Source organism: Pseudonaja textilis, chromosome 7, assembly GCF_049901715.1.
Source record: "Pseudonaja textilis isolate UNSWEBS1 chromosome 7, rPseTex1.2, whole genome shotgun sequence".
Lineage (NCBI taxonomy): Eukaryota > Metazoa > Chordata > Lepidosauria > Squamata > Elapidae > Pseudonaja > Pseudonaja textilis.
Window position 1 is genome coordinate 49,941,339 of NC_141996.1, and position 124,624 is coordinate 50,065,962.

Sequence of the window (124,624 nt, forward strand, 5' to 3'; positions counted from 1 at the left end):
ACCAGCCAGCTCAGAACGCTCCAGCACCAAGCTGACTGAAACCGCGCACGATTGCAGATTTCTGTTGCCGAAGGAACTCAAACCGGAAGGGATGTCATGTCCTTAAAACAAGTCAAAATGAGGCTCGCTAGTGTGTGTGGCCTCCACGTGCCTTTATGACCTCCCTACAACGCCTGGGCATGCTCCTGATGAGGTGGCAGATGGTCTCCTGAGAGATCTCCTCCCACACCTGGACTAAAGCATCCCCCAACTCCTGGACAGTCTGTGGTGCAATGTGGCGTTGGTGGATGGAGACATGATGTCCCAGATATGCTCAATTGGATTCAGGTCTGGAGAATGGGCAAGCCAGTCCATAGCATCAATGTCTTCGTCTTGCAGGAACTGCTGACACACTCCAGCCACATGAGGTCTAGCATTGTCTTGCATTAGGAGGAACCCAGGGGCAACTGCACCAGCATATGGTCTCACAAGGGGTCTGAGGATCTCATCTTGGTACCTAATGGCAGTCAGGCTACCTCTGGCAAGCACACGGAGGGCTGTGTGGCCCCCAAAAGAAATGCCACCCCACACCATTACTGACCCACTGCCAAAACGGTCATGCTGGAGTTTGTTGCAGGCAGCAGAATGTTGTCCATGGCATCTCCAGACCCTGTCACGTCTGTCACATGTGCTCAGTGTGAACCTGCTTTCATCTGTGAAGAGCACAGGGAGCCAATGGCGAATTTGCCAATCTTGGTGTTCTCTGGCAAATGCCAAACGTCCTGCATGGTGTTTGGCTGTAAGCACAACCCCCACCTGTGGATGTCGGGCCCTCATACTACCCTCATCGAGTCTGTTTCTGACCGCTTGAGCAGCCACATGCACATCTGTGGCCCGCTGACGGTCATTTTGCAGGGCTCTGGCAGTGCTCCTCCTGTCCCTCCTTTCACAAAGGCAGAGGTAGTGGTCCTGATGCTGGGTTGCTGCCCTCCTACGACCTCCTCCATGTCTCCTGATGTACTGTCCTGTCTCCTGGTAGCGCCTCCATGCTCTGGACACTACGCTGACAGACACAGCAAACCTACCACTAGAGTGAAAGCACCGCCATCATTCAAAAGTGACCAAACCATCAGCCAGAAAGCATAGGAACTGAGAAATGGTCTGTGGTCACCACCTGCAGAACCACTCCTTTGTTGGGGATGTCTTGCTAACTGCCTATGCTTTCCACCTGTTGTCTATTCCATTTGCACAACAGCATGTGAAATTGATTGTCAATCAGTGTTGCTACCTAAGTGGACAGTTTGATTTCACAAAGTGTGATTGACTTGGAGCTACACTGTGTTGCTTAAGTGTTCCCTTTATTTTTTTGAGCAGTATCCATTAGACAAACTTCACCCAAAATTCATTTTAGAGAACTGTGCTTCAAACTATACACAACTGATAATGCATCTTTTAAACATTCTCATTAAGCAGACTCATTAAGTAGACCTAAAAAAAAAAAGAAATAGAAAGAATCCCCCCTTCTCCAATTTAATAGATTAATGAAAAACAGAAGAGCCAAAATGAACGAATTCTTTCATTTTTAAAGGGGAACAAGATTAGCAAAGTTTCATTGTTGTATCAAATACATAAGTAAAAACTGGGAACTGTGTCCTGTGATATGAGATATAAGCAAACGAAAGCGTATGTTATTTTCAGCATTTTGACTTTATGAGAAATAAGACAAACAAGAGTCACCATCCAAACTTAACTAACCTCTAACCAGCCCAGCCCTCCACAAATCATTTGGTTCACAAATATCACCAAATGCATATTCCTTCATCTCCCTCTGCTTGGCAGGGACATCTAACTTTTTCCATATGAGTGCTATTTTTTTAGCTTATTGATTCAACCAGCTGCTTCAGTTTATATATACGAACCTTTAAAATCAGGATGGAGAAGGTTCTCTCTGCTTTGCAGAAAACAAAACACTCTTTGTTGAATGGGCTAGCCTGCATTACACTATAAACCCACAGAAATGTGCATCTGAAAAGGAAATAAAAGTGAGTTATTCTTAGAAGGGATTTCTGTAGGATGTTGTTTTAAACATGGAAATTACCCATTGTAGGGGAAAAATAGCAAGCTATTATTGCTTCACTAGCCACATTTGTTTGGGGAAAGTGTAAGATTTGTAGACATAAGTAAAAATTATATACTATATTGATGGCTAGTCATGTTCTATAACATCTTTGGAAGAACGTATCTTCCCAAAGAACTTTGCATTTATAACTTTTTAAAAATTGCATACAAATTTAAGTTGTATGCATAGACAATGCACAGAGATAGAGGCAGCCCTTACCAAAAAACAGACCAAGCAATGGATGGTCTTTACCAGCTCATTACAGATCAACTTGGATAGCATCCAGCAGGCTTCAAGATCTGGGGTCTATGATGGAAACTGATTCAGAAATAGCTTTAGATGACTCAAGTAATAATGCAAACCACAACAGTAGAAATAATTACTGTAAATCACAAAGCAGATGTTACCATATTGATCAGAGACAATGCCTTCATAGATAGTTATGATTATAAAATACACCAGTGAAGGATTTCCATGCTCAAAAGTTACAGAAATGTGTCTTCACAGAGTAAAACGCAATTGAGAGATTTATGATAGGACATTATTTTGATTCTTATATGTGTATTTAAAACAGAGCAAATGTAACTGTTGGAGAAATGATGTAAAGAAAAGAAGGTCAAACCTCCTCTTTCAATTAGTCATGTACCAAACTCTCAGGAGTTGGGTATCTCTTATTTTATGTTGTTTGATCCTAGTCCTATAGGTTTTCTTTTATAATTTGCTGCTCTGAATATTCAATTTATGAACCAAACCTTCCTCTTTCCCATGATCTTTCCTAAATTACCATATTTAAATTTAAATTGACACCTGCATTTCTTATATATATTTGATTTGCATTTGGTATTAATGATTTATTTTTTCAACACCTAAGCTTTTTGATTAATTCTATAAACAACGGGTTTGAAATGTTTAGGAATTACTTTTTACCACTATTACTCAGCTCTATATGCTGTTTTTGATTCTACACTCCACCTTTGAACAATAAAAAAGTATAACAGTACTTTTCATAAGCTTCTGAACAAAAAGTAAATATGTTTCTTTTACTGGTCACCAGAAAACAGTTTTCTGAGCTACAAACTACTGGGTAATTACATATGAAAGCTAATTCTCATTTAATAGGACAAAATTAAATTGTAACCTTTTTCATTTTTAAAAAACTGGAAATTTCATTCAACGATAGATTAAGCTGTAACGTTTGTAACACATTGGATTATCCAATAACTGATAGAGAGGGTTACTCTTAAGAAATATTTTATCATTTTTTTTCTCAATCAAAGCATCTGGTGGTTTTGAAATAAATGTGGCCTGTATCTAACCCTTTTGAAAGAATGTTGGTTTCTTTCTTTTGAAGTCAAGGATCACAATTTGTCTAGAATGTCGATTGAAGTTCTTACTTTAGCCGGACTGGGTACCCAGTCTTTATCTGGACAGATAGTAAAATTGAGTAGTAAAACTAATTAGAATCCAGCATGATATTTTAAAAATGTATATACCAAGGCCATACAATTTTTATTATTAAAAGGAATGTACTTTATTATTAAAAAGTAGGCCAAAACTGTATATATGCCAAGACTCGCTACATCCCCTCTTTATAACGTAGTATCTTTAAAAAGTGACATAATACAAAATTAATTGTTTTAACATATATTTTATCAAATGAGTGTGGTTAATTTCTGCTTACAAAAGTAATTTACTCTTTATTTTAGAACCTATTGAAAGTTTACAAAATTTCAAAAAAAAAGAGTAGATATTGAAAAGAATGGTTAGTTTGGGGTGATTAATCTACAGCCGTAAATAACATATATCATTCACACCGTTTTGCATCTAAATTGAAGATAGTGGTCATAAGAACAATGATTATAATCAACTTGTTACACTACTCTTTATGCAGAGAAGTATCATCATGTTATAGCCATACTAATGGTAAGCAGAAGTAGATACAAAACTTCAAAAATGTATTCAGTTATTTTTACTTAAGATATAAACTGAGAATATTTTTATAGGGAAGATATATGCTTCTTCTGTAACATTAGTTACCTTGTGGTAAGATGGGCCAATACATTTTAAATAATTTATAACCTGATTCCATCTGGAGGCACTGAGTGATAGTCGCAGGCCACCTCGTCAGGAATTCAACACATTTACAGAACACTAGTTTGCATTAGAAGGATTTGGTTAAGCTAAATGAAATACTTTTATCAAGCTGTACAATTTCTGATCATTTTAATATAGGGGCTTTCAAGTGAGATGTGTCACATGAGGATGGATTTGTGGGAATCAGCATGAACCTCCAGTTGCAATTGTGATGTCTCCCTTGGACGACTCCTCAGATTCTTCCTTGGAGGTCAGATCAAGGGAGAATGAGCTCATCCCTGGCACTTCAGAAACTGGGTTAATTGATGACTCTGAACAGCTGGCCAAAAGAGATTTACCAGACGCTTTGGCTGGGGACAGCTTGCAGGGGTGGTATGGTCAGTGAAGAGGAGGAGGAGGAGCTGCTTTCCATGATCCGAGAGCATGCAGGGCAGAGAAAAGACAAGAGCAACAGAGAGCTGCCAGATTCCTTGGGAGAAGGCCCAGACCATCTTGATGGGCTGCACCAGAAAGCTATTTATTGCAGCAAGCAGAAGGAGATGTTGCTGGGAACGTGTTTGGTTTCTGGCTGTGTGTTTGTTCCTCTTGCTTCCTGCTTGACTTTGTGCCTTGGAGACTCTGAACTCCTCTTGCCAAGTGAGCTCTTATGGGTGTATTTCAGTTTGGCCTGGTGGATTTAAATTTGTTTGGTGGACTTATTTGTTTGAGTGACTTTCCATTGTTTTATGGACTATTGACCTTCTGGACTAATGTGGCTGGATTTATTTGGAACAGTTCTGAGGCTGGATGAAGGGAATTGATGGGGAACATTAATAAAGTCTCTAAACTACACTTACATGAAGTTACCTGAAGTTGAGAATATGCAATTTACTGCTTCATCTGCTGTTTTTAAAAACTAACCTCAATCCTAGTGTTAGTAATATTTGTACTAAATGTCTTTAGTAACCAGCAATATATTGACTGGCATTCTTCCCCATAATATCATTAAAATCTAAATATGGAGAATATAGAAAATAAATGGTAAACTAGTAAAAACCTGTCTTCACAAAGTTAAAAAACGAACACAGTTGAATTGAACAGAAGTGTCTCACAAAACATTTCCAGTTAAGTAGTAGGTTGTTAGAAAGATTTATTTATTTCGATTTAGCTGTAAATTTGAGGAACCAATGGGCCATGTAACAGACCTGAAATAATGAAGCCTTAGCAAAATTAAAAGGCCAAAAAGAACAGCTAGAGGGCAAACATGCCACCTTGTGGCAGAATAGAATACACAATAGACAAATATAGAATTGCTCTGTCAGTGACTATATCAATAAAGATAAGTCTAATGTACTCCTAATCAGTCACACTAAAATAATTATCTTCCTTCCTGTTCAACATTTTTGTTTCCAGAAGCTCAGCCACGAAGCAGACTTCTCCACCTTGGATGTCTCTGGATATGTTATCGTCTGCATAAATCCATGCTGTGCAGATAGTGAGTTTAATTATGTTACCATATTCAGGCTGCAATCCCATTAGCATTCACCTTGAGACTGTTTGCTAAACTTAAAATATTTGAAATTTTAAGAACATGGAGGGTACTGACCAAAAAATAATACCTACGGTACATAGGTGCTAATTAATTGACAACCAATGTGTTCCTTACCATACAAGATGGTAAACTTCATTTCATACTAATATTCACGTACGGCAGGGCTGTCAAACTCACAGCCTGCAGGCCGGATGCACCATGTGCTGGCCATGCCGACACCTGGTTTAGCAAAGGGGGGAAAGTCCCGATATGTCATGTGATGACATCATAATGACACGAGCTTGACACCCCTAATGTAGGGGAACCGAAATTTGGGGAAACAATATTGCTTTCAGACATTACATTTGTCTGTTCCCGATTCATTACAGGACTAAACTTCCTGTCTCAGGAACATCTCTGGAGTTTTTTTCCCCTCCTTTGCTGGGACTTGGCTTGTGTGGAGTGACCATTCAAAGTTACAATGGCACTGAAAAAAGTGACTTATGACCATTTTTCACACTGACAACTGTTGCAGCATCCCCACAGTCATGAGAGGCCAGGCGAGGAGATGCGTGCCTCACCATGTGAGTGATATTGAGTTGGCCACACCCAGCCAATAACATGACCACCAAGCCATGCCCATCCAGTCACATGACCACCAAGCCACGCCCATCACCTAAGCCATGCCCACAGAACCGGTTGTTAAAAAATTTGAATCCCACCCCTGTATCCATATTTGGGAATAAAACCCTGAGTGTACAGACTTCCTTTGAAGAAAGCAAACACAAGACTGGATAGTAAAGCATCTAGCAGGATACCTACACCCACTATAGTTCCCCTCTCTCCTTAGATCTGCCGTGCTATTGGCCAATCATCCTGTAGCGTTCAACGTAAATTTTTCTTCTGAACCAACATTTCCTCCTGCAAATTCACATCAAGTAATCTGGACATCATTACTTCATTAGTATATATCTCCTTGATTTTTGTATATGTTGTGAAAAGCCAAATATTAGTAGTTTTAGGAACCGTTCTCTTACAACAGTTTTCATCTCATTCTTTGAGCATTTTTTTAAAATTAGTTTGTTTCTAATTAGCATGTATTTAGAAGTATTGTTAGTGGGATTTAGTGAGGTCCCACCTGTCAATTTTGCTATATTTTACCAAATATGTCTGGCCTTATTGTAATTTTGGCAACAGTATATAAATGAGAATGGAAACAAAAATTGTTTGGAAGGTATATCATTTTGATCCTATCAATGGCCCTGTCCAACATTTAATGAAACAGCCTAAAGTTATGGGTATTTTTTACACCTTTTGCTTTCAAGTAACATGTGTTTGAGGGTATTTTAAGAAAGAGAATAGATGTGGTTTGCTGCTTGAGACCTCCTGTTACCATTTCCACTCTTAATCTTGAAGGGAAGGAATGAAAGAAGTGGATAACTGAAAATCAGCTACTTTGCCACTGATTGAAAGTGATCAGGTTGGACGAGGGTCATCCTAGAGTCCCTGTAAAGGGGACCACAGAGAAGCATGACTCAGGCACACTACTGACCGATCTCCACATGGGCATAAGCACCAGGGCGCTGGAATATTTGTATAGCCTGGCTAAGATAAAAGTCCTATGAAATTTCAGTATTATAATAGATGGTAAATAAGCAGTTAATACAAAAAAACTTGGAAGAATTTTCGCAAATTATAGGAGTAGGCAATTGGGTTAGTTTAAATTGAAGATCTGTACCCCAGATCCATGGCTTGAGAGTGGATCTGGTAATTTTAAAGCTTAAGTATAGTACAGAAGTTGAAAGATAGCCTTGGCCACAAATACCTTATATTGGTCATCCAACTCTAATGGACACTGGGCAGCATACAAAATAAGGGGAAACATAAACACAACTAAAAACATATTCTGACTGGATGATGGGGAATGGAAGGATTTATACTCCTTGCAGACACCTGGACATTTGTATAGAGAACACTTGTTTTCTATTAATTATTAATCTTCTAGGCAGAAAAGAGCAGCGCCCTTCTCATTCCTATCTGAGAGACCGATATGACATCCATATAATTTGCATATAAAAGTGACAAAATCACTGGTTCTTCTAGAACAGGAAGATAATGACCAGGGACCATGAGCAGCTGTATTTTTACTAGTAGATTAATGTAGAAATTGAAAAATAAGGGGGCTAGCGTATAGCCTTGCCTTACCCCTCTTTCAGTTGAAACCGCTTCAGAGAGATGACCTTGACAAAAGATCTAATTCTCAGTTAAGTGATAGATTGTATAGGTATGTATTAAGAACAAACTTTTGTCAAGGACTGATCGTCTTAATCTGTCCCAGTATTTGCCTTAGAATTAAGTCCAAGACTTGGTCAACAAAAGTTGCAAGGGGAGCTTAATAGAGTATTTTTCAGCCAGACAATGACTAGACAAGCAATGGTTCAAATTTTGACCTTTCCCCTCTTCTTAAATCAAAATTTTAAAACCCAGATAATACATGCATAAATGGGATATCCTGGGTATCCAAAGTCAGAAAGGAGAATCCATATATAAACAAAGCAGTGTTTTTAATTCATTTTGAGACTGCAAGAGTGGTACTAGGGAACTTGAATAGCTTAAAAAAAAACTCAGGATAGCTGAGGAGCTGTTAACCACCACTTGCCATGTGTAAATTTATTGTATATAAATTTATGCTATCCTGCTTGGATATTAAGAACAGCATGCAGCAAAATGACTTCCTGATGAAATGTCAATCCAATTCTATCAGAAAAGCTGATGCAATTCTTTGTCATCTACTTACCTGTACAGGACATCTGAATGCACCCCAATGCCTTCTTAAGATTCTACGATTCCTGTTTAAGTAGCAATTATTTTATAACCTTTCAAAACTAACATGGATGTTATTATCATATATTAGGGATAAAAAACAAAAATATTCTCCCCATGGGGTATTATCACTTCTGTGTAAATTTTAAAAAGCCTTCAGAAGTCAGTACAAGTAAAGTGCATCCTAACTCTTAGCACAGATTTACAGTTAATCTTTGGGCTGCAAGGTGAAAAAAGAAATTAAAACCAGCCATTCTTTAAAAGTCTATGCTATTAATCCACGAAAACAATTACAATTCATGCATGGTTACCCTTGACAATTTCTGCCCACACATCTTGGAGTTTATATTAACATATTTAAAATGCATTTGTGTCTCTTTCTAGATCTATTTTTAAATTGAACTGATATATTCCAATCATTAGATTTATAAAATGATTCAGTGCAGGCTAATTATTACAATTTACTCAGTGCAATCAGGGTCATTCCAATGGAGCAGTAAGACTGCATTTCTAATTTAACAGATAGAACAGTAACAATGGGAAGCATGTGGAAAATTCCAAACCCCTGCTAGTAATAGGCTTATAAGGTACCAAGCTTTTACTGCCTTTAAAAATGTAATTAACTTTATAAGATATCCCTTTGTATTGTTCCCAAAGTCATTGTTAAGACCACCTCTAATAACAAATAATATCAGGGATGTTAGCCCAGTTAGAATTTCAAATTTTTAAATGAAGACACCAGCATTTTTGTTACTGATTCAGGTCTGGAAGAAAATGCTTGTGTGAAGAAGTGCTTCCTCTCTGCCAATATTTTGAAGAGCAGTTAAATCTTAGCTTTTCTATAGTTTTTGGAGATATAATTTATGTAAATTTATCTGTTCTGGAAGTTTTAAGTAGTTTGTTATTACTGTATAATATTCTAAGGTTTTAAACCTAATTGGCAATGGTTAGCCACTTAAGTCATTGCACTGAAGGAGCAAAATAGTGTAAAACTTTGTCAATACAGATTTTCTGTTTTATTCATCATACCCCGTTCTATTTAAACAAATAGAAATAAGAACCGATATTTGAATGTCTATACACAATATACAAATACATACTTTACATATCAAATTATATCTTGATGAATAGTAGCTCTTTTTCCATTTTTAAAAAAGAAAAAAAATAAGGACAAACCAGCATGATGTGTTCTATTTAGATGAACAAAATGTGCTACAACATAATGAGAAATCTGTGATGACTAATCCCACCTAGATTTGAAACATAAAAGACATTTCAGTGTGGCAAACTACATGTAGCTTCTATTCTATCCATTACAGAATGAAGTAATAAATAAGCACAAAGACTTACAAGAAAACTGAATTTTAAGTTGCAGTTCTATAAATTTTTATTTGTACTGATACATTTATATCACTGTATTCAAGTATTTTGATTTTTTAAACTGCATTCCTGATATTAGAAAACAATTCTTCTAAAATACAGTGACATTACATTATATAACTTTTACTACTTTGTTTTGTAAAATAACGAGTAGTCAATTTATTTCTATGCTTTATTTTTGGTTATTTTTGCCATATTAGTTTGAATTTTCTAGAACAGTTATTTATTCTTGAATATTTTAAAGTACAGTAGGAAAAAATCACCGGAACAACACAAATTAAGAAATATATATGTATATAGCCCCTGCCAGTATATTACACATACTGTATCAATATCTTAAACTAGCAGACAATTAAATGGCTGCTACAATAAATAAAAGATTCAACTGTAATATCCTGAAAACCATTAGAAATCCAAAGCAATAATCTTTTCCACAATAAATGGATTAACTATATTCCAATCTAAGCTGCCAATCAAAGTAAGAAATTGTACATAGTACACAAAACAGAGGACAAATATACTGACAAGATTATTGGAATTTCAATTATTTAGAATGTTTAGGTCAAAAATATTGTAAAAGGACCCATGTGGGTGTATTTACAAGATTTCCTAGAAATTTCTTCAGCTCCAGGAGATTTTGTTTTTGTTTCTAAAGTGTCTGTATCTTAATCAAAAGACTGAGTAGACTTTTATAATTTGCAACTAGGCTCTTGCAGTAATCCAACAATTTTGCAACAGTAAATACAAAGGTTTTATTAATATTATAAATATTAATGTCAGAAATATTTTTCAGCCAATATTGTGAAGAGTTGCAAAACTTGATTCCATTGCAGATAATCGTTGTTCTAATGCTTTCAGTATTGTTTCTGCCTGTTAAATAAAGTTTGAAAAAATCAACTTAATATACCACTTTTCTCCTACTTCATGAGTACAATCAGAGAACTCATAGTGGATACTACCTTTCATATCTTATAACTGAGGTAAATAAGGATTTGGAACTGCATGATACATTGGTCTCAAACCAACATTATGCAAAGAGCAGCTGCATGAACAGGTAATAGTAGTGCTAATATGTTTAATCAGAAAAAAGTAATGTTTTCATACAGAAGCATACAGCAAAGAATTAAAAAATGTACTTTTTCTACCCAAATTTTCCTTTAGCTGCTATTGACAGAATTTTACCTGTGTATAAATAAAAGATTTGAAGAGTTCATCATAATATATTTAAGTAAATAAGTACAGAAGGCAAAATATATAGAATTATCTTACCCTTCCTAATGATTCTTCTAAATTAGCTCGACTTTCAAGTGTGAGAGGTTCCTCATCAATGTTAGCTTTTTGTTCTGATGACCCTAGGGTATAACTTAAGACATTTATACAGTTATAAGTAACAAAACAATCATTTAAGGGAGTAGTCATGATTGTAGTACTTACTGCAATAGAGTCCATCAATGGAAAAGTGAAAGAGAACAATTCTCATTTTTCTGTAGTAGTAATAATTAATACTAATAATACTAATGAATCTATTTATGAATTCAAAATATAGTAAGTAAATGATCAACCATTTCAATGCCATTTTTAAAAGAATGTCTGGAAGACCAACCCTTGTAACATTGTGTTTTCCTGAAGTTCACCAAGAATATTTGATTTTCGTTCATCAAGTGTTTCTGAAAATACAGAGGACTGATTCCCACCCAAGTATTGAAATTTGCAGGAGGAGTGTTAATCTATAGTAGCAAAAATCAGAAAGAATGTAATGGCATCTTTCCAATTAATGAATTTTTATTGAAATTTTTACAATTTTACTAAATGGCATAAGATTCTGTGATCTGTGTTTTAATTATAACTAATAATAATAATAAAGTTAGTTGGAAAAGGTGCTAATAAACATTGTTTTTCATTTGCAGACGACTCTATTTTATTCCCACAATGAAGTTTAGAACCAAAAACTTTAAAAAGGAAAAACCATTGTGATTAGAATTATGCAAACACCAGAATTCTAGGTAAACAATATACACAGTCAACAGTTTTGAAGTACTAATATAAATATGTGATTATAACTCTTATGTCTGGAACATGCTATTTCATAGACTTTTTTCATAAAGAGATGGATATAATGTTTGAGGGGGGAAGGAGAAATAAATACTAACTCAACACTTGAAATAAAAAGAAATGAAGGTCATTTCTGATGTAGTTTTCTTCTTCCACAAAGCAGTAGCATAAAGAATGATGCTTAATAAATTTAAAGCAACAAGTACTCGTAATAAATAATATTCCATTAGACTTGCAACATTCCATTTGCCTTTTGAAAAAAAAATCTGTAATTGAAGAAGTTACATCTCCAAAGTAACCAATTCTACTTAAGAGATTATAAAAAGACTGTGATTAGCAAGCTCCATTGTTGGTTTGCTTACCTTTCTAGGGAGTCTATGTTTAAGCAAAATAAATCTCGTTTATAGTCAAGATGTTTTGGGGTACACCTATAAATGTTTCCAAGTTTCATGTTGCAGCCAGAGCAAAACAAGGTTTCAAGAATGCTGTAAAGCAAAACATCAGACTTATTTTTAATTACATGCTCTAATTCAGAATTCCCTGCAAATGAAGCAAATAATACTGAAAATTCCTAAAGAAACAGGTATAATCTCTACGGATTTTATCTTCACATTCAGGGTTTCTTCATCCATTTTCCTTCCTCTTGCTTTTTGATTTTATACTTAGTCTGATAAAATGTTCAAAAATGAAAAACATACTATGTTGTGATATTGAATGGTCTAACACAAATAACTGCAATAATATTAGTTTGCTGGGTTGAGATAAATTAAAGAGTAGTGCATCTAAATATGGTTACTATTAAACTACATGGGCATTTCAAACCAAAAAAAAAGCTTTGATCAAAAGTAATTCAGCTACAGCAACATGAAGTTCTGCTAGATCAATTATAACTTCCATTCTGAAGTTCTTCTAACTTACCAGCCAGTTTCATCTGCTTGGTTTGAGAGTTTTTGCTCTTTGTCTATTGAGACATTGAGTGTAACACCTGAAATGTGAAAGATACACATCAAAGCAAGCAGAAACAAAATGTTCTCATAAAAAGGCAGGCCACTTTAATAAACCAAAGAACACAGAAAGCCATGTCAAGATTGTTTTGGTAGTTTTTGGGCCAGGAAAGGTTAACAAAGCTTTCCTTTTAACCATTAAAACACTTATATTCCATTCAGAGCAGGGAGCATAAAAACCACCGTTCAAATGAATATGAGGTGCTCCCTGAGCTTGTTTTCTTGCAGACATTTCATTACCCAAACTGATGATGTTACTTAGTTTGTGTAATGAAACCTCTGCAAGAAAACAAGCAAGCCGAGAAAGCATCAAGGACCCTTTATTTCAACCTTAAGCTACAAATATTCTCCTTTATAGGTATCAAATGAATATGTAACATAGAAAACTACAAATGAGTAAAAAAAACACAATACAATGCAGTTCAACAGCATGTGCAACTCAAGCAACGGATAAACCAGTTTTGTTAAACATGAAATTTGTTGAAGATCACAAATTCAACAGCAGCACTGACAAACTACAGCTTATTTTGGGATTTTGACCAACATTATCAGGTTCTTAGAAAAAAAAATTAACCCTAAATAATCTTGCAGTCAAATCTGAGAAAGGGAGAAGAATTTAGCCTAGAAGAAAAGATCTCTCTGCTGACAATGATCAGGTACTCCTCCATTTATGACAAGTGAGCCCAAAATTTCTGTGGTTAAGTGAGACATTTGTTAAGCCAAGCTTTGCCCCATTTTACCTTTCTTGCCTTAATTGTTAAGTGAATGTCTGCAGTATAGTAACACGGGTGTTACTTAACCTGGCTTCCCCATCAACTTTGCTTGTCAGGTTACAAAAGGGGATTACATGACCTTGAGAAACAGCAACGGTCGTTAAGTATGAACCAGTTGCCAAGCATCTGAATTTTGATCCCGGGGAGGCTTACAAACGTTGCAAGTGTGCAAAATGGGCATAAGTCACTTTCTTCAGAACGGTCACTTATAAAGAATTTTAAGTCAAGGACTACCTGCACTACGTTACATTACATTAGTTGTTAACACAGAACCGCAACCCGAAAAACGAGCAAGGCAAGACGCAAAAGGCAGAAATTCTTTCGCCGGTGCCTTCGAGGGATGGAACGGGGCGCTCGCGCACGCGCGAGAGAAGAATTCCCGCACGCGCGGGAAAAGAATTCCGAGCAAGAACGCGCAGTGTTGCTAGGTAGCCGCGCGCGTTTTTTTGTTTTTTGTTTTCCCCACTGACTCTTGAGCAGGATGCAGTTGGTCTCCTCGTCGTTAGTCTCCCAATTGAGCGTGTCTCCTACAGGCCGTTTACATCCGGTGCACAGGAACACCATAGGCAGGTCCTCTGCACTCGGCCGTTCCTCGTTACCGGGGTCTAGATTGTCAGAGAATGTTACCGCCGACAGAGAGCTTTCTTCAAACGGGAATGCCGCCATTTTTTCCAAACCACCCGCGCCGAACTCCGCCTCCTGCCTCCCCTCACTACCGGAAATAACGGGTGGCCCCTCTCTAGCACACCAACAAGGTTCTTTCGTTTTCTTTCCCGAGGAGAGGAGGCCGAAGCAGTAGCGGGGCAAGAAAGGGGAGGAGGGAGGATTTGTACGCTTGCGCACTAGCTCACGCTCTCCCGCAAGACAGTCCTCCTCAGTTGATGGATTCGCCGTGGAAGCTCTTCGAACGGAGCCGAGATTGCTAGTCTGCAAGCGTATTTCGTCTGAAGAGTGAGAAACGTGGATGACGCCGGCTTCATTTACTTCTGAACTAGCATTTAGATTGTACTATTCTTTAATACAGCCCTGCACTTTTTTAAAAAAAACTGCGTAAATGAATAAAAAGCTAAAGAAACTTGTGGTAAAGCCTAAACGTGTTACAGGTAGTCGTGGGGACCCTGCTGGTCCAGCAAATGCTGCCCTCTCAAACGTTTATACTTCTCGGATGCAGGTAGCAAAATTAGCCAAACCCTACCCCAAAATGAAGTTTTTAACAATAAATCTATCATGTAACTTTTGTCCTTGTCCAATTTCTGTCAAGGGAGGTGTGTACACATGACAAGCAGCATCTGAAATTCTAAAATGAATCTAAACAGTTGTTTTACAATGTGGATGCAAAACATTTGTTTACTATTGGCATTAGATTATAGTACAAACAATAACACACTGGGCCATGGCTAGTACTTCAAGCAAAAGACAGTCATTCAGTGTCATTTTAACATTTGGCAGCTGTAACAGTAGAAATGAAGGTCAGCCTGAGTAGTTCTGCTATATAAGGATGTCAAATGAAAATTTATTTGCACAATTACAGCACGGCTTTATGGAAACATTGTAGTTTTGTCCTGGATCTATTAGAGTCCAAAGCTACCTTGGTTATACTACTGAAATGACCAATTCAACAAATAATACTATGCAGTATGAGTATTATCTGGATTACTTTGATCTACCTCCAGTTGATGCAAGTAAACTGACAGCCTACAGATGTAAGTACTGCTGTTCTCTCCACTAGGCAGAAATAAATGTTTTATTCCCTCTTAACTGAAAGGATAAGTTAGATATAAATATCTTAAGACAGGGTAGAACCACAGAAACTTTAAATTCTATGGGTGGAGATAACTTTAATCTTGTCTTCATGGAGGCAGGTTTTTGATGGCCAGTGTTATATCTTGAATACAAGGAAATAGATCCTAAGCATGTTTTATTCTTTTTATTAAACTAGACATATCCAATTCTAGCAACTGTTCTTTATATGTTTTAGCCTTCAGTACCCTAATCATCTTTCTGCATACTTTGTATTGTTTCAACATCTTTTTTACATGGTGGCAACCAAAACTGGATGCAGTATTCTAAGTGTCATCTTACCAAGGCATTATAAAGTGTTGTTTCAATATTTTAATTTTCACTACGACTGTACCTTAATATATTTATTGATCTTAGTAAGTCACAGCCAGACTGAGGATGCTAGTTTCCATTTGTAATGAAAACGTTGCATACATTTTAAATACTGCACTAAAGACAGTCTTTTCTTGAATAATTAAAAAGAATAAAGAACGTATGAATTACTTGTATTTAAATATGCTGATTTTCATATTCATTTGAAGAATTCTAATTTATTTTTCAACAGATTCAATTGTCGTAAGCTTTTGGACTGGACTTGTTTCTTTTGTGGCATTTCTCTTCTTTATTTTGTTCTACATGTCTCGATCTGGTACAACATCCATGAAGTGAGTGAAATATCTTTTACTCCACAAATGATTTTGTAGTTTTAAAGTTTGTTCAGCTCTAGAAAGGACTGTGACTTTAACTCTTACATATGATTTAATAAGATACTGAATTTAAAGTACATAACAATAAACAAAACATAGTAGTTCTTAATTATTTGCAGTTCAGTTTTTCTGAACATACTTTTTCAACACCTTAAAGATAGTAAAGTCCTTGTGATGGTTTAGTGTATTTAAAAATACAAATAAGTAAATCCAAGCAATTTATATATTTATCACGTTGCATTTAATATATGGAAATGTGGCCAATAAACCAAATTTGTTGAATCTCAAAAAAAGATATTGAAAGGTATCTACTGAATATTGCAAATATATCAGATTCCTATAAACTTCCTCATCCCCTACCTCCTACAAAATTGGCAGGTTAGATCCATATTTATTCATTTCAATTTACTTCAATTAAACATTAGTTTTAACTAAAGTAAATTGAAATATATTTTGATCTAATCTGCCAAATTTAGTGCTGTTTTATTTTAAAGATTACATCATTTTTTTTGTGGGAAGAATGTCTACATAGATACTTGGAATGTATATATCTTAGACATAGTGTTTTATCAATACAGCCTATCTCATAACCTATCTCACCTTGACAACCTCTCAGAAAGTAAGCAAAAGTTCTATACAAATAAATATTGCATTGCTGGGCATTGACCAAATAAACATAACTGGGACTAAACATTATAGAGAAAAATGTTATTAAAAACTGATTTAGCATTGAAAACCTGAGTTATAAGAATCAGTGTGATTTGAGCCATTATATGAATGTTTGGTTATCAGTTATTACTAATCTCCCATATTACCTCATAATATTTTAAAGATAATCAAACTTAATTTAGCAATTTTGTCCCCAGGACTGGAGGATCAAAGAAGTTTCCATGGAATTATTCAGAAACTATTCATCAAAATCTTGTTAACAATGACACTGTACGAATATCTGTACATAACCAAGGAGAAGAAATTGAACGGCTCTGTTCAAGTAATAGGTTACCATGTCACCATATAGACAATTCAGTGTAAAAGCTTCTCATAAGTGAAACATGAAGCCCACTACATATTATAATATAATGTGCTAGGGGAATACCCATGTAAAAGAACATGTAATTCCTTTTTAAAAAAATACTTTGACTTTTTTGTTATATAATAATCATTGTACTAACTAATATAAAAGGGTAATTTACCAGAAAATATGAAATCCACAATTTACTTAAAAAAAAATCAAATAACTTTATACATATATGAGACAAAATTTTAACATTATATATACAGATTAGTAGCTAAAAGTCAAGCTTCAAATCATTCAAGAAATTGAACAAAACCAGAATCAGATCTCTACTGAATTAGTACTAGAAATATTACATTACTTGTATTTTTCACAATACGCAATGATTGTTATAAAAAAAAAACTGGCTTAATCTGCAGATTGGCTTTTGTCCTCATTGCAAATAAGTTGTGATTTAACATTACTTAAGGCTAATTAAAAAGTATGCAAGCCTGAGATTCAGTGGAACAAAATACAGTGACTCTCTATATTATAAATTATTCACTTTACAAAATACAAACATTTCTGTGTATGTATGTACCACATGCAACATTAAAGTTGCACATCCTTTTATCTGCATATAGTATATCATGTATTAGAAGCAGCATTATAAAAAATAAAAAAAAAATTTTTTCTGAAATTAAAATATACAATAATGTTGTATACTGTTGGGCAGTTTTACAACGACAGATATAGTTCATTTTCTAAGAATTACTGGAAATGTAATAATCAGGTTGGATCATTTTTCCATATTTGGTAGCAATGTTACACAGCTCAACAACGTTGAAAACTGATTTCTAATGGATTGAAACTATTTATAAAAGCTTAGTTTCCTTTCCAACCAATTAAATATTATCAAAGCTTATTTTCCCATAAAGTACACTGGAGCAGCTTTGTACATGTTAATTGCTGCAATGACTCTACGCTTCTGATAGGAAAGTACACAGAATTCTTTCTCAGAAGAATAGCTAATTAACCCGTAGGAGTATACATCTATGTCCAAAATAACTTTTATATTTGAAAAGTAAATCTGACGCAGAATGTAATTCAACTTGGGAACCATTTAATGATTATAGTATCATATATGAGTTTGCACCACATCTAAAATTTCATTTTTTTAGCATAAAATGACAATATTCTAATTATCAGTTATTTGTTTGGACAGAAACTATTATAATTATTTATATTACTTTATGATTTATAATGTACTGATTTTACTATTGTTCGCATATTACTTGGATTTTAAATATAACTTACAATTTTTCAAACCATGTAGGATACTTAATTATACAAATCTAATGTTGAAAATGTTTATCTTAATAAATTTCATTATAGCCAATTTGATTCACTTATAAATTCCTATGATTCACTTCACGGTGTATGGTTTTTGCTCCCCTTTTTTCTTCTATTTGTTTTTTCTCAAAAATATTAATATTATATGTCAATAAATATAATAAATGTAACATTAATCCATAACAAATAATGAAGTCAGATTTCATTATACCCTTACAGAAAATAGCTAGACATTTTTGCAAAATAATGTGGCAGGCAATTTCTTGTAAATGAATATGACAGACTAGCCTGGTAAACATGACAAAAGAAACAAAACAAAGTATAACCCTGACACTACTGTGGTCTTGTTTTCTTTTAGCCAGTTTCTGGATCCAGATATGGGATTGTATGAAGACTGTGCATTATGTATCTTTGAATTAAAGGAATGGCTTCTTATAGTTATTGTTCTTATGAACATTTCAGAAACTTCAGACAAGGAAAAACTCCTTTGGAGTGTGGATATATAATACTAGGGGTATGCATGCTTCAAAAATAATTCAGAAAAATATTCTTTATCATATTTTTTTCTCAGGCTTCTATGTGATGAACTTGATAGAAAGATACTGTTTTTGAAAAGATTACTCCATTAAAGTAACTTCACCTTTTAATGTGATTTATTAAAACAAACCTGCAAAGAAATGCAGTTGCTTTAAAATGGGACTGTTTCTCTACCCCTGCTTATAATTTATTATTTTTACTACTTCAAATCAATGTTCAATGTTTTGTTTATTATTTTTCCAACATTTAAAAATACAATATACAAAAATAGCGTCTAAAACCAGCTTTGCCAAATTCTGAAAAAATATATCATATATACTCGAGTATAAGCCGAGAGGGGTTTTTTTTCAGCACAAAAAATATGCTGAAAAACTCGGCTTATACTCGAGTCAATAAGTTTTCCCAGGTTTTTTTGGCAAAATTAGGTGCCTCGGCTTATATTCGGGTCGACTTATACTCGAGTATATACGGTAAGTTTATTTGAAATCATGCCTATTATAACACACAGTTGTACTGCTGTTAATAGACATTGTTTTTGAAACAATTCCTGTAGAATTGTACACAATGGCTCCTTTTATTTATTTATTTAATTTCAAGATAGGAAAGTTGACAAATGTTTGAGTTTAAGACTGAAAGTGAGGTTGAAGACTTAAAAATGAGTATATGTCTTTGCAGAGAGAAACCATTGAATCTTCAAATTCCAACCTTTTTTTGTCATTTCGTTCAGTATCGGTTGCTCCACATATTAGTTTAATGTGCATCATAAACATGTCTGGTTGCCTTGCTCCTAGCCAAATGTCTCCAATATAAATTGAAGTAAGGAAAATTCTTGCAGCTATGAAAAAGAAAATGATAGTTACAAAAGGAGTATGCATAACATGGGAAAACAACTTTGTTTCAAACTTGAAAGAACCTATCCTATAGTTGAGATTCTGTCATGGTATGGTAAGCCAAAACCCACAACACTTTAGTTTCATACAAAGCAAAATTCAGATGAGCGAGTTATATATGCTGTCCTCTGTCCCATCACCTCTTAGCAAATCCCAACATAGCATATCTCTCTGGTCTGCCCCTCAATTTTCTCAGTGCCTTCCCTTCTTGGCTTCTGTTGATATCCCAATATGACATGTGCCACCATCCCACCCAAGAATTGTCCCCATCATCTTCCCTCCCTCCACTTAGTGATGTCTTGGCTTTTTATGTGCTTGTCCCAGCCTACTTCTGCCCTGACTGAACAGACACTTTTTTGTTTTTTACCGAGAATGACTTGCATTGAGAATGGTTTAGATCCTGGATATCAAACCTTTCGGCTTGCCTGGGCTGCACTGAGTGAAGAGGAATTTTCTTGGGCCATACATAAAATGTATAATATGGTCAATGTGTATAAATCACATAATAATACTAAAGGTTTATGGTCTTGGGGTACATTACTAGTTGTCCAGGGCTACATGCAGTCTGCATCTGGCAGGTTGGACATGGCTAATTTAGATAATCCTAGTTATTAGTATTTGAGTATCTTGATTTATAGATTTAATTTAGTCTGCAAAAGATCTGCCAATGAACATTTCATTTTCCACTAGAACCCACCAGTTATAATCCTGGCCCCTCAAAATTAATATTTGAATAGCTACTAAAAATATTGTACTGCCTTGACTTAAAAATAGCAGAAAATAATATTTGAAGACTCAAACTGTTAAAACATTACTGTACCTTGTAGTTTTAAGGATATTAAAGATATCTATGGACATTCTTAGTCATCCAGGTCATGGTTGTCCCAAAGTTGCTTTTTCAAAAGACAATGGACTTTCTTTGGTTTTCCTTGAAGACGTTTTGCTTCTCATTCAAGAAGTTTCTTTAGTTCTGAAATTCTTGTATGAGAAGCGAAAAAAACCCAAAGAAAATCCAATTACCTTTTGAAAAAAGCACTTTTGGGATATTACAGATAATTACATACTAAGCCCCAATCTTCCGAATAATTATTTGCCCTTGACCGTAACCCATTTTGTGGAAATGTTAATCTGTATTATGATATATAGTAAATTCCAAGGTTTCATGAAGCAGAACAGCCTTTTTCAATTTAACGACTTTTAATTGTACCTATATGTTAATAGACATGAAGTTTAGCATATGTCAAAGGCAACATGTAGGGAAAGGACAGAGTATTTTTTTGTAAAAACAAAAACAAAGAAGTTACCTTTGTTCACATCTGTAACTTCAGTGAGGCAGAATTTTTTCACAGCCACATGAAAATTATTTTCTGTCAGGCTCTGAGATTCTAGTAGATGGAGCATGATTCCATTAAGCGCAGAGAGATCACTCAATTTCACAATTTCAGAGGCATTACAGATGCTACTATAAAGCTTAAATATAGCCCTTTTCAGAATTCCATCTTTAAGAATATAATCCAGTATAATGTTGTTTCCAAACCCACATTTTTTAAACCACCAGAAAGTCGGGAGTGCATTCTGAATGTTCAAGCTGTCATCCAGGAAGGATGTAATGAGCCATCTAAAAACTAAATAAGTAATTTTACAGGTAAGATCTGGATTACTATATCCTTTCTGTTCTGTTGGAGATTTTGCTGATATTTCCAGTAAAACAGGTTCCCAGAGGATAAAAATAGATCTTAGAAGAGTTCTGCATTCATTTAAATAAACTTCTTTCCATTCAGAGATTGTAGCTGCCTCTATTTCAATTTTACTCTTTTTCTGAGCTAGTCGGATTGATGTTTGCGAATGTAACCATGGCTTGTTCCTGTCTGTATTTTCTGCAGGAGATAAAAGCAAAATACTCTTTTATAAACAATGAAACAAGGGCAATCAATGCGTAAATAAATAGTACTAAGGCTGAGATGAATTGACATATGTTGTCATGCAGATTAACTTCCTAGTGAGTATGCTAATTACCTCAAAAAATAGCAGATTTAATATTAAATCAATACTAGCAAGTTAACTGTTGCACCTCAAATATTAAAAAAAAACCCAAATGTTAATTACTATCTAACAAGATCTTTGGAACAGCACCTATTTTGTCCAGCAAAAATATCTGTATCAAATGCATCAAAGGTTTATACTCTTGTCTTTAAAATTAACATCAACAGTAGCAATTTAGTTAAACAGAATCAGATAAGCGTTCATTACACAATGTAAAGTTGTTTATATACACTGTATCCCTACATGTTTTCAAAGTAATTTAACTCCCTTACAGTTCTTCCTCAATCATTCCTCTCTCATTGGGGAATGTGATTACATAGGGATTGCATTTCCTGAATTAATCTTTGACAAACCAAAACACTGATGATGTCTCTATTGCCAATGCCTTTGTGGTATATAAAAAGCTTTTGACACTGAGTTTCGGTGAGGCTGAACATGAAGCTATTCAAATCAATTTGCCATCATGAATCAAGGAGATATTTTCAGACATATGCCTGCTGAATTCAATATTCTAGAGCAATTCATCTGGCAAACAATATATTGATTTGTGAGAGTTATTACAAATGCAGGAAACTATTTTGCTCTCAGAATAAGTGGCTGTTTTTACAGCATTTGCTGAATCTAAACATTGATATAATATGGTAACTCTCTGAAATACTTTGAGAATACTTACTAAGCAATTCTTTGATTTGGTATTGTTGTGCAACAACATGCAGGTGATCCTGAAGCTCCATATCTTTGCTAATTATACTCCACTTGTACAAAAGTATCAATACATCATTGTTTGAAATAATATGTTCGTTTACAATGAATCTGCCCATTTCTCTGAAGGCTTCAATAACCAGAGTGCGGTATTCCAGTACAGAGCTTAATACACTGAAAAACCGAATAAACTCAACAGGATCCAAGTTGGTTCTATTTAGCAGAAGACAGGGGATAAAATTGGGACAAAATATTTATATTTTCTCACATTATGCACAATAATGACTAAGCTCACTGTTGATTTTGATAGGCACCGAGTGGTTAATCTTATTCCTGAATGAAACAAAACAAGAAACTGATGGATAATTTATACGTTATTGGAAAACATTACTAATATGACATAAACATTGTACTTATATATTCATCTTATAGAAAGTTAGTATTAATATGTAACTTGGAGCTAATGACTTATAAAATTTTATGGCTTCTGAATCTGTTGCTCCCTGGATGGGGAGCAACCAACTTTGACTCAATCCTACCAAGACCAAACCACGGGTTATTAAGGCCCACTGGATCTGGGAATATTCAATCTTTAACCAATGCAATGTGGGGCTCCTGCTCTGTAAGCAATGTGGTCATAAGGGCATTTGTGCAACTGGTGCACGAATTGCAGCCTTTCGTGAATCAGGAAGCCCTTCAGCGAGTCATGTCCTAGGCACCTTGTGGCTCAGCTACTGCAAAGCTGATCATTTCAACTTCCAAATTTTTTCCTAGTAATGTGTAGACGGGGGTGGGGTGGGGGAGAGACACCATAAAAGATATATTTATTTTATTGTTTATTAAGAAGTAAAATTAGATTTAACATCTCCCTTAGAGAAGAATATCTGTAGGGGGTAAAGATAGGTCAAAAGCCTATCTAAAATAAAGGCTCAGAAGAACAGCTGTAGTCGATTCCTACATATTTAGTTCTGCTAACAGGATCCAAACTAGTGTGAAACAACCTTAAGAAAAGCCTCCTAAATTAGTAGCAAAGTGGCAGAAATTCCAAATGATATAAAGTATGAATTATGGAAGATAGGCCTGACTTCAGCAGAAAATATTAATGGCTGCCTAGACTGGGCTAGATTACGATCAGAGGTGGTATTCAACAGGTTCTGACCAGTTCTGGAGAACCCGTAGTGGAAATTTTGAGTAGTTCAGAGAACCAGCAATACCACCTCTGACTGGCCCCGCCCCCATCTATTCTCTGCCTCCTGAGTCCCAGCTGACCGGTTGGGACTTCTTTTGTTGCCCTGCACAGGAAAACGGAGCTGGAAAGCAAGTTAGTGGGGTGGGGAGGGAATGGGGATTTTACAGTATCCTTTCTCAGGCACACCCACCAAACCACACCCACCAAGCCATGCCCACAGAACAGGTAGTAAAAAAAATTGAATCCCACCCCTGATTACGATGATGACAAATATTCTTATTTACAATGAAAAAGTAATTATTTTTGTAAAGGAAAAGTATATTCCAAAGCAGTGCAACAATACAATACCTTAAAAATAGATAATAATTACCGGATGTGGCTAAGAAGTGTGAGCAGAACATGGAGAAATTCATTGATAAGCTGGATGGGAAGGAATTTCTGGTTCTCTTTTAATTCCAGTTGGCTGGATGAACTGAGTGAAGTTTGCTTATTTCCTAAATTAGTTTTCCAGAGAGTGTCAATTAAGGAGATTATACATATTAACAACTTGTTTTCTAGAAACCTAGAAATAAAAAAGATAGAATTTCAGGAAAACATTTAATTTTATTACTATAAGTTTTTTATATTTTAAAAGCTCGCATTTTTTGGGAACTGATAAAATAGTTGGAACATCTGAATTCAATTTCTTTTATATAAATTTAATATTAGCCTTTACAATTTGGGTTTAAAAAAGTTACTTGCAGGTATAATAGCATTCAGGATAATATAAGCGTAGTTACCAGAATTACTTTTATACTAATTTCAATTGTAAAATATTACATTCTTCAGAATGTCTTAGCAAATAAAATTTTGAATATGTCACTTGCTTTAAATGAAGTCTGATACTTTAAAAAAAATATTTTGAACTGAGATTTTATTTGACCCTGAAGTCAAATAAAACCTTCTTAAGCTTTTAATAAACTTCCCAAATAATTTTTCTGATTATTAGTCAGAAATAATATATATCAAAAAGTGTAAATATGAACAAGAAAACATGCATCTATGAAAGGCAATGTCCCCTGAACAATTATATAAATTAATTGCAAAGGGTTTAAATTGCTTTATTGCATATTGTGTTCTTTTAAAATAAATCTAATCTTAATCACTTGTGTTGTTACCTTAAATATGCAAAAGAGAGAGGGCGGGGAGGGAGGGGGAGAACAACCACATTCCTGGATACCATAGATGCCCCTAAAGAAATTTCTGTGTACCTTTTCTCAACAATGGATAGCAGCCAGGTTAAAAGGCTATGGTCCCTTATTAGTTCATAAGCAGCTTTAGTGATATATGCAGCATTTTGAAGTATTTCCAGAATCTGATACTGAAAAGCAAAGCAAAACAAAACAAAAGCACTATTAATAAAAGAAGGTGATAAAAGGGAATTTTCTAGCCACCATGTTATAGATCAGGATAGCATCTCATGATTTACTAATAGTGGCTACAATTCAATCCTAACTATAAGAGTTGGAATATTTGGAGAAATATTAATTATCATATTATCTGTGTTCATATACTATCAAACTTCCTAGGGAAGAGAATAAAGTGATGTTGCTGTAGTTGCCATCTTCCACAGCATTTCACAGAAATGGCAACCGTCATTTCACAGAAATGGCAACCGTGTGCCTCAGAGTGTAAAATCTCTCCTGACTGCAACAACATTTGAAAAGTCTCTATATTTTTTTGCTTTAAATGTTACATTTATTACAAAATGTATAGGCAAGAGTTCAATTTACACTGACAGACTCAAATTGACATCTTGGAATAAATGTGTAAATTTCATTCCTGCTCTAAATGAAATGAAAACCATTTTATTTTTAGAAGAGTTTTACCTGTGTTGCTTCATCACATAATGGGCTATGGAAGAAGGACAGAATGACATGGAAAATCTTTTGATAATCATACAGCTGATAGCAGTTTTTATCTCTGAGACCTTCTCCAATAATAGCTAGAACCCATTCACGCTCCATTTTGTGCTAGAAAACAAAGAAAACACAAAAAACATCATCAGGGAAGCAAAATTACACTACAGTTCTTTTTCATGTAAAGAGAATGCTGAGTCCAGACAACAGATGTGCTTCAAAAAGAACACTAATTTTTTTTTAGAAAACCTTAAACCAAAGTTGAACCAGTTAAATTCTAGATATTACATGCAAGTATTTTTCCAATTACAATTTAGTGATTACAACTCAATTTTATCCAGTTTTCTTTGAATCAGCAGATTCAACTAAAAAAATATTAGCAATCCATAATGCCCAAAGATTTTCATAATAATTCTGCATATATGGTGAAATAAAATCTATTTTCTATCAGAAAGTTTACCTTTGGTTGCATATGGATGTAAAACAATATTACACATTTTTATGTCAAATAAGCACGCAAAAGTTGCAAAGGTTTTTCAAGATGAGACTTTCTGGAGAACATGTTTAAAATGGCAACATAATAGCAGGAAAGTAGTTGAACAGTAATATCTAAGCAATGGAGCAGAAGACGATGAAAAAAAGATAGCTGAACATAAAATTTCCACGTGAGTCTCTTTACCTCTGAATCAAAACTATAGAAAAGGTGAAAAAATCCTGGCACTTTTCTCAAATCCAAATATTGGTGAGATAGAAGAAATCTGTTCAACTTTGTGTACATATGCTCCTCTGTAAAAACAACACATAATTGAATATTATAAAAACAGCAGTAGCACAGACTTACATACCACTTCACAGGGCTTTACAGCCCTGTCTAAGTGATTTTATATATCAGCATATTGTCCCCACAGAACTGAGGATCCTCATTTTACTGATCTCAGAAGGATGGAAGGAGCTGGTGAGAATCGAACTTCTGGCAGGCAGCAGAATTAGCCTGCAATACTACTTTCTAACCACTGCGCCACCATGGCTCATGAAAAAGAACTGCATATTTTCATATTCATTACAAAGCACATTATAGAACTTCATTTATATTATATTCTTATATCTACAATAAAAATATTCTTCATGTGTAAAACATAAAATTTCTAATACAAATCACAGGTAGCAACTATCATTTTCATTTTTTTAATTTGTTTTGTTGTACATATATATACATACAATTAACTTCACTGTATTTTCCCTTCTACTATTAACTTTTCTTCAATGGAGGCATTATCACACAGGTACCTCAAATGGAAAATGGCCATTTGCCCCCCCCCCTTTTCGATATTTACAAATATTTCTATTGTTTTTTAATGGTTTGCCCTCTGAGCTTGCCATTTAGCTCCCAAATCTTTTGTTACCAGGCTAGGTAACATCATAAGTGTCTTCTTCTATTCCTTCTATTCCTCTTTAACTTATATATGCTTTGTATGCCAGTCAGAGACCACTACCAAAACAAACAAGACAAAAACTATAAGACAAAAACACCAGAAAGTTCTACAATACCTGGCTTCAGTATTTGCTGGGCAACTCTAGCTATATACAGTGTTAAAGGGAAAGTAAATCTGAGGTTTGGTTGTTTTATTCCATTCTGCACAACATCCATAAGGTACAGCAACTACAAAAAAGAGTAAAAGTAAAACAACTGGAAAAATATTTTTTTTAATTCCATTTAGAAACCTTTAATTGCATTCACAAGACTATTTTTCATAGAAAAATATTTATTTTCCTTTAGAGCAACTGCAAATAAATTTGTATTTATCCTAATCCCAGATTAACACACTCATTGAAACCACAGCATTTGAAGAAACAAGATCAGTCTGGATGCACAATAAAATAGAACTTACTACTTGCATAAATCTAATTTAAAAACTGCATAAAGAATATCAATCCATAGTTGAATTAATTTACCTGTTAATTCATTTATAACCTCAAATTTCAGGAAGACAGTTAAATTACAAAGTGTTCTAAAACATTTTCATTTAACAGAGGAAAAAAATAAGCATTCTAATCATGATTCCAGATTGGATTTAATTTAAAAAATTAACAATCAAAGTATTCTATAAATTCCATATACATTATTGAAATAGGCTGGATTTCATTTTAATCAAGAAATTTTGTTTTTTCTGTTAAGTGATACAAAGCAGTGGTGGGATTCAATTTTTTTTTACTACCAGTTCTGTGGGCATGAGGATAGTGTAAGATCTCCAGTCAGAGATGGTATTTGCCGGTTCTCCAAACTACTCAAAATGGCCATTACCGGTTCTCCAGAACTGGTCAGAACCTGCTGAATGCCACCTCTGGTACAAAGGTTAACTCATCTCTACCTGTTTCTGTTCTCGGAATCGAGCCGCTTCCAGATGAGAGCGAAAGGAACTCAGGACATGGTAGGCAGCTGCACGCATGTTACTGTCATAGCTGCTAAGGGCAGCTACTGTCAAGCCCAATGCATTGACTTCAATGAACTTATGACATGCCACCACACACTCTACACAGCAGGAAGAAAATAAATATGCATTTTTAATAAGAAAATGTTTCAAAAATAATTTTAAGAAAATAAAATCTGAATGCACACATTAAAATCACAACAATCACCAACAGAGTGATATTATCACAGAGTGATAATAAGTCTCGTTAGAAAAACAGCCTTCTCTGTTGCTCTCTCTTATATAAAGTTGAATTGCCTTAATGTTCTCCTCACACATAAGGATCCCTACTGCATCCTTCTAATGGATTCTACATTCTGGTATAAATACCATTTTTCCTCCCTTTTTCTCAGCTGACCTCTATCACAGTGGTCCCCAACCTTTTTTGTACCAGGGACCAGTTTCACGCAGAAACACTTTTTCAAGGATGGTGGGGGGGTAGTCGGGTAATAAAACGTCTGCCAGCAAACCACCAAGTTCAGGGAGGCTCAGGACAAGTCCCTGCAGGATGGCTGAGAAGCCCCACCTCTCAGCCCTGACTCCCTCAGCCTCATCCCTCAGGTGTCTCCCTCCCTCCCTCAGCCTTATCCCTCAGGTGTCTGCCTCGTTCCTCTCTCAGTCGCTCTCTTGCTCCTCCACCAGCCCAGGAAGAAACTGCTTCAAAGAAGCCAGCAGGGTGGCTTTTCCTGTCGGCACAGCTCCTCCAAAGCGCCCGTTCACCCCCACCCCGCTGCCCGCGGTTCAATCCAGTGCTCCATTCTGCCTGCCTGCCTGCCTGCCTTCGTTTCTGGTTGTTTCGGAGCAGCTTCGGCTGAGTAAAAGAGGCGAATAGTTATTATTCTCAGCCAAAGCTACTCCGAAACAACCAGAAACGAAGGCAGGCAGGCAGGCAGGCAGAACGGAGCACTGGATTGAACCGCGGGCGGCGGGGTGGGGGTGAACAGGCGCTTCAGAGGAGCTGCGCTGACAGGAAAAGCCACCCTACCGGCTTCTTTGAAGCAGTTTCTTCCTGGGCTGGTGGAGGAGCGAGAGAGCGACTGAGAGAGGAACGAGGCGGGAGGAAACCGAAGCCGCTGAGCCGGAGAGCAGGACAGGCTTTGGTTGCTTCCTCCCTCCCCTTCTTTCATTTGTGTCCTTGATCCCTGATCCCAGCAGCATTCACCGAAGGTGAAGAAAGCCGCTATTTTTATTTTATTTTTATTTTCTTTGCGGCCCGGTACCAAATGATCCACGGACCGGGACCGGTCCGCAGCCCGGTGGTTGGGGACCCCTGCTCTATCAGAATGCATATTCATGGCCAGTAAGAACAGAATAGTTATCTTTTACTACACTTTTCTATGTAACCTGTGGGAAGGGTTTGAATTTTTATTCAATCAGTTCACATATGTTTGTGAAACAGTAAGTCTAATGAAAACCACTGCAATTGTGAGGACAGAGGCAAAATGAAAAATGGTTCGGGTTAATCCCCCATCCAATTCTATTTTATAAAAAGACACATTCTATCAAGGATAAAACCTTTTTATGGACAAGGCCTACATGAACTTTCTGAAGATTAATCTGAAAATAGGTCTAGGACATGTACAAAAAACCCTGACCTTGCCAGCTAGAATCAGTTTCTAATGTAGCTTTAATTTATGTTGGACACAGAGCTTATTTACAGAACCTTGGAAAGATGGCTGCTAAGCAAACAATTGCTGATACAATAATCAGTTCTGGAAACTGCCATATCTTTCTCTTTTTTAAGTAATATGGATTTTAAAAAGTGAGAATAATTAAACATGTGCCTGACGGTGTGGTTATAATACCACAAAAAAAAGAAACACAAGTCCTTTGGCCCACATTCATAGCTAAGGATGGTCAACTATCTTGCAGAATTCTGTAGTCAAAAGATTCATGAAATTAGCCTGTTTTAAACATTTGTCTGCAGGATAAAAGGAAGTATAAAGGCATGCAGGACATATAATGGAATCCTCAGTTTGAACAACATAGAGAAGTTGCCAACAAAAACAGACAATGCAAAACAATCACTTTGTATACCTGGCCTTAATAATTCACTGAATAGCTGGAGAAGAAAACATGGATCATAGAGATCTTCAAAAGCCACATCACTTTTCCCTTTGCTTTGTAATGTATGTTCTTCCTAAAATGAAAAACATAAATTTCGATTTGCTTCTTGGATTTTATGTCCTTTGGTTGTCTTTTCACAGAACTTCTGATACAAATCCTGAAAAAAAGTATAGCTAATCTTCCACTTATGATTATAACTGGGCCTGGAATCTCAATTGTCGAGCAAAGTGATTATCAACAGAGATACTATGCCTGTGATAGCGAACTTATGGCACGTATGCCAGAGATGGCACGCAGAGCCCTCTCTTGGGCATGTGACCCGTTGTCCCAGCTCAGCTCCACTGCACATGTGTGCCTCCCGCCAGCCAGCTGGTCTTTGGGTCTTTGCAGCACATGTGTGGAGGGTGGGCACATGCATGGGGGGGGGGCGGCACGCATGCACGGGGATGCAAAGGTGCATGCATGGGGGCACACGCATGCGTGAGGGTGAGGCACATGTGCAGGGACGCATGTGTGAGGCCACATGTGCATGCATAGGGGATGCACTTGCCTTGAATTTTGGGGATGCACGCACACATGCATGCTTTGGGCTCTTGGTGCTGAAAAGGTTAGCCAACACTGTACTATGCTATATATCTGCTCAACGACAGGGTCTCCCAGTCGAAGTCGTTAAGCAACCCCATGGGTCATTATGCAGAGTGCCAGCCTCCTGTATAGGGTGGGGCAAGAAGAGGGCTTGGGCCTCCCACCACACCCAGGAGGTTAGGGCCCTCTGCCTGCCCTACCAGAGGAAATAATGATGAGAAAGATGGCATATGCTAACTTTTTAAGCAGATTTGAAGTCTGTTCCTTCAGCACATCAAGAATTTCCCCTCTGGGGAAAGAAAGCATTCTGAAAAGTGCAGAATGCTAGCATTCACTAGCATTTTTGCCAGATTTGAGGTCATTTCCTTCAGCACGTGGGAGGATTTCTTTTCCTTACATAGAAGGGAGGGGAAACTCCTCAGTGCTTGTAGAGCAATGGTCCCAAATCTTCTAGCTTGGCGGCCCGATGTGGGGGAACAGGGGATGGTTATTTGTGTGGCAGTCACACAGATGCAAGTTCACAGCTCCATGTGTGCATGTGGAGTTAAACATGTGAGCTTGCCTAATGCTTTCTATGGCCCAGCTGCAAACTGGCCACAGCTCTGAAGTGGGAAGAGGTTGGGCCCCCTGTCATAGGGAAACCAATGCCCCGCCCTCCCACCAGCAACCTTCCTTGCTGGCTTCCCCATTAACTTTCTGGGGAAGGTCAAAGAGCAGAGTATAAATGTTCACAGGACACTCTGGAAACTGGTTATAAATGAGAACAGGTTGCCAAGGTGCTGAAATGTGATAATGTGATTGTGGGGAGCCCTACACAATGTTTTGTGACAATAGAAGTGCTTTATGGGCCATAAAGCACCTGTTTCAAGGCCATCATCACTGTGAATGGTTGTTAAATGACTAATTGCAAGTTGTGGACTACCTGTACACTTAGAAATTACTGCTATATGTTGGCTTGACTGATTTTTCTTTTTGCAAAAACATTTTAACCGTTTCCTCAATAGTCAGCTCAAAACAAAATAACAAATTCTGAACAGGGATCTGATGGTTAACCCCTGAGCATCAAGTTAAATTATATATAAAAAGAACAGAAATCTGCAGTTAAGTCCAAGGCACCTCAGGGGAAAGAAGAAGCCGATGCTGGGGGAAGTGGAGTATGGTCCTCATCATTACTTCTCGATCCAGCAGGCACATAATTTCTTGCATGCTTGGTTGCTGCCACAGTGACTTCCCCAAACTTTTGCATGTTTTATGATGCTCCACAGCAGCTGGACCCCACAGCAATATTCTGGAATTAGACCAGGAGAAAAACATGTATTTGTATGTTGCACTTGAACAGAAGATAGAAATTAAAATATTAATCTGAGTAATCTTAGAATAAAGCTAGCTTTTGCCTCCCTTCTTACAAGAATGTGTTTCCTTTTCCCTTTCTAAGCCATTTCAAACAAAATTAAACCATTATGAAATGACACTTAGTCCCCATGCTGTATGTTTTGGTAAATTGCCGAGAGATGATCACAGTGAATTATCTTTACAAAGTCTTGACTCCTGCAAAGTGTGTCAACAAAATCACTACCAGCAGAAGGCTTCTTTTCATAATGTTGTTTTTATTTAATCAAACAAAAGCTTTATAACAGAACCCAAACTGTTCCCTTCAAGATGTTCTTCTTTAATGATTCAGAAAAAAATATGTCAAAGACAAGGAAGATATTCCAACAGTATTTCTATTGAATATTGCTTGTCCCAGGGGCAAAATGATCCAGATATTTAAGTGCTACTCGATATTCTTGACCACTTTGTGACCAGGAGAGATGATAAGCATCTCTCCTTAAACTCTATCTCTTGTGGGAAGAATATTTATATAACAGTGTTTCCTTAGCATTGAAGTAAATTGGGAGAATGATCAGATGAAAGGGCAGTCGCTGAATTTATCAGTTCACTAAGTTTATACTGAAATCCATAACCAAATACCAGTATCTGAAGGCCTGCAAAGCAAAGAGACAGCAAACTGCCATTTTCCTAACAGATAAAACAACTTCATTATCTTATCTTTCCTTGCACATATATGCTAGGCAAGGGAAGTCCCATTCTGCATTTCTGCTGCTTCTAGTTGTAGGAAGATGGCAGTAGTCAGATGATTCATATTACTTACTGCACTTTGAGTTAACGGCCACAGGCACTTATGGCAGCAGTAAATAATTTAAGGAGAGATTGTAGACATAGGGACTCCATTCTGATATCATTCTATTCCAAAACTGTATAAATATTTCTTGGGAAGGCTTCATTCCAAAAACTAACAGGTGGAGGCAGGCAAAAACTAAATAATTTTGTTTAGTAAGCTTATAGCATTAATTAAAATTAAATGAATTAAGATTGGACTCATTATATATTTAAATAATTTTCCTCTTTTGCCACATTAAAAATTACTGTTTGAAGGCTTCTGAGAGTCACAATTTTTTTGAAGGGTCTCATGTAGCCTATAGTTTTAGGTTATGTATCAAGTTGCTTACTTGATTTTGACTTATTATGCATTGCAAACCCAAGCTTTGTACTTTGTAAATAGTTTATATTTATATAAACTATTTTCTATAAATAGTTTAAATCTTAATCTATTTTATGAACCCAGAATATATGGTTTATTCAACCAACCCTGATTTAGCAAACCATAGCAAAATAAGTCTGACAAGAAAGGTACATTTTTCACCTATTACAATGACCAAGATGTATATACACAAACCTGAAGTCAAGAAGGCTTAGACCATTATTTTCATATAATTTAAGTAAAAACAATATCTTCTGATCTAGAAAAAAGAAAGACAATGTAAAAATGACATATATCTAGAGGAAACCCACATGCCTAAGAACATAGCCATATTACATTCATATGGAGGCTAAAGATAGATGTGTGCCCACCCTATTCTTTCCATTTCAGGAACTTCATACATTCAGGTGTCTCACTGAGGGCTTGTGAAAACTAGCATCTTTGACTCATTATTGTCATTCACAGTTTTGAGCTTTCATATCCTATCATCATCTTGAATTCTAATATTTTATGGAAACTTTCATCATCCAGTAACAGAGAAAGTGACTTTAATATAGTTGTGAGTCCACCTGAAGTCCCTGAACACCTATCACAAGGTATATTCAATATCCTCCAGGCTCAGTCCACCCTATAATACAAGCCCCCACCCAGTCTTCACTACTGTTGTGTCTTGAGCAGTGTGCCTTCTTTTCTTGAATTTTTGCTCAGTGTTAGTTTAAAAATGCAGAAAAAATGAATGTTTTGTTCAAGCCCTTAAAGACAAAAAATCTTTTTAAATTAACTTTTGTCTGTTTTCTTGATTGATTTGAGAATTGCAGTTTAAGTCAAACATGACACAATCAATACCCCCTCCTCTTCTACATGGATCTTTTTTGTTTCTCACTCTCAAGAGAAAATTTGCTCACCTGAAATGCTCAGTGTTGCACCATATGCTCCAAGCAGCACAGCAAAATGATTTCTCTCACAAACTGCAGGGCAGAGTTTCACAAGAGACAACAGGAGGTTCACTAATGCCTCTGAAAACAAAAAGGAAAGATATTTAGCTCTTTCCCTCCCACCATGCAATTTGATTTTTTTGCCAACACTTTCTTAACAAAATCATGCTGCACATTAAGCTGATTGAGCAGGATCTTCTGGGATAAATAAAACATTATAATAACCCCACACTAATTTTCCGCAAGTTTCCCATTCGTATGAGTTAAACTTTGCACAGAACTTTCTAGTGTCTAAATTGGAAACCTATAGATGTGTTTCCAGCTACATGCTCGCAAGATATCCTGGGAATTGTAGGCAACAGGTTGGTGAGGACTACGTAAGAATAGTGTTTATTGGTACAAACATTATAGATCAATAATTATTTAACAATAACCCCACATAAATATCTTTTTTTAAAGCTTAGGAAACATTTAATTTGTTCAGGACCCTCTGGGAAAATGAACTTGAGAGAATGATAAAAACTAATTTGCTGGGAAATCAGCAGTTTTATCAGCAATTTTTACGAAGAGAAAGTATTTCTCACTTTTCTCTCACGTACATTTTGTAACTACTGTATATGAGATATTCAGTATATATGATAACCATATATAATCATTTTTTAAAGTTCACTGACAAATTAAGTTGAGCATTATAATAATTTATTAAACTTGTATGCTGTTTGTATGAGTCTATAAGTTATCATGAAAGAAACTGATAGTGCTAGATAGATACTACTGCCAGAATACATCAGTGGGCAACAAACAAAATGTATGGAAAAATGGTTTGCAAATATATTAATTATACATTAAACACCAAAGAAGCTAGAAAAAAAGAGAGACCTCTTAGATGAGCATTCATGTCACTGCCTTCTTGTGGTCTCAACATTGTGGACAAAAACAGTGAATGCTGTGTGATCATCATGTAAAGCACTTCAAGTTTCGTTAATCTCTTTTTAAAAGAGTTTTCTTTCTGGTATAATACATTTATAGCTGCATTCAGAGTTTTCAGGAAAGTTTGGTTTTTATAACGATACCTGCATGGCAATTAAAAGACATTAAGTCAAACATCAGGCTGTTCTGCTACCAAGCTTGTGCAAAAAAAAGAGAGAGATAACCAGAAGTTCTTCTGCATGCTGACATTATTTTGAGGTTTGTAGAAACAATGAATGTGCTTCCGAATTGCCTCCCCAACCTGGAGCCCTCTAGAAAGGATAGATTGTATCTGTCTGCCCATGTTACACAATGAATAATTAGAGATATTATTCAACTCATCCAGTAACTATTTTTTCATGAACTTGGCTTTTTAGTTGAATGCTGGACTTCCTATTGGGTTGGACCAGAAAAAAAATCAAACTATTTAAATTATCTTTACATTTAATTAAAATTAAATATACTTAATTCAATAGGAAGTTGTCATTTAGTATAACCACAATTGAGAGCCACAATTCTGTTGTTGAATGAAATAGTCACTAAGTAAAATCGCAATTGTGCTTAAACCATTGTTCTTTGTTTATAGACTTCAGAGAGTCATAAATGCGAGGACTGGTCAAAAAGTTACTTCTTCATTGCTGTTGTAACTGGGAACAGTTGCTAAACAAGGGTAGCCGTTCAATCATTTCATATTTATCCTTGTTTGCCACATTAACAATTACAATTTAATAGCAATTTTTGCAGATCTATAAGAGGCCAAAGGGTTACTGGGGCTCTGGGTATTCAGGGTTTCCGAGGCTTTGGCTGTTCAGATTATGTGTTTCAGCTTTAAAGAACAATCACGTGGTATATTAGATATTATTTCTTAAATTAAAAGAAATTCCATAATCAGGAAGCAATTTTGCATTCAGGCAGTTGTTATATTTCATAGATATTGACATCAATACATCTGTATGGCGACTTCCATCAATAATTCCTCTCATATTTACATTACTATAGAAGTGACAAATTTTAGTGGAACCTGCACTTTATTCAGGTTGATTAAAATAGTACAATCTAGTTCTTCATCCAATGGCTGAAGTATCAGCAAACAGTAGAATTCTCTGCATGTATACAATCTGTATAGAAATTATTCTAAATATACAGAGAGGGAGAGATAATTCAGTAAAATAGCTTACATAATTAATCAAAAACACTTCATTTGTGTAGAAGTAGAGAGTACTAGAAGTAGGGAGAACTGAAAAATCTTCTTGAATGAGAAGCAAATAAAAAGCAGAAAGTCCAGTTGCCTCTTGAAAAACCATCTTTGGGACAACCATGACCTGGATGACTGAGAATCTCCAAAGACATATTAAAGCAGTGTGCTCTCTCAATTTTTCCAGGTTAGCTATTTGAAAAAATGCATCATTGCTATAAACATAATTATGCTTACTTCAGCCCCAGCTTCACAAAACTATTCCAGTCGTCTGGAATCACTTCAGTTACTGAATTCTGGATAGACAAGAAATAGTAATATATCACGCACTGCAATATAATAAAGCTTTCAGAACTGATTGGCCTAAACTAGGAAGAGAGATCATTCAAAAGGAGGTCTCCGCACTCTGTGGAAAGAGTAATCCCATCCTTTCTTATGAATTCAACCTAGCAAACTGACAAATATTAAAATTTTTTGGCATAACACTTTTTTTAAAAAGGTGTGGATTGGCTCCTATGATGTTTCTTCTATCATTTACACTAAAGTGAATTAAATCTTCTTCCATGATTAACAATTTTCATCACTTTTAAAGGGAAAGTACTATGATAGAGAATTTTAATGCTATATGAAGGAGTTTGCACATGATAACTATTAATAGTAAATAACTTGTATTTCTACCATTTTCAATCTCATGGTTTCATAATTAAAAACACTATCAAATCAAACTTTCGAGTAATTGCTTCTTAACAGAAATTTATGAAAAGTTAGGAGTTTAGTGAGTACTGAAAGTATATTACTTGTCTCTTTTTAATAGAATGCACAGCTATAGAGGAAATTGGTAACATTTGAAACCTCATAACCATGCTTTCCAAAATTCTAGCAAAATTGAAAAACTAGCATTTGCAATTATTTGCCTACCTATGGATCCATCTATGGATATACACTTCATAATGAAAAAGAAACCTTCAAATGTACTGCTACATTCAGCATCTTTTGTGTCTGATACTCCATCATTTCTTAATAAATTAATGTACAAATTAATGGAAAATCCCAGTCCTCACCAATAAGTTTTCTAGCTTCAATAGCATAGTATTCTCCACTTCGGAATGCATTTCTTGCTCTTGGTTACTACTGAAGGACAGGATCAACCACTTCATACAAGCAACTAGTAGATGTTTCCTCCATGAATGCACTTTTTCTGCACAGGTCTCCAGAGCTCTGGATATAGCATCAGCAATTATCCACCTGCAGAGATTTGAAAAGAGTATCAGAGCAGAGGCAATATCTTTATTTCAATTCTCCACATGCCCCCAACCTTCCCCCCTTATATAAACTCAACATAACTACAGGTAATCCTCAACTTACAATCACAATTGACCCCCAAATTTCTATTGCTAAGTGAATAGAAAGCAGCAAACATGGATTGGGCCATATGAGGGAAAAGTGGGCGTAGTTTCTTTAACTATTACATATCTACATTAAACTTTATGTTTTTCATCCACACTTCAAAATACACTACAAAAAGAGGATTCTGAAGTTCTACTTGTTTTAAAATTAAAATAAATACTAAATGGTTCACATGTATAATTCTTTCACAGCTAGAAATTATGTAAGCTTACTGTTCATGATTTCCAAGTCTCTCAAGAGTTAAAGTCATTTTTTCTGTTAGTTCAGTAAAGGCCTTGGTATCGGATAGTGGCAATAATTTGGAAAGAACAAGACATTCCACAGCAGACGGCACTTTCAAAATCTTATTCAGCAATTCTGGCCATAGAGCTTCTCTCAAGACAGACTTAACAGCTGAAAATAAGGTACAAAGGAACAAATAAACATTTCCAAAATTTAGGGGATTATATATGCATCAGGGCCCACAGTAACAAACTTAAATCTTAAGAACAGCTTTTTAAATAAAGAGAGAAGTGTTTCTGGAGAAATGTTTATCTGCTTGGAAAGAGATAAGGTTCCTACTTGGAAAGAAGGTTCAAACAAGAAAAAGCTAACAGAATAAGGTCTAGATAAATGCTTCTTGCATCATTTATCCTAGGCAATATTATAGAAGCACGCATCAGCCCAGCAGATGGTTTCAAAGAAATGCAGAACAAAATATTCAAAAAATAAAAGAATCAGAAATAAGACAACCTTTCAATGTCCTACTTTTTAAAACAATGTTAGGCTTAAAAAACTAACCTATTATTCCCGAAGCACTCATAACATGTTTAGAATAGTGTTAAAAATCAGCTGGCATGATTACCTTTTGATAAGCATTTGAAATGTTGCTTCTCTTGACAGTCCAAATACACATTAACAAGGGGCATAAAAAGGGCTGCATTCATTTTTAGAAATTTGCTTGTACTACTCTTCAGACACCAAAGCTCAAAATGAAGCAAATGAGTGTGAGAGTACTGAATCAACAAAGCTACAATAGAAAGGGAAATTTCTGTGGAACGCTTAAGGCACAAAAGCTGCACTTTAATGTCAACTGCCAGGGCAAAGATAGGTTCTTTCTGTATCACACACATAAAGATGTTTTCCAACTGTCCGGTGATACATGCAGACAACAGGATACTCATTCCTTGAATGTGCTCTCTTGAAAAAAAGGAGTCTCCTTTCAGAGAACCTCTTTGGTAACCATCTGTGAGCAGCTGCATCAAAGTTTGTCCATGAATGTTCAGACATATTTTTTTCCCAGCTAAAGTTTCAGATTTTGAAGGGGCGAGGTTGGCCTTGCAAAGTTGTAGCATGATCTCTCTCAGTTGGTCCGTATTCATATAAATGTGCAGCTCTTGTAAAGCTTCTATCTGCAGAGATTTTTTGGGAGATATTCTGCATCCTTCTTTTGCACCAGTGTGCAGCTCTTCCAAAACAGTCTTTGTGATGGCCTCAAAATATCTGCAGAGTATATCTAGCTGATTCCTAAGTTGTAGCAATGGGCAGCTCATTTTCAACAAGTCAAGAATGTTGCGATTTAGATGACTTGAAAGTAGTTTTACTTTAATTGGATTAAGATTGTGTGGAGGGAGGGAATGTTGTTCTATAGCCAGGAACCAATTTTCCAGTATAGGGTGTTTGAAGACCAAAGAGAGCATCTCTTCCATGATCTAAAATAGAAATAATTGCAATAAAAACTTTGTCCAATAAACATAAGAACTTTATTGGATTAGAACAGTGTCTGATCAACATTGTTTTTCACTGTTGCTCCCTGGTAAAATTCACTTACTCAGTAAGAAAGCAACAGCCTTCTCTGGTACAATTAAGAGTGGGATCTGAAAGCTGACACCTGATAGTACATTCAGCCTGAATAATATAGATCGAATTGAAAAAAAATATTTATCAAAAGATTTTGACTGAAAAATTGAGAAAAATGTTTCCACAAAACAAGAACTACTTTTAAACAGTAAATGTTTTACAGCAAAACCAATTTTTGAGGGATGTGCTAAGTTCCTCTTCACAGGATATGCTGAAGTGGAATCTAAACAGTTGTCAACGATACCTTAATCAGGATTTCTGGACTGAGATGGGTGTTGCACACAATGGCTTACATGTTCCCTGTCATTCTATGATTATGTAAAGTTATCTCTGATACTTTGCCATATAAAAGGTAAAGGTTCCCCTCGCACATATGTGCTAGTCATTTCCGGCTCTAGGGGGCAATGCTCATCTCCGTTATAAAGCTAAAGAGCAGCGCTGTCTGAAGATGTCTCCATGATCATGTGGCTGGCATGATTAAATGCTGAAGGCACACAGAATGCTGTAACCTTCTCACTAAAGTGGTTCCTATTTTTCTATTTACTTTTTTACATGCTTTTGAACTGCTAGGTTGGCAGAAGCTGGGAAAAATGACAGGAGCTCCATTATGCAGCACTAGGGATTTGAACCGCCAAACTGCTGACCTTTCTGATCAACCAGCTCAGCGTCTTAATCACTGAGCCACCGCATCCCCTATACTGCCATATACTGACCAACAATAAGCGGTGTATAAACAGTTTCATTCTTACTGGAACACATTTTAATCAATCTTAGATAGCACATCTTCCTCTACTAGGAACCGCATGTCCTACGAGGACCATGGCACATTTTGGAATATATAGGCTAAATACAAAGTATTAGGTCGTGAATTTCACTTTTCAGAGTGCTATCTAACAAAACTTGTGCATGAGAGATTTTTCTCTCTCACTGTAGTCAGAACATGACTCATGGCTCATTTTAAGCAAAAAAATAAATAAAATCTCATGGATTTTGTCCATGTAAATGCACAGTAAAGAGCATGCATTATTTTTCTCTCCAGAATATCCACACAGAAAAATTAGCACCTTGTCATTCTCAGAGTCTTGTATCAAAATGTCTGCTTCCATAAAAAGTTCAGGTTCAATCTGGGTATTTTTCTGTTCAGGCTGATCACCCAACTCTGTATCCCCTTTGTGCAACAAGCTCTTCAACAAATCCATGTAGACAGTAACAAGGGAAAGGCCAGAATTTTTGTCCAACTGTTGGAAAAATGATAGACAAGTGATAAGTGAAGAAAAAAATGGGGCATTGAGAAAAATATCTCAATTATATATTTTATCAAAGGGACATATTAATTACTTCATACAGGCTTCATTTATTTGTTTTGCAAGTCCGTGCAACTTGTTTTGTATCTTCATACAACATTGTAATCAATGCTTACAAGTGGACACTACTACAAGCATGTATCTTAGAAGCCTGAATCAAGAGATTATATGTATTTTTAGCTACATACAATACACCTGCTTCAGAAAGTGCATGTTTGCTGTCATCTAAAGCTGAGGCGGTCCTTAATGTAAGGATCTGTACGGAATTATTAAAGTTGCTTTCAAAAAAACAAGAAGAAAAAAAAGCTCACACTGCCGAAGTTCTCCACCGTAGTTTTTAGGTACAGAAGAACATGTTTTAAAGCCAACAAGAGCTGCTGAGGCTGGAGCTGGGAAATAGCTTCATTTAGCTTTGTTTGAATATCCTCTTCCAATAAAACATCAACACCTTTCTGATAGCTATTCATTAACAAGGTAAAAAAGGAGGAATCTGATGACCACACCTCATCCACACTCTTGTTCCTGTCTTCCTGGAACTGAGTAAGAGCAAAAGAAAACACAATTACATGTATGTAAAGGAAACTGTTTATAGTTTTACTTAAACAGAAGAAACTTGGAAAAGGAACCAACTCCTCTTGCCAGAGAACTAAACTACCTGCAATAAGTTTTTTAAATTAGGCAAAGACATCAAAATGACAAAAGCAGCATCAGGCGATGAAACACAAACTCACTTGTGTGGGTTTTTCCCCGCCATTTAGTTGTATCCAATTTTTGGAGACTGCCAGGATAAGTTCCTGCAGTTTTCTTGGCAAAGTTTTTCAGAAGTGGTTTGTCACTGCCTCCTTCCTAAGGCTGAGAGAATGTGACGGGCTCAAGGTCACCTATAGCTGGCTGTCATGGCTAAGATGGAACTACAACTCATCCAAATTCTAGCCTGATGCCTTGACTACTATACCAAATTTGCTCTCTACAACTTGTGTACATGCATGCAGTGTCACAAAACATATACCAAAGTATGCTGATCAGTTGCTTCATCTTTTTTCTACTTCCTCCAAACAGTCCTGAAATTAAGGTCAAGCTTATGTGAAATTAAGTTTTTGTTGCTCTGTTTTGGATCAATTTTCAGACAGATTTCTTTTCAAATTAGCTTTTAAAAGAACAATGTGCTTATATCGAAATTTATAACAAAACACATTTTGTAATACCAATAAAGGAGAATATTTATAGCTCAGGGTTGAAACAAGGGTCTTTGGTGCTCCCTGAGCTTGGTTGTTTTCTTACAGACCTTTCATTACCCAACTAGGCAACATCATCAGTGTTCATTAGAGCTTATTGTTTTATAGTATACAAGTGTATTATTTTCCTAGGAACATCGATATAAAAAATAAATCTAAATAATCTAAAAGCAATTCCATGAATTTATTGAAAAAACCAGGGCTGATTTAGCCTGTTTTTCCTGCTACCAGACTTAAATGAACTCAGTTATAATAATATTTTTTAAAAACTATATCAGATATCAGTCCACTTTTCATAGTATAGTTCCACCATGTCACCGACTGATTTAAAAAGATGCATCAAAAAAGAGAAAACTAAAAGGATGACCGGATTTCAAATTGTATGACTAAATTTGAGCATGTTTTGCTATGTATAATTCCCCCATGTGTTATAATGTTAACTAACATCGAATTATGCTATTTAGTGTACATTTTGACTTGCTTACCAAAGCTTCCTTAGCTTGTTGTGGTATCCAATGACTATAATAACAGTTGAACTGACAAAGATGAGCACTGACAGACTGAAGTTCTTTATCATAATGTTGAAACATCAGGCAAAGGGCTAAAGGATCTCGTTGAGAATGCAGGAGGTCAGTGAACACAGCAATAAGGTATTCCACAATGCTTTCTTCTACAAAGAGAAACAGCAACTATAACAAAACTAAGATTAATGCTTGTGGTTTCTAAAACTGAAGTCTTCAAAGCCTCATTCAGAGAGCACCATCAGCAAACTTCAATCAGGAAGATTAAAAATTGAATGATTATCTATAGAGAAAAGCATAATGTTTACTTTTCACAATAAAAATCAAAAGCTTGATTTTGATTGTGCAAATTAAACATTAGGGTTTTTTTTGCTACTTATGTGTAGTTCCCCTTTTACGTGTGCTTTTACAAGAATTTTTAATATGTTAAACAGCATTTTAAGTTGATTATCACTATTTTCATGGAAAAGCAGGACAGAAATTACAGAAACAAGCAAAAATAACCTCTTGCGTTTTCATCAACAAGTAACTTATTTCTTGCTTCTAAAGAAGATGGGACGATTGCACTAAATGGAAACGTGTTCACAATCATGTCTTCACTTAAAGTGCATCCAATTTCTTCATTTAAACCTTCACTGTCTTCCACAAGGACATCAATCATATCCAGAACATCTAATTTAGAAAGAAAACATTTACATAAAAATATATTTCTTGATATCAGCAGCAAAGGAGGTAACTGTCTAAGGAAAGAGATTGCAACTGTTAATTTTATAGAAAGAAAATAACATGTAGTATTAGCACACGCCATATAAATATGCAATCTACCTTACAAATTTTTAATTATACTTTTTAATGTTTTAAAATAATATGGCAAGCAGTAACTTTTTAAACTATTAACATTTCTCATTTTATTTAACAATTACATATTTTATAGTAACATACAATATTATTTATTAAGAAAATTAAGAATATATACTTTAAAATTTCTATTGTAAAACAATTACAGCAATTGAGACTGACTGGAACTGAAACCTCATAGAAACTCACATTTGAAATCAAGTTTATTGAGACCCATCTCATCCACTAATTTAAATGAAAATCTATTCTAATTTATCCTACTTTGTTTTGGCCAAATATAATGCATGTTAGTTCCCACTGATGTAAAAACAATACAATAGGAAAAAGAGCATTTCTTCATCTAGTGTGACGTGGTTATGGTTGCTTACCAAAGTTTGGAAGAAGCCTTGTAAAAATAAATGCCAAAAGCAAGCTAATGCACAAATATTTTTTTAATCCAGAAAATCCTACAAATCTGTATCAGTAATTGCTCAGAAGCACAAAACTGAAACTAACAGTCTTTAGTTCCTAGTAGATATGCAATATATTAGTTAATGGCTTTAACTTTATACGAGATTTTATAATTGATAGCCTTCTTTAAAAAAATGTTGCTTTTTTGTAAATTTCCAAGAATATTAGTGCTAGATTAGGAGAATGATTTTGGAAGAATTGGGTATACCATCAATATGAGAAATGGGTATGCTGATATTATCAACATCTTGTTTAAATAAGTTGACCTGAAGAATGCTTGCTTCTTGAACAAAGTCAGCTGCTTTATCCGTATATGGATAAGGGTTGGTTACCACTTTGACCAAGACCTGAAAAAGGGAAAAAGTATTTATTAAAAGATGAATAGAAAATAAGACATTTGAAATCAAGGTATTATAGAGAATAAATTCCTTAATCCTCCAAAGAAGAGATAGGATGTTTTTTTCCATAACAAAAAATTAAATCCATTTTTAAAAGATATTGAAGTAGTGCATGTTGGTTTTAAAACCAATTGATGTCATATACATGTAGCTCAGCTGAATAAAAATACAAGGAAAGCAGTTAGGCTTCAGAAATTCATATCTGTATCAACTTTATTCTTCAAGTAGATTCTGCAAGACATATTGCAGAATATTTTTTTTCAGAACTTTATATCAACCAAAATAATTGAATGATTATACAGCCTTATATATTTTTATTATCAGAACACAATTTAATCAAGAAAAGTAACACTGATCAACCAAATTGCATTGTGGCACTTTAAATACCTATATATCACTTTTTTGAAGGTTTGATTTTTTTTCCCGCTGCAATTTCTAAACTATAATTACATAAAAGTTCATACATTATACTAACCATAAGGAAGTAGCTAGGTTATGCTTTACTGAACTGAGACAATTTAAATCAAAACAAATTAAATATTTTTAATAAGCTATGGTAGAAAATTAAGCAGGATTAAGTGGAATGTGTGAACTGAGCTTTAATTGCATTACATATGCAAACTCATTTCATGTTCTGGTAATCCCAAGTATTAATTAAATGTATAATATATAAATAAAAACTAAGTATATATTATTATTATTGCTGTTATTATTTTCTACTCTTCCTTCTAAATGGATTGTTCTTGAATATTTTGGGCTATCTTTGAAGGCAGCAATTTATTTTAGTCATCTTTAATTAATTAGTTCTACAAGAAAAATTAGCAGATTATTTATTATTCTTTAGTAAGACAAAAGATTTATAAGATTTGAAGAGAAGTCAAAGTACTATTATTCTTAACCAGTGAGCTGTTTGAGAAGTAATCCTTCAGGGCCGTATTATGTCTTTCCTGCATGTCAAATGAAATTACTGCTTTCACAAGAGGAAGGAAGCAATATGTATATAAAAATGTCACTGGGAGAATTAAGGCAAAGTTTACATAATGTGCCATTCTTTTCAATGTCCTTTGCTAAGTTTGCCACATAAACAATATCATATGGATAGGAAAAGAGAGCCCATGCTTTTGTCAATAAGATGTAAATCTCTTTAATAAAAGGCTTTGTTTATCTCACTTTCTTTGTTCCATCTTCCCTGACTACAAAATGTCAGGTTCCTATAATTCATTCATAACTTTTGTAAGATTTTGCTATTAGCAAAATGTTACTCTTGGCATTGTTGAGCTGATTAATTAGCATATTGTTTACCCTTTCCAAAAACTGAATCACGATTTCCTTTTTGGCTTCAACTGTATTATCCAAATGATTGAGCCACAATTCAAGTTCCTTCCCAGTGTACTCAAATACTCCACTGTCGTGCAAAACCTATTAAGAAAACAAGTACCAGTATTATACATACATTTTAGCTGCTATTTCTGTACAGCAACTTTTTACTCTGATTGCTAACAAAAGCTGATGGCAGATTAGTCATTTACCATGACCTTTTCCATAAAAGTCTGCTACGCTTTGTTAAAAACAGGTTGTACTATAATACAGATTCTGTTAAAAAATTGTGAAACCCTTCTACTTCTCCTCTCTCATCATTTTACATTACTCGTATCATTTCAGGAAATTAGTTTTTGCTTGTACCAGCGATTAATGCAAACTGCAACTGAAATCTCTAAAATAGATGCAAAAGCAATGTTAATTACCAACAATCTGTCTAAACATATATAGCTTTCACGTTATGTGCAAACAGGTTCTGCACAAGCATTTCTTCAACCCAGTTTATCAAGAGTTGTGCTTACATCCAGACTGTTACTTGTTTATAGCAAAGAAGTTGTTGAATGTTTATCAGGACTTAGTGCCTATCTTTAGCATCTAGTTATCAGATGACAGAGTGGGAAATAATTACTATCTCTCCTCCACATCCAGAGGCTGCTTAAAAAAAAACCTCAAATTCCCAAAGGTTCACCACAAATGCATTTTCCAGTTGCAGTTCAGTCTTAAAAGATCATTCTGTATATTACTCCATGCGCTGATCCAACAGCTGTGCAAATGTTAAATGCAGACTTGCTAATGAATCTCACTGCTATCAGGCAATTGTAACAACCCTTGGCAAGCTAAAGAAGGCATTCACAGCTTGCCAGTTTCAGATTATGCAAACAATGGCTCCTGAAGGATGGCATGCCAGCATTGTATAGTAACAGCAGGGTGGAAGCTTCCCACATTATTTAATTTTTTTTACTCACTGAAAGAAGCCCAGATAAAGAAATAAACTTGTTCCTATAATGGATAAAACAGTTGATGGGACAGCCTATTAAATAATGGAGGATTGCTCACTAAAATGTAAATACAAGGGTTGCATGTGCTGATAGGTGCTAAAGAGAGGTATAGTTTATAAAAGCAAATATTTCATGTTATATGGATATGATGAACGAAGAATGAAGAAACTTGAAGACATCCTTGTTGAAGTTATTCAGAAAAAAATTACTTGCTTAGATGCATAAATAATTGGTTTCACATGTCAGACTAAGTTATCATCTAATTTATCTGTTTTTTGTAACATGCAAACCTAACTACTAATGATAAGTTTTAGTATAAGGTGTAAATTTAGCCATTGCTGATCATTCAGCAAAAAAATATTAAAATAAGCTATAGATTTGCCTGATATATGAACCAAGCCAGTAACTATGTCCTATTCCAATGGTTATGGACCCTGGTTGGGAACAATAAAAGTAACCAACTAATTCTTTGCCAAAAAATAGTTGAATTAAAAGTCTTAATTGAAAAAGTCAAGGCAAAGCCTTTTCTTTTAAACAGTCCCAACAATATGTCACTTTTGTTATACTGAGGCTGCAAACATTTATCAATTTAATTAGTAAGTTAACAGTCCAAAATATCCTGGTAAGTTCCACGGAGTTCACTGGAATTTAGTAAGGGCCACAATATTGCAGCTGAATTTTAAAAAGTTGTCATGTTTGTGATATCTACAATATTTTTCATACTTTTAACTTCCCATCTCCCTCAGATGGTTTTCAGCCCTACTCCTTCCTTTTTTTAAGGCTGCAACTCTAAACATATATTAAAAAGGGGCTGCCATTTAATTAAGTGAAGTTTACTTCTGAATAAATATGCAACAGACATTAAAATATTAGCCATAGCCTTCATATTCAAAACAAATAGTAACTTATATTAAGAACTTACCTCATTTCTGTCAATATAATCAAGAAGCCCTATACTGAAGGTGATTTTTCAGGAGGCAACTGGATTTTCTTGTTTTTCTTTTTAAGACGTTTCGCTTTGCTTCGCTTCACTTCAACAAGGAAGTCCAGTTGCCTCCTGGACCTTTGTGACAACCATGACCTGGATGACTGAGAAGCTCCAGGGACATTTAGCTATGCACTTTGAGATGAACACCCTTCGGATGATGTAGGAGTATGAATGGATTTCCAGAAAAAATGCAGACTACAAGAAGCAGTTGCGCTTCAGTTTGAGATGCAGACAACACAGACTCATCCCCAATAACCTGCACCTGTCTTCAACAGTAAAGGGACACACAGAAGAAAACTCCCTGCATCCAAGAAGGCTCCACACACATTTGCACTACTCAGGTGACCTTGAGAACACAGATAAACCTCCAAGTGGCCTCAATGACTCTCTAAAAAAATGCAAATGACCAGCTGTCTGCAAGGAATATAAATGCTTCCATTCCCTACCATCCAGTCAGAGTTGAAAAAGCTTCTTGGATGAGAAGTGAAATGTCTTTTTTAAAAAAACCCAAAAAAGTCCAGTTGCCGCCTGAAAAAGTGCCTTTGGTACAACTATAACTAGATGACTGAGAATCTCCATAGACATCTAAAAGCATCTAGCAAACCATGGCTTAATGTGACTAAACTAAGAGGATGATCCTGAAATAGGAGACCACCAATAAAATTCATTCCTATGGGTATGAGTTGGAAACAGAAAAAAAAAAATCCTGGAAAAAAGATAGCAGCAAACCATTTGTATATTATTGTCAGAGCAACTATATCAGTAGTCCTCAACATAGGATGTTTGACAAATTGCATCCAATTTTATGACTTTTTTGTCATGATTAAGCAAACCAGGCAGTTATTCAATGAGTCATGTCTTCTCTGACAAGCAAAGTCAACGTGGGGGAGGAAACTGGATTTGTTTAATGACCATATGATTCACTTAATGACCACAAGTACTACCTGCACATACTTTATCTTTTATATAAAAGCTATTTTAATATTGAACACTGCCTGGAGACATATTATGCCAAGCAGAACATAATATTTTAACCTCATAAACGAGTCTGGTACAGTGGCTAAAGAGACCAGACTAGAAATTAGGAGACCATGAATTCTAATCCCACCTTAGAAGAAAACCAGCTAGTGACCTTGGACTTGGGCTAGTCACACTCTCTAAGAAGAAGGCAGTGGCAAACCACTTCCAAAAAGGTTGCCAAAAAATATTGCCTGTATGGAATTGTATAGTTGTTGTCCAAGACTGATTCAAAAGCACAAAAGAAAAACCCCAGATAATTTTTAAAACTGTTAATGTATCCTCATCTGGGAACAGTACATTCAAACAGTAAGTGGTATGTTCTTCAAAAAATAAAAAGGGGGTTGCTTATATTGCTAATTTCTAAACCCAACCTTCTAAGGCAACATTTCCCAATCCAGGACTTTACAACTACTTCTATAGATGATGCCAGTTATGTATAAGGAATGGTACATGGAATGGAACCTAATCAGGAAAGGCTTATTAGTTTCTATGGCATGATCTCTGCTTTCACTAGGCAAATAATAACTCACCTTAAAAATCAATTTCTTGGTTGCTATTTTGAGCTGTGAATGGGGGCTGGTGACAAACATTTTCATCAGTAGGTAAAATACAGATTTTTCACCACAAACCTTCTCAGCTGCATCCTAAAAGAACACATTTGCATCGGTTATAGTTGAATTATTCCAGTTCTCATCACAGTAAGTAATATTTTACATTAAATACATTAAATAAGTGTATAGCGGGACCAGATAAATACAGGCAGTCCTTGACTTATGACCACAATTGAACCCAAAATTTCTGTTGCTAAGTGAAACATTTGTTAAGCGAATTTTGCCCCATTTTATGACCTTTCTTGCTACAGTTGTTAAATGGATCACTGCAGTTATTAAGTTAGTATCATGATTGTTAATGAATCTGGCTTCCCCATTGACTTCGCTTGTAAGAATGTCACAAAAGATTATCACATGACCTTGGGATACAGCAAAGGTCATAAATAGGAGTTAGCTGCCAAGCATCTGGATTTTGATCATGTGATCATGGGGATGCAGCAATGGTTGTAAATGAGAAAAATTATCATAAGTCACTTTTTTGGTGCCGTTGTAGCATTGAACAGTCAATAAATACACAGTTGTAAGTCGAGGACTATCTGTAATGGAGCATAGCATGAATCAATATTTCATATTCCATATTTTGAATTGGAGAAGCAACAAACAATGTGCTTTTTCAAAAGCAAAATACAATATGTACAAATGTATCTTTGTAAAACCAATCAAAACAGTAAAGAAGCCTGCAAGTCTTGGCAACCTTTGACTATGTGCCATGAAGCTAGTGTCAATTTTTAGAATAGAATAGAATAGAATAGAATAGAATAGAATAGAATACTTTATTGGCCAAGTGTGACTGGACACACAAGGAATCTGTCTTGGTGTAAATACTCTCAGTATACATAAAGAAAAGGTATATTCGTTAAGAATCAAGAATCATAATGTACAACATTTAATGATAGTCATAGGGTACAATCAACAATCAAATCACACAAGGAAACAGTCAAGTGGGAAGGGATGGGTGATACGGAGTGGTGAGAAGATTAACAGTAATAGTAGTGTACACTTTGTAAATAGTTGAACAGTGTTGAGGGAATTATTTGTTTAGCAGAGTGATGGCTTTTGGTAAAAAACTGTTCTTGTGTCTAGTTGTTCTGGTGTGCACTGCTCTATAGTGTCGTTTTGAGGGAAGGAGTTGAAACAGTTTACGTCCAGGATGTGAGAGGTCTGTAAATATTTTCACAGCCCTCTTTTTGACTCGTGCAAGTATACAGGTCCTCAATTGAAGGCAGGTGAGTAGTAATTGTTTTTCTTCAGCCCTAATTATCCTCGGAAGTCTGTGTCTGTCCTGTTGGGTTGCAGACCCAAACCAGACAGTTATAGAGGTGCAGATGATAGACTCAATAATTCCTCTGTAGAACTGTATCAGCAGCTCCTTGGGCAGTTTGAGCTTTCTGAGTTGGAGCAGAATGAACATTCTTTGTTGTGCTTTTTTGATGATGTTTTTGATGTTAGGTGTCCATTTTAGGTCATGTGATACAGTAGAACCTAGAAATTTGAAGATCTCTACTGTTGATACTGTGTTGTCTAGTATTGTAACAGGTGGTAGTACAGGAGGGTTTCTTCTAAAGTCTACCACTATTTCTATGGTTTTGAGTGTGTTCAGTTCCAGATTGTTCCGGTTACACCACGAGGCAAGTTGTATAACCTCCTGTCTGTATGCAGATTCATCGTTGTCTCGAATGAGACCAATCACTGTTGTGTCATCAGCAAATTTCAGTATTTTAACAGATGGATTGTTTGAGATGCAGTCATTGGTATATAGGGAGAAGAGGAGATAGCACACAGCCTTGGGGGGGGCCCTGTGCTGATTGTACAGGTATCGGATGTGATTCCGCCTAGCTTCACCTGCTGCTTCCTGTCTGTTAGGAAGCTTATGATCCACTTACAAGTGTATTCAGGTACCGCTAGTTGGTTTAATTTACTTAGAAGAGTGTCTGGAATGATGGTATTGAATGCTGAACTGAAGTCTACAAAGAGGACCCTTGCGTAGGTATTTGGAGATTCAAGGTGTTGTAAGATGTAATGCAGAGCCATGTTAGCAGCAGCATCTGTTGATCTATTTGCTCGGTATGCAAACTGCATAGGATCTAACAGCAGATCCATGATGGTTTTCAGGTGGGACAGCCCAAGCCTTTCAAAGATTTTCATAACTACAGATGTTAGAGCAACTGGTCTGTAGTCATTCAGTTCCTTGATGGAGGGCTTCTTTCAAGGAATTGAATGACTACAGACCAGTTGCCCTAACATCTGTAGTTATGAAAATATTTGAAAGGACCATATAGACATATTTCCTATAAGCTGATCAGTTTTCCAACATGGTACACTGCCCAGAGTCACTCCCTGTGAGATGGAAAGTCATATAAATGTATTCTATATAATAAATAAAATATAATAATGTCCCAACAATGTACACAGTACTGCTGTAATTAAGTCCACCTACAATGCTGCTGGTCTCCCTCTTCTTTTTCCTTCCCTATTTTAAACATTATAGAATTTATAAGAGAGTAAGGTCTTCGCATAATGTGTCCGAACTAGGATAATTTGAGTCTGAGCATTTCTGCCTTAAGTGAAATTGTAAACTGAATATTACTTGTACCTGTTAATTTAGCTTTTTTCATTATTAAACTTAATTTAAGTTTTTTCACTGTCTTCTTGACTTTCATTACTAAAGACTGCAGGTCATTTGCATGTTGTTATTAGAATAGTGTTACCTATACCAATAGTGTATAGAGAAGGCTACTAACATTTCTCCCTTCTTTGGTATTGGCACATGGACTGAATTTTTAATCAATTACTATCTGTTCATGGACACCCTTTAGTATACCAATTCAAGGTTGGAATAACCTTCTGAGTTCAGAGATCTTTCAGTAGCCCTTCTTTCTTTTTCCTTACCTGTTTTCATTTTCACTGTCTTTACATGTGGTTGTAATATTGCTCCTTGTCTCTTGTAACCCTTGTCTCTGAAATTCTTTCTTAAGTTCCTTCCTGATATCTTTGGCTTTCTTGGTGTTGGTTTTTCTCTCCAAGGCAAATTTTGCAATTTGCTCTAAATCTAATTTCATTTAATTTCTTCTTCATCTTTGTAGCAATCTCTTCATATTTATTCCTAATTTCTTTTGATGGTATTTCACATTCTGATTCCCTCTCAATAATGTTCAAGACTTTAAATCAATTTCTAACATTCTTGAAAATGGTGAGTATAGTTCAAAATTATGTAGGCTGGTCGACTTTATTCTTCCATTTAGATCAGGGGTGTCAAACTCAAGGCCCGCCTGCAGGATACTTAGATCTGGCCTGCAGGGCCACCCTGGAAACAGCAAAGAACCAGCGCACAGTGCTTCTGCAAGTGAAAATGGGCTCCCAAGCTCTGTTTTTGGCTGCCACAGCCTCCTGCAACCCTCTGCCAGTGAAAATGGAGCTTGGGAGGGCAGCCCTTCCGATCTCTGTTTTCACTGGCAGGGGGTTGCAGGATGCCTTGGCAACAAAAAACGGAGCTTGGGAGCCCATTTTTACTGCAGAGTGCTTGGGCCACTACAAGCGCCCCAACACAAGTGACATCAAGCTGGCCACACCCATCCTGGCCATGCCCCCCCAGCCCCCCCGAGGTCAAACACAACCCTGATGCGGCCCTTAATGAAATCGAGTTTGATATCCCTGGTTTAGATTGACCTGTACATGAGCAGTTTTGATCTGTCTTCTACAACACCCCTGGGCCATGTCTTCACTGTTATAAATGACTTCTTCCACTTCCTTGTATCAATATAGTAAATTTTATTCCTGTTTACTGCCATCTGGTGAGGTCCATATACACAGACATCATTTTGGTTGTTGAAACCAAAGAAATCATTAGATTGGCAGAAATTGGTAAGTCATTCTCCTGCTTCCTGTATTTTATTTAGGCCATACAGTCCAACTACATTCTCTCATTATTTCCAACTTTGCATTCCAATCTCCAACCGCAAGCAGCATATTTTGCTTGCATGTCCTCAGTGTTGTTGATTTCAAATTGAACTCATCAACCTCCCCTTCCTGCATCAGTGGTTAGAGCATAAACTTGGACATCGCCAGTGGTTAGAGCATAAACTTGGATATCGCCACATTAAAGGCTGCCCACAAAGTTTAATTCATATTATTCACTGATAATTTCATTGTACTCAAATACTTTTTTTGCAATAATTTCCCAACAATAAATTCAACACCCTTCTGTGTTTTATATCCTTAGTAAATAGTATGTTCTTCTAACTAAAAAATGCTCACTAATCAATTTCAATTTGTTGAGACCTAAGTTGACAACGTGTAGTTCGTTCATTTCATCTTTTACTATGGTGAGTTTTCCTATGTTCATGCTTTTTATGTTCCATGTTCCCAGTTTCAAAGAGTTTATTACCCTACACAGCAATATCACAGCCCGATATAGGTACTTGCTTGCTTTAGATTTTGCCACTTCAAGGAGCAAATCTTCCTCATATGCACCTTAAACAATGCAAAAATTTCTTTTCAAAATGATGCTTATGCAGTATTACAGAGATGGCAGAGACGTAGATAGTCAGCACAGCAATAGGAACAGCTTACACCTGGTGATAAATACAGACACAGACACATATCTAAACATCATGGATATCACTCTTACCTGTATTCTGAACCAGGAAAACTTATTTGCAGGCAGTTCAAGAGCCAATTTGAGAATATGATAATGCAGAACAGGAGAAATTTCTTGTTGCAATCCTTTTTCAGTAAAAATACCTATGATTTGAAAAGTTTACAGGTGCTGATTAAAGTTAAGACAAAGATAAAAATCTAAATAAAAACTAAATAACAAACTAAATAAAAAAATCCAAGTAGCATTACACATTAAGATATTTGGATAGCAAGATGGGCAGCATATATTTAATAATAAATGAAATATTTTAGGATCACAACACTGTCTGTCTGTCTGTCTGTCTGTCTATCTATCTATCTATCTATCTATCTATCTATCTATCTATCTATCTATCTATCTATCTATCTATCTATCTATCCATCCATCCATCCTGAGAGCTTCTGCACTGGAGACAAATTCCTTCATCCAATTACACATGGCCAGTTAAAGTATTCAATTCAATAAACTAATCAACTTCTAGAACTGCCTGACTCCAAAACAATTGTGGGTGACTTATGCATTTAAACAGGGAGAGTATAAAAAAAAGACATTACTGAGAAGACAATACAAACACATCAAAAAAGACATCAGCAGCCCAGACAAACAATAAAACTTTCTTCCAATAAACCCAGCCAGGTAATTGAAGACCTCAAACAGCCAGGTTTTCAAAACTGTTTAAAGCCACTGTGGAGATGGTGTTCCAAGAACCCAGTTTCTCACTCTTATTACAGTTGAGTTTGAGCCTGTTTCTCATCTCAGGTGCTGGAACAAGACCTATCATCGTAACTGAACCTCAAAAGATTTTCACCCAGCAGGTTCACCTGGAGAGGGACAACCATAAAGCTCTTAGGCTACAGGGGTGGGATTCAATTTTTTAAACAACTGGTTCTGTAGGCGTGGCTAAGTTGATGGGCATGTTATTGGCTGGGTGTAGCCAACTCAATATCACTCACATAGAGGCACACATCTCCTCACCTGGCCTCTCATGACTGTGGGGATGCTGCAACAGTTGTAAGTGTGAAAAATGGTCATAAGTCGCTTTTTTCAGTGCCATTGTAACTTTGAATGGTCACTCCACACAAGCAAAGTACCAGCAAAGAAGGAAAAAAAAACTCCAGAGACATTCCTGAGACAGGAAGTCTAGTCCTGCCAAGAATGTAATAAGGGTTAACGGAGAAGCAGTTTCTGTAAGCAACACCAGAATGTTTCCTTCCTGCCTTCCTTACAGGATTAGACCAGTAATTTCTTCTAACAATCGGTTCTCTGAACTGCTTAGAATGTTAACAACTGGTTCTACCGAATAGGTGCAAACTGGTAGAATCCCACCCCTGCTTAGGCACCCATAAAGTAGGGGTTTGAATTTTACTTTTTCTCTTCCTTCTCTTTCTCTTTCTTTCTCTTTCCAATTGAAACTGGCTGAGGAAAAAAGGAGAAGCACCATAATTCCGTGTCTCCCACTTCCAATTCCTGTACTCAGTCCTGAAGATACTACAATCAATTACATTAAAAGCCACCAAGTCATCAAGGAGAGTCAGAATAGTTATACCTCTCCCATCCCAGCTTTGCATTCCCAATTCAATTAATAGCATCTCAGTGCTACGCCTCAAAACATATCTAAAGGGATTCACGTCCTGTCCATCACAATACTGATGTTAACATGAATTTTAAAAGTTTGGGAAAATGAAAAGGGATTCATCTGGAATTGAAATCACTAAATTTAAGATTTCCTGGGGAGACGATTCTAAAATTTTAGAACACCAAACCCAAGAGTTCAATCAACTTTTTCAATACTCATATGCATCTTTCAACTGTGACTGTGGTTCCTGAAGTTGCAAAGCAGTTGCAAAGAAGCTGTAAATCTTGCAAGTTCACCCTGATCCCAGCAGCCCGAGAAGGAAAAAAAAAAGGAGTCACCTACAACAGTGTAAGGACTATAACAACCACTATGTAGGACAAGCAGACAGAAAACTAACAGAGCACATCCATGAACACCAAGGAGCAGTCAGAAGGCATGGTGAAAACTCCTTAATTTCACAACACAGGGACAGAACTTAACCATAGTTTCAACTGGGAAAGCATCCTAAATCAAGCCAAGTTAAAAACAACAACAGAGAATTGCTAGAATTGCTGGTATTCAAACAAATCAGCCATCAACAGCCATATAGAAATAAACTATGCCTACATATTGTGCAAAAGAGACAATCAAAAAGTCAAAAGGAAACAACCCCCCCCAATACATCTTCCCACCTGAAACCAACATCCACATGAACAAAGAGTAGCACCAAAATTAACCTCAGAGCAAAAATCAAGAAGTAAACAATACCCCAATCAAGGGACTACCAATTCAGACAAGCTAACCATGAACAACAAGACTAATCAAAGAACCACTAAGAACAATCCCATTAAAACTGACAGGGCAAGTCACTAATAAGAGCAAACCCAAATCCCTTCTAGCACTGATGATGTTATCTACAGTAGTTTGGTAAGGAAATATCTGCAAGAAAGCCACTAAGCTCAAAGAGCACCAAAGACCCCACAGACTGACCTCCCTACCTATCACAGTCCACCTCATGCAGTGGTATAAGTATACTTAACTTGCTGGTTGCTAGCTAAAGTGCTAGAGAAGACCTCTTTTATAAATATTATTTTCAATGTATTCCCATTTAGCCAGAGTATGCTTAACATTACCTTTTATTAATTTGCTAAAATCGAAGTTGCTCTGTGCTACTAAGTGAGGAACAACTTGTTGATAAAGGCATATAACTTGAAGTATAACAGCTTTCAGAAGAGTGATTTCTACATCATCGAAGCCTAGAAAAAGCACAGATTGACAGATATTACAAAAAAAAACCCACAAAAAATGCCATAAAATAAAATCCTATTTTATATCAGTGATTTTTTTCCCTCTACATTAATACAATCCTGAAAAATACCAGCCACCAACATAAGTAATTTAAAAAAGAATCAACTGACAGCATATCTAGGGGATAAAAATGTTAGTTCTAACGGTTTAATCCTGGTTCTTTTGGTGCTTTTAATGAATTATACTCCCTTGTCTGGGTCAGTAATCACTGCCAGCATTGTTATGGCACTGTTTGGTGGGGAAAAAAAGAAATTACAAAGTATTGACGCATAAGACTTTTATGTCTAAATGAGAAGGAAAGAGACATTAGCAGGACTGTTTCTCTGCCAAGTCAGAATATGCAAAATGAAGAATTCTTAAGGAAGATATTTCTTAATAGACAAGTGATACTAGCATTGTACTAAATAATACGGTTTGCTAGTTAGTGACTTTGCATGGTTCGTCAACATCACCCCTGTAGGGTATAAACCATGGTTTATTAAATAGCCAATTCTATGAATCCAAAAAACAATAATTCAATAGTGCTTTACACTATCCAGGAATTAGTGTGAAGTGTAAAGTAGGACATTAAGTTGCTTTCTGCTTGCCTTCTATAGAAAACTTCCTTAGTTGCTTTGCTGCAAGAATCTCTTCATTCAGAATTTTGCACAGGACTCGGTTGTTAACAGTCTATAAAACAAGGGTTTCAGAAAGGATATCTAATAATTTTATCACGTACCATTAAAATATAACTTTTACATTAAATAGAGCTTCTCAAAGATCAGCTCAGGGCCATCATGAATTATCCGATATTTTCAGACATTGGGTTAAAAGAACAAATCTGTAAGTACATAAAATGACCAAAGATTCCTTACCATGGTCTTTGTTTGTTTCATTTGTTTCCTCCATACAAGAAGCAGTTTCTGTTCCTTTTTTTTCCTGTCCTTCCTGAGCCTTATCTGGCTTTAGAAAGGACTGCCAGACAGCAATTATGTTTGTCATATCTGGTAAAAGCTAGGTTTTTAAAAAAATTATTATATTATATTGTACAAAGCAGAACTACAGGAGAAAAATCAGAAATCTGCATTTTAATTTAGTTTAGTTTATTGTCATTGCACCTCACACAATGAAATTAAATGCCATCTTCAGTGTACATCACACATATGAAACTTTTTGAGGGGCTGCCACAGGGAGGAAGGAGTCAAGCTATTTTCTAAAGCGCCTGTAGGCCAGACTAGGAATAATGGATGGAAACTGAACAAGGAGAGATTTAATCAGGAAATAAGGAGAAACTTTCTGACAGTGAGAACAATCAACCAATGGAACAGCTTGTCCTCGGAAGTTGTGGGAGTGCCATCACTTGAGAAGAGATTGGACTGCCATTTGTTAGAAATGGTGTAGGGTCTCCCGCTTGGGCAGGGGGTTGGACTAGATGACCTACAAGGTCCTTTCCAACTCTGATTATCTGCTATTTGTTAACTATAAACATAAAACAAAAACAAACAAACCCGATACTGCATGGCATGAAACTAAACAATAGAATTCAATATAGTTACTGCTCTGGGATAGAAGCTGTTTTTCAGCCTATTTTTATTTAGTGAGAACAATCAACCAATGGAACAGCATGCCCTCGGAAGTTGTGGGGGAGCCATCACTTGAGACCTTCAAGAAGAGATTGGACTGCCATTTGTCAGAAATTGTGTAGGGTCTCCCACTTGGGCGGGGGGGGGAGTTGGACTAGATGACCTACAAGGCCCCTTCCAACTCTGATTATCTTTTATCTGTTATTGTCCTGTACTGTCTGCCAGATGGTAATAGTTCAAAAAAAGGGTACCCAGGATGAGATGGATCTTTAGGAATGTGTTAAACTTTCATAAGTCAGCGTGAATTATAAAGCTCTTCCAAGGAGGGGAGAGGGCAATCAGTGATCCTCTGGGCAATGATGTCAACCCTCTGGAGCGCTGTCCTATCTGCCACTGTGCAGTTGGCAAAACATACACAGGTACAGTAAGTTAAAATACTCTCTATAGTACAGCAGTAGAAGGTCACCAGCAATTTTTCATTCAGTTTTGTCCTGAGAAGTCTCAAGTAGCATAATCTCTGCTGGGCCCTTTTGACCAGTGCTGCAATGTGAGTGCCCCAGCCAGGGGTGGGATTCAAATTTCTTAACAACCAGGTCTACGGGTATGGCCTAATTTGTATGTATGGCTTGGTGATCATGTGACTGGGTGGGCGTGGCTTGCTGATTGGGCATGGTGGTCATGTGACTGGGTGGCCGTGGCTGGTATGTAAATATTATAAATATTTATGTAAATATTGATTTTTTTACTAAAAAAGAGCAACTTTTACCCAAAAACAGACAAAGCAGGCAGGCAGATTGAATTGGTCACAGAATCACAGATTCACTTAGAGATCAATCTATCTGCAATCAGCTACCTGAGTCTGTCACATAAAATTTGCTTGCAAGCAAACTCAAAGAATTTTCTAGCAAGCAAACTCACAAAATTAACTCACAACACACCATGTATGTAAATATTGAATTTTTTTTTATTAAAAAAGAGCAACTTTTACCCAAAAGCAGACAAAGCAGGCAAGCAGATTGAGTTGCTCACAGAATCAGAGATTAATTTAGAGATCTATCTATCTCTAGTCAGCTACCTGAGTCTGCACTGAAAAGCTTCAGTCCTAAGGAAGGTTCGGCTCTGCTTTTAGATTAGCTAGAAAGCAAGAAATCCAAGGATTTCCTGCTTTCTAGCTAATCTAAATCTCCTGGCAGAGCAGAACAGCTGAGAGTCGGGGGAGGAAAAATAGCAATTTACCAAATGAGGCAAGTTGGATGGCTGGCATGCTAGGTAAGGAAGGAGTGAGTGGGTGGGGAGGGGAGGGGCCAGCCAGTGGAGTGATTTGCTGGTTCTCTGAACTGTGGACAATCGTGTGTGTAGCATTTGCAAGAAATCATCAGCTATGCCGCCTGGACAGCTGAAAAGTGCTGTGCTCGGGTGCACAGCATTTAAAAATCCTCTTGTTTCCTACTTTTTCAACCTCAGTTGTGCCACGCAAAGCAGCTGAGGAGGGAAAAGCAGGGAATAAAGGACAGCCTAGAGCCCGGGCAGGCAGGTGGGCCAAACACCGAACTGGTTTGGTGTCAGCTGCTCTTTGCAGCTACAGGTTCTATAGAACCGAGCCGAATCGGTAGCATCCCACCCCTGGCCCCATGTCAGATCCTCTTTTATGATAACACCCAAAAACTTAAAACTGGCCACTTGCTCCACTTGGTCTCCATTGATAACCAAGGTCTGGATGTATGATCTATTCCTTCTGTAGTCCACTATAAGCTCCTTGGTCTTATTAGTGTTAAGGACCAAGTTATTGTCTCCATACCACAAAAAAAATCAGTCCACTCATCTCGATAGGCAGACAACAGTCCCACCACTGTTGTATCATCAGCAAATTTAATAATAGTATTACTAGCATGAGTGGGAATGCAGTCATGCACATAAAGAGTATAGAGTAAGGAACACATAACCCTGTGGTGTACCAGTGTTAAGAATAAGGGCCAAGAAGGTATGATTACCTAATCTGACAATTTATGCAAAAAATTGCAAGTTATTACCTGTTTTGAATATATTAACAAGATCATATTTTTCCTGCGTTCCTTTAATCTGTTATTTTTCCCCTATTCAAATTTGATTTCCCATTTAATATCCTACTTGTTTGCTCTTACATTCATTTTACTGTAACTCCCAAACAACCTAAAGCATGGGTGTTTGTAGCCAGGGAGTATAATGGATTCATGTGTGACAATTATCATACATGTGTATGATAGATTTGGGACACAAAGACATATATATGTATTACAATCATCAAAGAGTGTTGCAGTTGCTGTGGTAGGATGAGGGAATAATAAAAATGGAAACCGTAAATGTGTACTAGCTCCATTAGATGTACAGCTATGTCTGTTGCCCCATATTTCAGATGTATAATTAAGAAAATGTTATTTTGCCTTTTTCACTTTATTCTAAGCATTATACTTTTAGATTTGGTACTAATATAAACATGGAATTAAATTTGTGAAAAGTTTTTAAATATTGTTAAAACAAAAGAATGTTTACAGCTTCTTCCAAATCAATAGTATTAAATAGGCGAATATACTGAAAAAAGCATCTAATGATATTTTTGTCCACAGCTGCCAGAAAAAAGGAGAAAGAATCAAGACAGAAGCATTTCTTGTTCATTAACCTGCAAGTCAAGCCTGTTTTAATTTCTCTTTTTAAGACTGTACCTTACTAAGTGCTTCCCGGTACTGCTGAACAAATTCCTTCATGATTAGTGGAGTATAGATTTCTGACTTCTCCCATATCTTCTCATTCTGACAATACTCAATATTTTTCAGTGCTCTTTTCAGAATAGTTGTTATCAATGAAAATATAGTATGCTTCACTGTTTTACTGGCTATCTAAAATTAAAACATGGAAACAATTACTATCTTGCACAATTTAACAATGTTCTCTAAGGTTAACTGGTAACAATCTACTGACATGAAGGGAAACAAGTCAACCCTAAATATAGAGGAAAGAGAAAAAAAGGATGCATCAAATGAATTCAAATGCAAAAGAGAGATATAAACCTAAAATGTCTCTTTAGATAAAAAGATTAAAAGTAGCACACTCAGTCTTTTTTGACATACTGCCTCTTTTAGGGAAATCAGTTATTATCATTCTCTGCAAAATAGTATGCCTTGAACATGTTGGACTGTCAGTCCCATCATCCATGGCCAATGTGATCTAATGAAATGTTGCAATGAATTGCTATTTAAAATTAACAGAAGATGCAAAGCAAGGAACTGGAGCTATTGGCTAGATTTGTACACTGTGCTATGCCATAATGTGATTTATTTATGGTTTTACTGGAATATTTGAACCAGATCAGTTGGCTTATTCAATAAATCAGGTTTAAAAAGTTCTGTTGTAGTGTTTGTAAAAATGAAAATAAATTTATATATAATAAATTTATAATAAAAGTTTACAAAACAACAAAGCTGGAGAGAGAGTGCATATTTAGTTAATAAACTTGCCTGTCTATCTTCTCAGTTACAAACAGAAATTGAAATGATTTACCTGTTAAATGTAACAGTTCTCTGACAATAAATTTATTTTAAAAAACCATGTCTGTTTCTACCTTGTTTCAAGAATTTCAGATATCGCACGTTTCTACGTTATATTGCACGTGGATTAGGCAAACAATGTGGTCTCAAGCTGCCCAAAGATCTATATGAATCAGGATGCCCTTATTATAAACAGCACTTATTGCTTGTCAGTAATATAGCAAACATTATTCAGAAGCATGGAAGAATGCAAAATGATGTAATGCTTTAATGAGTTCAACTTATTAAAACAATGGTATCTTTTCAGACTCATTTACAAACTTGCAAATATATACAGCTGCTCTAAAGAAGTGCCATGCTTGTACTTGAAAATATTTTTTTCCAAATAATGTTCAAAATATAGAGTAGACCTTACCCAGGTAGGATAACAATGCTAATAATGTTAACAATGATTTCCTACTACTATATGTTCAAAAGTAAAGTTCTTTATTAGTACCATTCAGAGCAAATTGGAAGTTCTGACTTTTATTCTTACTACTACCATTGCACTCTAACACTGAAGTTATTTTTATTTGCAAATTAATAAAACAAACAATGTGCTACATTTTAACAGTGTTTTATTTTAATAAGCCATAGTTAAGATTAATTGCTGGGCAGACTTAATGCTATTAAGACAAAAATCTCCATATGCCTTTTCTGACCACCCTGAAGGAGAAAGGGGGAAGAGTATCAGCCTGAGAACTGCATGGATTGGTTTTCATGATGCATTTTTTTTCTTTTCTTTTTCGAAATATACTGTTAGTACAGTAGGACAGGGAAAGTAGGAGAGAGAAGAGAAGGATCACACCTAAGAGTGTGGCACAATCAAAGCTGACACCAGCCAGTGCATAGAACAACTCAAAATAGCACAATATCAGAAGATATGGAGACACTTGGCCCATAGAATCGCCAAGAGTTGGACACAACTGAATGGAAAACATCATCATCATCATAGTATGGACTAAGTTCTTACATTTAAACCTTGGGTAAACATGGCTTTATTGCACACTGCAGGCACTGTAGTCACTTTCACCATAGAAAGCAATTTAGGAAGTGGAATAAATTCAGTGGTTTTAAAAGCATTCGAAATGTCTGGCTGAGCCTCATAGATCTGAAATTACAAACACAAAACACATATTTACAAATAAATATATATATATATATATATTTCAGAAAACCTCAGAAAACATACACACACACACACACACACCCAAGTGATGCAATAGTGGCTGTAGCCAATTCAGCCGGATTCATGATTGTCTAATGCCCAATTGCACATGAAAAGAAAAAAATATAGAACTGAAAATACTGGCAGGAGAGGTCATTATTGAAACAGGAAAACACTTACTAGTTTTAAGCTAATTAGGGAAGCACACTACTTCAAGTATAGCATTTGAATCCCATGTTTGCAGATCTTGCTGAAAAAACAATATTCAAATGCTATAATTTCCTTGCACTAAAAACCAACCTAGATCTACATGCCAGAACAAAAGTAATCATCAGCAAAAATAGGCCTCAGCATCGTATAACGTACATGGGTTGTCTTGCCACTGTATATTGCTGATTTTGCTCCTTGGTATGTTGGAAATTTATAGCAATAGCAACAGCATTTATGCTTATATACTGCCCCATAGCACTTTACAACCCTCTCTAAGTGGTTTACAATGTCAGCATATTGCCCCAGAAACAAGGGTCCTCCTTTTACTGACTTTGAAAGGATGGAAGGCTGAGTCAACCTTTATGGCTTTTACTGTGGCGTTCTAGTGATTTTTGTCATAAGGCACTTCTGTCTGGGCCATACAAATTTGACATTTGATAGAAAATCTCTCAATATACTGCATATATATTCTCTGCATTTCCAGATGATCAGCAGTGACTGGCAGCATAGAAGACAAGATAAAAATAACAAAAACCTAGAACCCCTCAATGCTTTTTAGGCATACTAAACATAAATTGGAGGGAGGGAGAAGGGGAGAGGGATTAGAGATACGAATCATTTTCTATTAACTCTACTCTCACTTGATTTTCAAGATTTTACTTAAATCCTGTCACCTTTTGAAGTAAGAGAGGCATCTGTTAATGATCATTCCCAAACATTCTCCATCATCTTTTATTACACTTTCCTATATGTATCCCCCACAAACCACACTCACATAAAATTATAGCAGCCAATATTCACCAAGCCGGTAGGATACACAAGGAAAGGCTGATCTAACCTTTCAGTCTGACTAGATTTTCCACAAATAACTAGTGATACATAGCACCAAATAACACACTACTAAACTAATCTTTAGTTCAAAGGCGTGCCAGTAATTCAACCTATAGAGTGGATCTGGTACAATGATATAAGAATTCAATAAACACAGGGAAAGATAATCATACATTGGCCACTACTATATTTAATCACCTCTCCTGAGTTAATAGTGCACTCCTAAAGGAGTGCGAGCAGATTACAGCAATTAAGCACTGAAAACACACAAGAATACATTTAGCTGCCCACATAGTACAATCCCACTTCCTGTTTATTGTTCTGGCTCTTTTCATTTCAAACTTCTGAAATACATGAATTTCAATGCAAACTTCTCTATAGGATTGTGTTTTTAGTTCTCATTCAGTTTGATAAAAAACGTGTGCTTTTGAAACATATTCAAGAACATGAAGAGAAGAGAATCTGCATGACATTTTCATGGATTAAGGGTAGCATTTTTGTAATTAAATTAACAGGCTGCCAAAAGGGGTTTTGTCTTTTGCTATAAATGTCATCTCTCTAGCTTGTATCCCGTTTCCCATACTTCGATTAAATCCCATGAGAAAATATCATAAGGAAATCATTCCTCCATTGGTAAGTTTCAGCAGTCATCTGCAAGATGAGGAGGATTGTGACAGATAACAACAGCAATGATCTCTACTTCCTTCAACAATTAAAGTTTAAAAACACCACAGAAAGAAATTATGCAAATGTTGGCATAGCGTGGTTTATTTGTGCATTATTGGCAGATAGGTGGGATTATTATAATAGACTGTACAAGGAATTACTTTTAAATTAGTTTGTAAAACTCAGCAGATGATGTACCAAATTTGAGAGGGCTCATTTATTAGATCGTATTAAGCCTATACTGTACCAATTGCATTGGCACTTCCAAGCCTAACTGATATTTTAATAGGTTGAATACATGATTACTGGATACGACTATGATGATTTGATCAGAGGTATGAATGGCACTGAGTTTGAGGCCCCTCTTCTTTCCCTTTCAAAATAAATAAAAGCTAAATGAGTAAGTTTGCAATCTTATAGATGTATTGTGATTTACTACGTAGGAGAGGAGAAACCTCACTGTATCACTAATAATTTTTTCCAGGCAGAAATTTATATAACTAGACAATAAATAATCCCAAAGAATTAGGAAATACAGATCTTTTATATTTGCAATTTGATTACAATATAAAGTTGCATATTTGAAACTTAAACAAGCTTACAATCCACTTCTGCATTATTTATTTATTATATTTTTATCCTGCCTTTATTACTTTTATAAGTAACTCCAGGTAGAGAACATATATAATACTCCTTCATCCATCTATTTTCCCACAACAACCCCCATGATGTTAGACTGAGTAATTCAAATCTGATTTGAACTTACTCAAATTAAGTTACATTTGTTTCAATGTAAGCCTTTCTTTCTGATCCTGTCCACATAAACAATACAGTAATTTTTAAAATATCATTGTCACCTGTGAGACCTGCAATCATATAAAATCTGCAGATCAGATTAAAAACAGTGTATATTATTTAGTAAGGGGGGGGAGAAAAGGAGATTTTTTACTGGTTGAGATTTTGTCATAATAAATTATACTGTATCTAAATAATAAACTTCTGAATTACTTTGCCCTCAAATATTTGATGTAATATATGCAGGATAGAGAGTCAGTTTGGTCTAGTGGTTAAGGTGCTTGCTTAGAAACCAGGATGCTGGAATTCTAGTCCCACCTTGGCCATGAAAGCTGGCTGGGTGATTGTGGGCTAGTCACTCTCTCAGCCCAACTCAAGCTATCTCATCATATTGTAAAAAGTCTTGAGAAAAGCACAAGAGAGCTCCAAAGTCTTAATACTTTGCCATATATCCATTTTTCCACAACCCGTTAATTAAAATGAATTTCTTTCTGACTTACCATCAAATATAACAGGGCAAATATAGTCATGTTCACATAGACACTTCAATAACTGTCATTATAACAAGAAAAATGTTGATACGGGTCATTTTCACGTACTAAATACATACTTTTCAAGTAGTTCTTACCTTTCTCAGCAATTTCATGTTGTCTAGCCATGCAGATTTTAGTCTCGGAACAAAAGAATAGTGGGATTCCTTAAAGTATCTGTTCAGTAAATCTGGGCATACTTTGAAAATGTTCACCATAAGAGTGGCAACCAACTCATCTTCTACAGCAGTCTTTAGACTCAGAAGAAAGCGCAGCAGAACCAAATTACCTCCTCTAACAAAATAATAGTTTGAAAAAAGCATTACTTTGACAGAATATAGTAATACATAATTAACAATCAGTGATCAGAATCTATGCTGCAGGTGCTGTCAGTGGGCAGAAGTTATGGTAACTTAGCTTTTCTCATCTATTTCGGAGGATGGCAGGGTGGAGAACATTATAAAACAGAGTTCTCCAAACTTTCCAGCTTGGGGGACTGGTGAGGTAGGGGCAGAGAGAGGATGGTTCTGCACGAGTGACTGGCACACACACACACACACACACACACACACACACACTTGGCCACTGCTCATGCAAATGGGGATGCATGTGCTCTCGCATGCCAGATCCACGGTCCAGTTCCGAATAGCTCATGGCCCAGGGTTTGGGGACTCCTGTTATAAAACATACATGTGAGGGGAGGGGGCTGGACTTATTCAATGAAATATTTTATTTTTGTTTCCTTTTGAAGTCAGATTCACCCATTTCGTGTACAGTACTGCTTTTCAATTTTTTTGCCTAACAAGAAATAAAAAAATTAACCTGCAGTGTATAAAAATGACTGTGACTTTACTGTATTTCAGCATGTTAGCTACATAAAATAGCAGGTGATCAATCATGCCAAACCAGTAGGAACCTTAAGTGACTAAAACTATGTTGTCAAAGGCATTCAACAAACCTCTAACACACTCACAAAACATTATGAACTGGAATGAAAAAAGAATATATTTACAACATAATTTTGTTAGCCTGAGATTTACCCGTTCTAAAATCGCTTACTAGTACAGCATAAAACCTTCAGTTATTTATGCTAATGGTAAAAGTAAAGATTCCCCTCGCATATACGTGCTAGCATCAGCTCTAGGGGGCGATGCTCATCTCTGTTACAAAGCCAAAGAGCCAGCACTGTCCGAAGACATCTCCCTGATCATGTGGCCAGCATGACTAAACACTGAAGGCACACGGAATGCTGCTACCATCCCATCAAAGTGGTCCCTATTTTTCTACTTGCATTTTTATGTATTTTTGAACTGCTAGGTTGGCAGAAGCTAGGACAAGTAACAAGAACTCACTTGATTACACGGTACTAGGGATTCGAACCACTGACCTTTCTGACTGACAAGCTCAGCGTCTTAGCATGCAGATTAATTAACTAACAGGAATTTAACAGATTTTTATGCTTAAAAGATGCAAATTGCTGAAGACTATATGGCCAAAACCAGTAGAGGTTTGTGCTTCTAGAATAGACCTCTGTTCCCTCCTTGCTCTGTGAAATTATCATAAGATAGAATAACCAACACTCTACCATTCACAAAAGATGAGGCAACGCTGAAGAAAATACTTCAAACAATTTAGCTCTAACCTAAATAAAACTGCAAAATGTAACTGGACTGAACAATTGAATGCTTTACCTGCCAGATGTGCCAAGACTTGGATCATAAAAGTTAATGCCATGCTTCAGAGAACAACAAAGGTTCATTAAAAATTTATGAACCAGTTCTCTCACTAAAAGCTTTCCTGGTTCTTCACACTCTTGGGAAGCCTGCATAAAGTTAATAAATTGAAGAAAAACAGTCAGCTTACCACGTTTGCTTATTCAGTATTTTCAGAGCACAAAATAAATGTTTATTGTGCTTCTCCAATCTGACTGGGCAATTTTGGGTGGTGGGTAATTTCAACATATCTGAAGACAGGCATACTGTGTCAGTCTGGTATAGATTTTGCCTGGTTGTATAAAGCTAGCTGCTCATATTGAAGCATTGAAACTAGATACATTTCTTCAAAAATAGCTCAGATTACTATTCCTAATGGCAAACTATTTTCACCTTACTAGGCAAACTATGGGCTTGGTTATGGCCTTTCATTTTTTGCATTGAGCGGTGGCCCGTAACAACATGTTTCTGTACATCTTAAAACAGTATTTAGATGTAAGAAAAATATGGAGAGAAGATTATTATACCTTGACATCCACTGTGCTGACATCAGTAATTCCATTCCAGCGATAGAGTGAAGCAATGTGGTTCAGTATTTCTGAGGTAAAAAAGTGTACCTTCTGGGTCTTACTAATATCTTTATTGAGAACCACCTACAAATAACACAATGTATCAACACAATAGTTCAAAATTCTTAAGTCAGGTCATAAGTATGCTATTACATCTATAGGAACTGTCAGAAGTATCATAAACAATTTTAATGTCACTGTTGCATTCATTTGCAACTTTATTTTTTTGTTTACTTAGAAACGTAAGTTATTTAAAAGCATAAGTAGATCAAGCAAAAAGCTCTACAACTGAAATGCTGATAAGTTCTTAAGTACAGCAAAATAGAATGGTAATCAGAGATTGTCTGAAAAACCACAATGAAGATATTTCAACAGTCAAAGAACATATAAAGAACAAAACTATTTGCAGAGTATACCTTAGTTTCCAAAGTTGAAAGCAGAAGGTTAATTGTGGAAATTCTATCTTCTTTTAATCCTGTCCTAAAAATATCTGGAATGAAATCTAAAAAAAATTAAAAAGGATAACATTATGCCTGAAATACAGTAAACATTTTAATTAATTCAGTTTTGCAAAGCTTTGCCAGTTATACTAGAATACAGTATATGTTGACAATATAAACCAAACTCAAAAACAGGGAGCATGTAACACAGCAAAAAGAAAGTTAATATTGTGAACTAATTCTATAGTGCCTTACAGATATATTTATAATTCTTGGGCAGATGCTTTCCTGGCCCCTAGCATGCTCTCTGGTTAGAAGAACCTACTTTTTTATTCATGCAGCGGTGCTTGACCCTCAACCCTAAGCTTATTACTTTAATAGCAACAGAGGCTTTCCAAAGCTTTTCTATTATTATATTATATGCCTCAAGAATTGTTTTGTTTTGATGGGAAAACAAAACAAGAACTTATGGAAATAAACAATGATTGCCAAAACCTTGGTCTAGGTATCATGAAATCCATTACATCAACAAATGAAATCCTCCCCACATCAACAAATAATTTAGGAATACTTGTAAAATACCTTTCAACTCCAGAACCTGCATAAGGATAGAATGGTCGCCAGCAATTAAAAAGGAAATGGCATATTGGATGTATGCTGTACGGATATCAGGCTTACCCTAAAAAAATATTTAAAAATATTCAGTATATATGAGAAGCCTAAAAGCCACTAGATTACCTGCTTTAAAAATGGATCCTATATAAAGATCTATTTGCAGACTTAAGCATACAGTGACCAATGTATTAACTGATAAAAGTACCGGTATTTGTGTATCTATCACACATTTCATGAAGTACAGTACCTTAACTTTCTTGTTTTGTACTTATGAGGATCTGTATCATCTAAAATCATGGTCTTGACAGTGAGCCCATAATAGTTTAGATAGGTAAACGTTTCTACTATTCTGGTTGCCTGTTATGTTTATTTGACTACTATGCTCACACAAAACTCAAATAACACAACTCCCAAGGGTGCAAGAGTCACATATATTAAATTAACCTTCTCTAATTACTTGCCATTCACCTATGTTAGACTGCAATACTCATAACCTTCAATCAAGATGGCCAAAGGTTTTAGAACAAAATTCTGCCTGTATACAGAAAACTAACATATCAAAAATCTAAGTAAGCTTTTTTTTCTAGAATAGAAAATGTGATAGCTTTTCTTAGCAGTATTTACTTCAAACATGCGATCTCTCCAGATAAGCATGGTATTTTTCAGAAATCTATTGTTACTTTTTCTTAAAATCTGAATGTACAGGCTGAATTTACACATCTATGGTTTACTGTGAAAATCTCATCATGACTGTGCTTCATTGTCTTTTTAAAGGATTTTTATATGAACTAGGGTCCCTGCATTGCAAAAAGAAATTATTTATCTCAAAATCATAGCTGCCAACTTTTTAAAAGAACAAGGAGGGTATTTTGTACATATGATATATGAATGTACTAAATCATGTAGAGGTTGACAAGTTCCTTTTATATGAGTTGCACATGGGTGACTATGATTTTTTTAAAGAAACAAATAGTATTTGTCTCATAAAAAAGAGCTTTACTTTCTACCACAGCTTTATTTTGAAAATAAAATGAAAAAAAAAGCGTAAGTCATCAGTTAATCCTCGTGGCTGACATTTTGCTTTCTTACCTTATAGTCTCTCTTCTTCACTAAATTAGGTAAGAATTTATTATTGAAATCAAAGTGGCTATAGACATCTCTGGCAGCATCTGGTCCCTGTGACACCATTGCTGATAATAAAGTTAGACACAGACGAGACAGTCTGTAAAGAGAACAGGGCACAATGTTTAAGCAACGAATAGGCAAACAAACTAATGAATGAAAAATTAAAAAGTGAGAACACCTTTGAAATGAAGGTGTTTGTTCATTTTAGTTAGGTAAGGGAGCAGATGCCTAGTATCACACAGTCAATCTAAACACAAGTACTTTAACCAGACACAGAAAATTTCAAGGAAACTTAATTACAGCAAGCTGGATTTCCTGTTACTTTACATGTATAAATGTAGATACATGCTAACTACAAAAGCAATAAAAAGTATTGCCCTATACAGAGTTCATACAGTATATAATGGAAACACATTAGCCAGTTATCTGCCCAGATTAAATAGTAACAGCATTGCTGAAATTAATATTCATTTACTAGGTAAGTGAACTTGTATATTTATCTTCTAGATTTAAAATATGCCCCAAATATTTTAACAAGAAAGGGAGGGATGCATGCATACATGCATCGATATGCGTGAAATAAAGATATCTTGATTATTACTAAAGCTTTCATAGTATATCAAAACAGATTTCATAAAAGCTTTTTAGGACTGAAGTTTGAAAAAGCTTAGCGCCACAATTCAATAACCCTATCGATTTTTTAAAATTTTATTTCAAGAATATAGTGCTGCTTCACAAATGTGTGTGGGTTTGTCTCTGTCTGTCAATCAGTTGGAGGGAGGGAAGGAGGAAGGGAGATTGTAAGAAAGTAAGTAAAGGCTTATGAATAAACATTGTAATCTAAATATTTTTTCTGGATATAATTCATTAAATTCTGATTTCAAGTCGGACCCTGCCATATGAAAACGACAAGGCAGAACACAGCAGATTTTTGGAGAAACACCATTTTCGGTTTTATAAATGCTGCACCATCTGGGTTTTATAATTTCAGAAAAAAATAATTTGAGACTAGATGAACATTGGAAATACAAAGCTATTTATTTAAACTTATTCTTTAATCTAAATTTTTTTAATTATGGAAAATAAAACAATATTCAATGAACCACAAAGCAAAATAAAGAAGTTTACATACAAATAAAATGTTCTTAAAGTGACGGAGACGGGAGTTAAAATTGATTAGTCTAATCTCCAGTTTCAACACAGAATTACAATGTAGAATGTAACCACAACTTTTCTGTAAGATAGTTTTAAATCAGTATTAAAGAGTGCTTTGTTATTTCTTGTGACAGAGCCTAAACACAGCATTGAGCAATGAAAATTTCGTTTTACTGTGGTTCTAAACAAAGGTTTATTTTAAACAAGGAACTTACCTATGAGTTTCAGAATACAAGGCAGCATAAATTAATTTCATGTAACTATTAATCAACTTCTTTACTATATTCATCCCCACGACATGAAAATGGGACAGATCACTTGCTGTTCGCAGCAAAATATTTTCTAGAGCTTGAAAAATTAGCAGCATCTGCAAAATTTCAAATATCCCAACATACTGTCTTTTAAAGATACAAATAGAACTGAGCATTCTAAACAATGTGTATTCCAACAGGAAAGGAAACTTTGCAATGTTCTTGAAAAAACCCTCTGCTGCTAAATTTAATTATACTCAGACAAGGCTTTGGATTGCAACATGATCCTAATGAAAATTTCCACAGCTTTAGGTACTAGTTACTATGGTGTTTTTGCATAAAAGGCATATGGAAACCTTATGGCCTACGAAACACATCTGCCTATTTTGTTTAATTCTATCAATTCTTCAAATATCTTATTAATTAGGAATACTGGAAAGTCTCAACTTGAAGTGAACTTGAGGATAGACTGATGAACTACCAACCTAATCCACATTTTCAAAGGGAATCCTCCTACTGGAAAGGAATATGGAATGGGTTTATCCCGTCAATGGAGAGGACGTCCACTTGTTCTATATTTGCACCACTCCAACTTCAGATCAAGCTGTTTACTATCCTTTAAATACTTGATGGCGAACCTATGGCACGCCTGCTGGAAGTGGCATGCTGAGCCATCTCTGCCAGCACGCAAGTCATCACCCCAGCTCAGTTCCTGATCATGCGCCTCCCGCCAGCCAGCTGATTGTCAGCTATCTGCCGCGCATGTGCAGGGGAGGAAGGGGGGACGCGGGAGATCATGCATGCATGTGCAGGGGTGCGGGACCGCAGAGATCACATGTGCAGGGGCACAGGGGACCACGGGGGTCATGCACATATGCGCAGAGGCATGGAGGGGTCGTGTGTGCATTGCATTATGGGTGCAGGCTCACGTGCATGCACACAAGTGCGCACTTTTTGGCACGCAACAATGAAAAGGTTAGCCATCACTGGGCTAGATCAATGATCCAGTAGAAAAAAAGTTTTGTGTCCCTGGTCTAGAACATAAAGGATAGTCGTATCTTTTATAATTATGTTACAAAAAGAATGTTGCTGGCAGGTTTAGCATAGTACAAATAAATTATTAAAAGCTTTCCACTGATGGGACAAGTGCTCATCCTTACCAATTTCTTTGCCAGAACTCTGCTATCTCATTTAGAACACAGATTTATATTTAGTCAGTACCAAGGTCCAGTCCAGTACCCATCTCTAAGCCCAAAGGCATACTGCCATTTGCAACACTTTATTGCAGGGAGAGTAATATAGGGACAAGCCTAACCAATGTGGCCAATGGGAATTACAGTCCAAGAAGACCTGGATGCATTGCCCATCTGTGAATTAAAATATCTCTGCATGAGCATCCCAGCGCTGTAGGAAACAGCTATGAAGTTATTATTTTTTTTAAAAAAAAGAAAAATACTTTCAAAACATTACGTGCGATTTTTACCAAAGGTTTGCAGAAATAAGATTCACTAAGGGTTAACTCCCTAGCAAGGGTAGGAGTGCAAAGATACTTTTAAATGGGTGAAATAATCACAGGACATACAGCAGAATTCAGAGTTCATTCTTAATAGCCCAAAATCAATATCTAAGAGGAGCCTGTGACAGTTCTCTTCAATTGGAACACTGACCTCGCTGTCAGGACGCCTTTCACCATCCAGAAGTTTAAACATTTCTACACATTCAATAGAAACTTTTATGTATTCTTCCACTACATCATATTGCTCATTTGACGGTAGTAATTTAGCTTTGGCTATGAAGGTTTCCAAACCTGTAATAAAACATACTTTGATTTTTGTTTCAAATCATTATGGACATGTTATTCTTTACTTCAATGAAATATAATTGGCATGCCCAATAGGTAAGTCAATCTTATTCAAATAGCAGTTTGCATTTCAGGCTCCTGAAATCAACAGCCTCATTTTTCCATAGCAGAGCTGGAAAGTCAACTTTGATTTCTTTCTTTATTGCTATCAATATTTTACCAATACCACCTTTGGGAAATAAGTTGTGGGGGGAACCCTCAAATGCAAAGGTTGACAAAATAAACGTAATAATAGGAGCAAGAGAGAAGAAATTGGCAATTTGTGTTGCCGATACCAATGATGTCAGCTTGAAAATCTATTACAACTATATATACTGTATCTATTGAAGCCTTTCACTCCCGCCCCATCACCCCCCCACACACACGCTCCCTTTTATAATTCATTTTATCAATTGTAACTCGAAAAAACAGCTGTCTATACGAAGAATTCACAATCCTTTTGCTCAGGACCCAAGGACACAGAATCATTTTTAAGCTTATCTCTCACTTCTGGACACCACGTTGTTGTCCGTGACACATTTATTACAGACAACTTAATCTGCATTAAAATATTCAGCTATTAGCCATATGCAGCTGTGGCAACCGCACAGCTCTTTGCCGCAGAGAGATCAACTCGACTGAATCCACGTGGTGACCGTGGGAGCGGCGTGGCTGGCTGGCTGACCTTTCATCGCAGTGCTGGAGTCGCGGAGGAGGAATTTGAACCGGGCGCCGGTGAATTCCGCGGCACCGGTGCTGCGAACCCGCTTAGCCGGGGGCGGGTCCTGCCCCCCGGCCGAAGCCGAGCTTTTGCGTTTGGTGCCCATATCCTAAAGCAATCGCGGTTCGCCGCGACACCCGGCGGAGCGAAGGGAAGTCGGGGTAGCCTTCGCATGGGTTACCCGCCTCGGCCGGAAATGGTCCGGCTCGCTTATGCTCCCCCCATTCGCGAAATTACAATTGAGACAGGTTCCTAGCTTGACTAAAGCAGCCGCTCAGTCCGAGCTTTGTAGGGCAGGGGCGGAAGCCAGGATCATCTCGTTGCCCAAAAGAGCAAAAAATGACGTAATATATTGCAGTTTCAATGTATAAGATTAAATGTTCGCAAGCTGAATTTTTTTTTTCTACTTCTGCGCCCATTAAGTGAAACCTGTATGTCTAAGGAAAAAAAAACTACTTTTAGTTCCGTTGGATTTTTCAATGAAGCAAGAAAAATAAATGCTTGCTGTTAGTTACAAGGGATCAAATATCTTGATTTAAAATAGTATTTTTCAATGGTTAAGGATAGCTGGTTGGGAATTCTGGGAATTAGTCCAACATCAACACATCATGCTAAAAGTTCAAGGAAGCTGGAAAAAACGCTGGTCTAAAGTATAATCAAGTACAGACAAATTTAGACTTCAGAGTTATCTATTGTAATGGCTATGTGAAAGCTTGAAAATTAATTAAGTTCCAGATATTTATTCAATTATATTGAAGTAACCATATACTATATAATAGTAGACATTCACATATCAATAATGTTTCAGGTGATGTGCAATTGTCAATTCTTACTGCACAGATTAATGGATTTTAATCACATTTTATGAAACAATATGTTAACAGATTTCTCTTTTTTAATTAAGTTTTTTATTTTTAAATGTATATAAGTATTAAATACATGAACAGTGTGGCTTCTGGGTATTAATTTTGATACTGAATAATAAAATTAACAATTTCGATCGTCTTACATTAATTGTACTCACATCTTTCTAATATTATACACAACAAATTAGATCCCTCAAAGGTAATTGAGGATTAAATATGTCAATATTTTGTTAAGTTATATCTCCAAAATTTAGAATCTTTCAATCTATGAAGAACTTTGGTTATATCAGGCCTGGACTATTGCAAAATTTGAGTATATACTCATGGAAGAAGGTCCGTATTCCTGATTTGAAATGATATCTTAATTAAATTTGTCAACTCTCAAACTTTGAATTAGGTTTGTATCTATGGAAAAGCAACACAGGGCAATATGATATTGTATGGCTTAGAATCAATTTGTTGTTTATAAAAATTGTATCATAACTACAAAAAGAATTGGAGGAAGGCATATATTCTTAGGTTGATAGTTATGTATCTACACATATATGCCTTTATCTTTAAATGTATGTAGGTGTGCATGTATGAATATATAGAGATAAGTTTGGATTTCATTATTTTTCAGTGTGGTGTACAATTTTATATTTTGTTCGTTTAAGTAGTTTAACATAGTATTTTCATTTTTTTCATTTTGTATTATAATGGATATCTACAATTTATTATAAAATATATTTCATCAGATTTAAGCTTTCAATAACCCAAGGCAACATGATTTCTATGGAAATCATAAAATGTAGAAAAATTTATTTAATGGAACTTTCCCTGAGTTATCACAAAATGATAAAAGCAGTTTTGTATTCTTATTACCAGTTCATATTAATTAATTCATTTTTATGCAGTAATTTGTCTCTTGGGCTTATAGGTCTCTTTTCTGTGGCCGATAGCTTAATAAAAGCATAATAAGGAATGGAGCAATTTAAAAGAAGTACAACCTCAGAAAATAGGTGTACTGCTCTTTAGCTAATTGAGGTTCTCCCAATAATCCTGTGGAAGAACAGTCTCAATGTTAACAGGATAAGCTCTGATCTTTCTGGATAAACTTTTCCAGAATGGGAAGAATACAAAGAGAAAATTTTCCTCCTGGCTCCCATTCCCTTGATCTCTGGGATGGAACTCCAGAGCTCCCTTCTACCTAAGCATGTATTACACGGCAAATTCCATCTGGAGTAATGTGGTCATAATGGCCAAGGAGTCCAAATGAGCTTTAAAGAAAATAAAAAGTATCATGAATTACACATCATAACTCTATTCACCACCAGGGAAATTCCTATAGCACAGATGTTGCTCCCCTAACCAGTTCACACCAGTTAACCCACGGGTAGCTTTTAAGGGAAATTTAATTAAATCAAGAAGTACAGCTAGAATACTTTGATTCTTGAAATCTTCTGCACCAGCAGTATTTCCATCTTGCAGGAATTCAGTTTCAGTCTCTGCAAAATAATACCTGTGATTTCCAGCTGTTACAGGGAATTCCAAAAGATATGATAGTTGACAGCATCCAAAGCTGCTGAAAGATCTAATAAGACCAGGAGACATATACCATGGTCATTCAGATCATGCTGAAAGTCATTCATAAAATTGATTCATGCAGCTTTTACCCCATGTCCAGGCATAAATTCAGATTGGACAGCTTGTTTCATCCAGACCCCCCTGTACTTGTTGCCCCATCTTCTCTACAGTTTTCCATAAAAAAGGAAGCACTGGCATAATAACAATTATTTAATGTATTTAAGTCAAGTGATGGCTTGTCAAAAAGAGGGCACATTATTGCCTCTTTCAAGCCTGGCAGCATCACCATAGAGAAAATTGTCATACATTTTCAAGAGGTTACCTCTGTTATTTCATGAGATAAAACTCTCCAGTAATTCTGAATGGTTATGAGTGGAGGTTGTTTTTTTTACTACAAGCTATCTAGAGAACCACTCTTATCAAAATTTCCTTCCTTCCTTCCTTCCTTCTTCAATTTCTAAAGCTACCACCTCACCTCAGTGACTCAGGGTGGCAAGAGAAGCTAAGGGGTCAAAGGAGGGGAATGGAACCAAATATCCAATCCAATCTTCTGCAATAGCTGTCCTAGTGTCATATCTCGCTCCACCCATCACTACTTTAATCTTTTGCTAATCTCCCATCAGACCTCTTTAACTCCTATCCTCCACCCCAAATACAGGTCATCTGTGATTTTTGTATTCTCAACACTTTGTTAATGCAAACTTGAATGACCATCCTGTTATCTGGTTCTTGTAGCCCTACAGGACAGTCTCTAACCTTCATCTCAAGAACCTTTTCTTAACTTCTATGCAAAGTCTAAAGCACTTGTGACACACTTGTAGTCTAGAACCTACTCTGTATGTGTGTCTCTGTCTTTGTCTCTCTCTGTCTCTCTGTCTCTGTGTGTCTCTGTGTCTCTGTCTCTCTCTGTCTCTGTCTCTCTGTCTCTATCTCTCTGTCTCTGTCTCTGTCTCTCTCTCTCTCAATATCCCTAAGAACCAGACAGCTGAAAAGATAGTATTGAACTGGCAAAAAGTAGGTCAGATATAATAATGGACATCTCTTCCACCTTATTTGGATCTTGGAAAGATGTTTTCTCTAGAAATAATGAGGTATCAAAGAAGTATAGAAAGAAGTATCAAAGAACTTGACAAAGAAAGTACTATTGGGAGGGGGGGAATCCTAGAAAAAAAGCAACTGCAATGAAAACAGTGTCACAAGATGCCCATTTTCCACTACATGCCTGCAACAGGCCACTTGGTCTCAATCACAAGATACCAAGTGGCAAAGCATTACAAGTTTTACATATGTTGAAGCTATGGTGGGAAAGAGTCAACTTGATGGGAGAAAACGGAAAGTTGAGAATTTTAAATCATAGAATAGGGCAAGATGAGAACAAAGATTGAAGTTGTTTAGATATGGTAGGCAAATGCTCAATGATAGATCTAAATAGTACGGTGCTACTTTAATGGTATACAAGGCATCTAACCATAATTAGTAAATGTTGAATACTGAAAATAAACTTTTCCAGGATCCTGACTCACATTATTTGCAGTCCCCAGCCCTACCATCAGAGTTGAAATGAATAGAATCGACTCCTCTTCAGAAAGCAGACTTGGAGAGAATAAAACTGTTACAATATACTGTTAAGTGAGGAACACTGATAAATTTGGGTTTTCTATGGGGTTGATTTTTATTTAAACCTAGAACATTAACACTCCCCTCAACCTGGTATTTTTCAGGTGGTTAGAATAATTCCATACTGTATCATAACCATAAATATAATTATCCTGCTAAATAATATAGCTATAGCCCTCACTCTTCACACTGCTCTGACTCATCTAGAACAGTGGGAGGGCTATATGAGGATGTTTTTTGTGGATTTTAGTTCTGCGTTTAACATAATTCTTCCACATAGAGTAGTGTCTAAACTTCTGGACCTTGGGCTTTTGAATTCAATCTGCCTTTGGATTATGGATTTCCTGTCTGGCTGCTCACAGAGGGTCAGATTAGGTAGTCATACCTCTTCAGCCCATATTCTTAACACTGGTACACCACAGGGTTACATGTTGAGTCCCTTATTCTATACTCTTTATGTGCATGACTGCATTCCCACTCACGTTAGTAATACTATTGCTAAATTTGCAGATGATACAACATTGGTGGGACTTATCTCCAGGGGGGTGGGATGAGTCTGCCTACCGAGATCAGGTGGACCGGTTGCTTTCGTGGTGTGGAGACAACAATTTGGTCCTCAACACCAATAAGACCAAGGAGCGTATAGTGGATTATAGAAGGAACAGACCAGACATCCAGCTGTTGCTTATCAATGGAGACCGAGTGGAACAAGTGGCCAGTTTTAAGTTTCTGGGTTTTACCCTAAAAGAGGACCTGGCCTGGGGTGCCCACATTGCAGTCCTGGTCAAAAGGGCCCAGCAGAGATTATACTACCTAAGGCTTCTCAGAAAACAACAACTGAATGAGAAACTGCTGGTGACCTTTTACCGCTGCACCATAGAGAGCATTTTAACATACTGCACCTCTGTATGGTTTGCCAATTGCACAGTGGCAGATAGGAAAGCACTCCAGAGGGTTAATGTCATTGCCCAGAAGATCATTGGTTGCCCTCTCCCCTCCTTGGAAGAGCTTTATAGCTCCTGCTGCCTAAGAAAACTCAAAACATTCTCAAAGATCCATCTTATCCTGGGAACCCTTTTTTGAACTATTACCACCTGGCAGACGGTACAGAATAATAAAAACAAGGACAAATAGGCTGAAAAACAGCTTCTATCTCAGGGCGGTAACTCTTTTGAATTCTGCTGTATAGTGCAGTGTTGGTGTGGTGTGGTGGGGGGGTTGGTTCAATGTGTGAAGGGTGAAGGATATGTGGTTGTGTTTATTTTCATGGTCATGGTCATGATGTGCACTGAAGATGGTGTTTGATTTCGTTGTACGAAGTGCAATGACAATAAAGTAAACTAAACTAAACTAATAATAATAATAATAATAAATAGAATAGTCCTGCTTCATAAGATGCTAATGTCAATAATATCTACATTGCCATCCTAGCTATTCCAGTAATTAAGTTGAAGTCTTATCCCAGAGAAAAAGAAAGCTGTTGCAGTTGAATACAAGTAAGGCAAAGTTGCTGTTTGTCCATCAAATCCTTCTGCTAAATTGCCTTGAACGTGTCATATTGCTGCACTAGACCCATAAATTTTCTATCAGTAGATTTCTACGTAATCAAACTTAGTGGAATTAAACCTGATAGTTTAAACTTGTAAAGCCCTATATGTCTTGGTGCTATTATCTCAGAACTACTACATCTAGAGTAGGGTGTCCTGCAGGCTGGATGCGTCACGTGCAGGCCACGCCTACCTTGGCTCCGCAAAGGCAAAAAAACGTTGTGATATGTCTTGACATATCATGTGACACGATCAAGTTTAACACCCGTGATCTAGAGTCAATCTGTCCAATGCACCATTTTGTGAAAAATTACTCCTTATTCCACACCATAGAGAAATCGAAGAGGAGGCTGGAAGAGTTGTTTTGTTATGACTCCCAACCTGTTCCAATTTTGTTCATTTTCCAGAAGCAAATTAAAAGTAAACTATTCCAGGGGACTTAGACAATGCTCTGGGAATGCCATACATTCATTTGATTTTAGAGTTCTAGTTTACTGATTTTGTATATTACCGAAAGTTGTAATTGTTGCAGTAGAATGAATGAATGAATGAATAAATGAATGAAAAAGTCTAATTCACAAACATGATAGAAAGTTGAAATCCAACCCACCCAGAAGGTACCAAGTCAGGGAAGGGTCAAAGATGTCACCTATCTTATTCTTGTCTCAAAGAAAGTGGCTGAGAGAAGAAACTAAACTGAAGGAATAAGCAGAGGGATTGCTCATGTATTAAAAAAAACAGTGTTTCATTGATTAAAGTCCAATATAAAAAAATATTGGAATGTCATATTATTTTCCATTTCCATCAAAATACAAACTCTGCAAATCTAGGGTTTTAAATAAAGACCATGTAATGATTAATTTACACTGTCTACTTCAATTAGCCCAACATTTATTTGTAGAGAAACAGAGCTAGAGAAAGCATCAACATTGTTAATACTTTTGGGATATTTCCTTTAATGTCTAAGTTCAGAAAATAAAGGACCTTAAAATGTGGTAAGAACAACTTTTTTCTGTGTTTAAGAAGATATAGGCCAACACATGTATCTGGGAAAGAGACAGCTGAAATGCTTTGAAATTTGATAGCATATAGGCAGTTTTACATTAGGGACTGCTGCAATTGCTATTGTTATTATTTATATCCCCAGTTATAAACTTTTTTATATAGAAAAAATATTCCTTTTATTTTTAAATAAAAAGTCTCAAGATGATTTGATATGAAAAATAAAGCAATTGTAATCATTGATAAAAATAATAATAATGCCATGCGTCAACAAAATAAAGCACTAGAAATAAAAAAGACGCACCAAGTTAAAAAAGGTCCAGGAAATTTTTAAAAATCATCAGCTCTTTGGACTGCTATGAGCATTGCCAGTATAGTGAACCCTTTGTTTCTGTTCTTTCAGAAAAAGAGTGATTGCATACAAATGAGGCATTCTGGATTAGTGACAAGACTCCAATATCATGTCTCTTTTAGAGTGAAACTGAGATAGATGATCATTTTCCTTTAAATCTGGCTTTATCAGGTGTTGAGCTGGGAAAACTGAAAACAAAGTTGCTTTACATAAATATTACAAATGTAACATCTGAATGCTTTCAGAAGATACTATCAGTGAAAAGGCACAGTTATAAAACTGACTGGATGACACAAATGTAAAAAGTATTTGAACTGCCACTTAAGCCCAAGCAATTTGTTTCTTAATGACCACAAGTACACCAAATGAAACGTAACGCTATAGAAAAAGAGAAAAAAAAGGTTGGGATCACAGGTTTCCTTCCTGTAATAATCACATGGAAATAGAACCATGTTACCTCCTGATGGCCATATCTTATACGTTCATATACAAATTGATTTTACAGGGTTCAGATTTGCAGGTAGTCTAAGACTGCATTCATACAACAAAGTTAATTTAATTTGAATATTTTTTTAGATTCACACAGTGCAGTAAACAATAAAGTAATCAAACAGACTGAGTTTGTACAACATGGTAAACAACTAAAAAATTAACCCACACAATTTGGCTGGGTTCACACAATGACAATCTTAATGAGCCACAGTGGCACAGTGGTTAGAGTACAGTACTGCAGGCCACTTCTGCTGACTGCCGGCTGCCTGCAATTTGGCAGTTGGAATCTCACCAGGCTCAAGGTTGACTCAGCCTTCCATCCTTCCAAGGTGGGTAAAATGAGGACCCAGATTGTTGGGGGCAATATGCTGACTCTGTAAAGTGCTTAGAGAGGGCCGTGAAGCTTTAATCTAAGTACTATTGCCAGAGTATTGCTTAATGAATTTATGAACCTCAAGGTAGAGATTTATAGTTTGAAGTCAGCTTTTATTATATATTATGTGAGGTCTGAATTACTTTGCTATTCAAGATGCAATTCTACAAATAAAATATTAATTCAAATGTGTGGGTGTGCTTTAATACTGCTATATAAGGTGTTGAAATCAAGAGGATTAATTTGATTCTGGGTAGATTGCCATATGTTAAAGATGAATGAGTTCTCCAATATCAGAAATCTAGCAAAAACTGTGAAACTATCATCTGACCTAACAGAAATTATGACAAAGCATCAAAAGGAGAAATCTACCCCAATATGCAAGAATAGATTATTGCGATGTGTTCTTTGTCACTATTTGAATTAGGCTATTTAATTCAACTTCATTGCTAATTTTGAGATTCTGTCATATTGCCATAGTGATGTGCATATATTACTTTGATAATAAAAAATTTAAATGCAAAGCCAAAAGCAAACAACATTAAGATTCAGCCTTTCCTTGATATGTGACTTCTGATACGTAACATGTGAAGGGAAGAATGCTGAAATCGATATTACTTCTCAGGAAGAAACATTATTTTTATTGTCTTTACTTATATCCTGCCATTGTTATTTTTATAAATCTCAAAGTGGTGAACATACCTAATACTACTTCTTTCTTCTATTTTCTCCACAACAACCCTGTGAGGTGAGTTGGGCTGAGGGAGAGTGACTGGCCCAAAATCACCCAGCCAGCATTCTTGCCAAGGTGATTTCTAGCCTAGTTGTTTCACTACTGAATGATGAATTCCTTTGCAATCTCTCCAAGAAATGTATTTATTAAATATATTTTAAAATAATTATTGAATATTAACAGTGGACTCCTCCAGATGTATTTGGCAACCAATACCTCCTCATGAAGCATAAGTATCCTAACCGAAGTCAGTGGGGAATGTAATTCCTCATTTTTGGAGGGCAACAGGTGGAAGAGCTGGCAACTCAAAAAGGATTGTGTTCATTTGCACTCGTTAAAGTTTTGCTTTACTTCCCCATTACTTAAAGAGTGCAGAGAATTTGGACTCCACGCCATTCATCGAGATCGAAAATAAAGGTTGGGAGAGGAGAGACCGTTTGTTTCCTTCGTCTTTATTTTCTACCTTCACTTTGAGGGTAATCCTATCCACGTTTATTCCGACTCCTTAGCCTCGTTGATGCCTTACAGGACCGCAGCCCTAACCCCCACCCCATCACTTACACGCCAGCACCAGCAATAACCAGGCAGCGCATCAAAGGGCTGGGGCACGGCCAAAAACCAGCCTGGAACTCATTCCACCCTAGAGCAGCATCGCGTCTTTTCAAAGGGAGCGGCTATAATAAGTAAGAAGTAAGAGAGGAGGAAGAGGAAGAGGAAGAGGAAGAAGAAGAAGAAGAAGAAGAAGAAGAAGAAGAGGAAGAGGAAGAAGAAGAAGAAGAAGAAAAAGAAGAAATTGTCGCCGACGACCCACAGAGAGGTCAAGGTGACAAGAAAAGCCACCTGGAAGGAGACTGGCCAGGAAAGGGTCAAGGGAACCCAATGGGGCGCAAAAGCGGAGAGTCACTGCGCGGCAAGCAACACTGAGTAGTAACTAGCCGGCCGATCAAAACTACGCCGGCTCCTCCGCACTAAGCGCACGCCGTCCTGCCGGCTTTGGGATGGGTTTCCTGGTTTCCCCGCTGTTCTCCGCCAACGCGCAAACAGCCGCGCCGCGCCCTTCGCTCTTCCAACCGCGCCGCGGGATGCATCTGACCGGGATTTCCTCTTCGGGGAAAGTGCGTGGAAGCCGGGCGAAGGCTCCGCGCCGCGTTGCTGTTGCCTGCCGGTCCCCGCCCCTTTCCTTCGCCTCCCTCTCCCTCGCGAAGTTGGCCTCCCTCAGCCGCTCCGGTCCTGGGAAGGACAGGGACTCTCTTGGCTGGAGCCGTCATGTGACGCGATTGGGCTGCCTGGATCGGCGCCGCACCATGAGAGACCTGGGGGCTGGGCAGCGCGCGAGCAGGCGCCAGGTAGCGCCCCGGGGGCTGCTGTTCCCTCGCCTCTTCTGCCTGCTCCTGCTTTGGACCAAAGAGAGCGCCGCGCTGGCTGACTTCTCAGGTAAAGGCACGCGACCCTTGGCCGACGTCGCCCCCCTTTCTCTGTCAGCCCCCCGCAAGACAAGGCGGCAGGGAACCGTTGGGCGCCGGCAAGTGCCGGGCAGGGATGTCCAGGAGCCCCGTTGGTTTAGAAGGGGATTTTTGAGCGCTTTGGGGGAATTGAGCCGCCTACTTTCTCTGTCTCTATAAGTCCAATAAGGATGAGATCGGGAAAGAAAGCTTTTCTTGACAAGTTTCTACCCACTCTGGAACTTTTAAATGGTCGACGGCGGCCTTCGCTGACATAACCAGACGAGTACTGGCCGATCACCAATAGACAGCGCAGGCCGCCTAGTTGGGAGGGATGGTAGTTACGATCTAACATCTCTAGCAGAGAGAGAGCATCGGGGTTAGGTTGGAAACCTGCGGAGTATGGCAAAATTAAATAACAACTTCAACACTAGTATGTTGAGACTCAAACGACAAAGATGTGTACTTGTTTCATTAGCGGCTTATCCAGGTTCCCTTTCCTGGATTTTGTTATGCTTTTTAGCCAAGCAATTGCTTCTCTTCGGATATTGACAGTACCTTCCATTTTTCTAAAGGCTTCTAGATAAATGAAAACTAAACTCATTTTAAAAGTGGCAGCTACGGTGTTCTTTGTCAAAGTATGTGGCAAGATCTAAGGATGAGCCCACTATATTACCAAACTGCCTCTTTGAAATTGCTTCCTAGTTAATTTTCATAGCTGAGCCCTTCTTCATTCTGATTGTATCCAGACCTTCTTCTAGAGACTGTTGAATAATTATTAACAGCTCTGTTCAGTCAGGAGTCAGGACATACTGTACAGGTCCTGGGTACTTTGAAAGAAGCATGGGACAGGAGCAGGGAATCTGGTGCAGAAATATGTATAATAGCTATGCAGAAATCATTTGTTAGGTGCATATGTATGCTTGTGAGGTTTACTCATGCTGGAGATATGGTAGAGAGGAAGGAAAACTCAATCCAGAAGGCATGTTTAGAAAAGATAACATTCATTCTTAAGTATCCTAGAAAAAAATAATTTGCACATGGTAATTCATTCTCCATCCTTTTTTACATCACAATCAGGATAGCTAAAAGGCTTTCTAAAAGTTTAAAAGCACAACTTTAATATTTTCCAAAGAAAATTATTTCAATATCCGTTCATAGGTAGTAAGAATTCTACTGTAGATAATATTAAAGATTTAATCAAAAACATAGAAAAAGTTATAGTTATACATTAATTTAAAATAAAAAAGCCAGTAGGCTTTTTAAAAGAATAATTATATGTTCCAGGAAACACTATCAATGTTCAGAGATTCTGCGAGTTGCAATCCCAAAATCTGAAGGGCAGCTGATTGTCTATAAAAGTTTACCCATTAAGATAGCAAATTGTCTAGCATAAACATTTGAAATGTATGATACAGTTATTATAGCAAGATGATTACCAAATATTATGTTTGAGTGATATTTAAGAGTGCTACAGATTGGTAAGAAAATGTTTGATAAATAGCTACACTAAAATAATCAGTCTGCAAATCTGTCCAAAATATATACTGACAGAATAAGTCAAAACCCCAAAACACACTCGGAAAATAATTAGGAAGCTATCATTGCTGAGACATGTTGATAGACGCTCAGGGATTCTGGAGAAAACTTAAGCACATTAAGTATACAAAAAGGTAAATCTATGTGCTATGACAACATAAAATAAACATGAGTCAACAAGAATTCACATATTTCCTCACCCACACATGCAAGTGATATAAGGGATAGTATAATTGAATGGAAAAAGTGCTGCACGTTTAATCATTCAATAGCCATTGTTTTTGGAACTGGAAAAGTTATATAGCTTAGGTGCTTAAAAGGGCACAAGAACATTTACTAGAAATTCCTATATTGCACAAATGCAACAAATAAAACATAAAAGGAACTGTAAAAAGCTTGGAGCTTAATTTAGCTAAAATCCCTGCAATTGTTATTTTTTATTGGTTAATAATGGTTAAAAAAAACCTAAGGAAGAATTGCTTGCATGTTATTAGTTAATAACATGTTTATTATTCCCTGAAAGATACAAGTATAAAACATGGTACTTCACAGAAGTAAAAGACATACACCCGTTCTAGTATGTGTGAAGAGACTTACAGGAACAGAGCAGGAAATTGTCTCTTGACCATGAGACTGCAACCCAACATGAGATATAGTGCATCTTAAAAGCTCATCTTGAGTGCATGTAGAGTTTAAATGTTCTGAAATTAACTATTTTTTTAGTGGGGAGGGATGAAACCAAATCCTAATCAGTTCATTTTGTGCATTTTTAAGCTGAATTTTTAAACTTTTAAACACGTGTATTTTAATGTATGATTATTTGCAATCTGGTTCTTCAGTCTCTTGCAGGATAATGGTAATGTGCGAACAGCTACAAGGGCTCTATATGTATTGAACCCAATGAAATAAACCCAGTTCTTAGCTACAAATAGTGCTTGAGTTACAGCAATAATGGAGCCTGCCCATTATGGTCATAAGTTGTAATGGACATAAAACAAGATGGTAATGAACCTAATTTTAAGAAGTTTTTTTATGGCGAATGCCATAGTCATTATGTGAATCCATAGTTTGCTATAGTTCTGCCAAGACACTGAAGTACCAGTTTTCAGCAAAACCAGTGCGATCACATGACCATAGGATACTGCAAATGACTGTAATCTCGCCATGTTGCTAAACGCCCAAACCTCAGAATTTCTGATCTGGGTGGTAAGTCCCCTTTTCAGGTAGGTTGTAACTTTGAACAATTGCTAAGCAAGCAGCTGTAAATTGAGGACTGCCTGTATAAAGTTTTCAATTTATTCACGAGCTTTCAGTCTACATCTGTTTAAATGCTAGTATTATATGATCTGGTTTATGGAGTAGAATCGGGGGACTGTTTCTTGCAACTGGATGCTATGGACGCTAAATAAGACACAAACATTTGTACAGTTCATGCAAGCTAATGAGCACCTGATTCCTAATATTTTCCTAAGTATCTGGATTTCCAGTTGATTTGATCTGCGGTTTGTTTGACTGAGTGATTGTCATCATTAACTAATGTCTGAATATTGTAGAAATAGTATGTGATGATCCAAGGCATGGCCTGATGGTGCTTTATTGGACTATTTTGATATCTGCTATTAAACTTTGGGAGAGCATTTTTTGTTCACACTTCACTACAGTTTGGGGATGGGATGACAAAGCTTCTCTAGCAGGCTGGCTGGAGAATTCTGGTAGTACACGCATCTTGAAGTTGCCAGGTTTGAAAGACACTGCCATACAGACATATTTTCCATTTCTGATGTTCTTATAGCAAAATAAAAGCTAACATTATTCTTCTAGCAAAATAACAGCTAACTTTACTTCCCATGGTAAATAGCCAGAGAAGACCTATCTGTAGATTTCCGCAGCTCCCAGAAAAGGAATTATAGTTTTGTTGGGGTGCTCGTAAAATCGGGTACATCTGAATGGCATTGATGTTACAAATAGCATGTATAGATACTGAGTTTCAGGCAACCATTGGGAAAGCAACGAACGTTAGCAGAAACAAGTCCAGTTCAAGCCGTAAATTTTTAATAAATTTTGATTTTCTTCCTTCAACTGTGGTTTCTATTTTTGCTTTTATGATATTTATTATGCTGGCTTTTTATATTTGCTGGTTTTATATCTTCATTTTTTTATCTATTGTTGTGCACCACCCAGAGTTGCCTTAGGTGAGATAGAAGCTATTATTTATTTATTATATATTAATTTATTAAATTTATTAAATAAATAAAAAAAGTCTTCTGTGGAAGCTAGGAGTGGGTAGAACTGATGGATTGTATGTAATTATTTCTTCTAGCTTTTTTCTGTGCAAGATGTTTTGAGATCTCTGTTGATTTCAGTGAGAATATCTAGCAATCCCAATTAGCCATAGCAATAGCACGTAGACTTATATACCGCTTCATTGTGCATTACAGCCCTCTCTAAGCGGTTTACAGAGTCAGCATGTTGCCCTCAACAATCTGGGCCTTTAATTAATAATTAGCCATTATTAATTATTTTATTTTATTTTAGAAAATTTATATTGCTGCCTACTTGCACATGGCAATTCAAGATGGCTTACACAGATAAAAAAAACATATAAAAGAAATAAAAAGAATAATAATCAAATAGTAAAATAATAAACTCCCACCCACCCCCACCCTGATGACAACACACATTCATACAAACCATTTAATGGGCTCCATCCGCTCTGGGTTTCCAGGTCCGCTGACAGAACCAGGTCTTCAGCACCTTCCAAAAGAGTGTTAGAGTGGAGGCCAGTCTAATATTGGGGGGAATGATATTCCAGAGAGAAGGAGCCACCATGGAGAAGGCCCTTCTTCTGAGTCCCAACCCCTCGAAGGGATGGAACCCACAACATTCCTTGCCTTTCTCTCTAGTGGCTTGGGTAGATGTGACCGGCAAGAGACGGTCCCTCAGATGACCTCGTCCCAAGCCATGAAGGGCTTTAAAGGTGACAACAAGCACCTTGAATTGCACTCAGCAACAAATTGGCAACCAATGCAGTTCCCGCAGAAGAGGTGAAATGTGCACATCAAAATCTACACAAAACCATGCAGGCCGCTGCATTTTGCACCAAGTGAAGCTTCTGGATACTCTTCAGGAGTAGCCCCACCCAGGAGAGCACATTGCAATAGTCAAGATGGGAGGTGACTAGGGCATGAGTGACCATGAGAAGGGGTTATTGATCCAGAAAGGGCATAATTGTTGCACAACCCACAATTGTGCAAAGGTCCTCCTGGCCACAACTTCTCTTTGAGCTGGAGTCGCGAGTCTAGGAGAACCCACAGATTACACACAGGGTCTGTTTGGGGCAGTGCCACCCCATCCAAGATCAAAGATAGCAGTTCTCCATGGGCCAAAGAACCCCAAACCCAAAGCCACTCATTGTTGCCAGGGTTCAATTTCAACCCATTGCTCCCCATCCAGCCCCTAACAGTCTCCAGGCACTGCGAGAGGCAGGTCAGGGCATCACTTAACTCACCAAGGGCAGAGACAAACAGCTGAGTATCATCAGCATCAGTAATTACTTGAAACAAAGGCAAAATAAGGATTGCCAATGGGGACAGAAAATTTCAGAATTGTAGTTTCTTGTTCATTCAAGTTTGGATGAATAATATTTCAAATCAGCAGTAGGAAAGACTTACCCCAAAAGGCCAGCATTTGCCTTCTAATTGTGGTTGGATATATCCATATACCTTAAAGAATTACAAGTTATCGCAATATTCTAAATACCAGGCATCTAAAATTATTGATCTAGGTCCAACTTTCTCTTCCTTGTTAATAGCCACAGAATAGATTTCTTTAAACTTGATTGAGTTTGTGAAAACAAATCCTTTTAAAGAGATGGATCACTCTGCTGCCTTGTATAAACAAAAAGTTTATGATAGGGAAAGCAGTGTGTTACATTTGATTAATAACTCGCTCTGTGTTTCATATAAACTTTTTTCCAATAAAGTAAAGCTTCATATTTTATTTGGCAGGTGTTACAGTATACCTTGCCAAAAAGAAAAAAAAGAAAGGAAAAGGCAATATGAGATCCAAAATGCCAAGAATTTCTACATCCAATAATGAGATCATTAAATATGTATATTCCTGCTTAAGCCTTTTCTCATCCACATAAATCTTGAGCTTTGATATTAAGATTATTCAGTGGTATACTTTCCAGGGTCTCTGATTATTTTGAAAATGTAGTTTTTAGAGACTCAGAATGGGAGATTTTGTCCTACCTGTGTTTGCCAATAATCAATGTCACTAGTCTGAAGTGCTTCAGTAATTTCCCTACTTCCTGTGAATAAAATATATTTACTTTCATTTCCATTGATATATGCATTATATTCAGTATTTGTCCTGAACTAAAAGTTGCTTGCTTATTAAAGACAGAAGACATCCCATTTTTTCCAGAGGTCTAGAAATAGATTTGGTTGCATTACCACTGTTGAAGGTTTATAAAACAACACAATATGCTTCCAATTATAATGGATTTTAACTGTCAAATTTTATGCTTCTCAATTTAAGAGTTGATGTAATAATGGCATCAGATCTTTTATTTTCCAAAGCTGCAATCCTTAGCATTTTATCCGAAAGCAGATTTCATTGAAATCAATATTGCTGATTTAATTGGGTACATTAAGTATTTTGAAGTAGGTTTTTAAGGTTATAATTGACTTTATTTTCAATGTGCAATGAAGTTTAGAAGCACTAATTTGTAATTTTATTGTCATATATCTGAAGTAGGGTCCATTTAAATCTGTAGACTTTATTTTCAAGAAGAATATGGTATATCAAATGCTCATATGATCGTAATTATTATATAAGTATATAAAACATCCATCATATTTTTGTATAGGTAATCCCCAAGTTAATGACAGTTCACTTAGCTATTATTTGATGTTATGACTATTCGTGTTTCCCCCAAAATAAGACCTGATCTTATTTTCTTTTGGGCCTCAAAATAAGCACTAGGGCTTATTTTCAGAGGGTATCTTATTTTTTTCCCATGTATAGGAGGCCCACTTTGTTTGCTTGTTCACGATGGGGCAAGAGGCTGTGCAATGTGCTGGTGCTGCCACCATGAGGCGGGGGGGTAGAGCTGCCCAACGTGCCCTGCACCAGCTATCTCGGACTGCCAGTCCATCCACAACCTGACACCTTCTCACCTCAAAGCCACAGCACCAGCACACCGGTCAACCTCCTGCTCCATTGTGACCGTGAGCAAGCAGAAAAAGTGGGTTGGCAGCCACATGTGCTCCTGCTGCACATAGCTACCAGTGTTGCCACTGCAAAGCAGGTACTGAGGCACGGATGGCCTGGCTACAGGGGACATGAGGTAAGCTGGTGCGGGCCACATGGAGCAGCTCCACCACCACCTCACCTCACCTTGTGGCCGTGGCACCTTGTGCAACCAGACAAATGGGCAGGCAGCTGGCTGCACAAACTGCAGGGCTTATTTGGGGCTTATATTAGGTGCACATGTAAAAACATGCTAGGGTTTATTTTTGGATAGGTCTTATTTTCTAGAAAACAGGGTTGCCCCCCCCCCAAGTACTTATGAACCAGTCCCAAAATTACAAATGTTGCAGCACCTTGCCTGTTGTTCACACTTATGAATAACAGAAGAGGCACTCCAACACTCACCCTGCCTATTCCCTACCCCTCCACACCTGGTCTTCACAGACACTCCACCTGTGGAAACATACTTACCTTGCAAAGATCTCTCTGCTGTGGGGTTTTGGGTTTTTTTGCCCATTTTGTTTCTTGAGGCCTTAGGTGCATTCTCAAAGAACAGAGGCCTAAAGTACTGCAAGATCATGCAAGATCAGTAACGCAAGATCCCATGCTACCGATCTCATGTGATCTCACACTACTTTTGGTCTCTGCTCTCTGCGAATTTAGGCGTAGACAAGATTTGTGGCAAAAGGCTTTGCAAACGGAGGGAAGGCTTTTGTCTTTCAGATCTTTCCTCCATTTGCCGTTTTCTTGCTGAAGCCTGCAGGGAGATTGAGTCCCTGCAGGCTTTGACAACCCTTTGCAAAACGCACTTTTGTTGCTGAGAATGGAGCCCCATAAGGGTGCACACATCTCTCTGGGCCTCCTTTCTCATTGGCAAAGGCCTTCTGAAGGACTTTGCCACTGAAAATGAAGCCCCAGAAGAGTGCGTCTGTGTCCCTCCGAAACTCAGATCATACTAGCAGAGGCTTTTTGCAAAGGATTGCCAAAGGCTACAAGGAGATTGCATCTCTGTAGGCTTCAACAACCTTTGCAAAAAGCCTTTTCTGGCAACAGCAGAGCTTGGGAGGGGCTGGCGCATCCCTCAAAAGCTCCATTTGTGCTGGAAAAGACTTCTTACAATAGCTTTCCAAGGTTCTTGCAAGCCGATGGGACTCTTTTAGGGAACAGATTTCGCTGCCTAAAATGGTCCCATCCAGAGATGGGCTGCACTTATGTTAACAACCGGTTCACTGGTTGTGAGTGCGCACGCGCACACATGTTCACTTTGCTCACACATGCCTCTTCGGAGCTGAAACATAGCTTCAAACATGCAGCTAATCTACTCTGGCCGCTCCAGTGAGTACAGCAGGTGCAGCACGGAACTCAGCTGGGTGGCATGGGCGGGGGGAACAAGCCAGAAAGTTAGTTATATATGGAAAGGATAGTGCAGGAATGGGTGATCACAACTACCTGTTCACCCGAACCAGTCTGACCAGGCAGCAGCCCACCACTGGTCCCATCACTTCCAAACTCTTTGTAGTCTGAGTCTGGAAGCTTCTGAGCATCGTGATCTCAAATAGCAGAAAGACTGGAGAGGAGACAGGTTGCTAGATCTTTGCAAGGTGACTGACCCGGCGAGGCAGGATGGGGGAGAAGCAATTGTGGGGAGCATGAAGCATTTCAGTGGTCAGGGAGGCCTTGGGTGGTCTTAAACAGGTGGCCTATTCCATCACTAGGCCCTCCATGGCCCTCCCTACCCTGAAATACCTCATATGCAGTTAACAATCCGCACATTCAATTAGCAAATGCGTGCGTGAAAGGAGGGAGGGATTGCATGAATCCTTGGGTTATCAATGTAATTAGCAGGCTCCATTGCATTCATAATCTGTACTTGTGATACAGTACAGTATAGGTATGTTCCTTTTGTTTTGGATACTCTTTTTCCCTACAGAGAGATTATTTAAACAGATCTACATTGGGAGAAATGTTTTATGTGTATTTCAGGCTTTTTACTTGTTATATCAGAAAAGTTCTAGAAACTTTATTTGTATTGTTTATTATCCCTGAAAATTTAAGGACTTGACAATCTGGATATGTTTGGCAGTAGAAAAATTGGATTCAAGACAAAAAAAAGGATGACATGATATAATAATTGAATGTGAGAGGAAACAGCGCTTTTCATTATTTGGAATTCCAAAGAAACAAAATTCCATATGTATTCCATACGTCCTCATTATTTGTTGCTATTATGATAATATATTCCATGTGCAGAATGATTGGCAAATATTGAATTGTTTAAAATATTTAATTCTTCAGTTTCATTTCCAGATTAGTTGCACTGAGTAACTTGACATATCTTTATTACTTTTTTAAAAAGAGACTTAGAATAAAATAGTAAAATGACAAAGAAATACTAAGGCCATAATTCTATATATTATCTCATAGTGAGTCTAATTAAATTTAGCAAGATTGGTTTTTACATTATCATGTATTGGACAAAAATATTTCAGAAAAAAGTTCCTTATTTTGGTCCAGTTTAATAGAACACTGCCAAATGCAAAACAAATTGAAACCTCACTGTTTTCAAATTGTATAACAATTTTCCCAATGTTGTTTATGAGGTGGTAGGAGATTTTAACCTGTTCTTTCAAATATTTCATAATTCTTTATACAGTAAACAGTAGGAAGTTGGTGGAAGTCATAATTGGTAATTTAATGGTTGGATTGGCACAAATGTTAGATTACAACTCCCCGTGTCCTTAGAGTAGCAGTCCCAACTGTTTTGATATCAAGGACCAGTTTTGTGAAAGACAAATTTTCCACGGACTTGGGGGAGGGATGATTTTGGTTTTGCTCACTTGCCTGCTGCTCACCTCCAGCTGTGTGACCAATTCCTAACAGGCCACAGACCAGAACCAGTCTGTGGCCCAGTGGTTGGGGACCCCTGTCCTGGAGTATCTCATGCTGGCCATGGTAGTTGGACCTCTTAAGAGCTAGCCTTCAACAACTATCGGAGAACCAGAGTTTTCTTATTTTTAGCCTATAGGGACTAATGGTGACCATATGATTTCAGTGAGATATTTTTCATATTGAATTGCATACTGTTTGATATGGAAAGATACTCTTTAAAAAATAAATTACATATTGTCTAATTAATATAATTGATTTCCCTACATCAGAGTTTGCATACCATATGGAAACTGATTGCCCTGTAGGCTAAATCCAAACTTGGACTTACTTAAAGAATACTCCTTGAAATCAATATGACATAACTTAATTGTTTTCAGTCGATTTATTCTAAGGACTTTTCCTCATACTGATTTACAGACCCTTTCCTGAGTCAGCAGAAAATTATAGTAGCCAATGGTATTTGTGGGGGAACCAGGGAAGCAAATCTGGCAAGATGATAGTCACAGCATTCTGACTGATTCCACATTTTGTTTATATATGCACCAACAACACCTACACATAGAGGACTTTGACTATGAAGCCATCCCTGATATCTTGGCTAGTTTGACCTACCTCCCACTGAAACTACTCAGACTGGCATATAAGTTGAAGTCCCTATTGCTGATTCCTACCATGTATCTATTTTTCTCTGTTTCAAGTCACTGCAGTCACTTAAAAGTTCCCTTCAAGTTAAAGGATGACCAAGCCTAAGAGATGTTAAAGGCCACGAAGTTATCCTTCAAATGTAGTGGAATAAGGGGAGAAATATTAGATTATGGATTCAAGATAAGGGCGCTTTAAGTTTGTCTCATTAATGGACTAGGAAAGAGATCAAACCAACATAATGGTGCAGACAAAATGATGGGAAAGTAAGAAATGGGCAAGTTTGTGCCACCATAGTTAGGTAGAAGTAGAGAAAAGCATGTGTAATATTAAATCTGTATCTAACTGAATGTTCTCAATATGAACAAAGTCTTTTGTTCTTGCCTCAATTGCAATAGTAGCATAATACAGTGTTATCTTTGGTTCAGCGGTACACAAAGTTCTGTGGCACTTGACCTTGAGAGCTTTCAAGTGTAATCCAAAGAGATGCTACATGTTACAAATTATATTTGACAATCCCTAGTCCCAAGAAAGATATGCTATCTTCTGTATGTTGAAGACAGATGTTAGTTGCACATGAAAACCAAGCAAATGGTGTTTTTTCTTAATGGAAACTGCTATGGACCAAACATACACACATACACACACACACCAATAATACAGAGTATCTTGCATGAATGTTATTTTTTCTGAGCTAAAAGGCCGAACCAAGAAATAAAACTTCTTCTCTGCATTAATTCTTATCCTAAAACAGATGTTTGAGAATTGACTGTTTTGCTGATAGCAGTTGATAACTAATTTTTTCAATGTGAACATCTACACCTTATCACAAAGGGTTAATAAAATACCAAGAGTTGTCAACTTGCCAATAATTGAAAGAAAGACTATTGTGTATAAATGTTTTCCTTCTATTGCCACTGTGAGAATGTGCATTGCCAACCCACATTGCAAAAATTTGAGTAATGTTTACAATCTGCAGTGGAAACAGCAAAAAAGGAAAAAGATAAAAGTTAGCTTTGTGTAGCTGTTCTTGGCTGGCTGGGTTTTGAGACAGCATGACTAGTGAATATTGGAACATTTAAGAAATGGGAGAAAAAACACAAAGGCAAAACAGATACTGAAAGAACTGGTAGGGACAAAAATTAAACTCTTCAGCAATAGAGAATCAACTGCCCTCCAAATGTTGCTGGATTTCAAATTTCAGCCTAGGATGTGATTAAAGAAAAACAGGTTATGGTAACCATGTTTTTTTCTGGATCAAACATCATTTCATCAGATGTATACAATATTGTCCTGAAACAGGAGGCTGTTGGAACACACACAGTCTCACAAACATACAGACAGATCAATTTGGGGGATGGCAACTAGCAAAAGAACAAAATTATTGGATTAATACAAAGTATTCTTGCATTGTTGAGTTGATTAATGTCTTGTCAAATCAAAGCAATTTACTTATTCTTTGAGAACTCCTAGGGAGGAGCTGTTTTGATCCTCTTCCTCCCAACTAAACTTCACTGTCTCTTGCTCCTCTGGAATGCATCCCTTCTCTCCTGGGAGTTTGGACTTCATTCCACGACATCTCTATAGTGTAATAAGAAATTTTGACCTCTGATTATTTTGTGAGAAACTTTGGCTCAGCAAAGAATAAGCAGCATGCTAGTGAAGCTGCTAATATCTGCACACATATTCATCTTATATGTGAATAGTTAATAAATACTAGCTAATAAATGAAATATATCTCATTTATTTCAAAAAAAGAATATGAGGATGAATGCATATCAGAATATATTTTATGATTGTATTTCATGGCCATAGCAAGTTTATGCTTTTAATCCAAAGTCCATATTCGAGTCAAAACCTTGGATTCACTGCTCTACAAGTAGGCTAGGAAAGATTGCTCCATGAAATCCTAAGAATGGCTACCACTAAGGGCTTCTCGGCCTTCTTCAAAACTAACATTGGTTCAGAGTAGAGATAAAATTGTCCAAAGGCATCCTGAGCAACCGCTTCCAAACCAAGGAGAATTATATCATGAAGCAAGAGGAGGCGGGCTGGCGGGCTGGCTGATAGCCAGGGTTCCTTTGGACATTGTATGCAAATTCCTTTGGACACATTGTATGCAAAGCCAGAGTGAATTTTAAATGATACCTAAACTCTGGCCTCCTTTCTTCCTATATAGTAAGTGGGGAATGTTCTCCAGTCAACTGGTGATAGTTATTGGGAGAGGAGAAAAACAAAGCTGGGAAGACCATCAGTCTCCATCCTTAACATGCTCTGTATTTCATGAGGGCAGCCTGATTGATGAATACTGTACGAGTAACAGGACTGGGATCATCCAAGTGAAAAGCCAATTTTATACTGATAGGCATATGGAGTGGTAGATGCACTTTCTCAGTTTTAATGAAGAACCCTAAATCAGATCCCTGGAATATTTTCAAGTGTTATGGAAAGAAGGATGATTGCAAGTTAAGAAAGATATAAAGAAGCATACTAAATTTGAAAATGTGTAAGATAAAAATAAATTTTATTTATATTCTAAGCTATATTTTCTTACCCCATCCTTTAATTTATTGAAAATGTATTGATTTATTGCATATTTTAAAGAACCTAGAAATTTTGCAATATTTAGATATTATGGTACATTAAATTTCTTTCTCTGTGTGTAGTGGTTGTAGTCAGCACCATCTAAAGTTATTACAAATACTGTGATGTCTATACCCAGATTAGATGGACCCGTGTGTGACTCAATTCAATTATTCGTAGGACCTGAAGAAGCATTAACAAATTCAGCAGTACCCTTTGATATCCACTTATGGAGTTTTAAGTGGAATGAGATAATCTTGCCAATATGATAGCTTGCACTATAGCTGTTGTTCTGTAGGTTTCTGACTTCATCCTTCTTGTTGACATGGTTGTTTGCTGATTTTGTTATAAATTTTTCAGTTGCATTTGGCACATTCTTGTGAGGACTTGATGGATGAGACTTTAGGAACCTGGCCAATCATTTGTGTGGTACTTCACTCTATTTTGATCTGAAATAAATAGGTCTGTAATGAAAAACATATGGTAAGTCAACAGTTCTTATTACAAAATATAGATTGAACTGTTCCAGCCAATATAATTAACATTTATGTTAATTGTCAGTTTGATAATACTCATGTTAGCTCCTGAAATAGAACCTACGTAATACTTGTTTTCCTAACAAAGCATTCTGCCACTGTTGTGATTGTTCGCTGGAGGGGTAGCCAGATATCTGGTTTATGAAGGGTTTACTTGTTTTTCTTTCAGTACCAAGATCTGCCACTTAAATCCTGGTGCCACAGATAACCACATAGAATTAAAAAATTCTAAGGTCAGGAGTTTATTCTGAGTAGCAGTCTGAAAATAATAGCACTTCCACACTGAAAAATTCAGTCTTGGTTATTACCACAATTTTTATTTTTGCTTCTGTAGTATAATTTAGGTAAAGGTGAAGAATATAAAAGATTGGGTCTGTGAGCTTTTTGAGTTACAAAGCACCTATTTCACCCTTAATTCTGTCCAATATTTTCCAAGAAATTGGGCCTGTTCCAGAGGTGGTATTCAGCAGGTTCTGGCCAGTTCTGGAGAACCGGTAGCAGAAAATTTGAGTAGGTCGGAGAACTGGCAAATTTATTTTTATTTATTTATTTGATGGTGCACACCCCTTACAAACCTCTTAGGAATGGGGTGAGGTCAATAGTGGATAGGTTGAGGTTAAAGGAGTGGGGGTTAGAGGATGTAACAACAGAGTCAGGTAGTGCATTCCAGGCATTGACCACTCTGTTGCTGAAGTCGTACCTTCTGCAATCGAGTTTGAAGCCATTTACATTGAGTTTGTATCTGTTGTGTGCTCTTGTATTGTTGTTGTTGAAGCTGAAGTAGTCATTGACTGGTAGGAAATTGTAGCAGATAATTTTGTGTGCTACGCTTAAGTCTAACCATAGGCTGCGTAGTTCAAGGTTGTCCAAGCCCAAAATCTCAAGCCTGGTGTTATAGGGTATTCTGCTGTGAGCAGAGGAGTGTAGTATCTTCTCGTGAAATACTTCTGGACTCGCTCGATTGTATTAATGTCCGATATGCAGTGAGGATTCCAGACTGATGAGCTGTATTCAAGTATTGGTCTGGCAAAAGTTTTGTATGCTCTAGTTAACAATTCGAGGAGGAGAAGCTTCGTAAGATTAGATTTATAACTCTTAATGCCTTTTTGACAATGCTGTTACAGTGAGCTCTGGCACTTAGGTCATTTGATATGAGAACACCTTGACAGAGTGAGGATCATCAACAAGGTATCCACCTAGTTTGTATTTGGTGTACTGATTATTTTTTTTACCAATGTGTAGGACAGAGCATTTGTTGGTCGAGATTTGGAGTTGCCAGATGTTTGACCATTCAGACACATAATCAAGGTCACTTTGAAGGATAGTAGCATTGTTGGTGGTGTTGAATAGTTTTACGTCATCCGCAAAGAGGTGATCACAAAGGTCATTTATATAGAGTATAAAGATGGTGGGTCCTAGGATGCTACCTTGGGGGATACCACTGTTAACTGGAACAGGGTTTGATATAGTGTTCCCTATTTTTACTATTTGTTGCCTGTTTGACAGGAACTCCATTTATGAAGGGATCCGGAAATGCCGTAAGAGTTTAGTTTTAACAGTAGTTTGTCATGTACCAATGAATCAAAGGCTTTGCAGAAGTCTATGTAAATTGTGTCTATAGCTTTACCCTGGTCAAGTAGAGTAGTCCATATGTTTTTGCAGTGTAGGAGTACCACTCTGACTGGAGATTTTACAGTGTCCTTCCCCTGCCATGCCCACCAAGCCACACCCATGGAACCGGTAGTAAAAAAAATTGAATCTCACCACTGGCCTGTTCTCCTGTGTTTGGACAATGGCCTTCAATGTGCCAGATGAATGGGAATCATTGTTGGTTAAGCAATTAAAATCAGAGCTCTCCATTCTATCAATAGATTCAAGTTTATACTTATTGTTCATTGCGTTTGTGGAGGTAGAGGATATCCAAGATATTATCAGGAGATTTCAAAAGTCGTCTTTCTTATTTGTCACTCAGCACATGCTTTGTGAAAAAAAATATAATCCTTTAATTAATCCCTTACCGTGTTTCTGAAGGGAAAGATCATTTTGGTCTCAAAATACTTAGTTAAATACAAATATTACAGTATTCAACATCTTTATTTAGAAACATTTTCTAGCGGTATTAAGTATCATTAATGTAGTAATCAAAATCTCGAAACTTGCTCATACATATTATTATTTCATTATTATGCATGCTTAAATAATGATTCAATAATTTCTGAGCTCATGGATACCCAGCATCTCTATGCTTTCATTAATGCATCCTGGCTTTTTTCAGGCTTCTGCACATGTAAAAAAAGATGATGATGCTTTAAGAAATAATTAATTATGGTTAATATGACTGTAAAAGCAGAAACAGCCATATTCAAGTTTGTGCTGGGCTCAGGATAGAGGGCAACAGAATTATCTGGCATTGGTCTGAAGCCAAAATCAGAGTTAAATTTAGACATTTGTCATTTTTAATTTGTGTTTGTCTCTGTCTATTTGTATTATTGCTAAGAGCGTCAAGAATTGCCTACATATGACCTACTCTGATCTCTGAAAAGCCTGCATATGACCTACTGTGTTGAGCCATTAAAACTGCCATTGATTAGCACAAAATACAGAGGGGTTGGGTCTGGGGAATGATCAACCCTACTTCCATTGATTTCATGAGAGAAAAGAGGCTATATCCATGCAATCCTATCTATAGTTATCGGTCTAACCCAATACCAAGAGCCACTAGTTCTCTATTTTTGAAATTTTATGGTAGTAGCCAGTAAGCCAGTTTAAATGTGTTCTGTATTTTCTGATTTTGTGTGAGAAAACAGAAGATAGTGTGAACCTTGATAAACTGCTTTTTCTGTTGAATAAAGGGATTCTTACAAGTAGCAAAAAACTGAGAATGTCACTGAACCTAACATGCCTGCCCAAGGAAGAGTAAAGCCACCCAAGGAAGAATGAGCCGCTTGTCCTTTCTCTCTTGATCTGGCTAAAAGCTGGGGAAAGAGAGCAGTTGTTCACTTGTTCATTCATAGGCTCCATGAGTAGTGGCAGAAACTGGCTTTGCCAAATAACTGTTAAGAGAATGGTACTACCGTAGAATAATGGTGATCTAAAGCAACATGAAAAAGACCCAAAGTTGCAACCTATTTGAAGCATTTTTCTTTCTTTTCTTTTTTTGGTTGGATGCTCTTCCTTGCCAAAAGATGAAGCTTGCAGAGGGTGTGTATATGAAGCTGATAATTCTCTGGCAATATCTACAGAAATTTTCTCACAGCCCCTGCAGGTATGGATCCAGGAAACAGGACCTGACTGGACCAACCAATACTAAGAGTTACTGAACCTCAGAAGTCAGTGTAAATCTAAGATTTCAGCTTAAGTGATTTCCTGTTGGGGCTTGTTTTTATCCTGATTAAATATAGCTATAAGCCGTAACTAAGAGAGGACTCCAGGATAAGTTCCTTTGTTTCTCCTTAACTTGAAGTAAACATCTATAAATTCAATTGGCTCCATATTAGAAATTTAACTTCAAGATGGAGAAAGCAGAAAGCGGCTTAGGTAGAAACCAAAAAACACACCTGAGGTTTAATTTCGGACAATTATGAATGGGGGACTTCTGTATTCCTCACATTATACAACCTCCCTAGGTAGGATATTTTAATTCCTGGGCCCATATTTTCAGTAGCATACTCCTACCTCCTTTCTTACTTTCCACCCCAGATATTGCAAGAATGTTTAATATCTTGCCAAAACAAAGTAATCAGAATGGATTCCATAAATAAAATACATCTAAATAATTTTGAGTTTTCCGTGAGTTTTCCACAGCCATGACTGACAGCTATGCTGTTTTAAAGTAGCTACTGTTTGATATCTTTACATCAATCCAAATGAAAAATAAAGAAGATTAATATCTCTATTATTAATATCTCTGGAGACAGAATGGCCTGAAAGGAAGCAATCTACATAACAGTACACCAAATTCCTTATCAAATGGAAACAGCAAAACCCCATAACTATTTTCATCTTTCATGGTGCACTTATTGCAATAATATCACTTTCATTTTAAATTCAAGGGATAACATTTCTATTGAATGCCTGGTATTTTTTCATTTTTGTCTGACAAAGTAAATGTTATTGTACCATTCATGGAGCCACTGAATAATGAAATTGATGGTAAAAAGTAGTTAGGTACAGGGATAGGAATTTGCAGATCAAAATAGCAGCTAAAATGCTCAGAAACTCATTCAAAAGTCTGCATAGCTAATATCCTCAAGAGAATACTGGGCTGATTTGTGCATGGGAACATTTTGTTCCAAACAGATAAGAAACCAAATTAACATAGATGTAGGCCCACGTTTTTCAATGTCCTGTGGAGGTGCTACTTGCAGTCCCTCCAAAGCTGTGATTACCATAAACAAAACACATCTTTGCTGAAGAAGAGTACAAACTTTGCAGAAAAGCAGCATGAAGCAACAAATCATTATTTATTTTCTTTTTCTCTTCACTGCAAAAGCTGCTGGAAAAGAGCAAATTGCAAGCAATCTTCCAGCCACAAAGCCCATGAAATCTTTTTCCCTCTCCCAGTTTCATTGCTTCTTTTTCTGAACTCCACTTCTCTGGGACTTTCCTTGCTTCCCCCTTGAAGTTAAAATCAGTTTTAAAAAAGAAGGCTCTGTCTACTCTTACCTCCTACCTCTTGCTCACTCTGAGTAGCAGACAGAACTGGTTTCACCTGTTCTGTTCTGTTCTGTTCCAGTACAGGCAACTCTATACTGAGTATACGCAGTTACCTCTGCCTGTTTATTTACCCTTCATCTTTTAGCTGTGCTTTTTCTGTAAAGATGGTGATGGTGGATTTGCTCCTCTTGAACACCTCCCAGTAAAAAAAAAAAGGGGGGGGGGCGGGGGTGGACAATTGAGCAAATAATGGTGGTAGTTGTTTTGTGGTAAGATTTGAATGAACGGGAAAATGTGGGCATGCTGTCGTTTCTCTTCACTAGCCAGTTGCCATCTCAGCCATTTGCCTTTTCCATCAGAATTTTCATTCTTGAGTTCCTGGTTAAAACATGTTTCCTCCCCCTTTCTGTTTTTGATGCAATACCGCCAAATTTCCAGCAATTTAGACGAAAGACAGCAGATGAGAAGTATTTGTATTTCCTCTACATTTGTCACTTTCAATCACTTCCACTTTTGTGGAGTAGTAGCCTGGCGGATAATGAGCATTTCTCCCACTGTTAGTGGACCTAGTCATATACACAATCATAAAAGGGACAACTTCTCTTGAGTCCTAGGTAGCAACACTGTTTACTAGGACTTGAAAAAGACATAGTTGAAGAGAACAGGGATTAGCAATGGGAGCGGCAAACTTTATTCTGGTATTGATTTGGTTAAAGATAAGTGGGCCTTTCCTAGCATCCCAAACCATTAATCAAGCCAAAAATTATTGATAATTTTAAATTCAAATTTAGAGGAGAGAGGAATATTGCTTCACTAAATGTAACACAGTTAAATATTTTTTTTTAGGTTACCTAACCAAACTCCTGCGAAACCATACTGTGTATGCCTGTGACGGTGATCATTTGAGTCTGCGGTGTCCTCGGCATTCAACAATAAGTGTCCAATCTGCATATTATGGGCAAGCTTATCACTTGTGTAGTGCACAGCAACCTGAAGTCATGGCGAAAGAGCCCCTAAACTGTGTAGCATCTACTACCTTGCAGGTATAAAATACTATATTGTAGCATTTTAAACACATCAGAAATCTTTTAGATAATTTATTTATAGTAGATTAAAAATCAAATGAATAAAGGTTCAGCATGTTACATCTGGAATATTAGTTCTAACAGTTGATTATTGCAGATGAGTTGGTTTAATTTGCTGGAGGATTTGTAGTATATAATTTATTACGAGGCCTTGTCAAATGACATTTCTTCACAATTTTGTCCCTTCAGGATAAAGAGTTTATTCATATTGACACAAATAATAAATCTGAGTACTTTTAAAGCTGATAGTTGGTTGTTCAAAAATTTTAAAATGACATTCACATTTTAAAGTCCATAACTTTTTAAACGAAACTGGCTGAAGTTTGAAGTAGAGTGGCACTGGTTACTCAACAACGCATTGGAGCAGGATCTCATCATTACTGTAAGAGTGATGCAGTTTGGGAGGTGGGAAGAGTTGTCACAGACCGAGTTGCTGAATGAGCTGTCTGAGTTCCTCTCTTTCCAAGCAGATTGAGACAAAAGACCATCCAACAATGTGAATGTCTGTTAAGATACATGACCAATGGTCCAATGTTAATTTGTGCCAATCCACTAGTTTTGTCAGAATTGTCTTGGCATTAGTTTAGGTCAGTGGAGTTTCCTGAAAGACTTAAATTTATATTGCCAATAGAAAAATTCTGGCTCCAAATTTTCAATTAGCCACAGAATATATAGCACACTATTGATAAAATAATGGAATACTACCAATAATAACCAATTTTGTAGCGAGACTAATTAATACTAGGCTAACAATTCAGAGGATCTATATAGAGATTTCTGATTTCTCACCTTTGGCATTTTTGGCTGCCTTCTTGGAGATGTGAAAATATAATTGTAGAGCATTTTTTTTTGTCCCAAGCCATTATAATGCTACAGCCCAGCTAATTATACTTATGTTTTCTGGGAATGTTGCTAATGCTGCCCTTTTCTAAGGCAATAATTATTTCCTTAATAGAATAACTTAGAAATAGCAACATAAAGAATAAGAAAGTTTTTTTCTAAACAGAAATGATGTCAAAAAAGTGGTCAGATTGGAATGTACCCTACTTAGTAGGATCTTTAGTCCTCCTGATTGGCATGATATTTACACATGAGTTCCCATTGTGTTCAATCAAACCCCATAAATACATACCATTAAACTGTAAATGATGCAAAACAGATAGGATTGTAGGTTGAGGCTTCATATTCTGGACTGAGTTGAGAAACAAATTCACTGGTTTTGGTTCTGCATTTTATCCTGCTATATTAAATGAAGAAATAATAAGATATTTGAACATTATTCTAGTTACCACAGAATTCAAAAAATTTGGGAGGTATAAAATGAAAGGATATTATAGTTAATTGCTTTTTTTTGCTTTAGTAATAATGAGCACTCAGAATTCCGTATGCAGTGCCTGAATCATAATAAAGATAGACTGTTTTTACTCCCAAGCAGAAATCTCCACCATATTTTTTGGTGGGAGGTAGTCTATATGTCACTGCTTTCTTATGTCCTATTCCTGGCTAGGTAAGAATACATCCAAACAAATCACTGCAACCATCCGCAATCTTTTTCCTAAGAAGCCATTTAGAGCCCACTGTATAGTAAAATATTTCTTTGATATAAAGATGGTGCTTAAGGGTTGTAATTTTCCTTGAAGTATGCCATCTTTCCATTTTTTATGTATTTCATATTTTTATTTTTACATTGAGTGGGAATATGAAGCACATGGGAATCAGTGTAGTATAGATCTTCATCCTGCAGTGGATTGATTTGGGCAGATTATATTACAAATATATAGGTGTATGTGTTCATTTTTGTCCTGGTCTATTTACTTCTTTCTTCTGGTCTTGCCTATTTTGTAAAATGTAGCATTTAGCCAACATAACTACAGTCACACACATACATACTTAGAAGTAAAGGGCATTATAGTCAATACAGCATTTGTCCAAATATGTTTGCGTAGAATATTCCTATAAACGTGATCGTTCTTAATCAAAGAACATTGCAGCCACAAAAAATAATGTACAAACTACCATGATTTTACACGTAATAAAAATTCATCATTGTTATCAGGGGAGAATCATAGTGCCATGTGCTAGAAGTTTCATAAGCTTGATTTATAAGTGCTACTTTGCAGCAGTGAAAAAGTAGCCTGTGAAAGTCCAGCTTTTTAAAAAAAAAATGAATTCACATCTATCCTTGATGTTCTGACTGGACTGAAATGAAAAATATTTGTCTGGTTTTATTTTAATTTAAAAGACTTCCAATTGTTCCAAAATACATCAGGATATTCCTAGAAACACATCTGATTGTTCCTATTTAAGCTCTCAGAAATAGAAAGATCACTGAATTAGAGTATTATTTTCCAGAATAAACGCTTTATATGCATGATTTTTTGCTGAAGCTCTGAAGGAAAATTTTAATCTATAAGCATTCAGATCATATCCATGCATGAGCACTGCACCCATCTAAATATGAACCAATTGCCAAGCATCCTAATTTTGATCACATGGCCATAGGGATGTTGCATTGGTCATAAGTGTGAAAAATGGTCATAAGTCACTTTTTTCAGTGCCATTGTAACTTTGAATGGTCACTAACTTAACTTTGTAAGTCGAGGACTACCTGTATTCTGTTTCCTTTTTATATGAAATGAGCGTAAGGTTTTTGTCATTTGAGCTCTGGGAAATGGGTATCTTTTGAGTTACAGCCTTTGAACTCTTCTTTTGGCCAGGTGCAGGGAAGAAGGTAAATATTGACTGATTTATGTTATTTGCTGGTTCTCTTATTTCAGGACTGAAATAGATGGAAATAATTGTGGCTTGTTTTCACATTGCTTTTTGAGGAATTGATTGTGCATGGAAATGCTGGTAGTGTAGAAGAGTCCTTAAGTCTCATAAGGAAGCATAGGAGTTGAATCCCCATTTAGAAAATGCAGCAAACAATATTTTTTGGCTATTAGAATCACAGGCTGAGCCACACAATACATGCAGGCAAGCTTCTAATAGTACCACATGATCCACGGAGAGAGATTTAGAATGGCTTCAGTTGTCAAAGACAAGATTTCTACTTTTTTCCAGATTGAGGGGAACTTTGAAGAGTTTGAATTTTCACTACAGCATGTTAAATACAGGTAGTCTTCGACTTACAACAGTTCATTTAGTGACCATTCAAAGTTACAGTGGCACTGAAAAAAAGTGCCATTTTTCACACTTAAGACTGTTGCAGCATCCCGATGGTCACATGATTTACATTTGGATGCTTGACAACTGGTTCATATTTATGACGGTTGCAGTGTCCCAAAGTCTTGTGAATCACCTTTAGTGACCTTTTGACAAGCAAAGCCAATGGGGAAGCCAGATTCACTTACTAATTGAACAACTGCAGTGCTTCACTTAATAAATGTGGCAAGAAAAGTCGTAAAATGGGGCAACACTTACTAACAAATTTCTCACTTAAGTAACATAAATTCTGGGCTCAATTGTGGTCCTAAGTCAAGGGCTACCTGTGTATGTTATGCCAGGAATGGTTGGTTATTAGGACTTTCATTACAGTTTCAATATATTTTTCTCCTAAAAATTAGTTGAAAACTGTCACCTCTTCTCTGCAACAGGAACTCCAAGGAGCTTTTAAACACTATTTCCCTTCCTAAATTGCAGTAGCGAGATTGCATTAAAAATATAGAATATAAGATTATTAGGTAGTAATTTTCACTATATTGTATTTCTGTGGACATTTCTTTTAATTTTCTCCTATGTATCTTCTACGTTTTCTTAGTTCTCTTTTATTTGTTTGCATGCAAATTATAATACCTTGCCCACTTTAAATATTTTGGCTTCCAGAAATTTGAAGAAAGTGGTAAAAGCACTTTGCTTCTTAATGCTAATAATGGTAGGAAAGCCACAGTATATAAATATTTGAAGCCTTAAACAGCCCTTCATTAGAAGTTAATTTAGGACAGCCAAGTATAACAGAAATGCATTATGCTTTCGTTATAAATTTCATTTACTAGTAGCTGAATGTGTCTTGATTTAGTGGGGTTGGAGAGAATTAAAAATTTCAAAAGTAATTATGTTTAATTAAAAAAATCATAATGTTTAATTATGTACTTCAAGTTCAGTGAATTGTAGATCTTCAAACCGCTTCTCCTATGACAGTTTCTGAAATGGCACTCTAATACTACTACAGCTTCCTGTTTTTCCAGCATTGGTGTTCATAAAACAACCAGTAGTGGAGATTTTAATTAAGGCTTCTTATATTTAAGTTTACCTTTTAGAACAGAAACATCTCTGGTAGTGATTTGTTAATAATATTATTTCACGTAATTTGCTTTGGAAATCTTTTTTTAGTACTCTAATGGATAAATTTATTACTGTTAATCAGTGGGTAAAGTTTGTCATGATAGATCTTAAATAGTCTGGATTTGCATTGTTGTATAATTTTTTAAAGTGTTTTTAAAGACTTTTTTGGTTGTAGAAAGTCCTCGATGAATGCCAGGACCTGAGAGACTGCCAACTCCTTGTTAACAGTCGACTTTTTGGATCTGAGTTATGTCCAGGAGTCACTAAATACCTCCTAGTCTCCTTTAAGTGCCGACCTAGTAAGTAATTTGCAGAATGGTCATACACCATTTTTCTATATATGTTTCTTTCCGTTTAAATTGTAATAATAACTCAAAAATCCTTGCATGGATTTCTGCAAAGCCCTGACTTGACTAAATTTAAACATTGCAATCACGTGTAAAAACGTTTGTTTACCCTTACCCAATGTGGGCATCTTGTAGATTAGTGAATTTCCCTAACCAGGATGAACTTTGATGACTGAAGTCCCTATAACAGGAGGGCACCCAGAGCAGGAAACACTGGCTAATGGTAGCTGATAATGTTGCAATTATAAGTTAATAGGTTTGCATGCTATGTGGATTGTAGTATCCCAAAATAGAAATTATAGAGTTATCACAGGTGGCTGTGGATTCCTCTTTACAACTTGAGCTGTTTTAACTACATTTCTTCTGTTTGAGTGGATATAATATAAGCCAGGAGTATCAAACTCAATTTCTTTGAGGGCCACATCAGGTTTGTGTTTGACCTTGGGGGCCAAGTGGGTGTGGCCAGGGTGGGCATGGCCACTCACTGTTACTTGTGTTGGGGGTGCCTGTGGCGGCCTGTGCTCTGCCAGTGAAAACGGAGCTCGGGAGGGCCACATGCAGTCCTCCTGAGCTCTGTTTTCAGTGGCAGAAGCACTGTGGGCCAGTCCTTTGCTGTTTCCACGGCAGCCCCATGGGCCAGATCTAAGCACCCTCAGGCCGGATCTGGCCCCCAGGCCTTGAGTTTGACACCCCCTGATATAAGCAAAAACAAAAACAAAGGAAGGCCACCCTATTTAAATTCCATTACTGTTTTGTTTTACTAGTAGAAAAGTGATGGTGCATCCAACCTCCATTACCATGCAACATCATTGGTCCAATGCAGTAATTTATGGAGCTGAGAAGGCCTGCTAGAGCTGTTGCTGACATCCCTTTAAATTTTAATTCTTTTTTTCTTTTTAAGTATCTGGTGAGAAATGCTAGGCAAAGTCTCTATAGTTGCCAACATCTTCTTTTGGGTGTTGTTCCCCAATAGATGCTGGGAACAAAAAAGGACTTAATGATGCATGCAGCCCAGAGACAACAATTTTCCTATCAGTACCCAAAGTCATTAGGAGTGAATACTCTCTCTTCCTTAAAGTCTTAGTCCTGTATACTAAGGGATTAGCTTGGAATAGAGCCAAAGAAAACACTTGGCCTATTTTTTTCTAGTCCAACTAGTTGTCAAGAAAATGCACATGGTTCATAAAACATGGTGAAGAGTATCAATAATTATGAATATTTAAATCATCTGCCATAATTCTCCAACATGATAGGAACTGGTCTTAATCTTATTTGATTTCCATTCTGTCTTTTACTAGAGAAAACTAGTGCTGTGTATGGCACACAGTAGTGCTCAGTGGTACAGAATGAAAATACATATTTTTTCTTTGAAACGAACTCATTGACAGTCATACATGAAGTTATTTCTGTAACATTTTGGGTAACATTTTGGGACTAGTTAAGAAAAATAGAATACAAAAGTGCATAAAATGTGAATTTCCTAAAACTGATCACAGCTTCTTTATCAAGAGTACTCTAATTGAATATACTGTGTATAATTCTGCTGCAAATATTATGAGTAGTCCCTTTTTTTCCATAGCTAATAACTTTTTTTAACTGACTGTACAACAACGTTTGAAAAATACAAAACATCCAACTAATTTCAAAAACAAAAGTAAAAAATATTAGTGACAAATAATAAGAAGCAAACCTGGAACAAATTATGAACAGTCTAAATATAACACATATAATAAATACCTACCTATAAAACATTGATTGAGGCTACCTATGAAAAAAGTACCTGCAACACCTATATATGAATATTTCAAATTAGAAATATTTTTAATAAGTTATGAAATCTGTACCAAAGGGAAATGTATTGTGTCCTTTCTTGGAATGGTAAAAAAAGACTATTTTCAGTAATGGATAGCTGACAGTGATATTGTATCTACTCCCTTATACCTAAAACAATAGTACTTTTCCAATTTCTCACAATAATTACTTAGCAATTCCTCAAGCTCCAATTTTGTAATCAAAGATCTCAAAAATCATAACATTCCACATTTTGATATAATTCAACATTAAAATATTTAACATTAAGGAATTTCTCCATAGATCTAGATATACATTAAAATATTGCTCCAAAAAAGATGTCAGCACTGTAAGTCACAAGACAAAATCATATGAGTTAACAAACCCCAAGTTAGAACAATGATTGACTTTGCTGGATCTCTCAGTAAGTATGTGATGCTTTCACCATTTATCTGCACACTAGCCTCTGCATACACAAGTGGCAACAGAACCTGCACATAATTATTTTTTTGCTTATTCAAGAGCCCAGTTATCTCTCAGTGTTGTTGTTGTTTTTGTCCCTTCTTTTTCAGGTGAATATAAAACCAGATCAGTATGTGAAAATGAAGAACTGAAACTACATTGCCATGAATCAAAATTTCTTAACATCTATTCAGCCTCTTATGGCAGGTCTGCCCACGAGATGGACTTCTGTTCAACAAAAATGGATTATCTTCCCCAATATGGTAGGCTGATAAAGTTTAAGTGAGAACTCTTTATTCTAGAATTTAAGGGTTATAACATCTGTTTTTATCCTAGAGGAAAAAACCGATTTGCCTTTCCTGACTCCCACTGGCATGGGAGTTGAATGCTTGTAGTTGTTTCCCAATTCAGAATTCTTGGAATTGAGCAACTGTGAGGGTAGAACATGAAATTTACCTGGGAAAGTCAATGATGGCTTCCTTATGTTGCTTTTTTCATACATTCCTTTCACTTTGCTTCTGTGTTACTGAATGGCATAAATGGTTAAAATGATTAAATGGAAAGTCTGGCTAAAAGTTTAGGTTAATTTATGCTCCTAAAACATACTCTACTTAGCATGCATGGAAAAAGGTTCTACCAGTGGTGGATTCAAATTTTTTTACTACCGGTTCTGTGGGCGTGGCTTGGTGGGTATGGTGTGGCATGGTTTGGTGGGCGTGGCTTGGTGGGTGTGGCAGGGGAAGGATACTGCGAAATCTCCATTCCCTCCCCATCCCACTAACCTGCTTTTCAGCTCCATTCTCCTATGGAGGGCAACCAAAGAAGACCCAGCCGATCAGCTGGGACTTGGGAGGGAGAGATTAGATAGGGGCAGAGCCAGTCAGAGGCGGTATTTGCCGGTTCTCTGAACTACTCCAAATTTCCACTACCGGTTCTCCAGAATTGGTCAGAACTGGCTGAATACCACCTCTGGGTTGTACAATACATAATTTAATGAATGTGTCACATTCATGGCGAAATGATTTACAACATTAAATATGTGGTTTCATTTATTGTTTCTAATATAGCCTTTCTACCTAATATATTTAGGGGAACAGAATAATCTCTATTAGCATGCAAAGGATGGTGTTACCCCTTCCCATTGTTGTGATTCCAATTAAAAATAATTTCCCTGAAGCCATTGCTAGTCCTGGGAATTAACTCCCAAAGCAAATTGCTCTGAATAAGAGCAGAAGAGAATCTGCACCAGAATCTACACGCCACATTCCTACCCTTCGTGCTCCCACCCCACGGTATTTAGAATTTTGATTAATATTCTGCTGTTTACCAAAAATAATTGAGATCATATTTCTTTCCAACAATATCCTTCCAGTATTATATGCTCACTATAATATACACATTGGAGTACCAAGGAGCCTCAATTTCACTATAATTGGCTGTAGTTATTCGATTGAATAGATAGCTTTTGTGTAGTAGAGAAGAGACACCAGAACTTGAAAATAGAAGAGGCTTTCAATAGAGAAAGGAAGACTTGTCAGTTTTATTAAACTTTGGGCAATTTATGGCTTCAACAACTCTGCATAATTTGCATGTCAAAACCCATCTGAAACCCAGCTAATTGGTGACTTAAAGGATGGAACCCTTGAAAACAACAGATGCTGGACTATTAAATAGCAGCTCAGACCAGGGCTGATGTTTTGCCACTAGTTTCAGAACTGCTTTGATGGCTGCTTCTTTTCATTTCCAGCTGGATATATGTGCACCAAATAAAAACCATCAGCATTATTTGGCACTTGTCTGGTCGCTAACCACTAACTGCAAAAGATGGGCAAGAATTGCAAGGGTTTAGAATGAACTGTACTCATGATCATGAAACATGGGTGGGGGTGGGGGTTGCTTTTAATTCCGTTATTTATCTTCAACTTAAATGGGACTGCTTTGATTCTGTTTAGAAAGTGGCATGGACCTTTCTTATCCTTGGATAAGAATTTGGATATACTATTGATTATATTAGAAATCGCAATCTTAACAAAGGGTAGTTCATTTAAATGACATGCAGCCTAATCGTTTCAGCCAGAGAAATCCAATATTTTAAGTTGCATAAAAGGGAGATAGTTTGCATTTTCTGGACAGGGAGGAAGTATCCCAACATATTTGCAGTCCTGTCATGTCCCTGTAAGTACCAGCTGAATCAATAGTGCACCTCTACATAAATCCAGATTTCAGGTTTTATCTCCTTGTTTTGAAATAACTATTTGTATCTCTTCCAAGCTATTCCTCAAATAGTGTTCCAGAGCAAAACCCCAATTTTGGTTTGGTAATTCTGTGTGTTTATTTATGTGAAGCAGAAGGAGAGGGGTGTCATTGTCACATATCTGAAAGCATTTCCCCCTTTTATTAATTAAAGTAAATTACTGGCACATATTGCAAAAATTCTTATATTGATACTTACAAAGATCTAAAGCAAAAATAATAGAGAATCCATCGCTATTTTTCCTTCAGCAGTAAGTGTATGTATGTATGTATGTATGTATGTATGTATATATATATATATATATATATATATATATATATATATATTTTTTTTTTCTGAGGTTCTCGCGGGTATTTGTATGTGGATCTTTGGTTGTTCGGGTTTTCTCCCGCGTAAGATTCGAAGTATCTAGGCAACGTTTCGATGAAGTCTCATTCATCATCTTCAGGCTTCTGTCTTCGGCTCTTGCTTCTCAGAGTGATGTGAGATTGCAGCTGCTTCTTCCTTTTAACTGCTAGTGGGGTGGGACTTGATTGGGTGGGGGCTTGGCTGTGTTCTGATTGGGTGGGGGTGTGTTCTCATTGGTAGGGGTTTGGCTGTGTTCTGATTGGTTGGGGGTTGGCCGTGTTCTGATTGGTTGGAGGCGTGTTCTGTTCAGGTGGGGGCTTGGTTGTGCTCAGGTTAGTCTTAGTTGCTGGGGATTTGAGTTGGTGAGCTGTGATTTTGCTGTTTGGCTTCGAGTTCGTGGTCATGCTGCATCTTCATAGTGGGTGTCGGTTTGCTTTTACCAGCAACTAAGACTAACCTGAGCACAAACAAGCCCCCACCTGAACAGAACACGCTCCAACCAATCAGAACATGGCCAACCCCCAACCAATCAGAACACAGCCAAACCCCTACCAATGAGAACACACCCCCACCCAATCAGAACACAGCCAAGCCCCCACCCAATCAAGTCCCACCCCACTAGCAGTTAAAAGGAAGAAGCAGCTGCAATCTCACATCACTCTGAGAAGCAAGAGCCGAAGACAGAAGCCTGAAGGTGATGAATGAGACTTCATCGAAACGTTGCCTAGATACTTCAATCTTACGTGGGAGAAAACCCGAACAACCAAAGATCTATATATATATATATATATATATATATATATATATATATATATATATATATATATATATATATATATATATATATATTATACGCACATATATATGTGTATATCAATAATGAAATATGTTTTCATTTTAAATTAATTAGAATAATATATTAATTTTATCTTAGGAAAATGTCTAGAATTTTAATCTGCATTTGTAATGAAAATTCCAAGATGCAATGATTCTGTTCTTAAATTCGATGATTCTAAATCAGACAAGCTGTATTTGCTCCAGAGCATATATAAATTATTCTTCTGACTCTAAGACTGACCCTGGTGTGTTGGGATTTTTTGGGTTTTGTTTTTTGCCACAGTTCTATCATTGAGACTGTTGTATTTAATAATTAGTTTAGCTGTCCTGAACTGGTTTATTCTAATTCCGTCTGCACATTCACAGCAAAATCTCTTCTTACTTGTCTCTCCAGTGTGTTGGGTGGGGCCACATAATTGGCTTGATCATACATTCTTATACCATCGCTGCATAGAGCCAACCATAATTTATTGGAAATTATGTAAATAATCACTTCTTTCTTGCTGTCACTGGCCTTTATCAGAAGCAATATCTTCATTTAGTTGGGCTTTCCGAGTTAGTGTTATTCCTGCACTAATAGATTTACATTTCTGCAAGCAGGTACCAGTAATCTCTTCAAATAAATCATTTTAGTTTATATGTACATATTTTCTTTCTCCTTTCAGATTGTTTTTCCTATTCAGCTTTAGAAGTCTTGTCGAAGAAGTGCTATGGAAAGCAAAGGTGTAAAATTATTGCTAACAGTCATAACTTTGGAAGACCATGCATGCCTGGGGTGAAAAAATATCTCAATGTCAGCTATGCATGTGGTAAGGAAAGTATGGAAATCATAAATTTCACAAACAGCAACATTTCAAAAGCTAGGCATCTTGCATGTATATGTAAAATTCATATTATTCCCATATTATAAAATATAAAATAGGTACAAAAATAATTGTAATGCAAATTTTTGTTTACAGTTTATGTAATTTGACTAGAAAACACATTGGCAAAAATCTAATCATGTTTCTTGGACGGATCCAAATTCTTCTTGGATGATCATAGCTTTGAACTTAGTCAGGCCTTGTGGAGTTTGGCCTATTGATTATTGAACTTTCATATATTTTCAGTTAGTTTATGACTGGCAGTGAAGCAGCAATGCAATGCATAAAAGCCTCCAATTCAGAGGTGGTATTCAGCAGGTTCTGACCAGTTCTGTAGAACCAGTAGAGGAAATTTTGAGTAGTTAGGAGAACTGGCAAATCTCACCTCTGACTGGAGATTTTACAATATCCTTCCCCTGCCACGCCCACCAAGCCACGCCCACAGTAGTAAAAAAAAATTGAATCCTACCACTGCTCCAATTCAACAAGTGACATATCTGTATATAAGTTGACTTCTCTTTATAAATATTCCTGATTGACTGACTTCTAAACATGAAGTGTGAAGGAAAAAAGCTGCTAGCAAACTTTCCAGTTTTGTCTGTGGGAGGAGAAGAATACATGTTTTAAAATCAACAGATAACATTTTTAATTTTTAACTGTACAGTCCCCAGGTTCATATTTGCAGCAGTTAATCCAGTGGTTACCATACTTCCTCCCTCTTGGAAGCCAAAAGAAGATGAATATGGTAAATTTAATTGTTTGCTATGGATATTTGCCTTTAAGCATTTGAGTAGTTTAATAATCTAAAAAAGGAGGGTTCTCTTTTCATGGAACTTTGGATGGGTCAATGTTCAATTCATTTTGAATGGTGTAGCAAAACAAAGACAAAAAGTGATGAGGCCAAGACAAAGAAATGGACAGAGCCAAGTAAAAGTTGAATCTAAACTAACTAAAGACTAAATTGACTTCATTGACTTTGTTGTTTATCACATGAACAAAACTTTATTGCAGAACTTATAAATAAAATAAAATAACTTTAGCATTAGGTTAAAGAAGCAATTCTTCTCATATCTAGGTGGTGGGAATCATGGCTGAGAACAGCCATCCCCAACCTTTGTGGCTTGGCAGCCCTCACACATGCAGCCCTTGCACAAGTGATGGGCTGGTATGCACGTGCCCCAATTCTGAATAGGGACAGGGAACACTCAGCTTAGAACATGTTTGGTGTGAAGAAACCTCTTATTAATTTCCTGATATCAACAGTGTTAACAATTCCTAGGGAAAACAGGAAACAAACATTATCATAAATCTCATGTATTTATGAATTGTGTTGTAAAACCAACGTATTATCTTAAGGGACATTCTCTCAAATTTAAAATTAATTTTGGTTTAATACATAAAATGGGTTATTGGACAACATGGAAACATGGAGATGTTAAAGAAGGTAATTGCTTGCGGTAGGATATTTAAATTAGTGATTTAACAAATACACATTCCTTTTCCATTTGGAAAGTTAGTTCAACTACAATCTAATTTAGGAACCTTTTTTTTCCTTTCTCACAGATATAAATGTTGATCCAAAAGAATCAAGAATTCCAAAGAAGGAAGAAACTATAATTAGCAGCAGTTTGGCTACATTTGCATACATTAGAGGTAGATGACTTTACTTCATATCCTTGTGTTCTGATAAGAAATCTTGTTACTGCTAGCAGTTACATTTTCGAGAATTAGTATAAAATATTACACATAATATTTGCAGCATTTAAAACTTCATTGATTTATTTACAATATCCTAATTAACAGGTGTTTAAAGTATTATTTTGATTTAGTTAACTCCATGGAGGAAAAATCCTTGAAGAGATAATTCACATTTTTTCTGGTACTGGTGGCTACAGGCTGAGCTAAATAATAGCATTTTGCTGATCTTGAAAAATGGGGAAAAGTGGATCTGTTAGAACATCCAGAGTTGTAGGTAAGAAAACTGGAATCTCAGAAGAAGATAATAGTAAACTATTTTCATACTGTTTCACAAAAAACTTATATAGATCCATCTCTTTATATCGCCTAAAATCATATTTTACTTAAGAGTTAACTTAGTATTGTACCTTATTTTCATCTCCATATTGCTGGCCAGAAACATGTTAGCAAGGTCTGATGGATTATGTATATTTAGGTATTAAAAGATTGTCTCAGGAGTCTGGGCTTTTCAGAAATGACAGCAAATTATTATCATTCCCACCCACCTCTACATAAGGCTCTAGTCTGGGATCTTGTTTCTAATTTCAGATCACCTTGAAAGAGCTGCTCTCTTGTTTGTGTCTAGTGTTTGCGTTGGCCTAATGCTCACACTTTGTGCTCTGGTAATGCACATTTCTTGCTGCGATGATGTGATAAAGCTATGGAGGATGAAAAAGCATCAGGTGCTAGAAAATCAGAAGGCTGCTGAAAACAATGAGGAGGAGGAAGAAGAGGAAGAGGAAGAAGAAGAGAGAGGGGAATCTTCTGATTCAGATTTTACTGATGAACTAACAGGCTTATGCAGGACTTCAAATTCAGCTTATTGTTCCCTGGATGCAGCTGAACTGGCTGAAAGGATAGAGCGGCGGGAACAGATCATGCAAGAAATCTGGTTGAACAGTGGCTTGGAAGCATCTCCTACTAGAAGCTTCAGCCCATTCTATATCAATGAACAGCAGTGCATTTGTTTTGGATAACATGCACCTCTTTTCTTAAACTACCTTCTGTGAAGGATCATCTGCAATGTAATATAATAATTATTACAAAGATATATAAATAATTATTTAAAATACCTTAAAACAGTTTTTAGTATGGCATATTTTGAATCCTTGCCTCCAGTTTATTCTATTTATTTTATCTCTGAATTGTTTATAATTGTTTGAAAATGAGAACCTATGTTAAAAACCAGCACTATATGTATTTGCACTAAGAAGAACCTGTTTTGGACCATAAAAGGTAAGGCTGATATAGCTAAGGTCACTATGCAGATCTCTTTTTCAAAATAACTTCTAGACATATTTCATTAGTTCAAGCCAATCAAATCTACATGTATTCCTGTCTTGAAAATATCATATATTTTATTGCAATCTCCAGGAAACCTGAAGAACAAAGGAAGGAAAAATGTCACTTCCTACTTAAGAAATTTAGAAATGTCTGAACTTTCCCTTTATGTTCATATAGTGACATGAAATGTAATGGGTGGAGCAGCTTTTGATTTTTTTTTTAAAATTTCTGATGGGTTTAAAGTAAAAAAATGGACCTTGAGAAAATATATGGAATGTTTTTTTCCAATAACTAATTAGTGACTTAATACCGTACTGGGAAACCTTCAACTGATTCATTTCCTAGTAACACAGGAAGTCAACAGTTGCCAAAAGAGGTTTTTTTAAAAACAAGAATTGAACTTGGTATTGTAAAGAACTATAATGTGGTCTTATTCATTCAAGGTCAGAAAATAATCTGATTTAGACTGATTGACTGTGCTGTAGGCGAAGAGCAGGTGCACATTCTGTTCTCTGTGGCATATAATATCCATACCCATAATGCTCTTTCCTTTGGGGAAAACAATGCCATGCAAACTGCAAATAATAATAATAATTAATAAGCAAAATAACTCAGAGAGAGAATATATGAGAAAATACAACTAATTGGAATTTACACCAGCACCTTCATACACTTTTCAGTCTTTCAAACCAGATTTGATTTCACCATGTACATACACTTATTTGTTTTTCTTTAAGTTTGTACTGTGTTTTCAAGTTTCCTTACCCCATTCACTTTTATATTTGTTTTGCAATTTTATCCTATTCATTCTCTGTGAAACCAAGCCCAAACCTTAAGCCAGACTTCAGTTAATTTTGTCATTTGAGTCGTTCACATTTGTATTTTATCATACAGCTTACTACTTAACACTCATTGCAAATCATTTTGGGATCTCGGCCACAAACATAGCATCATTTGCTTATAAAAATTTTCCAGTAAACCCTGTCATGGCCCAATCAGCACATCCATAGTGTAATGTAATACCAACATGTATTACGTATTTCTATGTAAAACAACCAAGGGAACCTCAGACACTTTTTTGGTCTTACTTTCTGCTTGTACCATTTATTAAGCATTCCATTTATTTTCAGGCATGTTTTACTCTGAGTGTATACAGCTTTACTCTAATTGCATTAATCAATCACTCTTTAATTCAATATCCATGCAAAATGTTACATAATTGTAGGATTTTAAATCTTTCAGAATAAACCTCTTGTCATCTCAGAAAACTTAAAGCAAAAAAATAGAGAATACAAAAGTACGGTTTTATACAATGTTAAGGTTGCTAGAACTTTAACATCCTGTTACAAAAATACATGAATGGAAAAGATAGTTCATTAACACTTAAGACTGGACAAAATCCTTTCTCCTAACATGCGTATCTTTGGCTATTTTCCCCCCCGCAGTTGTAACTCCTATAATGGAGTTCCAAGAAATAAATCATGCAAGTGGAAATTTTGAAAATGGAAAGAAAAAACAGCACAGGTAGTCCTCAACTTACAACCATAATTGAGCCTCAAATTTCTGTTGCTAAGTTTCTTGTTTCTGAAACATTTGTTAAGTAAGTTTGCCCCATTTTACAATCTTTTTTCCACAGTTGTTAAATCAATCACCTTCGTTGTTCAGTTAATCAAACTTGTTGTTAAATGAATCTGGCTTCCCCAATGAGTTTTCAGAAGGTCGCAAAAGGGGATCACATGACCACGGGGCACTGGAGGTGTCATAAATGTGAGTCCATTGCCAAGTGTCTGAATTTTGACCAGATGTCCATTGTAGGGATGCTACAATGGCTGTAAGAGTGAAAACTGGTCATGTCACTTTTTTCAGTGCTGTTGTAACTTTGACCAGTCACCAAACAAACTGTTGTAAGTCAAGGACTACCTGTCCAGAAAGAAAGGAAACCCAGCTTTTATAAAATAAAATGCCCTGAAAATTCCTGACTTGCAGGAAACATGAAGTCTGCTTGGAAGGTGCGATTTCAGGTTTAGTTGAGTACTATTTTAGCTTGGAAGAAGAGAACTGGCAGCACTAGGGTGTAAATGCTGGAACTCAAGAAAAACAACCATTTCTAGTATAATTTAAAAACAAGCATGCTAAATTAAAGGGCAAAGAAACAGTATGGCACTGTTGAAGAATATAAACATAATAATAATAGGATGTATAGCAGTTTTAGTGAATTCAAGGGAATAACAGTAGGTTATCAGTTATTTGATTGAGTGCATGCGTATTAAACACATATGATATTCCAATCTTACAAAACTGCATGTGCATCTGAATACACACATTGCTCCAGCAAATCATTTTTAAACTTAAATTTTGTCATGTTTTTGTGGAGATTTGCAGTTTTTTTTGTTTATTTTTATTTTGTGTGTTCCCTTGAAATAGGCACCTAGGAGACAAACGTTCATCAACGCTACCCAAACTAAAGCAGAAAAAAGAAGTTGACAACCATTCCTCTTTGAAAACTAAGCCATTCAGCTGTTGCATGTACATGTGTCTTGATTTCCTGGCATGCAGCTGCACTTGAATTTTCAGAAAGTTATTTTGATTAGCCAGCTAGGGCTTCACTGCTGAAGTGGTGTGGAGGAGGTGCCAATGAAAATAGGTGTGGCACTGCCCTAAATAAATGTTTAGGTTTTCTTCTACGTGAGGATGTGAAACAGTTGGGAAAATAAAACAACTAATGGGCATGTCAGGAACGGAGGACTAGGAAGGAAAAACCCTGGAAACAATTCCATTGGCTTGGCTTAAGTACTATGAGATGCCTATAGATGTTTTGTAAGCTGATCTATTTCACCGTAACATGGCTGAACACCATAGGCAGATTTTTCATTGCAAGTCACACAACGATAGTCATTTGAGACTTAAAAGCACTTATTTCCAAAGCAGTTGATGTTGGAAGCATGAAATGGCTTTGATGGTTGTGCCTGATTAAAGATGAGATTTCCTTTATGACTGAGGAATTTGATTTAAAAAAAAATATATTTTCTGGTCTTTTCAAGTCCAAAAGAAAAATGATTTTTTTAAACATATTTTTAATAAGTTTAAAAATAATTTTGGGGGGATATCAGAAAAAGACTAAAATCTAAAAAAAAAAAAAAGAGAAGAGATTAATTCTTTTGTAAGAACACTGAATTGGATTTGTTCTGCAATGGATGCTGCCACATTTAATTGGGAATTATCAGATCAGATAATCCAATATGGAAACTACCATATTGGAAAGCTTTATGATGTCAATGATATATAATTGAACACTGGCTTATGAAGGAAGCACCTTAGAGGTTTTTGGAACTATCACTGAAAGTACAATCTCATTGTTATAGAATATCACTTAAATATTTAGAAGTGGGTGGAACAGAGTGTACAGGTAGTCCTTGACCTATGAATCACAATTGAGTCCAAAATTTTTGTTGTTAAGTGAGGCATTTGTTAAGTGAGTTGTGCCCTGTTTTACAAACTTTCTTGCTACAGTTGTTAAGGGAATCACTGCAGTTGTTCAGTTAGTAACACATTTGTTAATTGAATTTGGCTTCCCCATTGACTTTGCTTGTCAGAAGGTTGCAAACGGTGATCCCAAGGCCCTGGGGTACCGCAACGCTTATAAATGTCAGTCAGATGCCAAGCACCTGAATTTTGATCACGAGATCACAGGGATGTCACAACAGTCTTAAGTTTGAAAAATGGCCATGTCACATTTTTCAGTGCGGTTGTAACTTTGAACAATTACTAAGAAAACGGTTGTAAGTCGAGGACTACCTGTATTACAACGTACTGGGTGGCACCTTGTTGCTGAAAGTAACCAAGAGAAAATAAGGTAAGAAGAAAGCATGCCTCTTCATATTCCCTTATGTGTTTAATTTTTTTTCCAGCTTATTTATTAGCATGATTCAACTGATTGATATTTTAGATAAAGTTGATTAATCTGTACCACTGTACTACAAATAATACATTACAAAACTAAACCTTATTCAAAACGGAGATCTTTTAAGCATGACAGCCATTCCAAATAAATGGGCCATAAAGTTGACAGAGACAGCAGCGCCTCCATTCCCAGGAAACTTGTTTATATGTATATATCTTGAAAGACACAAGGCTCTCCTGCGAAGAAAGACGCAAGTGAGCCAATTAGAGGGATGGTACAGACTGATTCAGACAGTTCAATCTAAACATAGCATCAAATTCTGGCACTTTGCTTCCTTAGTGACAATATAATTTAGATCCAGAATGGATCATTTAATATGGAAGGACATGGAGATACTTTCTGTCATGTATTATTTCAGATTTATACTTGGGATCTTGATACACGCCTAATGTTTTCCAACTTTCTCTTGGATTGGCCCCAGTGAGAGATATTGAATCTAATTGTTCAATTCAAGAATTGCAAAGCTCCCAGACTGACCTGATCATCCCCAAACTAAGACCTAAATGTGGGTCACTATTTTAACTTCCTTATTTACTCATATCGGCCAATTCTCTACAGATCCCCAAAGAATGGACTAACTCTACCACAATGCCAATGTACAATAAAAGTGATAGGACCAACCCAGCTAACTACATTTAAAATTTTTACTATGTAAAATCAATAAACTATATGCAAAACATCTCTACCAAAATTTGCTGACTCAATTGATCCAAGAAAAATATATAATGTATAATAACATCAGACCATATAAGTTTGATTAATGCAGTAATTTTCATTTGTATCAATATTATTTTTGTGTCAAAATGAATGACACTCAGACACCACACGATCCGTGCAATGATATTGATGTATGTTTGAAAATAAAAAAAAAATTACACAAAAAAATAACCAAGGCCAGGTTTTTCTACTGTAGTCCAATATCTCACTCTTTGCCACTTGTCTGCAAAGTATGTCAGTCCATCAAAGGTTCCCTCTGTTGCATTTATAAAATTGAAAACATTTAATCTTTCAGGAAGAGTTTGGGTGCAAACTAGAAACCTCCTCCATCAATCACTAGCTTCTGTAATTATGATAATGCAATGCAGATATAATGTTTGATGAAGAATTGACTGATCAAATCCCAAACACTAAACAAGTCAAACAAGGGTGCAATCTGCCCCCTATTTAATTGGTACATCAAGGATATTGTCCAGGTCTTTTCTGAATTCCATCCTCTCACTTTAGCTAGCAAACCAATTTCTATTTTTTTTTAAATGCTGATGATGTATGCTTTATATGCTGCTGATGCTGTTATTCTCTCTGTGTACCAAATGGAAATTTGATCCAACCTCCATGTATTCGCATTTCATTGCTAAGTCTGAAATGCTGGAACTCAATTACTCAAAAACCAAGCTAGTGGTACAGTAGAACCTTTGGTCATGAATGCTTCTGACCACGGCCAAATCGGGTTCTGACCAAAAAATTCACATTTTTTTTTCACGGACAATTTTCCCTTCCACATCATTTTTTTCTAAGTGTCAAATTTCCAAAATTAGGTTTGGGTTACAACCAAATTGGGTTGCGACCAAAGTTATGGAACAAATGATGGTCATGACCAGAGGTTCTACTGTATTATTAAAGGCATTCAACCACAATTGGACAATTGATAGCTATCCAACTGAGCATATGAAACATTTAAGTATCTAGGCATGTATTTCTATCATCATCTTCAAATTCCTGCATGCCCAAACAGCATCTAATACCATAATTAGATACATAAGCTGAAGATGCAATGACTATAATTCTGTACAGTCCAGTATTCAAAGGCATTGAAGCCCAAGTATTGAGACTATTACTGTATGGTGCCTAATGCTGTGCATACCCATACGGATAGTCCTTAACTTACAATCATTCATTTTGCAACTGTACCCAATGACAACACCACTAATCAAAGGGACTTATGACCTCTGACTGACTACAGTACTTCCATAGTCACATGAACAAAAATTGGGCCCTTTGCAATCTGCTCAACCTTACTGCTTCATTGCAAGATTGCTGCAAATGAAATAAACAAAATGTTAAAAAGTTATGATGGTTATGTACTTATCAAGCACATCTAAATTATATTAAAGTAACCAAAATATATTTACAATCCTCAAGGCATGCCACAACTTTTGAATACCTGTTTGGAAATTGAAAATTATAAAATTTGACACACACTATGTAGCACCTCCCCTCAGCCTCTCTCCCTTCTCATCCTGTCCCAGTGGTTCCCCAGAGGCCTTGGGCTTGCTTCCTACCCCACTATGTCTGATACCCTCTTCCCCATCTCCATCATGGATCGGACACTTACCTTTTCAGTAAATCTTTGGGAAGTAGTCACCCACTGTGTGGCCTTCCTACATAGATAAGACAATATGGTGCTGTTTTAGAAGTAGGTGCCATTTTGTGAGCAGCTTCAATGAGTTGTGGCTGCTTCAAAACAGCATTCACTTCCGGGATGATGCCATATGGCC

General features: G+C 36.5%; 4 protein-coding genes across 5 annotated transcripts; 2 read left to right on the top strand and 2 right to left on the bottom strand.

Moving 5' to 3' along the window:
• Positions 1-10,063: 10,063 nt before the first annotated feature.
• MIS18A (MIS18 kinetochore protein A) lies at positions 10,064-14,550 on the bottom strand. Its single transcript, XM_026700602.2, has 5 exons — positions 14,205-14,550; positions 12,876-12,942; positions 12,320-12,442; positions 11,175-11,268; positions 10,064-10,775 (listed from the first exon to the last, which is right to left on the bottom strand). The coding sequence occupies exons 1-5, from the start codon at positions 14,398-14,400 to the stop codon at positions 10,695-10,697; spliced, it is 561 nt and encodes a 186-aa protein (XP_026556387.1). The 5' UTR covers positions 14,401-14,550; the 3' UTR covers positions 10,064-10,694.
• MRAP (melanocortin 2 receptor accessory protein) lies at positions 14,545-17,358 on the top strand. The gene is made up of 3 exons (XM_026700603.2): positions 14,545-15,437; positions 16,079-16,178; positions 17,087-17,358. The coding sequence occupies exons 1-3, from the start codon at positions 15,341-15,343 to the stop codon at positions 17,250-17,252; spliced, it is 363 nt and encodes a 120-aa protein (XP_026556388.2). The 5' UTR covers positions 14,545-15,340; the 3' UTR covers positions 17,253-17,358.
• A 64-nt stretch (positions 17,359-17,422) lies between these two features.
• Positions 17,423-84,430, bottom strand: URB1 (URB1 ribosome biogenesis factor). 2 transcript variants are annotated; one of them, XM_087937560.1, is made up of 39 exons: positions 84,303-84,430; positions 73,892-74,031; positions 72,189-72,340; positions 70,783-70,915; positions 69,661-69,757; positions 69,055-69,140; positions 68,597-68,722; positions 68,049-68,179; positions 66,456-66,651; positions 63,131-63,268; positions 61,297-61,470; positions 57,890-58,028; positions 56,861-56,983; positions 54,164-54,276; positions 49,456-49,569; positions 45,902-46,018; positions 44,410-44,548; positions 43,398-43,565; positions 42,858-43,042; positions 41,449-41,673; positions 40,898-41,071; positions 38,839-39,685; positions 38,207-38,387; positions 37,649-37,832; positions 36,825-36,883; positions 35,303-35,496; positions 34,394-34,504; positions 33,684-33,747; positions 32,063-32,234; positions 30,332-30,434; positions 28,196-28,356; positions 27,375-27,486; positions 26,506-26,612; positions 25,797-25,940; positions 25,179-25,288; positions 24,299-24,490; positions 22,711-22,952; positions 21,299-21,871; positions 17,423-19,939 (listed from the first exon to the last, which is right to left on the bottom strand). In XM_087937560.1, the coding sequence occupies exons 2-39, from the start codon at positions 73,931-73,933 to the stop codon at positions 19,728-19,730; spliced, it is 6,540 nt and encodes a 2,179-aa protein (XP_087793686.1). In that variant the 5' UTR covers positions 73,934-74,031; positions 84,303-84,430; the 3' UTR covers positions 17,423-19,727. The 2 variants fall into 2 exon arrangements, with proteins under 2 accessions (XP_087793686.1, XP_026556386.2); XM_026700601.2 differs by lacking the exon at positions 84,303-84,430 and adding an exon at positions 74,750-74,994.
• Positions 84,332-117,964, top strand: EVA1C (eva-1 homolog C). The gene is made up of 8 exons (XM_026700600.2): positions 84,332-84,767; positions 103,723-103,919; positions 108,421-108,544; positions 110,956-111,108; positions 114,950-115,093; positions 115,812-115,892; positions 116,711-116,800; positions 117,434-117,964. The coding sequence occupies exons 1-8, from the start codon at positions 84,332-84,334 to the stop codon at positions 117,859-117,861; spliced, it is 1,653 nt and encodes a 550-aa protein (XP_026556385.1). The 3' UTR covers positions 117,862-117,964.
• Positions 117,965-124,624: the final 6,660 nt, after the last annotated feature.

What these genes read in the sequence shown, in the direction of transcription:
- MIS18A (XM_026700602.2), bottom strand. Translation starts at nt 14,400, where the DNA reads ATGGCGGCATTCCCGTTTGAAGAAAGCTCTCTGTCGGCGGTAACATTC. An exon ending in CAACTGCATCCTGCTCAAGA is followed by an intron (nt 12,943 to 14,204) that starts GTCAGTGGGGAA and finishes TTCACATTTCAG; the next exon opens with GTGTTACACTCAATGTCTCA. An exon ending in CAAGCAGATGAAACTGGCTG is followed by an intron (nt 12,443 to 12,875) that starts GTAAGTTAGAAG and finishes TTTGCTTTACAG; the next exon opens with CATTCTTGAAACCTTGTTTT.
- MRAP (XM_026700603.2), top strand. Translation starts at nt 15,341, where the DNA reads ATGACCAATTCAACAAATAATACTATGCAGTATGAGTATTATCTGGAT. An exon ending in TAAACTGACAGCCTACAGAT is followed by an intron (nt 15,438 to 16,078) that starts GTAAGTACTGCT and finishes ATTTTTCAACAG; the next exon opens with ATTCAATTGTCGTAAGCTTT. An exon ending in TCTGGTACAACATCCATGAA is followed by an intron (nt 16,179 to 17,086) that starts GTGAGTGAAATA and finishes TTTTGTCCCCAG; the next exon opens with GACTGGAGGATCAAAGAAGT.
- URB1 (XM_026700601.2), bottom strand. Translation starts at nt 74,891, where the DNA reads ATGGGCACCAAACGCAAAAGCTCGGCTTCGGCCGGGGGGCAGGACCCG. An exon ending in AACAAGCTAAGGAAGCTTTG is followed by an intron (nt 41,674 to 42,857) that starts GTAAGCAAGTCA and finishes GCTCTTACTCAG; the next exon opens with TTCCAGGAAGACAGGAACAA. An exon ending in TGCAACACTGAGCATTTCAG is followed by an intron (nt 33,748 to 34,393) that starts GTGAGCAAATTT and finishes TCTTTTTTCTAG; the next exon opens with ATCAGAAGATATTGTTTTTA.
- EVA1C (XM_026700600.2), top strand. Translation starts at nt 84,332, where the DNA reads ATGGGTTTCCTGGTTTCCCCGCTGTTCTCCGCCAACGCGCAAACAGCC. An exon ending in TAGCATCTACTACCTTGCAG is followed by an intron (nt 103,920 to 108,420) that starts GTATAAAATACT and finishes TTTTGGTTGTAG; the next exon opens with AAAGTCCTCGATGAATGCCA. An exon ending in CAATGTCAGCTATGCATGTG is followed by an intron (nt 115,094 to 115,811) that starts GTAAGGAAAGTA and finishes TTAACTGTACAG; the next exon opens with TCCCCAGGTTCATATTTGCA.